This window comes from Oncorhynchus mykiss, chromosome 16 (assembly GCF_057628025.1).
Source record: "Oncorhynchus mykiss isolate SJ-2025 chromosome 16, ASM5762802v1, whole genome shotgun sequence".
Classification (NCBI taxonomy): Eukaryota; Metazoa; Chordata; class Actinopteri; order Salmoniformes; family Salmonidae; genus Oncorhynchus; species Oncorhynchus mykiss.
In genome coordinates, this window is record NC_143037.1 from 48,455,157 (window position 1) to 48,599,335 (window position 144,179).

The 144,179-nt window shown below is 41.5% G+C and overlaps 9 protein-coding genes across 23 annotated transcripts in view; 5 read left to right on the plus strand and 4 right to left on the minus strand.

Moving 5' to 3' along the window:
* LOC110492115 (nuclear receptor subfamily 4 group A member 1) overlaps positions 1–5,789 on the plus strand; it is a 5,919-nt gene extending 130 nt beyond the window's left edge. Inside the window, exons 2-7 of the mRNA XM_021566145.3 lie at positions 1,255–2,021; positions 2,406–2,535; positions 2,642–2,805; positions 2,959–3,161; positions 3,424–3,602; positions 3,894–5,789. Coding sequence (XP_021421820.3) covers positions 1,257–2,021; positions 2,406–2,535; positions 2,642–2,805; positions 2,959–3,161; positions 3,424–3,602; positions 3,894–4,150 — 1,698 coding nt within the window. The 5' untranslated portion in view covers positions 1,255–1,256 and the 3' untranslated portion in view covers positions 4,151–5,789. The remainder of the gene's footprint in view (positions 1–1,254; positions 2,022–2,405; positions 2,536–2,641; positions 2,806–2,958; positions 3,162–3,423; positions 3,603–3,893) is intronic.
* A 16,133-nt stretch (positions 5,790–21,922) lies between these two features.
* On the plus strand, positions 21,923–22,812 carry rprm3 (reprimo, TP53 dependent G2 arrest mediator homolog 3). Its single transcript, XM_021567368.3, has one exon. It carries the CDS (start codon positions 22,250–22,252, stop codon positions 22,574–22,576), a length of 327 nt encoding a protein of 108 aa, XP_021423043.2. The 5' UTR covers positions 21,923–22,249; the 3' UTR covers positions 22,577–22,812.
* A 2,573-nt stretch (positions 22,813–25,385) lies between these two features.
* letmd1 (LETM1 domain containing 1) lies at positions 25,386–32,193 on the plus strand. Its single transcript, XM_021566148.3, has 9 exons — positions 25,386–25,753; positions 26,160–26,314; positions 26,600–26,715; positions 26,928–27,010; positions 27,272–27,458; positions 27,765–27,866; positions 29,373–29,525; positions 30,991–31,087; positions 31,194–32,193. Exons 1-9 carry the CDS (start codon positions 25,641–25,643, stop codon positions 31,265–31,267), a joined length of 1,080 nt encoding a protein of 359 aa, XP_021421823.3. The 5' UTR covers positions 25,386–25,640; the 3' UTR covers positions 31,268–32,193.
* Positions 32,194–32,409: 216 nt separating this feature from the next.
* Positions 32,410–56,377, minus strand: cd63 (Cd63 antigen). 3 transcript variants are annotated; one of them, XM_036945757.2, is made up of 8 exons: positions 56,073–56,377; positions 43,331–43,416; positions 37,560–37,748; positions 36,139–36,213; positions 35,900–35,998; positions 33,150–33,296; positions 32,945–33,028; positions 32,410–32,805 (listed from the first exon to the last, which is right to left on the minus strand). In XM_036945757.2, the coding sequence occupies exons 2-8, from the start codon at positions 43,394–43,396 to the stop codon at positions 32,740–32,742; spliced, it is 726 nt and encodes a 241-aa protein (XP_036801652.1). In that variant the 5' UTR covers positions 43,397–43,416; positions 56,073–56,377; the 3' UTR covers positions 32,410–32,739.
* nemp1 (nuclear envelope integral membrane protein 1) lies at positions 55,233–71,100 on the plus strand. Of its 7 annotated transcripts, none has more exons than XM_090203019.1 (10): positions 55,233–55,704; positions 57,098–57,219; positions 64,344–64,563; positions 64,661–64,733; positions 65,046–65,139; positions 68,783–68,897; positions 69,051–69,276; positions 69,356–69,532; positions 69,725–69,910; positions 70,164–71,100. In XM_090203019.1, exons 3-9 carry the CDS (start codon positions 64,449–64,451, stop codon positions 69,906–69,908), a joined length of 984 nt encoding a protein of 327 aa, XP_090059145.1. In that variant the 5' UTR covers positions 55,233–55,704; positions 57,098–57,219; positions 64,344–64,448; the 3' UTR covers positions 69,909–69,910; positions 70,164–71,100. The 7 variants fall into 7 exon arrangements, with proteins under 7 accessions (XP_090059145.1, XP_090059146.1, XP_090059147.1 ...); XM_021566146.3 differs by lacking the exon at positions 55,233–55,704 and adding an exon at positions 56,360–56,504; XM_090203018.1 differs by lacking the exon at positions 55,233–55,704 and adding an exon at positions 56,360–56,504 and having other exon boundaries at positions 69,051–69,243.
* A 3,837-nt stretch (positions 71,101–74,937) lies between these two features.
* Positions 74,938–81,002, minus strand: LOC110492119 (ORM1-like protein 2). 4 transcript variants are annotated; one of them, XM_021566150.3, is made up of 4 exons: positions 80,898–81,002; positions 79,282–79,456; positions 75,928–76,079; positions 74,938–75,728 (listed from the first exon to the last, which is right to left on the minus strand). In XM_021566150.3, coding segments are annotated over exons 1-4 (465 nt in total). In that variant the 5' UTR covers positions 80,900–81,002; the 3' UTR covers positions 74,938–75,592. The 4 variants fall into 4 exon arrangements, with proteins under 4 accessions (XP_021421825.1, XP_021421826.1, XP_090059148.1 ...); XM_021566151.3 differs by having other exon boundaries at positions 80,546–81,000; XM_090203022.1 differs by having other exon boundaries at positions 79,411–79,456; positions 80,898–80,986.
* Positions 81,003–84,126: 3,124 nt separating this feature from the next.
* On the minus strand, positions 84,127–85,745 carry LOC110492907 (uncharacterized). Its single transcript, XM_021567369.3, is given in 4 exon segments — positions 84,127–84,324; positions 84,438–84,575; positions 84,806–84,910; positions 85,390–85,745. Coding segments are annotated over 4 exon segments (747 nt in total). The 5' UTR covers positions 85,696–85,745.
* Positions 85,746–89,346: 3,601 nt separating this feature from the next.
* On the plus strand, positions 89,347–105,897 carry pan2 (poly(A) specific ribonuclease subunit PAN2). Of its 4 annotated transcripts, none has more exons than XM_021566153.3 (26): positions 89,347–89,928; positions 90,250–90,550; positions 91,595–91,764; positions 92,026–92,146; positions 92,296–92,373; positions 92,495–92,765; positions 92,863–93,208; positions 93,600–93,696; positions 94,251–94,373; positions 94,536–94,655; positions 94,821–94,949; positions 99,717–99,916; positions 100,121–100,269; positions 100,390–100,496; positions 100,594–100,692; positions 100,938–101,029; positions 101,219–101,360; positions 101,649–101,786; positions 102,606–102,665; positions 102,772–102,862; positions 103,446–103,603; positions 103,868–104,011; positions 104,207–104,386; positions 104,683–104,776; positions 104,905–105,108; positions 105,250–105,897. In XM_021566153.3, the coding sequence occupies exons 2-25, from the start codon at positions 90,263–90,265 to the stop codon at positions 105,093–105,095; spliced, it is 3,588 nt and encodes a 1,195-aa protein (XP_021421828.2). In that variant the 5' UTR covers positions 89,347–89,928; positions 90,250–90,262; the 3' UTR covers positions 105,096–105,108; positions 105,250–105,897. The 4 variants fall into 4 exon arrangements, with proteins under 4 accessions (XP_021421828.2, XP_021421827.2, XP_036802941.2 ...); XM_021566152.3 differs by having other exon boundaries at positions 104,905–105,096; XM_036947046.2 differs by having other exon boundaries at positions 89,378–89,928; positions 90,255–90,550; positions 104,905–105,096.
* Positions 105,898–121,518: 15,621 nt separating this feature from the next.
* LOC110492121 (spermatogenesis-associated serine-rich protein 2) overlaps positions 121,519–144,179 on the minus strand; it is a 24,356-nt gene continuing 1,695 nt past the window's right edge. The window contains exons 2-13 of the mRNA XM_021566155.3: positions 133,173–133,528; positions 132,031–132,110; positions 131,740–131,848; positions 131,520–131,569; positions 130,718–130,949; positions 130,416–130,598; positions 130,184–130,319; positions 129,498–129,556; positions 126,616–126,725; positions 126,361–126,463; positions 124,456–124,589; positions 121,519–124,330 (exon numbers count right to left, since the gene is read on the minus strand). Coding sequence (XP_021421830.1) covers positions 124,052–124,330; positions 124,456–124,589; positions 126,361–126,463; positions 126,616–126,725; positions 129,498–129,556; positions 130,184–130,319; positions 130,416–130,598; positions 130,718–130,949; positions 131,520–131,569; positions 131,740–131,848; positions 132,031–132,110; positions 133,173–133,197 — 1,500 coding nt within the window. The 5' untranslated portion in view covers positions 133,198–133,528 and the 3' untranslated portion in view covers positions 121,519–124,051. The remainder of the gene's footprint in view (positions 124,331–124,455; positions 124,590–126,360; positions 126,464–126,615; positions 126,726–129,497; positions 129,557–130,183; positions 130,320–130,415; positions 130,599–130,717; positions 130,950–131,519; positions 131,570–131,739; positions 131,849–132,030; positions 132,111–133,172; positions 133,529–144,179) is intronic.

Genomic DNA, 144,179 nt, shown 5'->3' on the forward strand with positions numbered 1-144,179 from the left:
TTACAGTGCATTCTCTAAGTACATTTATTTAGGCAATGAATCATCCTTGCTATTTACTTTATTATTGACATTAAAACCATTTTGTCCTGAGATGCATACATCTAAAAATACATAAATGCAAAATACCTTAGAACTGGGGGCATGTCATCCACAGTTGATGGGAGGGCAAATAAAAGTTAGTCAGAAAATATATTTGCCAGTCAATTGCTGCAAGGTAAGTAAGAAAATAACAAGAAATTATCATTATACGATCATACGGTATGTTAATACTGTTATTCAGTTATAAGAATGCTGCATGATAAGACCAGTATGAGGTACTACAGGTGTTCCCACATAGTGCCTCTGTTGTGCACCTTCTGTGTCCTAATCTAATGTACTGCCAGCTACACTATTTATAAAGCAATGTAACAGTCAGATAAAAGCATACTAGTGTGGCTACAAGGACACGGATACAGAGTCTCCCCGATTTTAGTTGTGCTGACAGACATTCAAATCAGTCTGTTACATTCAGTAGGGGGGTCTACACTCCTCTTCCTTCATTTGAGTCCCAGCTCTGAAAGCCAACCCCTTCAGATGTGTCAGACATGTAGTTTGGTGTGTTTTTAAACGTCAAGGATTTCCAGATAATGGAGATGTAGTTCTGGAACACACTTAACTATGCTTTCTAAGAATCTATGGGCAGTCAGGGAGGCTCAGACTGCCTTTTTCAAGTTTCAGGTTTTATTAGTGGTATGTATACACTGTCCAACTAAATGTTTCCTTGTAGGTTCCTTCTCGACAATGCAACAACAATAAGAAATATGTAATAAAAGATAAGAATACGACAAAGTAAATAGCTCAGTAGAACAGAAAACAGTTAGCATAAGTTTAATACAGGAAGGCACAAATTATAGTCCAATATTTACAAGTTTTTTGGGGAAGGGGGATTGGAGGGCAAGTGTTTAAATTGTGCAGTATTTAGCAATCATAATAAGAGTCTGGTAGCAGCAGATGTGATGTGTGTGGGTGTGTGTGGATGTGTGTGTGCGCGCGTGTGTGTGTGTGTGTGTGTGTGTGAAGCCTTTCGATGACCTAGATTTGACAGTCCTCTCTATTCAGGGATTTGGCAACCCAGGGGAACAGGATGTCCACTCCAAACTCATTACTAGCTTCTAGAAGATTGTAGGATCTCCTAAAGTCAGCTCACACAGACCCTCTGTAAAATTGCCATAGTCCATTTTCTCACAGATAGTTGTCTGCACCTTGAATCCACAGAAATGAATGTCCCCCAACATGGAGCTCAGCCTTATGAGAACAGCCTCTACAACTCAGAGTCTCTGAACCTGGACCTTACCTCCAGGTTAGCTATGGATGTGAGTAGTCATGTGGACCAGCTCTCTGCCCCTTCTCTGACTAGCATCAACTCCCTGGTGGGCACTTACGCTGGAGAGTTTAATGCCTGTCAGATTGCCACAGCTCCTACCAACGCCTCGGACCCGGAGCCGCCCTTCAAAATTGATGACTTCCAGGTTTACGGCTGCTACCCTGGCACCTTGGCCCTGAGCTACTTCGACGAAGCCCTGTCTTCTGGTGGCTCTGACTTTTTCGGCAGCCCTGTGTCAGCCCAGTCTCCCTGTACTCCAGGTTTCCAGACCCAGCCTGCGTCAGTTTGGGACTCGCCCTTCGGTCCATACTCTCCCAACCCGGGCAGCTGGGTGGCTGATAAGACTGCATTAACACAGCCATCCTCTTTCTTCACCTTCTGTCCCGGCTCAGTTGAGGATCTGTCTCCTCTGGGCCAGCCCCAGCTGGCTGAGCAAGACCCCTTCTCTCTGGGCCATCAGCACCCCTCCCCCCTGTCCTTCTCCCCTCTAACCCAGGAGCCAGGCACCCTAGATGTCGCAGGCCTCATTGAAGGGAGAATGTCTGCGAAACCGCACAGCCCTACTGAAAACGAGGGTCTCTGTGCTGTTTGTGGGGACAACGCCTCCTGCCAGCACTATGGGGTTCGTACCTGTGAGGGCTGCAAAGGTTTTTTCAAGGTGAGAAGCTTTTTCCTTTCTCTTCAGTCAATTTCTTTCCATAACTGAGTGTCATTGCTTAACATGAACTGAAAAAGGTGCCGGTACTCATTTTGGGTGCCGGTACTCTTTATATTTAGGTGCCGGTACTCATCTTGGGTGCCGGTACTCTTTATATTTAGGTGCATGAGCTTCACAATAGTTTTGAGCTTGTATTCTAAAAGAGTAGCAGTAGACAAATGCTGGTGTCGGTACTCAGCTCCGGTGAGCTCCTACCCAAGTCAAGCACTGTGTCTAATACATTTTAATTCAATGCAAAACACATTTTATACATGCATCGCCATTGCTGGACTGGTATAGAGACTGAGCTACGATAGCTAAGCTTCTTTTCTGTGTGCTTTGCAGCGTACTGTACAGAAAAAATCTAAATACGTGTGCCTTGCCAACAAGGACTGTCCAGTTGACAAGCGGCGACGGAACCGCTGTCAATTCTGTCGTTTCCAGAAGTGCCTGGCAGTAGGCATGGTGAAAGAAGGTGAGCCCTTCAGATTCATTTTACTACCACATCTCTCACCATAACCACTGTTCTTTCTCAGTTCTCAGTTGCTAAGACATTATCAATTTCTCTCTCTCTCTCGAAGTTGTGAGAACAGATAGCTTAAAAGGTCGAAGAGGTCGTCTGCCCTCCAAGCCAAAAGCAGTCCAGTGCCTATCGTCTGCTGTGTCTCGAGTCGACATCATTGCCTCTCTTGTGAGAGAATACATTGAATCAAACTCTGGTGTTGAGAAACTGGACTACTCCAAGGTAAGGACAACTGAAAATTCTCCATTGTGGTCTATCTATTATTGTTTTTGGGGATTATTAGGTCGCTGTTGGCCTAAATAGAACCATGAGAATGCAGAGCATTCCCCTAATGGAACTAACAGAACTAACTTCTTTCCTTCCTTTGTAATTCAGTACCAGGAGACTGTGGCCAGTCTGTCAGAGAAAGAGGACACTTGTGACATCAAACAGTTCTACAACCTCCTCACAGAGTCCATGGAAGTGATCAGGAAGTGGGCTGAGAGCATCCCTGGGTTCACCTCCTTCTGCTCCGAGGACCAGGAGCTGCTATTGGAGTCAGCCTTCTTAGAACTGTTCATCTTGCGACTAGCATACAGGTGAAAAGAAGAACCAAATGTTATCGCTGTTAAAAAAATAAAATGCTAAAAAAAAACTGCTTGCATAATCAGAGCCATGGCTTTATTGTTTTGACATTACTCGCTGTATTGCTATGATCATACAGTACATACATTATGGATATGACTGGGGTGATTGCACCAACAACTAACATTGTGCAGATATTTTTGCTATAACAAACATGGATCCCCCCCCCCCCCCACCCAAAAAACCCAGTCATCCCTATTATATTCTCTTCCCAAGGTCCAACCCTGAGACAGACAAGCTGATTTTCTGCAATGGCATGGTGCTTCACCGGATGCAGTGTGTACGGGGTTTCGGTGACTGGATAGACTCCATCATGGACTTCTCCCAGAGCCTCCACCGCATGAACCTGGACGTGTCATCCTTCTCCTGCCTCACAACTCTGGTCATAATCACTGGTGAGAGCTCAACCCACCTATGCTTACACGTCAGCCTGCCAGGCTGTGCTAGAGATATGACACCATAAACCAGTACAGTATGAGGTTGCAACATAGAGCCTGCAGTCAAGCTTTATGCTCACCCTAACCTGAGCTGCCTGAACAAGCTGAATATGCATGAATCTTGACACATAGGCCTACATAATGTTATTGTGTTACAGAATAATGTTAAAAATGACCTCTCTTTTTGGTGTTCACTCTGCTTTACCTGGTCACACACTCATGCCCTTTCTGTCTCCTGATTCTCCACAGACCGCCACGGCCTGAAGGATCCAAAGCGGGTGGAGGAGTTCCAGAGCCAGCTAATCACCTGTCTCGGAGATCACGTCTCCAGCTGCGCCCCCGACTCCACTGGGCCCAACTACCTGTCCCGCCTTCTGGGAAAACTGCCCGAGCTACGGACTCTCTGCACCCAGGGCCTGCAACGGATCTTCTATCTCAAGCTTGAGGACTTGGTCCCACCACCCCCCATAGTTGACAGAATGACCATGGACATTCTGCCTTTATGAGAGCGAGATAAGACAATACTGACTGTGCACTTGTGCTGCTAAAGCGACGATAAAGGAACGTCAAATGATCAAGCGGTCTCCGTGTTGAGTAGGGACAAATTAAGGAAACTATGCTCCCAAAGATTTCACATGAAAGTACTGAATTATACTGTAAGACTTAAAAAGATATGAAGCTATTCAAGCACTATCGTACTTGAGGAAAAATTGACCTCTCTCGTTCATTAGCAATGGGTGTAGTATGGTGATGAAAATGTGTTATAATTGAAATAGTTTTCCTTGTTTTAGTGCAGTATTTCAGACTTATGGCTTTGCGTGTGCACTAACTGTTAGTGTGCCACCAATGATCCACAACCAAAATGGTAGACAGTGGTCAACTGTGGGAGATGAGGTGGACGTGTGTCACGCCCTATTTTGGTTTGGTCAGGGTGTGAGTTGGGGTGGGTATTCTATATTATATTATTTATATTTCTATGTTTTGGCCCGGGTAGGGTTCTCAATCAGGGACAGCTGTCTATCGTTGTCTCTGATTGAGAACCATACTTAGGTAGCCTTTTTATCCACCTGTCTTTGTGGGAAGTTGACTTTTGTTTATGGCACACAGCCTGTTGCTTCACGGGTGTTTTCTCGTTTGTTGTTTTGTTGGTGTCATTTTTTATAATAAAAGGAAATGCACGCTGACCACGCTGCACCTTGGTCCATTTCCTTCAACAGCCGTGACATAACTTCCCACCACCAAAGGACCAAGCAGCGTGGTCAGGAGGAGAGGACACGACAGAAACCTGAGAGGCAGCCCCAAAATATTTTTTTGGGGGTGGCAGATGACGTGGGCGTCTGTGCTGAGGGGTGAGTCCGAGACCGAGGAGGAATTCTTGGACCATTTGAGTGAGGAGTGGTTGGCAGTGGAGAGGGACGAAAGAGTTTGGAGGGGTTGGAGTGTGGAGCAAGACAGTCACTTTGAGGAGCATGTGACCCTTCAGGTACCATGCTTTGCGGTTACATGTACTGTGTCGCCGGTATGCATCCACAGCCCAGTGAGTCCTGTGCCAGCACCCCGCAGTTGCCAGGCTAGGGTAAGCATCCATGGCACGAAGCCTCCAGTGACGATCCCATGGCACGAAGCCTCCAGCGACGTTCTCCAGTCCGAGGCCCGCTGCGAGGGTCCCCAGTCCGGGGTTGGCGACGAGGTTCCCCGCACCAGAGGTGCCACCAAAGTGGGGTGAGCCAGTGGTGGAGCGGGGTCTGCGTCCCGCACCTGAGCCACCACTGCGGATAGATGCAGACCCAGACCCTCCCCTATAGGTTTAGGTTTTGCGGCTGGAGTCCACACCTTTGGGGGGGGGGGGTACTGTCACGCCCTGACCTTAGCGATCCTGTTTATGTCTCTATTTTGGTTTGGTTGGGGTGGGTATTCTATATTCTATTATTTGCATTTCTATGTTTTGGCTGGGTAGGGTTCTCAATCAGGGACAGCTGTCGCTCGTTGTCTCTGAGAACCATACTTAGGTAGCACTTTTATCCACCTGTCTTTGTGGGAGGTTGACTTTTGTTTATGGCACATAACCTGTAGCTTCACGGTTGTTTTCTCATTTGTTGTTTTGTTGGTGTCTTTTATAATAAAATAACATGTAAAAAGCAGACTGTTAACAACTTAAATACCACCATGCTGTGCTATAATTCTAATACAGTAGATTCTCATCAACATAAAGGAATGTATTACATTTAAATCAAATCAAATCAAATTTTATTTGTCACATACACATGGTTAGCAGATGTTAATGCGAGTGTAGCGAAATGCTTGTGCTTCTAGTTCCGACAATGCAGTAATAACAAGTAATCTAACTAACAATTCCAAAACTACTGTCTTGTACACAGTGTAAGGGGATAAAGAATATGTACATAAGGATATATGAATGAGTGATGGTACAGAGCAGCATAGGCAAGATACAGTAGATGGTATCGAGTACAGTATGTACAAATGAGATGAGTATGTAAACAAAGTGGCATAGTTTAAAGTGGCTAGTGATACATGTATTACATAAGGATACAGTCGATGATATAGAGTACAGTATATACGTATGCATATGAGATGAATAATGTAGGGTAAGTAACATTATATAAGGTAGCATTGTTTAAAGTGGCTAGTGATATATTTACATCATTTCCCATCAATTCCCATTATTAAAGTGGCTGGAGTTGAGTCAGTGTCAGTGTGTTGGCAGCAGCCACTCAGTGTTAGTGGTGGCTGTTTAACAGTCTGATGGCCTTGAGATAGAAGCTGTTTTTCAGTCTCTCGGTCCCAGCTTTGATGCACCTGTACTGACCTCGCCTTCTGGATGATAGCGGGGTGAACAGGCAGTGGCTCGGGTGGTTGATGTCCTTGATGATCTTTATGGCCTTCCTGTGACATCGGGTGGTGTAGGTGTCCTGGAGGGCAGGTAGTTTGCCCCCGGTGATGCGTTGTGCAGACCTCACTACCCTCTGGAGAGCCTTACGGTTGAGGGCGGTGCAGTTGCCATACCAGGCGGTGATGCAGCCCGCCAGGATGCTCTCGATTGTGCATCTGTAGAAGTTTGTGAGTGCTTTTGGTGACAAGCCGAATTTCTTCAGCCTCCTGAGGTTGAAGAGGCGCTGCTGCGCCTTCTTCACGATGCTGTCTGTGTGAGTGGACCAATTCAGTTTGTCTGTGATGTGTATGCCGAGGAACTTAAAACTTGCTACCCTCTCCACTACTGTTCCATCGATGTGGATAGGGGGGTGTTCCCTCTGCTGTTTCCTGAAGTCCACAATCATCTCCTTAGTTTTGTTGACGTTGAGTGTGAGGTTATTTTCCTGACACCACACTCCGAGGGCCCTCACCTCCTCCCTGTAGGCCGTCTCGTCGTTGTTGGTAATCAAGCCTACCACTGTTGTGTCGTCCGCAAACTTGATGATTGAGTTGGAGGCGTGCGTGGCCACGCAGTCGTGGGTGAACAGGGAGTACAGGAGAGGGCTCAGAACGCACCCTTGTGGGGCCCCAGTGTTGAGGATCAGCGGGGAGGAGATGTTGTTGCCTACCCTCACCACCTGGGGGCGGCCCGTCAGGAAGTCCAGTACCCAGTTGCACAGGGCGGGGTCGAGACCCAGGGTCTCGAGCTTGATGACGAGCTTGGAGGGTACTATGGTGTTGAATGCCGAGCTGTAGTCGATGAACAGCATTCTCACATAGGTATTCCTCTTGTCCAGATGGGTTAGGTCCGTGTGCAGTGTGGTTGAGATTGCATCGTCTGTGGACCTATTTGGGCGGTAAGCAAATTGGAGTGGGTCTAGGGTGTCAGGTAGGGTGGAGGTGATATGGTCCTTGACTAGTCTCTCAAAGCACTTCATGATGACGGAAGTGAGTGCTACGGGGCGGTAGTCGTTTAGCTCAGTTACCTTAGCTTTCTTGGGAACAGGAACAATGGTGGCCCTCTTGAAGCATGTGGGAACAGCAGACTGGTATAGGGATTGATTGAATATGTCCGTAAACACACCGGCCAGCTGGTCTGCGCATGCTCTGAGGGCGCGGCTGGGGATGCCGTCTGGGCCTGCAGCCTTGCGAGGGTTAACACGTTTAAATGTCTTACTCACCTCGGCTGCAGTGAAGGAGAGACCGCATGTTTTCGTTGAAGGCCGTGTCAGTGGCACTGTATTGTCCTCAAAGCGGGCAAAAAAGTTATTTAGTCTGCCTGGGAGCAAGACATCCTGGTCCGTGACTGGGCTGGATTTCTTCCTGTAGTCCGTGATTGACTGTAGACCCTGCCACATGCCTCTTGTGTCTGAGCCGTTGAATTGAGATTATACTTTGTCTCTGTACTGGCGCTTAGCTTGTTTGATAGCCTTGCGGAGGGAATAGCTGCACTGTTTGTACTCGGTCATGTTACCAGACACCTTGCCCTGATTAAAAGCAGTGGTTTGCGCTTTCAGTTTCACACGAATGCTGCCATCAATCCACGGTTTCTGGTTAGGGAATGTTTTAATCGTTGCTATGGGAACGGCATCTTCAACGCACGTTCTAATGAACTCGCACACCGAATCAGCGTATTCGTCAATGTTGTTATCTGACGCAATACGAAACATCTCCCAGTCCACGTGATGGAAGCAGTCTTGGAGTGTGGAGTCAGCTTGGTCGGACCAGCGTTGGACAGACCTCAGCGTGAGAGCCTCTTGTTTTAGTTTCTGTCTGTAGGCAGGGATCAACAAAATGGAGTCGTGGTCAGCTTCTCCGAAAGGGGGGCGGGGCAGGGCCTTATATGCGTTGCGGAAGTTAGAGTAACAATGATCCAAGGTTTTTCCACCCCTGGTTGCGCAATCGATATGCTGATAAAATTTAGGGAGTCTTGTTTTCAGATTAGCCTTGTTAAAATCCCCAGCTACAATGAATACAGCCTCCGGATAAATCGTTTCCAGTTTGCAGAGAGTTAAATAAAGTTCGTTCAGAGCCATCGATGTGTCTGCTTGGGGGTGGATATATACGGCTGTGATTATAATCGAAGAGAATTCTCTTGGTAGATAATGCGGTCTACATTTGATTGTGAGGAATTCTAAATCAGGTGAACAGAAGGATTTGAGTTCCTGTATGTTTCTTTCATCACACCATGTCACGTTGGCCATGAGGCATACGCCCCCGCCCCTCTTCTTACCAGAAAGATGTTTGTTTCTGTCAGCGCGATGCGTGGAGAAACCCGTTGGCTGCACCGCTTCGGATAGAGTCTCTCCAGTGAGCCATGTTTCAGTGAAGCAAAGGACGTTACAGTCTCTGATGTCCCTCTGGAATGCTACCCTTGCTCGGATTTCATCAACCTTGTTGTCACAGGCCCTATGACTGCATCGTCTTAATATAAGTCTGTATATTATGCCTTAGCTATGGTCTTTTTAAGATTCAGGTTCAAGCTTGTACTTGTATTCTAATGGTGTTATTGCATATGCACAATGAATCGACTGTAGCATTGTGACTGAAACATGTTACAATCATAAGGAAATCTGAGAAGGTTCCCTGACCTACCAATTGGAGATAGTGTTGATTATGCTATTTGTCAGTAATGTTGTGCAAATATCACTATGGCAGCTATGATTGAACAGCTCAAACAAATATTACAACTGTATTATTGGTTGTTGCGTCTATGAATGTTATACATAGCTTATTGTGACTTTCTGTGTAATACATGACAATGAATGTTTTTAAATTAGCATGGGTTACTTAAAGCCACAATCTGCAAGATGTGCAGTCATGACATTTCCAGATGTAAAGAGCACTTGATTATAAAATGATTAAAGTGCTCAAGAAATTATCAACTTGCTTTAAAGCTAGTGTACATTTGTTCACAGTTTCCTTGACCTGCAAAAACACAACATTTAGTAGTTATGATAACGTAAGTCATATTTTTCAAAATCAAGAGGATTACAGTACTTCCTTATTTGACATTTCTGGAAATCTTAGACTGTGGCTTTAACATTTCATATGTATTGTGATACACTCTCATTTAGTTTTGGGCATTACATAGACAGAATTGTTCATCTTTATGCCGCAGCTCCATATACAAGAGTTCTGTAACAGAATTGTTCTCTCTATTTTTCACAGCATGAAAGTCCAGTTGTGTGAATTTAGGTCTGATTAAATGAGTACCAACACCAATTTTAGTCCACTTCAAGCATTGATTAAAAAAAGCCTTCTAGGCATTAGGCCTATGGGGCTACTTCTAGAGATGGCACTGGAGAAGGTCCAAATGAGTCTGCTGGCAATTACGATGTAATCAAGCTGGTTGTACAAAGTGTTCATATTGGCACATACACACATATGGGCCATCAGTCCATCCATCTCATGCCTCCAATGGGGCTTTGCAAGGCACATTGTGCCAACAAAATATAAGGTGATGAAATCAACAGGACACAGTCACCATAGCCAGGATTACCTTTGGGCGCCTGGATAATACATTGGGCCTGGATAGTACATCAGTTTACCTTGGGGGTTCCACGTCAGGGTCCGTCTAGTGGAATCTTGCAAATGGGTTCTGTGAATGTCGCCATAACCCAAAACCCTTTTTGGTTCCAGATAGCACATTTTTTCTAAGAGTGTATAGCTTTCTTGATTCTATGTATGGCCAACCCAGATCTGTCTCATGTCAATGGTTTCTCTCACTTGTGATTGGATACCTTTCATTAACCTATTCAGTCCATCTGTGACCGTAAAAAACGTTTTCAGTTAAAAGGTTATAAGGCCAGCAAATATTGAAATAATAAAGGGTCTCAATGAATGATGTGCAGTGTCACATATTTAGTGTAAATTGTCACATGACCAGATCATGATGTTTACTTACTAGATGCACCATAAGAAGAGGATAGCTGCATCAAAGCTCCCAAACAACAGGTTAGTAAAGTATGTTAACATAAAGATAGGACAAAGATTTTTGGTACACATCATCTTTAAGGTGTCGAGGTCAGTTACTCATCAAATATGATACAATATTGTGTAAAACATTGAATTTGTAGATGAATCGACATTTTGACTTTATTACCCCTTTTCCCGACGTTTTAGACATGAGGTGTGACATGCAGAACATCAGGCTCGCCCCACTAGAAGCAGTGCATGATCAACGCCACCCTCAGCAAGGAGATGTGCTGGAAGTGATGTACTCTCTCACTCTGGGGGTAAGACATAATTTAAACATACACAGATATACAGTACCTTTGGAAAATATTCAGACCCCTTCCACATTTTTTTTATGTTACAGCCTTATTCCAAAATTGATTAAATAAAACAATTTCCTCAGCAATCTACACACAATACCCTACAATGATAAAGCAAAAACAGGTTTTTAGATTTTTTTGCAAATTTATTCAAATAAAAAAACAGAAATACCTTATTTACATAAGTATTCAGACCCTTTGCTATTAGACTCGAAATTGAGCTCTGGTGCATCCTGTTTCCATTGATCATCCTTGATGTTTCATCAAATTGATTGGAGTCCACCTGTGGAATATTCAATTGATTGGACATGATTTGGAAAGACACACACCTGTCTTTATAAGGTCACACAGTTGACAGTGTGTGTCAGAGAAAAAACCAAGCCATGACGTCGAAGACATTGTCCGGGGAGAGCTCCGAGACAGGATTGTGTCGAGGCACAGATCTAGGGAAGGGTACCAAAACATTTCTGCACCATTGAAGGTCCCCAAGGACACAGTGGCCTCCATCCTTCTTAAATGGAAGAAGTTTGGAACCACCAAGACTCTGGAACCCGATGGTCACTCTGACAGAGCTCTAGAGTTCCTCTGTGAAGATGGGAGAACCATCCAGAAGGACAACCATCTCTGCACTCTGCACTCAGCACTCCACCAATTAGGCCTCTATGGTAGAGTGGCCAGACGGAAGCCATTCATCAACAAAAGGCACATGACAGCCCGCTTGGAGTTTGCCAAAAGGCACCTAAAGGACTCTCAGACCAGATTCACTGGTCTGATGAAACCAAGATTGAATTCTTTGTGTCATCTCTGGAGGAAACCTGGCACCATCCCTACGGTGAAGTATGGTGGTGGCAGCATCATGCTGTGGGGATGTTTTTCAGCTGCAGGGACTGGGAGACTAATCAGGATCGAGGCAAAGATGAACGGGACAAAGTACAGAGAGATCCTTGATGAAAACCTGTACCAGAGCGCTCAGGACCTCGGACTGGGGGCAAAGATTCACCTTCCAACAGCACAACGACCATAAGCACACAGCCAAGATAACGCAGGAGTGGCTTCGGGACAAGTCTCTGAATGTCCTTGAGTGGCCCAGACAGAGCCTGGACTTGAACCCGATCGAACATCTCTGGAGAGATCTGAAAATAGATGTCCAGCAACGCTCCCCATCCAACCTGACACAGCTTGAGAGGATCTGCAGAGAAGAATGGGAGAAACTCCCCAAATACAGGTGTGCCAAGCTTGTAGCGTCATTCCCAAGAAGACTCAAGTCTGTAATTGCTGCCAAAGGTGCTTCAACAAAGTACTTAGTAAAGGGTCTGAATACTTATGTAAATGTAATATTTCAGTTGTTACTTTTGAATAAATTAGCAAAAATGTCTAAACCTATTTTGCTTTGTCATTATGGGGTAATCCATTTTAGAATAAGGCTGTAAATAACAAAATGTGGAAAAAGTCAAGGGATCTGAATACTTTATGAAGGCACTGGAAATTCCCACTGTAAAATGCAATGTGAATTTTGTTGTCCTAATAAATGAAACTGAAGACGTGCACTCAGACCAGCCTTTGTGATTGAACTTACGTTAACTACGTTACTTTAGCTGGCTGCTTTCAGCAAAACGTATTCTATTCTGGGAGCCTAGTGTGTGTGTGCGTGTGTGTGTGTATGAACTGTGAAATAGTTTTGGACCATTGGCTACCCTGAAAACAGGTACATGAGGAGGAATATGAGTCTGTCAAAGGTTGCCACGCTGGATGGTGATGGTGATTGAGACTTTGGTGGTCCCCACAACAAAGAAGCAGGTGTCCCTTCCAGTGATGTGGAGCTGACCTTGGACCTGGTGCCACTAAGTAAGTCCCTCCCTCCTTGGCCTCCCGAGTGGCGCAGTGGTCCAAGGCACTGCATCACAGTGCTAGCTGTGCCAATAGAGATCCTGGTTTGAGTCCAGGCTCTGTCGCAGCCGGCCGCGACCCGGGAGAGCATGGGGCAGCGCACAATTGGCCCGGCGTCGTTAGGGGAGGGTTTGGCCAGCTGGGATGTCCTTGTCCCATTGCGCTCTAGCGACTCCTGTGGCGGGCCGGGAGCATGCACGCTGACACGATTTTTTCCTCCGACACATTGGTGCTGCTGGCTTCTGGGTTAAGCAAGCATTGTGTCAAGCAGCAGTGCGGCATGGCTGGGTCTTGTTTCGGAGGACGCACGGCTCTTGACCTTCACCTCTCTCGAGTCCGTACGGGAGTTGCAGCAATGGGACAAGACTGTAACTACCAATTGGATACCATGAAATTGGGGAGAAAAAGGGGTACTTCAACAACAACAAAAATATACCCTCCCTCCTTGATATTGAAATCCTTTTGACTGCCTATTCAATGGTAATGTCCCTTGCACTATAGGGACACTTGACCACAACCACTGCTATGGCGACCACAAAGCCCTGACTTCTCACATCCATGCCAGTTGCCATTTGAATGCCTTAATGCCCTCCTCTTCGTTATTTGTGCCTCACTTTACAGAACACCCCATCCAACAACTGATCTGAGGACCCTTTTTAGCAGCGGTGGAGTAACACGCTTGGCCTTTACCACTGCTCCATAATTGCTGGCCGTCAACCTCCTTTTCCTCATGGTGTGCCTGTTGGAGTTGGTGCAAGGGTAGCGGTTGTTATGGCTCCTGTTCAAGGAGACATGCTATTCCACTGAACCTGCCACAGAGACTGTTCCTTAGCCACTGAAGATCCTGCTCTTTGGGCTCTCGGGACAGAAGGTAGTAGTCTTCGGCCAGGTACAGGTCCTCCACTGATTGCACCTGGTTGGACACCGCTGGTTTCCTCCACTTGCATTCCACATCCATATGCCTGATATTGTGAACCGACAAAATATGCTGCCTGGCAAGACTTATGAGCTCCACTGAGGCATTCCCATGTGGTAGAGAGAATCCCCTGGTCACCTATAGAGACTTGCCAAGAGGAAGGATTTAAAGTGCCACATGCCTTTCAATGCATGACTTTGAACATGTTGAAATGCATTTATTGCAATAAATGTGCTATATAAATAAAGTTTGATTTGATCGATGACATTACAGCTGTAGAATATTTAAAAACACGTTTTCACATGAGGACATTTTTCCATAAACCTTTAATTGATATAGTGCTCCCGGGTGGCGCAGCGGTCTAAGGCACTGCATCTCAGTGCAAGAGGCATCACTACAGTCCCTGGTTTGAATCCAGACTGAATCACATCCGGCCGTGATTGGGAGTCCTATGGAGCACAGTCGTCCGGGTTTGACCGGGGTAGGCTGTCATTGTAAATAACAATTTGTTCCTAACTGACTTGCCTAATTAAATAAAGGTTACATTACAACCACAACAAAAAATATATAGTGGGAAGGATCCTATAAATCAAGACTGGATAAATACATGTAGCACTCCAAATGAATAAATACTGTGCCTTTGAAGATTTGTCATGAAACTACAGTACAGGCTGGATGTCTAAACAAAGTCAATTCTGAATGTCAATATATTTTTTAATTCATTCTCATCAATGACAACATTCTAGAACTGAGTTATCACTCATCGAAGTCTGGTATCTGGGATAATCTGGTTAATGATTATATAATTGATTAAGTGTCTTTTTCCTTGGACAATGTTGACAGCTGTATAGAACACATTGTATTACTAAGATGCTTAAACTTAACTTAATAGCTACACTTACCGACACAGGATAAACTTTATCCCTCATGCTGGCCCTGACCAAACCGGTAGGATGCCCTTCAATAGCTGTACTTACATGTGGTCTTACAGTGGTCTTCTCCACATGGCCAGACTTACAGTGGTCTTGTCCCATTTTAATGCTCTTATGCTCATCCTTGAAAAATGCCATAAGGTCTGAAATAGACACCAAAGTTGACGTACTGTACAAACAATTATCTCGGCTAAGATCTACTGCTCTGCTAACTAGCTAGCTAAAGTGTAGTCAGTGGTTAGCTAAGACATACGAGGATCATTGCTTGATTTATTGATTGATTGAACACAGAAGGTCTCTCTGATCGCACTGGTGAACAGTAGATGACAGAGAGGATGTGTAGGAGCTTCCTGTAGGAATTAGTCGTCTTGCTGAGGTCTTCTCTGTTGCTAATTAGCATTTTGAATTTTTGAGAGTAAATTGAGAAGAATTTATTGATAAAACTTGCCTTGTCCGTGAGAGAATTAAATGGTTCTCAAAACGCCAGGATAAGACTACACTAAACACAGACCTTTATATGAAGTAGTTCTAAAATCCCAGATGCAAAAATGACTGGTGAAAAAACAATTGGAACCATTACTGTGTTTTCTAGGTATTATGACACGTCCACTGTGCCGGGCTATACAATCAATACTGTGTCTGTCTGTATGACTACTGCCTAGTTCAAATTACTATAGAGATATAAGAGTCACATTCTTTCACAGATTATGTCACCTTGTCCCAATAAGCTACTCCTACTGCATGCATGTGTCCCATCTAAGCCTTTACACGGGGCTTCAACTAAGAGACAGGTGGTAGTGATACTGTACATGTGCAGGTGTTTTAGTTTCCCATTGTCTGATATTGAAAAACTCCTAAACCTGAACATATTCTGGTTTAATATGCCTCTTACTATTAGGGAAGGACAAGAAACCCAAAGGACAGTGTTGGGAAGAGGTGCATACTGAGCAGGGAGGGAATGTTTTTCGCTTGATGTGCAGATTACGAAATTCAATGTCTGCTATGGAAACCCAATATGAACCTGTGAAGGTCATGGCAATCTTATAATAAAAAATACCAAGACTCATCCAGCAAGAGTAATTGGATAGAGTCACTATCACTCTGATTACAGCAGTTATGTGGGTAATGGCATGCCGTTGTGCGTATGAGTACCCCACCCTTTGAAAAATAGAAATCACCTTTCTTAAAGAGCACATGAAGAGAACTGAAAAGTCATGGATTTACAATCTTCAGAAGGATAAGAGTACACTCCAGTCCAGACCCCACTACCGACTGTCTACCAACCATGCACTGTTTTGGAAATGGGGTGGCTGTGAGAACATGAGAATGTTACAATTATAAAACAAGAGTGACAGAGAGGCTTGGGCTCCAATTCTTTTGGACGCACGCCTGAAACTTGTTTGCGGCAGGCACACCACCCAGACATCCAGCCAGCCCAGGCATGAGGAGGTCAGAGGGATCACATACCAGACACAAGCAGCCATGTAAAATAAAATAAAGCTAAGGCCCAGAGCAGTCAGAGGCAAATGCAAGAGTCTGGAAATATATAATTTTATACTAATTCAATTTCTCAGAAAAAATTAGACTTTGTTTAATTTAACAAGTATAAATAAACCGTGGTGGATTTGGCCTCAAAAGAAGGAAACATATGCAGAAAATAACCTCATACCTACTGCAAAATATGGTGGTGGATATTTGATGTTATGGGGCAATTTTGCTTCCACAAGTACTGGGGCCCTATTTAAGGTCAACAGCATCATGAACTCTATAAGAGGACATTTTGGCAAAAACGTGGTTGCGTCAGACAGGAGGCTGAAACTTGGTGGATCTTCCAGCAAGACAATGTTCAATCTACAGACTTGAACCCCTTTGAAAACATGTGGTTTAAATTGAAGAGGGCAGTCCAAAAGCGCTGCAGACCAAAAGATATCTAGTATACAGGAAAGATACATACAGGAAAGATTCTGTATGGAACAATGGTCTAAGATCACTCCCAATGTGTTCTCCAATCCCATTAAACATTACAGGAACATACTAAGTGTCATTATTCTTACAAGGGGAGGGTGCACAAAGTATTATAAATAGGGGTGCCAATAATATCCTATCTGAATTTTTTCTCTGAGCAATACTATAAATACTATAAAATCATATATTTTTCAAGAAATGTTGAGTATACAGTATGGCTCAGTATTTTCATTATTTATGTAGTGCTAAGTATTTGCATTATTAAAGTGAGTAGCATTCCCTTCTGTCATCATGAAGTGCTTTGAGAGGCTAGTTAAGGATGACCTCCACCTTACGTGACACTCTAGACCCACTTCAATTTGCATACCGCCCTGATAGATCCACATCACACTGCCCTATCCCATCTGGACAAGAGGAATACCTATGTAAAAATGCTGTTCATTGACTACAGCTCAGCCTTCAACACCGTAGTACCCTCCAAGCTCATCATTTAGCTCGGGGCCCTGGGTCTGAACCTGCCCTGTGCAACTGGGTCCTGGACTTCCTGACGGGCCGCCCCCAGGTGGAGAAGGTAGAAAACAACACCTCCACTACGCTGGTCCTCAACACATGGTCCCCACAAGGTTGCTTGTCCCTGTTCACCCATGACTGCGTGGCCACTCACGTCTCCCACTCAATAAGCAAGTTTGCAGACAACACAACAGTAGTATGCCTGATTACCAACAATGACAAGACAACCGACAGGGATGTGAGGGCCCTGACAGGGTGGTGCCAGGAAAATAACCTCTGCCTCAACGTCAACAAAACAAAGGAGCTGATTGTGGACTTCAGGAGACAGCAGAGGGAGCACGCCCCCATCCACTTCGACGGAGAAGGTGAAAAAGCTTAAAGTTCCTCAGTGTACACATCACTGACAATCTGAAGTCATCCACCCACACAGACAGTGTGGTGAAGAAGGTGCAACAGTATCTCTTCAACCTCATGAGGCAAAGACACTTACAAACTTTTACAGATGCACCATTGAGAGCATCCTGTCGGGCTGTATCATCGCCTGGTACGGCAACTACACCACCTGCAACCGCAGGGCTCTGCAGAGGGTGGGGTGGTCTGCCCAACGCATCACCAGGGGAACACTGCTTGCCCTTCAGGACACCTGCAGCACCCGATGTCACAGGAAGGCCAAAAAGGTCATCAAGGACATTAACCACCCGAGCCACTGCCTGAAGGCGAGAGACTGAAGGCGAGGTCAGTACAGGTGCAACAAAGCTAGGACCGAGCGACTGAAAAACAGCTTCTATCTCAAGGCCATCAGACTGTTAAATAGCCATCAATAGCCGGCCTCCACCCAGTACCCTGCCCTGAACTGAGTTACTGCCACTAGCAGGCTACCACTCGATTACTCAACCCTTAGAGGCTGCTCCCCTATGTACAGTACATAGACATGGAATCACTGGTCACTTTAATAATGGAACACCGGTCACTTTAATGTTTATATACTGTTTTACTCATTTCATATGTATATACTGTATTCTACTGTATTCTAGTCAATGCCACTCTGACATTGCTTCTCCTAATATTTATATATTTCTGAATTCCATTATTTTACTTTGAGATTTGTGTGTATTGTTGTGAATTGTTAGATATTACTGCACTGCACGGAGCTAGGAACACAAGAATTGTGCTACACCCGCAATAACATCTGCTAAATATTTGTATGTGACCAATAACATTTGATTTTATATTATACATTCTTTTTTGCTCATCTTTTTCAAGGGTGCCAATCATTTTGGAAGTGACTGTAAATGTCATGAGATGAGAGATTGGTGGCGTTGGCATTTGATCAAATGCACCCATTGCATTCTTATCCATTGGTGGCACCATAGACTGTAGTCTCTCATGCTGGGACAAGGAGTAGGCCTACCAAAGCTGTTAACAGACACCGCATGTTCAGATTCAGCAAAAGTGTAGATTCAGTGCCTTCAGAAAGTATTCACACCCCTTGACTTTTTCCACATTTTGTTGTTTTACAGCCTGAAGTTAAAATGGATTAAATTGATATTTTGTGTCACATGCCTACACATAATACCTCATAATGTCAAAGTGGAATTATGTTTTTAGAAATGGTTATAAATGTATAAAAATGAAAAGCTGAAATGTATTGAGTCAATAACTATTCAACCCCTTTGTTATGGCAAGCCTAAAAAGGTTCCGGAGTAAAAATGTGCTTAACAAGTCACATAAGTTGCATGGACTCCCTCTGTGTGTAATAATAGTGTTTAACATGATTTTTTAATGACTACCTCATCTCTGTACTCCACACATACAATTATCTGTAAGGACCCTCAGTTGAGCAGTGAATTTCAAACACAGATTCAACCACAAAGACCAGGGAGGTTTTCCAATGCCTTGCAAAGAAGGATACGTATTGGTAGATAACAAAAAAGTGCAGACATTGAACATCCCTTTGAGCTTGGTGAAGTTATTAATTACACTTTGGCTGGTGTATCAATACACCCAGTCACTACAAAGATACAGGCGTCCTTCCTAACTCAGTTGCCGGAGAGGAAGAAAACCACTCAGGGATTTCACCATGAGGCCAATGGTGACTGTAAAACAGTCATAGAGTTTAATGGCGGTGATAGGAGAAAACAAAGGATAGATCAACAATGTTGTAGTTACTCCACAATATTAACCTAAATTACAGAGGAAAAATAAAGAAGCCTGTACAGAATAAAACTATTCCAAAACATGCATCCTGTTTGCAATCAGGCACTAAAGTAAAACTGCAAAAAATGTGGAAAATAAATGTACTTTATGTCCTGAATACAAAGTGTTGTGTTTGGGGGAAATCCAGCCCAGCACATGAACGACTACCACTCTGTCATACTCTGTGTGATTGTGTGGAAGGAGACAGGTGTGCTGGAGTCAGAGCAGACCTGTTGCAACCTGTTCCATAATCAAGACCTCTACAAATACTCAGTCCTGCCACTCAGTCCACACTGACAGATCATAATCTCTGCCCAGGCAGTCTATGTTTCTAGCCGTTTGTTCCTGTTGTGCCTTGTTTCCCTTCCCTGACGCTGTTTTCCTCTCTGCTACAGTTCTGCACGCTCTGACTCTGGTCCCTGTCTCCAGTAAGACTTCTTGTCAGTCCTGCTACTCTGTCCTGAATTCCACACTTTACGCTCCCTTGGATTCCCCTCCGGACCTACTTACCCTGTCCCACACCTCTCGCTCCAGCCTCAGCCTCCTCACATGGTTTCCTACAACCCGCCCAAGCTTCCCCTGGCCTGCACTCAATCTTCCCCCCGTGTTTCATTAAATACCTTGGTTACCTCATCCCAGTCTCCTCATCTGAGTCTGCTCTTGGGTTCACCTGTTCCGCTCCTCGTGACACACTCTTCATACTTTCAAGCATGGTGGTGGCTGCATCATGTTAAGGGTATGCCTGTCATCGGCAAAGACTATGGTGTTTTTCAGGATAAAAAGAAACGGAATAGAGCTAAGTATAGGCAAAATCCTAGAGGAAAACCTGGTTCGGTCCGCTTTCTAACAGACACTGGGAGACGAATGCACCTTTCTGCGGGACAATAACCTAAAACACAATGCCAAATATACTCTGGAGTTGCTTACCAAGACAATATTGAATGTTCCTGAGTGGCCTAGTTACAGTTTTGACTTAAATTGGCTTGAAAATCTACAGCAAGAAATGAAAATGACAACAACCAACTTGACAGAGGTTGAATTCTTTTTAAGGAATAATGGGCAAATATTGTACAATCCAGGTGTGCAAAGCTCTTAGTCTTACCCAGAAAAACTCACAGCTGTAATCACTGCCAAATGTGATTCTAACATGTATTGGCTCAGGGGTGTGAATACTTATATAGATGAGATATTTCTATATTTTGTTTTCAATACATTTGCAAACATTTCTAAAAACATGTTTTCACTTTGTCATTATGGCATATTGTGTGTGGATGGGTGAGATTTTTTATTTAATACATTTTGAATTCAGGTTGTAACACAACAAAATGTGGAGTAAGTCAATGGGTCTGAAAACTTCTGAAGGCACTGTATGGGCTGGCAGACAGATCAAGGAACCTCCCAGTCAGAGCACTGGTGGGTGATCAGTTTGAGCACCTGCTCAATGGTTATTCTAAACTAGGGGTGGCCAACAGTCCTCCCTGAGACCTTAAGTTTAGGTGAGACCAGATATGAGTCAAAAACAGCAGGTTCATGAGGATTGCCCCCCCCCCCCCCCTTCTGGAATGGTTGGTTGAGAATCACAGATCTGCTCTTGCACGTAAACAGCACAACAACCAAAAACCTTGAGCTCTGAATAAAACCCCACTTTGCTGAAAATTCCTACCCCTATTGAAATACAGAGATATCTTTGTGTAGGCCAAGGGCATCCCAAGCCATGTGCCTAAACTAATTACCATCTCAAGTAGTTGTTAGGCTAGAAGGAACCTACCCACATATTGTAGGATTTAGGCCTACATATAACAATATAATTTTAGCAGCTCAATCAATGCAACGAAAATGGTATTTCATTACGAGAATCACACATATTCAATGGCTCCAACTAAAAAGGGATTAAAAAGAAATTAAACTAGTTGAAATAAGTGCCAGTCATGTCTTGTTCAGAGTATAGGCCTATGCCATGTTTTAGGGGGATTCAAATTATCTCAGCCCAGATGGCGACAGGGAAGGAGGCAGGCTGTCATCTGAACACCTCCTATATTAGACGCCAATTTTAAAATAGCCAGTCATCACATGAATTCAATAATGCCACTTGGATGAGACTCAGTATGTGTCGGCAGGGGAAATCCAAATTCTAGGAATAAGGCACCACTTGTGGCCTTGGAGCTCTGTAAACGTAATTTGTACCGCTTATGCTTGCTTACCTGTGGCTTGAGAATTAAAAAAAAAAACACCAATTGGAACAAGGACATTTTGGAGATATGAAATAAAAGTGCCCATGAGAGATAACACAGTATCACCAAGGTCCTAATCGAAGCAGACTGGACAGGTTTTTCCAAAATCGAATCGATATAATCCGTTCGGTTGTTGAAATGAGTTATATGAGTAGTCAGTGGAAAGAGGAAAACATCAATCATAGGCCTAGATGTATATGGAGACGATGGGTTTCAAAATGTTATCCTGTTTTTTGTTTGCTTGCGTACATACAAAGTCAAGAAAATAGAATACTCTGCTTCAAATTCATTAACACTGCCATCAGGTGGACATGACGAGTGACGCAAAGGCAGCCCAAGAATGTCGAGAAGCGCGCGCGAACACACATACGCACACGCACTCCTACTTTAAAAACCTCGTGTCAGAAACATAGCTTGGCAAAGAACCTTCAGAGAGCAGTGTGTCGTTACACTAAAAAGAATGTAAGTCTTTGCGGTCTCGTTTGTATTCAATAAATGCTGAACCTTCATCTGACCCTCGTGTCATGCTTTATTTAGGTGTTCTTGAAATATCATAGTTCGGGGAGTAGCCTATTTCACTAGGAATTTGAGAATCATTTCACCCAAGAATCAATTTTCTGAGAATCATGAAACATTTGCCATTCTTCGCTTCTAGCCTACAGAAGACGATTGAATAACTGCATAGAGTTGGATAAGTCCGATTTAATTGAAGAAAAAAGAAATCAGCCAACTTATTGCAGGAAAAAACGATTTCAACAACATGGATGTCGCCGGGAAAATACTGAATAAAACAGTGTCCGTAGAAGAGCACTCTGGATTTGACACTGTGCGTGTATGCTGCAACGTTTCAGCAGCAGCAGCAGTTATCACCGACAGTGGATTCGGTGCGTCTCATCCAGAGGAACATGACCTCTTCACAATGCGTGTGGTGCAGATCGCGGTTCTGTGCGTATTGTCACTCACTGTGATTTTTGGCATATTTTTCCTTGGTTGCAATCTTCTAATTAAAACAGAAAGTATGATTAGTATTTTTGTAGAAGACCGGAGACCGTCTACCGACAATGATATGATCATGGTTGCCTCATAGGATTGTAGGCCTACTTGTTTAATTAAACATCTTTATTTTATTTTCAAATCGTAAAGTTTCCAGTATGTTCCTTGAATATTATTATTCACTGTTGTTATTATTCACTGTTCACTGAACCCTTTAAAAGTTAAATTGTCAAAATCGGGCTTGTTTTCTTTTTTACAGCCTATACCTACCCTATAGAATGTTTTCCATCCTTGTAGGAATACCAATAAACATCTATGTGTGGGATATCAGTGAACTTCTTTGGCTTCTTTTGTGCGAGTTTAAAAACAAATTACATTATGCAGTTGAATGCAAATAGCTAATGTCAAAGGTAAGGCAATAAACGTGCTGCTGAAGGCCACCACTAATCAGGAGGTTGACCAAAGCGGGTGGCAAACACATGTAATGGAAGCTATTGGAAAAACCATAACCCAAATAAGGGATTCGCTATATCAAATCCACCTGCCTCCTCCGCATCCTATAGCTCTCAAATCTTACTACAGACTTTTTAGCACTATAGCTTTCAGCAGTCATGTATTACAAGCATCATGTTTTACTAGAGAGTATTTTGGTTTAGGAGATCACGATCAACCACAACCTGGTTAATCCATCTCGTTTTGGAGCTATGCAATATATGGTTGTACTCGAGGGTTTTATGCATCGCCTACAGTTTTTCCACTCACAAACCAATAGAGTAAAATTCAAAGGGAGTGAGAGGCCACAGCAATGCAACCTCTGATTATGGAAGGGATCTATACATTAATCTTCAGTAGATAACCAACAGTCATTTAAATTGATGATTTTTAACGAAGATAGCACAATGCGATAATTATTTCCTGCCGAATGCACTGCTACATGCCAAGGGTATGTCAGACCATTCATCTTTGTTTTTTTGATCATGCGTATTTAGTTGCTCTGACCGATCGCTATTAGGATCGTGTCTTTAGGATCAGACTGCCAGAGGAACTCGTCCCCCATATTTCAAGTAGAACAGTAGGAGTCCTAGAGCTTCAACCTTGAGCTCATCAGCATCATCATCATCATCATCGGTGAAAACAGCTGCAATACCTTCCCATCTCGACAAGGGCAGAACGGCCCGGCACTCCAGTCATGTGTTATGAATAGGAAGCGACAAGGGAGTCCCCCCCACCCCCCATCTGTTTCAATTTTGCTCCTTGTTCAGTCAACTAAAAGGTGATTGACAGCAAGAAAAAATATCCACGTGGACACTTATGACAGAAACATGAAGACCATACTAAGATGTGTGTACACACAGTGCATAACTCCTAGTCACTTTCTTTGAGAGTTGATACCTGTGGTTTAGCTGTACACACAGCTACAGCTTTGCTGTAAAATGAAAATATGACAACATTACCAGCATTGCATCTTTTTAATCATATTTTCAGGAAGCAGCCACAACAAGCGCAAGACTTAACCATGTTAACGGAATTTTGCTACCCATGATAGAGAAAAATAAAATGTAGATGCATTTTCCACCAAAGGCAAACAACTTCAAGAATATAGGGGGGCAGACAAAAGCTGTCATCGCAGTCCCTCTTACCAGAGAACCCACTTGCTCAGAGCTGGTGTGCTCAACTGCCACAGTGGATTACATGAGCCAGCTGAGATGTGTCTGGTTAGGGCAGGCCTGTGGCTCTGATACAAATTTAATGAACATTGACAGTGATGACGCTTGCAGTAGCTAGTCTTTATGAACAGTACATCCAGTCCAACTTAAATCCAATTTGCTCAAATGCCCCTTCCATTTCACTCCTTCAGTTCTCTGTAGCACAACATGCAAATTAGTAGACATGTAAACATTCATGGGGACAGAACATTACTCCACCTCACATTATGAAACATTTTTACAGGCCAAAATCCAATTATATAAAATTAAATCACTGAAAGATCAAAGCAAGATCCATTGAGGCTAAATCAACTTTACACAGTCAGCGTAATGAGCATCTTGAAGAGATCTAATTATGTGCAATACATTGGAATATCTTAATCTCTCTGCAGGAGGGCGTCAGGAACATACATTAACAGCCTACATGCAGAGTTTGTATAGGGAAACACTTCCGCAAAAACCATATTACAAAAGGGGAACACACAAACACTAATCCCCATGTCAAAGGTTAGGTTACAAACATGCATTTATAGTCAAACAAAATAGTGAATGTGATTTATTTTCTTAAATGTGCATAGTCAATAAGTCAAATTGAAGTAACATTTTATTTAACCTTTACTTAACTAGGCAAGTCAGTTAAGAACAAATTCTTATTTACAATGACGGCCTACACTGGCCTAACCTGGACGACGCTGGGCCAATTGCCGCCCTATGGGACTCCCAATCATAGCCGGATGTGATACAGCCTGGATTCAAACCAGGGACTGTAGTGATGCCTCTTGCACTGAGGTGCAGTGCCTTAGACTGCTTCGCCACTCGGGAGAATAATAATGCATGCATCTATATAAAACATAAGAACTGCCAGAGTGCCTCTTAACTTCAATTTATGTAATTCATTCTGCCTTTTTTGTCAGTCCTGGGAGAGAGGAGGGGACGGGGGGTGCAACTCGATATTAGGAAGGTATTCCTAATGTTCCCCGCAGGTTAAGAAGCCAGATATGGACGTCCTGGGCTGGCGTGGTTAGACGTGGTCTGTGGTTGTGATGCAGGTTGGACCTACTGCCAAATGAGTGGCCTTTTATTGTCCCCAGCACAAGGTGCACCTGTGTAATGATTATGCTGTTTAATCAGCTTCTTGATATGCCACACCTGTCAAGTGGATGGATTATCTTGGCAAAGGAGAAATGCTCACTAACATGGATGTAAAGAAATTTGTGCACGACATTTGAGAGACATTTTTGTGGGTATGGAAAATTTCTGAGATCTTTTATATCAGCTCATAAAACATGGAACCAACACTTTACAAGTTGCATTCATATTTTTGTTCAGTATAGTGTTAGTCATCATTCTAGAATTTAGCAATTTAGACTGCGGCACGGTAAACATTGGGTACATTACGGTAATCATACAGCCAATCACGCAGAGAGAAGCTGTCAATCTGCCCTTCTAAAAATGGCGCTGTTCTGTGCGGCGGTGGGCCGCCGTTTCTCTGTGGATTTGTACGGAATCAGAACTAATGGGGTTACAGTTATACACTCCTCTTTCACGGCCACCTCTGGAGCAAGGTATGAAAACCCATGCAATACGTTATATACTTGTATCGTGATGTTGTCGAGCCGCTGTTATGTGGCACTTCTCTGGAGTAAACTCATTGACTGTTCGGTCTGGGCGGGCAACACCCAACCACTGTTCACTGTCAGATAAAGGCTGGTTATACAACATTTTGAATTCTAACGTTACATTTTTTGGCATGACAACAACTACGAGAGTTGTTGGACATAAGTCGGCACAAATGGATCTGAACCAGCTTGTAATATTAAAGTTCTGTTTAAAAAAAAAAAAAATCTGATTTTGATACTCTCTGAGTTGTCATACAAACAGTACTACTTTTTAACGACAAGTCAAACTCTTTAAGTGCTTGAACGTATGAGCCGCTCTTGTTTCATTACAATCGTTTTGTGTCCTTTACAGACTGCCCCTGTACAGACACTACTCATCCCCCAAATCCAGGCTAGGGATTGGCCTGCAAATTGTGTCAAGGCTGCAAGGGGCCAATGCCAAATATGAACTCTTCCTCCAAAGATATTTTCCTCGCTTTTATGTTCTCTATCACACTTTTACAAAAGGTAAGACACTACTTGCCATAGAACTAGCTAAAACTTTATAAGTGATATTGATTGGTCATCAAGCCTCCTTAGTTTATCCTTTGTTCGGCATCATGCATCTCTTTATTTGTCTCTATTTACAGATCTACATTACCTTAGCAAAATTATCTAGATCTCACGTTTGAAGGCAAAAGAACACACACGTGGCCTAGCTCAATATGTAACAATTCCATGCATCACATAGGCAGGCTTCTGTGCTGCCGGTACACCGAAAATTAGCCATATTTTATTTTTATTTTTTTTCAGGTATTCAACTCATTTTCCAAGATGCCAAAGAGGTGACGGTGATAAGAACAAGGATGCTCACCAACAGTGTCAAAGTCCAGGACTTGCCCTATCGTGATATGGAGAAACTCAGGCAGGTCGGTCGAGGCTAGGGCATACACTTGAATAACAAGGAAAGTTCTTGATAATGTGGTTAGCAGTCTTTAATCTACATTAAAGGCTTTGAACTGTAACACTTTGATCTGCAATACATAGGACTACTTTTACTATGTCTGCATGTCCAAGTCTGAAAAGTTCTCCTTAGCATGGGTTATAGTAAATGGTAACTTCTCCTTTCTTTGTCTTTCAGTTTCGCAGAGACATGATCAAAGCCATTCCACTGTTGTTAATTTCTATTCCTCCATTTGCCAACTACCTGGTTTTTGTCCTAATGTGAGTTCATTTCAGTCATCTCATCAACATCCTCTTTTGATTCATATTTAGTTAGAAAATAGCCTAATTCTCAAAGTCAATGGGAGTTAAAAGGTTGATTAATCATTGTAAACATACAGTATGCCCCCAACTTTAATACATTGTGCCCCCCCTACAATGTATTAACCCCCCCTCGTGTCCTGTCTTCCCTTCATCTCCCTGCCTTACATATTCCTCCATCTGCTCCTCCCTTTGCTTCCCCCCTCTCTTTTTCACTACCAGGTACCTTTTCCCCCGCCAGCTCCTGATCCGCCACTTCTGGACCCCCCAGCAGCAGACTGAGTTCCAGGGAGTGAACCATTCCCACAGGGCCCAGCACCACTGGGCTGTGCTGAAGGGGCTTGAGAGTGCAGGTTCACATGTCAAAGATGGCCGCCTAAAGATCAGCCTACTAGACCTCTGCAACAAGGCGGGTGATACAGAAACTCTTAACCCCTCCCTTGCATATGTCAGATGTTCAAATGTGTCCATTGTCCAACATGATGTTGGGCAAACATGGATGTTTTCCCATAACTGTAATGCAGCTAGACACTGATGTCAAATAAAAATGTGTCACATGCGCCGAATACCTTACAGTGAAACGCGTACTTACAAGCCCTAACCAACAATGCTTTTTTTTTTTATACCTAAAGAATATATATATATACGAAATGAAAGTAACATGATTAAAGAGCAGCAGTAAAATAAGTCTGACCAGTCCATGTGTTTTTTTTAGGTGCAAAGTGGGGTACACCCTAACATATCTGACATCCAGGTGATTCGAGGCTTGTTTTCTGGAGCTCCCCTGAGTATCAAGAGAATAAACGCAAATCAGATGGTCAGTTTTTTCTTGTAGTCTTTATTCAGAAATTCCCTAAAACATGAGTCCATGGGTTTACTGCATGTACAGTACCAGTCAAATGTTTGGACACACCTACTCATTCAAGGATTTTTTGATTTTTTTATTGTTTTATACATGGTAGAATAATAGTGAAGACATCAAAACTATGAAATAACACAAATGGAAGAATGTAGTAACCAAAAAAGTGTTAAACAAATCAAAATATATTTTAGATTCTTCAAAGTAGCTACCCTTTTCCTTGACAGCTTTGCACACTCTTGGCATTCTCAACTAGTTTCACCTGGAATTATTGAAGGAGTTCCCACATATGCTGAGCAGTTGTTGGCTGCTTTTCCTTCTCCAATTCTTCCCAAACCATCTCAATTGGGTTGAGGTCAGGTGATTTGTGTAGGCCAGGTCATCTGATTTAGCACTCCATCACTCTCCTTCTTGGTCAAATAGCCCTTACGCAGCCCGGAGGTGTGTTGTCTTTGTCCTGTTGAAAAACATATGATAGTCCCACTAAGCCCAAACCAGATGGGATGGTGTATCGCTGCAGAATGCTGTGGTAGCCATGCTGGTTAAGTGTGTCTTGAATTCTAAATAAACCAGAGTGTCACCAGCAAAGCACCCCCACACCATTACACCACCTCCTCCATGCTTCGCGGTTGGAACCAGAAATCTCAAATTTGGACTCATATTTCCACAGGTCTAATGTTCATTGCTCATGTTTCTTGGCCCAAGCAAGTCTTCTTATTGGTGTCATTTGGAGCAATTCGACCATGAAGGCCTGATTCAGTCTCAACAGTTGATGTTGAGATGTGTCTGTTACTTGAGCTCAGTGAAGCATTTATTTGGGCTGCAATTTCTGAGGTTGGTAACTCTAATGAACTTATCCTCTGCCGCAGAGGTAACTCTGGGTCTTCCTTTCCTATGGTTCTCCTCATTAGAGCCAGTTTCATCGTAGCGCTTACTGGTTTTTGTGATTTAAAATGTTTTGTATTGACTGACCTTTGTCTTAAAAGTAATGGAATGTCGTTTCTCTTTGCTTATTTGAGCTGTTCTTGCCATAATATGGATTTGGTATTTTTCCAAATAGGGCTATTTTCTGTATACCAGCCCTACCTTGTCAAAACAACTGTCTCAAACGCATAAAGAAATTCCACAAATTCACTTTTAACAAGGCACACCTGTTAATTGAAATGTATTCCAGGTACCTTATGAAGCTGGTTGAAAGAATGCCAAGTGTGCAAAGCTGTCGTCAAGGCAAAGGGTGGCTGCTTTGAAGAATATGAAATATTTTGATGTAACTTTTTTTTGCTTACTACATGACTCCATGTGTTATTTCATAGTTTTGACATCTTCACTATTCTACAATGTAGAAAATAGTAAAAAATAAAGAAACCCTTGATTGAGTAGGTGTCCAAACTAACTGGTACTGTATATCAGACTATTTGTACCAGCTGAAAAATATTACATCAATGTAAGTCCCTCTCTCTCCAGAGGCAACTCTGTCCCCTGTTCTTCCTGACTCCCCGCCTCCCAACTCCCATGATTGGCACGCGACTGAACAGCCACGCCATAGAGCTGCTACAGCTGGACCGTGCTCTCAGCAGACATGGCCTGCACCAGTTGGATGACTCTGAGCTGAGACAGGTCAGTGCACATCACTGGGTATAGCAAGTCACCACCCCCTTTCAAAATGTGATTTCCAGCTTTATTTACCCACAATATCCAAGTATTTTTTTTCTCAAACTCTGAAAATGCATTAACAGTAAAATACTCTACTTGGATAAGTCCCCCCCCAGAATTGCAATTGCAAACTTTGAATTATAACCAACCACCTTCCAGATCACAAATAAAGCTGATTGGCTTCCATCTGTGATCAATTGTAGTGACTGATTACAAATAAAGCTGATTGGCTTCCATCTGTGCTCAATTGTAGTGACTTTGATTAGTTCAGAATAAAAGTAGTTGTTCATAGAGGACTCCACTGCTTAGTAGTGCATTTCAAAGCAAAGAATCCACAATGGGTGGAAATGCACAAGTCAGAGGATGGATGTAAAAGGATTTCAAAGGCTTTGTCTATCCCTCGGAGCACAGTTTCGACCATTATTAAGAAGTGGAAGGTGTATAGCACCACCCAGACCCAACATATTCAGGCCGTCCCTCCATACTGGGTGACCTGGCAAGGAGACTGATCAGAGGCTACCAAGAAACCAATGGTGACTTTGGTGTGTGCATGTGACCACTATCACAAGCGCTCCACAAATCTGGCCTCTATGGGGGGGATGGCAAGAAAAATACCGCTCCTCAAAAAAATCCACATCAAGTCTCCTTTGAGCTTTGCCAAAAAGCACATTGTAGATTGAGGCCAAGTAGAAAAAGGTGCTTTGGCCAGATGAGACCAAAATTGAACTTTATGGCCTGAACGCAAAACAAAATGTCCCGGCCGAAAACCCAAAGACCACAGTCCTACAGTGAAGCACGGCAGTGGCAGCATCCTGTTGTGGGGGTGTATCTCAACAGCAGGGACTGGAGCACTTGTCAGGATAGAAAGGAAAATGAACAGTGAAATATACCAACAGATTTGAGAACCGAGACCTCTGCCAGGAATTTGAAAATGGGAAGATGTTGAAACCATGACAGTAACCCAAAGCAACCATACAGTGGCTGAAGGACAAGGTGGTGAATGTCCTTGAGTGGCCTAGTCAGAGCGCCAACCTAATCCCAATCGAATCTGTGGAATGACTTAAGTGCAGTCACCATGCAATTTGACTGAGCTTGAACAATTCTGCAAGGAAGAATGTGCAAATATCAGTCTAGGTGTGCAAGGTTAGTAGAGACGTATTCAAAGTGACTCATGGCTGTAATTCAAGCAAAAGGTGGTTCCACCAAGTGTTCACTTATTCAAATAGGGTATTTTAGTTTAATAAATTGAGTTTGCTTTTCCTCCCACTTGGATATTGTTAGTTACTGTGTGTAAATAACTGTAAAGTCTTTCAGGCTGTAAGGCAAACATTGACTTTCTATACCCACTGTCTATGTAATCATGTCAGCAAAAACCCACATGTACAAATGGAACACAGTCATATTGATAACTTGACCCTGGTCTCATCAGGCCTGCTATGTCAGGGGGCTTGATTCTGGCAGTCTCAGCATCAACCAGTGTCGGGAATGGCTTTCACAGTGGCTCCAGTTCTCATCTCACCTGAAAGGTATCTAATGTTTCCCTCTCCCGATAGCGTGGTCTGTTCAATTAAAATTTGTGAGGAAGGGTGATATGTTTGTCCTCACGACTCTCTCTATGTCCCTCTGTCCCAGAGTCAGAGGTGTCTCTGCTTGTGCACAGTATGGTCTTGCTCTCTGCCAACTACCCAAAGCCCTCTCACCATTGACAGGAAGGAACAAGGAGTGATCTGCCACTTCCATTAATTCAGCCATCTCTCAACATGCTGGGCAGGGTAACTTTTCCATAGGGTGCCAACATCTACCAACGGAGGAAATGCTAAGCTTTACAACTCACTTTTAGAAGGACAAAGTGATTACTTAATGCAGTGGATTTGTGGTGAAGGAAATGTGATTACATAGCAACTGTTGCAATATCTTGAACTGGTCAATGTTTTCAGGCTCAATCAAATCAGTTGTCACGTACACAGGAGACACCAGGTGTAAATGGTACAGGGAAACGCTTACTCGCAATCTCTGCTCAAGTGCAGTACTCAGCCTTGAATGTCGTTTTGTTTACTTGTGAAGCTGATTTCACATAAGATGTGGAGCATAGCTGGGGGGGTGGGTCAATCTTGTCAATGTTCAGCTAACCATATTACATTTGGAAAAATAATTGTCTGCAGACATTCCAACCCACACCTACATAGCCTTTTGAGAGCATATGGTGTCATTTTACTGGTCATACTGTACCACCATAACCACCTGTTTAAGTATGCTTTTGGGGGGGGGGGGGGGCAACTTTGAATCAAGTAGATGGAATGTTAAATGCAGTAAGGTGATACTGAATCTCAAGACACTGGGGAATGCCATTCAGCAGGTGATTTAGTCATGCGGTCCAGGGGATTGAACCCACTATGCTCTACCAGTGCTGTTAGTTTTTTTAAAACCTGGAAATGGTGGGTGGAGATGCCCTCATGTGCCTTGAAATGGGATCGATAGTCTGGTTTTGAAGTGGCCATAAGATTCTCATACTAAATATGCCAACTAATGTTTTTACTTTACTTGTTCAACCCCTTTCGATTGTTTTGAAATAAGTTCTGGTGTATTAAGGTGATTGGTGTCAAATAAAATGTACTCTGAAATACTTGTCAATGTAGAGAAATGCCATTTACAGTAAGAAACGAGTTAGATCTGCGCATTGTCACCAATTATTTACATCAGCCTTGTCCATAGATTCAGTCAACTGTTCTGCTTAGTGAGACGCCACAGCAGATGTTCCACTAAAACAGAGGGCATCAGTCAAACACTAAATTGAAAAGGTATTGACTGAAACCTGTAAAAATTATTAAATTGGGGAACCACGAAGAACGACAGATTAAATAGCTTTTATTGAAAATATATTCTAGAGTAGAATATGTTCATAAGATCAAAAGTTAACATTTCACTTTCAAAAACAAGTGCAAATGGCAATTTGAGAATGCTGCCCTATTTAAATAAAAATATACTTTTCTAAAAAATAACTAAACATTGATATTCTTGGCAGGAGTCATATTCGGCATCAGTGCAAAGGCACGCGTTAAACATCTTGAATAAGTACATTTAAAAAAGTTATTGAACTCAATTACTAAATGTTTGGCCATAACATGACCTGACAGTGCAACTGACTGTCAGCCACTCCCCTCTGCTATTGGCCAACTGATCACATGACTTCGTAGCCACTGCGAATGCCCCCCATCAACATGCAGGCGAATATGATGCCCATGATCTGAAAACACACAAAAACACAGTTAGAAAACATGTAAAATTGTGTGCGTGTTGAACTAGCATCTACAACCAGCGACTCTTCCAAGCCCAGGATTTGTATGTGCAAATGTATATACTTGGTTGTGTGCGTTTGCTCCTACCTGCAGGAAAGCGATCACCAGTGCTGCTACAATGACCCACATGATGTTCTTCTTCAACAGCTTCTCTACAACAGTTTCACACCCCTACAAAGCAATCCGAGATAGAAACGTCATTCCCGACCCATACACTGTTCTGGAGGTATTTTTGCTTGGATGAATTGGTAGTTTCACATTTTCATAAATCTACCACTGGTTTGGACCTTACCGTCTGGTGTATCTTGAGTGCATCTCCCATGGCCCCCTGACCACAGCCAGCAGTGACATTGATGCAACAGGAGTCTGGAACAGAGTCTGGAACAGACCCAAACTTGCCTTTCCAGTCAGTAGCGTTGGTCACACCACAACATTTCAGCTGGAAGAAGAACAGCAAGCATGGTGAGAATAAGTTTGAGCATGACACGGGTAGACAGATAGAGGAAGAGACAACAGCAAAATGAGGTAGTAAGGTTGTTGGTTAGATGGGGGGGGAAACACAGACCGGAAGCAGGGCAGGATATTGCTTAAATGTCAACAGAAGACAAGACAAGATAAACATGGCATAGAAGACTCACACTAAAAAGGATAGAGTAATGTGACATGGGGAGGTGCCAAATTAAGCAAATATAGTCCAAAATACATACACAATACATCTTAACATTATGACAAATGTCTTGACATTTGCAGAGTCAATACAGTGCCGTCAGAAAGTATTCACACCCCTTGACTTTTTCCACATTTTGTTATGTTACAGCCTGAATTTAAAATGTATTAGAGACTCGTCACTGGCCTACACACCAAAATGTGGAATTATGGTTTTTCAATGTTTAAAAATAATAAAAGGAAAAGATTGAATGTCTTGAGACAATAAGTATTCAACACCTTTTATGGCAAGCCTAATTAAGTTCAGGAGTAAAAACCTGCTTAACAAGTCATAAGTTGCATGGACTCAGTGTGTGCAATATTAGTGTTTAACATGATTTTTGAATGACCCCCTCATCTCTGTACCCCACACAGTTATCTGTAAGGTCTCTTAGTCGAGCAGTGAATTTCAACCACAAAGACAATAAGTTTATCAATGCCTCACAAAAGGGCACCTATTGGTAGATGAAAAGAAAGCCGACATATAATATCCCTTTGAGCATGGTGAAGTATTACACTTTGGATGGTGTATCAATACACCCAGTTAGTACAATGATACAGGCAGCCTTTCTAACTCAGTTGCTGGAGAGGAAGGAAATCGCTCAGGGATTTCACCATGAGGCCAATGGTGACTTTAAAAACAGTTAGAGTGTAATGGCTGTGATAGGAGAAAACTGGATGGATCAACAACATTGTAGTTACTCCACAATAGTAACCTAATTGAGACAGTAAAAAAAAGGAAGCCTGTACAGAATATAAATATTCCAAAACATGCATACTGTTTGCAACACGGCACTAAAATAATACTGCAAAAAAAACGTGTCAAAGCAATTCACTTTTTGTCCTGAATACAACGTTATGTTTGGGGCAAATCCAATACATTACTGAGTACCACTCTCCATACTTACAAGCATAGTGAGGAGGTGAGGGCCCTCGGAGTGTGGTGTCAGGAAAATAACCTCACACTCAACATCAACAAAACTAAGGAGATGATTGTGGACTTCAGGAAACAGCAGAGGGAACACCCCCCTATCCACATCGATGGAACAGTAGTGGAGAGGGTAGTAAGTTTTAAGTTCCTCGGCATACACATCACAGACAAACTGAATTGGTCCACTCACACAGACAGCATCGTGAAGAAGGCGCAGCAGCGCCTCTTCAACCTCAGGAGGCTGGAGAAATTTAGCTTGTCACCAAAAGCACGCAAACTTCTACAGATGCACAATCGAGAGTATCACCGCCTGGTACGGCAACTGCTCCGCCCACAACCGTAAGGCTCTCCAGAGGGTAGTGAGGTCTGCACAACGCATCACCGGAGGCAAACTACCTGCCCTCCAGGACACCTACACCACCCGATGTTACAGGAAGGCCATAAAGATCATCAAGGACAACAACCACCCGAGCCACTGCCTGTTCACCCCGCTATCATCCAGAAGGCGAGGTCAGTACAGGTGCATCAAAGCTGGGACCGAGAGACTGAAAAACAGCTTCTATCAAGGCCATCAGACTGTTAAACAGCCACCACTAACATTGAGTGGCTGCTGCCAACACACTGACTCAACTTCAGCCACTTTAATAATGGGAATGGATGGGAAATGTAAAATATATCACTAGCCACTTTAAACAATGCTACCTAATATAATGTTTACATACCCTACATTATTCATCTCATATGTATACGTATATACTGTACTCTATATCATCGACTGCATCCTTATGTAATACATGTATCACTAGCCACTAACTATGCCACTTTGTTTACATACTCATCTCATATGTATATACTGTACTCGATACCATCTACTGTATCTTGCCTATGCTGCTCTGTACCATCACTCATCCATATATCTTTATGTACATATTCTTTATCCCCTTACACTGTGTATAAGACAGTAGTTTTGGAATTGTTAGTTAGATTACTTGTTGGTTATTACTGCATTGTCGGAACTAGAAGCACAAGCATTTCGCTACTCTCGCTACTCTCGCATTAACATCTGCTAACCATGTGTATGTGACAAATAACATTTGATTTTGATTTGATTTGATTTAGTGGTGGCTGCATCATGTTATGGGTATGCTTGTAATTGTAAGGACTGGGAAGTTTCAGGATAAAAAAGAAACAGAATGGAGCTAAGCGCAGGCAAAAACCTAGAGGAAAACCTGGTTCAGTCAACACCACCAGTCACTAGGAGATTAATTGTGGATTAATTGTGGAATAAATCAAGGGGTATGAATACTTTCTGAAGGCACTGTAAGTGGTGTCGCACATTACTACACCTAAAAATATCAAATGTATGTCAGTTGTTTCTTCGGTCAGATGTAATGGTTGATACTAACGTCAACTTGCAGGTTGTCCAGGGCCTTCTTGAATTCAGCGGTGCCATTGCTGTACTTGGTGACCATGTCATTGAGACCATCATGGACAATGACTGTCAGCTAAGTAGAGGACAGAAACATAATGTAGTAATTCCATCTGTTAACTATGTTGATACTATATAGACAGTATGTAGACTGTACAGTTACTGTATAGACACAGATGTGTAAAAAAACTGCCTGGAATACATGAGTATACTCACTTTGCCTCTGAAGACATATCCAGCGATGGCAGCACCAATCTCAGTGATAATGATCAGACCCAGAAGGATAGAAAACTTAGGAGAAAATAAATGATACAAAAAATGAGCACAGAGTTCAGATAGATACACTACGTGACCAAATGTACGTGGACACCTGCTCGTCAAATCTCTCATTCCAAAATCATGGTCATTAATATGGAGTTGGTCCCCCCCTTTCTGCTATAACAGCCTCCACTCTTCTGGGAAGGCTTTCCAATAGATGTTGGAACATTTGCTGCAGGGATTTGCTGCTTCCATTCAGCCACGAGCAATTGTGAAGTTGGGCACGGATTAGGCCTGGCTGACAGTCGGCGTTCCAAATTATCCCCTGGGTGTTCAGTGGGGTTGAGGTCAAGTTTTTCAACACCGATCTCGACAAATAATTTCTGTATGGACCTCGCTTTGTGCATGGGGGCATTGTCATGCTGAAATAGGGAAGGGCCTTCCCCAAACTGTTGCCACAAAGTTTGAAGCACAGAATTGTCTAGAATGTCATTGTATGCTGTAGTGTTATGATTTCCCTTCACTGGAACTAAGGGGTTTAGCCCAAACTATTAAAAACAGCCCCAGACTATTATCCCTCCACCAAAATTACAGTTGGCACTATTAATTCGGCCAGGTAGCCTTCTCCTGGCATCTACCATAACCCAGATTAGTCCGTCGGACTGCCAGATGGTGAAGTGTGATTCATCCCTCCAGAGACCAAGCTTTACACCACTCCAGCAGACGCTTGGCATTGCGCATTGTGATCTTAAGCTTGTGTGGCTGCTCAGCCATGGAAACCCATTTCATGAAGCTCCTGACGAACAGTTAGTGCTGACGTTGCTTCCAGAGACAGTTTGGAACTCTGTCGTGAGTGCAGCAACCAAGGACAGACAATTTTTACACGCCATGTGCTTCAGCACTCTGCAGCCCCCTTCTGTGAACTTGCGTGGCTTACCACTTTGTGGCTGAGCCGTTGTTGCTCCTATACGTTTCCACACACACAATATATATAAATGCTCTTTTTTTAATGATTGAAGGACTTACCACATTGATAAGCCGATGTACTGAACATTAATAAGGATTTAGATTGAGCTACTGTAAAAGCCTTCTCTAATTCAGGTAATAAAATCTGTTGTCTGTCTGGATGTAACAAACACTGCATTCACTACAGAAAAAAGGTTGCCTTGATGTAAAAGAAGTATGGAGTGTTCAGACTGCTTTTCAACAAGATCAAACATACATGCAGTTAATGGTTTGGATACATTGCGTTTTGTTTGGAATACCAGGGTGACCACCATGCAGCAGCCCCCTCCCCTAATACAGGTTGCCATGTTATGTAAATATGCTATGGTGGCCATGCAATAGCTCTCCTTCATAATTGTTATATGTGTACATACCATGGTGACCATGCAGTAACTCTCCTTCCAGGCTCCGCAGCAGCCAAAGAAGGCGATGAAGAAGACGATGACCCCCACCACGATGAGGACCAAGGGGGCTGATGAGGCCGAGACATTATTGATCACTACAGTGCTGTGGAGAGCCACCTGAACCAAAACTCCCAGCACTACCAGAGCCAGACCACACAGCTAGCGAGAAATAAATGGAGAGATGGAAGAAAGAGTTAAATGAAGAGGTCACAGAAATACACAAATAAATTTACATCATGCATGCATGGGCTTCTACAATCATTGACTATCTGTTGCGTTGTACACTTTGAAATATGTCATGTGAACAGGATCATACTTAGCCTAAACCCCGAACATTTACAGCCAAGTTTGTAGTCTGTACAACTTAATGATACATTAGTATTGTATGAGGTCATACTTATAAATGGCAAGAAAGTGCTTAAGTGTATGTCAAATTTCAGTCAAATGTGTTTATAAAGTCCTTCTTACATCAGCTGATGTCACAAAGTGCTGTACAGAAATATGTAAATGTCAGACAGGTGTACATCAGATCCGGCCTTTTCCCCGTGTTTAAGTTATCATTTAAATGAACTAATACAGGAATGATCAAGGGCCCTAATGTGAATAAGTAATTTACTGATTTTTTTTGTGTGTGAAGACACTCATTCTAGAATGACAGTTACTATCATGGCTATTTGCTAATGGCGTCCAGCTCTGGTCATTTAAATAAACAAACAACCAGAGTAGGGTGAATAAACAGGATTGTCACACAAACACACCTCTGTATGCATTGGGTGACAGGTGCTGAACCGATTACAGCAAGGCTGTACTACATGGAGAATTTATGTATTAGGATATAGGCCCAATCTCACTGGTGTGTTTCTCACAATCAGAGATGACAGGACAGGCTACTAGTTATCCAGGATACTAGTTACTAGATATGATGAAATTACAGAAGTAACAAACAAATCATGTACCATATCCTAATTTGAGCCATAGTTTAGATTGGTTTAGGCACCAGATCAAATGTGGGTTATATAGCATGTTTGATATATCACTTTCTGTTTCATAAAGTGTTTTGACTACAGATTTTATGAAAACTTCCTATTTCCCCCTTTCAAAAAAGTCCTGGAAATAAATGTGCAGTAGCTCCAGGAACAGCTCGGAGAACTCGCAAAACTGGTCGAACCACAACCGATCGGACTTTCGGTCATGTATCAAGATAAAACACCTAGACAATATAGCCTAATATTAACAGGAGGAAGAACCCAGCAAAACCTACACCCACAATGGCAGGTCAGTTCCGTGGAATATCACCTGACTGGTGTGATAAGTCATTGCCCTAGTTTAAAAAAAAAAAAATTATCCAGGTGCATCCGGTCCAAACTCAGGTCCTTTCATCACAGGTAATACCAATGTAAATATTTGGCATGGGTTAGGAATAGGATTGGTCAAATTCCTGGTTTCTATATAGTGGAGACAGGTAGGTACACAGAGGGATGAAAATGATAACATGAAGAAGAAAGAGGCCATGACACTAATTGTAGCCTTACATCTCAATACAAATACTCATTAAGATTATCATGTAAAAAGAAATGTACAGTGTGTGCCATTAAACACCTAAGAAAGAATATGAGAAGAAATCAAATCGTATTGGTCACATACACATATTTAGCAGATGTTGTGGTTGTAGCAAAATGCTTATGTTTCTAGCTCCAACAGTGCAGTAATATCTAACGATAAGAAAATACACAAAAATCTACAAAGTTAAGTGTAATTAAGAGGAAGATTAGGAAGAGCAATGTCAGTCTGGAACATTAATATATACAGTGCATTCGGAAAGTATTCAAACCTCGACTTACGGTACAGTCTTATTCTAAAATGAATTAAATTGTTTTTGTTCCTCATTCTACACACAATACCCCATAATGACAAGGCCAGTGTGTCCTTGGGGACCTTCAATGCTGCAGACAAGTTTTGGTATCCTTCCCCAGATCTGTACCTCGACACAATCCTGTCTCGGAGCGCTACAGACAATTCGTTCAACCTCACGTCTTGGTTTTTGCTCTGAATTGCAGTCAACTGTGGGACCTTATATAGACAGGCGTGTGTGCCTTTCCAAATCATGTCCAGTCAATTGAAGTTACCACAGGTGGACTCCAATCAATATCTCAATCAAGAAACATCAAGGATGATCAATGGAAACAGGATGCACTGGAGCTCAATTTCAAGTCTCACAGCAAAGGGTCTGAATCCTTAAGTAAATAACATTTGTTTTACAATTTTAATACATATCCAAAAATTTCTAAAAAACGGTTATTGCTTTGTCATTATGGGGTATTGTGTGTAGATTGAGGGAGGAAATGTTTATTTTTATTACTTTAAGAAAAAGCCTAACGTTAAATTTTTTTTGAAAACGTTTGAGGGGTCTGAATACTTTGAATGCACTATGATGGGACATATAGACAATATATGGATAGAATATGTAGTATATCTGTAGAATAGTAAATGTACAGCAATAGTTACAGGGCCTATTCCTACAGGAAAGTATGAACATAGGGCAGCAGCCTTTAAGGTGTGGGTTGAGTAACCGGGTGGTAGCAGACTAGTCACAGTGACTAAAGTTTAAGGCAGGGTACTGGGCGGAGGCCTGCAAATGGTGACTAACACACCAATGGCCTTGATAGAAGCGTTTTTTCTCTCTCTTCGGCCCAGCTTTGATGCACCTACACTGACCCCACCTTCTAGATGGCAATGGGGGGTGGGAGCAGGCCGTGGCCCTTGATCTTCTTCTTGGCTTCCTGTGACACCGGGTGCTTTAGATGTCCTGGAGGGCAGGCAGTGTGACCTCTGGAGAACCCTGTAGTTGTGGACGGTGCAGTTGCCGTATCAGGCGGTGATAGTGCCCGAAAGAATGCTCTCAACGGGGCAGCTAAAAGTTTGTGAGGATCTTAGGGGCCAAGCCGAATTGCTTCAGCCTCCTGAGGTTGAAGAGGCGCAACACCGCACAGCTGGACCATTTAAGATTGCCAATGATGTGTACACCAAGGAATTATAAACTTTTCAAAGTCACTGCAGCCCTGTCGATGTGGATGGGATGTGCTCCCTCTGCTGTCTCCTGAAGTCCACAATCAGCTCCTTTGTTTTGTTTACGTTGAGGGAGAAAATGTATTTATTTTCCTGGCACCACTCTGGCAGGGCCCTCAACTCCTCCCTATAGACCGTCTTGTCATTGTTGGTAATCAGGCCTACCACTGTTGTGTTGTCTGCAGACTTAATGATTGAGTTAGAGACGTGCGTGGCCACGCTGTCATGGGTGAACAGGGAGTACAGAAGGGGACTGAGCATGCACCCTTGTGGGACCCCTGTGTTGAGTATCAGCGTAGCCTACCTTCAACACCTGGGGGCAGCCCGTAAGGAAGTCCAGGACCCATTTGCACAGGCCGGGGTTCAGACCCAGGGCCCAGAATTTACTGATGCGCTTTGAGGGTACCTAGGAATTCCCCTTGTCCAGATAGGATAAGGCAGTGCGATTACGTCCGCCATGGATTTAGTGGGGCAGTATGCAAATTGCAGTGGGTCTAGGGTGTCAAGTAAGGTGGTGATATGATCCTTAACTAGCCTATCAAAGTGTCCGTGACATGGCTGGTTTTCCCTTTAGAGCCCATGATTGTCTGGAGTCCCTGACACATACGTTGTGTCTGAGCCACTGAATTGCGACTCCACTTTGTACTGCCATTTTGCCTTACGAGGGCATAACTGGACTGTTTGTATTCGTCCGTGTTCACAGTTACCTTGCCGTAGTTAAATGTGGTGGTTCATGCTTGCATTTGTGTGCGAATGCTGCAATCCATCTATGGTTTGGATAAGTAAAAAAAGAAAATTGTCAGTGGGAACAATATCCCCAATGCACTTCCTGATGAACTCAGTCACCGAGTCAGTGTATACGTCAATGTTATTCTCAGAGGCAACCCGGAACATATCCCAGTCCGTGTGATCAAAACAATCTTGAAGCATAGACTCCAATTGGTCAGACCAACGTTGAACTGTCTTTACCATGGATAGTTCCGGTTTTAGTTTCTGCATATAGGAAGGGAGGAGCAGAATGGACGCGTGATCTGATTTGCCGAAGGGAGGGCGGGGAGAGCTTTGTAGCCGTCCCGGAAAAGAGTGTAACAATGGTTGAGAGTTTGAGGCGCGAGTTGCACAGGCGAGATGTTGATAAAACGTCGGTAGCATTTCCCTCAGATTTGCTTTATTAAAAGTTCCCAGCTACAATATCAAATGTATTTATATAGCCCTTCGTACATCAGCTGATATCTCAAAGTGCTGTACAGAAACCCAGCCTAAAACCCCAAACAGCAAGCAATGCAGGTGTAGAAGCACAGTGGCTAGGAAAAACTCCCTAGAAAAGGCCAGAACCTAGGAAGAAACCTAGAGAGGAACCAGGGTATGAGGGGTGGCCAGTCCTCTTCTGGCTGTGCCAGGTGGAGATTATAACAGAACATGGCCAAGATGTTCAAATGTTCATAAATAGTCAATTTCAATACTTCAAAACCAAAATGGTAGGTCCAGGTAGTAACAAAAATAGATTGATGTTTGTTAAATATATATATATATATATATATATATATATATATATATATATATATATCCTTTATTTAACCAGGTAGGCAACCTGGCCAAGATAAAGCAAAGCAGTTCGACAGATGCAACGACACAGTTACACATGGAGTAAAACAAACATACAGTCAATAATACAGTATAAATAAGTCTATATACGATGTGAGCAATGGGGACAGAGCGATGCGCATGCAGGTTCTGACCTCTTATTACAACATAGCCCACGGATTAGTCAAGAGATCTTAACTTTTCACATGAAGGCTTTGTATCAGTGAATGCAGACCATAAAAAAAAAGAACAAGTCACATGATATTTTCACAATACTTTGAACAGGTCACAAGACTCATCGAAGATTCATCACATGCTCCCTCTCTCTCACTCACCCCCCCCCTCCCTCCCTCTCAAGTCATTACTTCCTCTTTCAATGGAATTTTAGAAGTTAAACATTAACACCATTTTTTTATATTTTCCAATAGGAGTTTGTGTGCGTATGTGTCCTGGGTCAGCTGACAGACTCCTGCGTATTGGCCTTACAAGACTAAGTGATGACAGTCTTGGGGAGTTGGAAAGAAATAGCTTAAATAAATACACATAACCAGCTATAGGCTACATATAAACTGGGTCAAGTAACTAAAATAACAGTTTAATGCCAAACAATTAAGAGGCTCAGAAACTGAGGTAAGCTAACGGAAAGTAAGAAACCTTGCTCTCGGTCCCACACAAAAATGTCCTTTTGTGGCATAACTAACTACATCACAACCGACAGTTGGAGGCGGATTGTAGAACTTTTACAGCTGTAAAGAGTCATGATGATCACATGCCCTTTTCCAGATTTGTAGATGTTTATTTTCAGTATTAGTGAAAATAAGACACTTTTCTTAGTAAGTCTACCAATTACCTAACTTGTCTTGAACATATCACATGGACCAAACTAATGCACCACATTAAAACTATATCAGTTCGAGGAACTGTGAAACTTCCTTAATGAATCATGAGATGTGTTAACTGAGTGTCAGAGGCATTTCACAATCAATCTAGATGAAGGTTGTATTAGTGCCACCAGATGTACAGAACTCAAAAGGCCAAAAGCAGTGCATCCTAGCCAGTCAGGATACCAAACCTCCACCTGCATTACTCACCCAGAAGATGAAGTTGAAAAAGAAGAGTAGGTACTTCACACATTTCATTCTTCCCTCGACACCCATGGTGAGTCCGGATCAAGACCCTGGCTCAAGACAAAGAAAAATACATATTAACTAGTGAGAATGTAAAGAACTATTACTACAAATACAAAATTGCGTGGAGGAGTTTTAGGATATTACTTGTTGCTTCATCGCCTAGGCTTAGATCTAGTTTAGCTCTGCTAAACACACAACAGGACAATGACTCATCACACTTCCAGGCTGTGTAAGGGCTATTTGACCAAGAAGGAGAGTGGTGGAGTTCTGCACAATCACCTGACCTCAACCCAATTGAGATGGTTTGGGATGAGTTGGACCGTAGAGTGAAGGAAAAGCAGCCAACAAGTGCTCAGCATATGTGGGAACTCCTTCAAGACTGCTGGAAAAGCATTCCAGTTGAAGCTGGTTGAGAGAATGCCAAGAGTGTGCAAAGCTGTAATCAAGGCAAAGGGTGGATACTTTGAAGAATATAAAATATATTTTGATGTTTAACACTTTTTTGCTTACTACATGATTCCATGTGTTATTTCATAGTTATGTCTTCACTATTATTCTACAATGTAGAAAATACTTTTTAAAACTAAGAAAAACCCTGGAATGAGTAGGCGTGTCCAAACTTTTGACTGGTACTGTATGTCTACATTCCTGTTAGTGAGCATTTCTCCTTTGTCAAGATGATCCATCCACCTGACAGGTGTGGCATATCAGCGTGATCATTACACAGGTGCACCTTGTGCTGGATGCAATAAAAGGAAACTAAAACAGGCAGTTGTAACAACACAATGCCACTGATGACCCAAGTTGAGGGGTCATGCAATATGCATGCTGACTGCAGGATTGTCCAACAGAGCTGTTGCCATATTATTTAATTTCTCTACCATAAGCCACCTCCAACATCATTTTAGAGAATTTGGCAATACATCCAACTCTTCTCATAATCACAGACCATATGTAACCACAACAGCCCAGCACCACCACATCTGCAGGTGAAGAAGCCAAGATTGTCTAAAACCAGCCACCCAGACAGCTGATGAAACTGGGGGTTTGCACAACCAAAGAATTTCTGCACAAACTGTCAGAAATCGTCTCAGGGAAGCACATCTACGTGCTCGTCATCCTCACCAGGGTGTTGACCGGACTGCAGTTTGGCGTCGTAACTGACGTCAGTAGGCAAATGCTCACCTTCGATAGCCAACGGCATGCTGGCGAAGTGTGCTCTTCATGGATGAGTCCCGGTTTCAACTGTACCAGGAAGATGGCAGACCTTGTGAATAGAGTGCCCCATGGTGACGATGTGGTTATGGTATGGGCAGGCATAAGCTACGGACAATGAACACCATTGTAATTTACTGAAGGCAATTTAAATGCACAAAAGATACCGTGATGGGGTCCTGAGGACCATTGTCATGCCATTCATCCGCCGCCATTACCTCATGTTTCAGCATGATAATAAACGTCCCCATGTCACAAGGATCTGTACACAATTCTTAGAAGATGAAAATGTCCCACTTCTTCCATGGCCTGCTACTCAGACATTTCACCCATTGAGCAGGTTTGGAATGCTCTGGATCGACATGTACAACAGCATGTTCCAGTTCCCACCAATATCCAGCAACTTAGGACAGCCATTGAAGAGGATTTGGGACAACATTCCAAAGGCCACAATCAACAGCCCGATCATCTCTATGCGAAGGAGATGTGTCGCGCTGCGTGAGGAAAATGGTGGTCACACCAGATACTGACTGGTTTGCTGATGCATGCTCTTTTTTTTTAAATGAATAATAATAAATAATAATATATATTAAGAGGTATATGTGACCAACAGATGCTTATCTGTATTCCCAGTCAAGTGAAACCCATAGATTAGGGCCTAATGGATTTATTTAAATTGACTGATTTCCTCATATAAATCAGTAAAATCTTAGAAATTATTACATGTTGCGTTTATATTTTTGTTCAGTGTCTATTGGGTGACACAGGTCATTAAGAGGCCACCATAGGCTATTCAATTTGGTTAATTGTTTGTAATCTGCCCCATTTCAGATTAGGCTACTTTAGTTCACAGAGCTTCATCTGGAAAGGCCTGCAGGGTCGGATTTATGGGTAGGCCTTAGGGGGCTTGGCCCGCCCTACCGTACCCCCTTGCCCATACTAATAAAATATTGATCATTTATTTGACTGAGACGCGGGCCGACAGAAAGATTAATCAACCTTAGTTAAAGCATCCGAGTGAGCGAAACAGCGCCCCTCTGTCTCAGTATGTGTAGACCTTGTATCTAATGCTGTCTGGACCAAAAGATGTCATACTATTTCTGGCCAGACAGCATCAGATACAAATCAAATCTAATTTTATTTGTCACATACACATGGTTAGCAGATGTTAATGCGAGTGTAGCAAAATGCTTGTGCTTCTAGTTCCGACAATGCAGTAATAACCAACAAGTAATCTAACTAACAATTCCAAAACTACTGTCTTATACACAGTGTAAGGGGATAAAGAATATGTACATAAGGATATATGAATGAGCGATGGTACAGAGCAGCATAGGCAGGATACAGTAGATGGTATCAAATACAGTATATACATGAGGTGAGTATGTAGACAAAGTGGCATAGTTAAAGTGGCTAGTGATACATGTATTACATAAGGATGCAGTCGATGATAGAGTACAGTATATACGTATGCATATGAGATGAATAATGTAGGGTAAGTAACATTATATAAGGTAGCATTGTTTAAAGTGGCTAGTGATATATTTACATCATTTCCCATCAATTCCCATTATTAAAGTGGCTGGAGTTGAGTCAGTGTCAGTGTGTTGGCAGCAGCCACTCAATGTTAGTGTTGGCTGTTTAACAGTCTGATGGCCTTGAGATAGAAGCTGTTTTTCAGTCTCTCTGTCCCAGCTTTGATGCACCTGTACTGACCTCGCCTTCTGGATGATAGCGGGGTGAACAGGCAGTGGCTCGGGTGGCTGTTGTCCTTGATGATCTTTATGGCCTTCCTGTAACATCGGGTGGTGTAGGTGTCCTGGAGGGCAGGTAGTTTGCCCCCGGTGATGCGTTGTGCAGACCTCACTACCCTCTGGAGAGCCTTACGGTTGTGGGCGGAGCAGTTGCCGTACCAGGCGGTGATACAGCCCGCCAGGATACCGTCGATTGTGCATCTGTAGAAGTTTGAGTGCTTTTGGTGACAAGCCGAATTTCTTCAGCCTCCTGAGGGAATGTTTTAATCGTTGCTATGGGAACGACATCTTCAACGCACGTTCTAATGAACTCGCACACCGAATCAGCGTAGTCGTCAATATTGTTATCTGAGGCAATATGAAACATGTCCCAGTCCAGTCTTGGAGTGTGGAGTCAGCTTGGTCGGACCAGCGTTGGACAGACCTCAGCGTGGGAGCCTCTTGTTTTAGTTTCTGTCTGTAGGCAGGGATCAACAAAATGGAGTCGTGGTCAGCTTTTCCGAAAGGAGGGCGGGGCAGGGCCTTATATGCGTCGCGGAAGTTAGAGTAACAATGATCCAAGGTTTTTCCACCCCTGGTTGCGCAATCGATATGCTGAGAAAATTTAGGGAGTCTTGTTTTCAGATTAGCTTTGTTAAAATCCCCAGCTACAATGAATGCAGCCTCCGGATAAATGGATTCCAGTTTGCAAAGAGTCAAATAAAGTTCGTTCAGAGCCATCGATGTGTCTGCTTGGGGGGGATATATTCGGCTGTGATTATAATCGAAGAGAATTCTCTTGGTAGATAATGCGGTCTACATTTGATTGTGAGGAATTCTAAATCAGGTGAACAGAAGGATTTGAGTTCCTGTATGTTTCTTTCATCACACCATGTTTCGTTAGCCATAAGGCATACGCCTCCGCCCCTCTTCTTACCAGAAAGATGTTTGTTTCTGTCCGCGCGATGCATGGAGAAACCCGCTGGCTGCACCGCCTCCGATAGCGTCTCTCCAGTGAGCCATGTTTCCGTGAAGCAAAGAATGTTACAGTCTCTGATGTCCCTCTGGAATGCTACCCTTGCTCGGATTTCATCAACCTTGTTGTCAAGAGACTGGACATTGGCGAGAAGAATGCTAGGGAGTGGTGCACGATGTGCCCGTCTCCGGAGTCTGACCAGAAGACCGCCTTGTTTCCCTCTTTTCCGGAGTCGTTTTTTTGGGTCGCTGCATGGGATCCATTCCGTTGTCCTGGGTGAAAGGCAGAACACAGGATCCGCGTCGCAAAAAACATATTCTTGGTCGTACTGATGGTGAGTTGACGCTGATCTTATATTCAGTAGTTCTTCTCGACTGTATGTAATGAAACCTAAGATGACCTGGTGTACTAATGTAAGAAATAACACGTAAAAAAACAAAACACTGCATAGTTTCCTAGGAACGCGAAGCGAGGCGGCCATCTCTGTCGGCGCCGGAAGTCCTGCATGCTTGCCATACATATAGGGAGGCGCTGTTTCGCTTGCCCAGATGCTTTCTCCGTTGATATAGTTACAGCAGAGAGGAAGAGGCAAAGCGAGAGGGATCACACTCGCCAAAATATGTCCAGGATAAACCAAAATGAGTTCATATGAGAATGATATGCAGACCTAAGCTTGTCGCCTGCCTCTTGCCTTTGGGACAAATACTCCCATTGCTAGGCGGAGACATGAGCATCTCGTCATTATTTACAGATCTCTGGTTTCAGCCTCTTGCGAATTGGAAAGTAACGTTGGCCGGTTCACAGTGCATTGTTAAGAGTCATTCATTTAGACGTTTTGCCAAGGAGATCTTAGTCACACAATTTTACATTAAGATGTTTGATGCAGTATTTTTTAATGAACAAATGTGCATGAAAACTTTCTTGTTGAATGAAATCATTTTGTGAAAAATCCCACTGTTGACCAATCACTGACGAAGGGGCGTAGGCGGCTATGACTTTGGTTTGCCTCCAGAGAAATGTTGTGTGCCGGAACAGCCGGAAAAAAAAAACTTGCGGATGTCCAAAATGAACAATAACGTCACAAATTGTCGTCATAATATATGCACAAACTCTTCCAAACTTTTTCAGCTGGCAAGCATGCAGGACGCCTTTGGGATGCTGGATTGCCCAAGGTAAATTGATGTGTCGACAACATTATACAGTTACTCCTGCCTGAATAGAATCATTCAAAAATACTTCACCAGGGAGCATGACCAGAGAATCATTAGCATAAAAATATACATTTTTTTTAATTGCTGTTCAGTGGTATATAGTACTCAAGTAAAAAATATTTTAAAAGTACTACTCAGTTTTTTCTTTAGGCATCTGTACATTACTATTTAGATTTTGGACTAGTTTAACTTCACTATATTCCTAAAGAAAATAATGTACTTTTTACTCCATACATTCTCCCCTGACATGCAAAAGTACTCATTACATTTTAAATGATTAGCAGCTTCCTGCCATCCAGGACCTCTATAACAGGTGGTGTCAGAGGAAGGCCTCAAAAATTGTCAAAGACTCCAGCCACCCTAGTCATAGACGGTTCTCTCTGCTATCGCATGGCAAGCGGTACCGGAGTGCCATGTCTAGGTCCAAACGGCTTCCATCCCCAAGCCATAAGACTCCTGAACAGCTAATCAAAGGGTTACCCAGACCCCTCTTTTACGCTGCTGCTACAGTGTTTATCATCAATGCAGTCACTTTAAATCTTGTACGTTTACTCTGTACCGGTACCCCTTGTATGCAGCCTTGCTTTGTTATTTTACTGCTGCTTTTTAATTATTTGTTACTTTTAATCTTCCTCTGTCCAGTGAGTGTTCTTTTGCCCATCTTAATCTTATATTTTTTTTATTTCCCAGTCAGATATGGCATTTACTTTGCAACTCTGCCTAGAAAGCCAGAATCCCGGAGTTGCCTCTTCACTGTTGACGTTGAGACTATTGTTTTGCGAGTACTATCTCATGAAGCTGCCAGTTGAGGACTTGTGAGGCGTCTATATCTCAAACTAGACACTAATGTACTTATCCTCTAGCTCAGTTGTGCACTGGGGCCGCCCACTCCTTTAATATTCTGTCTAGAGACAGTTACGCGTTCTGTGAAGGGAGTAGTACACAGCGTTTTACGAGATCTTCAGTTTCTCACATAGAATAGTCTTAATTTCACAGAACAAGAATAGACTGACGAGTTTCAGAAGAAAGTGCTCTGTTTTGTTTCTGGCCATTTTGAGCCTGTAATCGAACCCACAAATGCTGATGCTCCAGATACTCAACTAGTCTAAAGAAGGCCAGTTTTATTGCTTCTTTAAAATCAGAACAACATTTTTCAGCTGTGCTAACATAATTACAAAAGGGTTTTCTAAGGATCAATTGGCCTTTTAAAAATTCCCCAACTTAGATTAGCTAACAATGTGTCATTGGAACACAGGAGTGAGGGTTGCTGATAATGGGACTCTGTACGCCTATGTAGATATTCAATTTTAAAAAAGCCATTTCCAGCTACATTAGTCATTAATAACATTGTATTTCTGATCAATTTCATGTTATTTTAAAAGGGCAAAAAAATGTTTTCCTTCTTTCGGGAACAAGGAAATGTCTAAGTGACCCCAAACTCTGTAATGGTAGGAATAGTTTGCCTAATAAGAAATGTGGGTACACTTTTATTTTTGATACTTAAGTATATATTAGCAATTACATTTATTTTTGAGACTTAAGTATATTTAACACCAAATACTTTTACTCAAGTAGTATTTTATTGGGTTACTTTCGCTTGAGTCATTTTCTATTAAGGTATCTTTACTTTTACTCAAGTTTGAATAGGCTAGTTGAAATAATATTGGAAAGTCGCTTGGTACAGCTTTGGGCCAGACCCAGTCATAATTTTAATACGTTGAACTTCAATAGCTAATCAAGGCGGATTGAAAGGGAGGCAGACAGGCGGAGTAGAGAGATGAATGTGATCGAAAATGCAAGGATATTTTCCACTGTTTTTAATTGTCGGCTTTCTGCCTATGCATTTTACTTAGTAGACTATGGAAGATATGCCGACTGCGGCACTGGCCTATAGTCTATTTCTTTAGCCTCCAATGGAGCACAGTGTATTAATGTGTCCATATGGCAGAGGCTAGTGCTCTCGCCATAGTTGAAATAAAACTAAGATTTGTATCATTTTACTTCAGATGTTTATTACTCAACACATGACCATGACTTTCAGAAATGAAAACGTTATTGAAATGAAACTATTCCACGAAACATGCGCATATAAAAAAATAATCATAACTGGCACGCAGATCGGTAGAAATGGTAGGCTAAAACGTAAGCTTTCCCAAACTTGAAACACACGAGCTGCCTATGTTCTTTACTATTACACCCATTAAAAACATGTCAACGCGCAAGCGCCTGCACACATGGGGTCCAGTGAAAAAACGTGCACGCCGATGGAAATCAAAGATCCGTACAATTGATTCGTTCTGCCGCTAGCCCTGAAAGGCCTCGTATGATTGACGTGACAAATGGGCTTATTAAATTAAATACATTTAAAACAAATCATGAGTAAACAATTGATATTGGAACAATTACTGACTGGGGAGCGTAATAGGAATTCGGACTTTCTTAAAATTCACTTTAAAAAAAATCAAGACTGCGACACCCATCGCTGAGGCAACAATGACCAACCAAACCGTTAATCAGAGGGCGCAGGATACAATGTAACTATTGTTCTAGCTTATCGTTAGTAACCAAATTCAATTCGTTAATTATATAACCAGATACAATTAGTTAAATTGACTACTAAGTAACCGTAAAGACAACAAAGGTATATTAGACTACAGCTTTAGTTAAACGTGACGTTTCCGCATTCTCAAAACCAAACTTTTTTTCCCTTTCTCTAACCTTTTCTTTCTTTATTGATTTCAGATTTAACAGTCATAGTATAACATCAAAGAATTGGAAAAACAAACTTGAATGAAATAACTCTTACCTTTGTTTTCAAGTTGGAAAAGTGGAGGCGGCGAAGCGATGTGAGGCGTTGGTTGAAATTTGGAAACAAGTTGTTGGGGAAGTTGACGAAGCAATTCTCCGTTTATAAGCCCCTCCCTCTCTAAATTGCCCTCCATGATCTAATCTGGTTCCAGAAAGCATAAAAAAGTGGTCATGGAAAATGACCGTCAACAACAAGTTTCACTATCATCCACAGTACACACAGTAGCAGTTCCATTTGGACAACAGTTGTTAGGCCTATCAGTTGAGCCTGTAATATTTCAAGGTGAAGCACTATTCATTTAATTTCAGCAGTGATGCCCTAGCCTGTAAAATGCACACACTTCTTAATGTAACTGTAGGCATAAAACAAATGTGTAGTAGACTTAATTTAGTGACGACTGGAATAATTAAATCAATCCATTTGTTGCGCTCAATACAGAAGTGCTCGGACGAAACAGACGCGAGGCTACTGTTTCGCTAGAACAGATTGGGGTATGTTCCAGGATATATTTGATAACATTGAGGAGTTACCACAACAGTCACAGGCTCCATCAATAAGTGCATAGACAATATCACCCTTTCCGTGGCTATAACAACGTATCCCAACAAAAAAAACATGGAATACAAGCAACATCCGCGTTGGGATAAAGGCTAATGTTACCGTTTACAATGAACGGGACATGGACACAAATAAGATATCCTACTACGACCCCCGACGAGACATCAAACATGCAAAAGGACAATATAGGAGGAAGGTGGAATCATATTACATCGGCTATGTCGTATGTGGCAGGGTATGCAGACGATAAGACAACAAACGGAAATCCTGCCATGAGCTACCCAGCGATACAGAACTCATAAACAAGCTAAATGCCTTTGATGCTCGCTTAGATACATTTTACACCGTGCCTTGCGAGAAAGCACCTGCTTTTCCAGATGACTGTGTGATCTCGCTCTCCCAGGCCGATGTGAGCTAAATGTTTAAACAGATTAACAATCACAAGGCCACCGGGTCAGACGGAATACCAGGGCACGTTCTCAAAGCATACACAGACATTTTCAATCTGTCCTTGTCCCAGTCTGTAATCCCAACATGTTTCAACCTGACCACCATTGTCCATGTTCCCAAGAGCGCCAAGGTAACAGCCTAAATGACTATTGCCCTGTAGCACTCACATCTGTAATTATGAAGTGCTGGTCATGACACACATCAACACCATCATCCCTAGAGTAGAATCTCTCCAATTCGCATACCAATTGCATTTCACACTGCCCTCTGCCACCTGGACAAGAGGGGAAATAACTATGTAAGAATACTATTAATAGACTAGATTTCAGCGTTCAACACCATAGTCCCCTCCAAGATCATCACCAAGCTAGGGACCCTGGGACTTAACCCCTCCCTCTGCAACTGAATCTTGGACATCCTAATGGGTTGGCCCCAGGTGGTGCGGGTAGGCAACAACACATCTGCCATGCTGACCCTCAACATGGGGGCCCATCGGGTGTGTACTTAGTCCCCTCTTGTACTCCATGTTTACCCACGACTGCTTTCAACACCATAGTGCCCACGAAGCTATTCACTAAGCTAAGGACTCTGGGACTAAACACTTCCCTCTGCAACTGGATCCTGGACTTTCTGACGGGCCGCCCCCAGGTGGTAAGAGTAGGCAACAACACATCTGCCACGTTGATCCTTAACACTGGGGCCCCTCAGTGGTGTGTACTTAGTCTCCTCCTGCATTCCCTGTTCACCCACGACTGCGTGGCCAAACACGACTCCAACACCATCATTAAGTTTGCTGACGACACAACAGTGGTAGGCCTGATCATCGACAACGATGAGACGGCCTATAGGGGGAGGTCAGAGAACTGGCAGTGTGGTGCCAGGACAACAACCTCTCCCTCAATGTGAGCAAGACAAAGGAGCTGATCGTGGACTACAGGAAAAGGCGTGCCGAACAGGCCCCCATTAACATCGACGGGGCTGTAGTGGAACGGGTCGAGAGTTTCAAGTTCCTTGGTGTCCACATCACCAACGTACTATCATGGTCCAAACATACCAAGACAGTCGTGAAGAGGGCATGACAACCCCCCCCCCCCAGGAGACTGAAAAGATTTGGCATGGGACCCCAGATCCTCAAAAGGTTCTACAGCTGCACCATTGAGAGCATCCTGACCGGTTGCATCACCGCCTGGTATGGCAACTGCTCGGCATCTGACCGTAAGGCACTACAGAGGGTAGTGCAAACGGCCCAGTACATCACTGGGGCCAAGCTTCCTGCCATCCAGGACCTATATCATAGGCGGTGTCAGAGGAAAGCCCATAAAATTGTCAGAAACTCCAGTCACCAAAGTTATAGACTGTCTTCTCTGCTACCGTCCGGAAAATGGTACCGGAGCATCGGCTCAAGGACCAACAGGCTCTGAGACAGCTTCTACCCACAAGCCATAACTGTTAAATAGCCAGACTGCTAAATAGTCAATTAATGGTACCCAAACTATCTGCACTGACCCTACGCTCACTCACTAGACTTTATATACACACACCATATACACACTACACTGTCACTCTCACACAAATCCCTAACATATTCAAACACTACATACACGCACGCACATACACACACATAACACACATCCCGACACAACACAAACACACACACACACACTTTTACAATCATCATTTGCTACTGCTACTGTTATTTATTTTACTCTTATTATTATCTATCTGGATGCCTTGTTACTTTACCCTGCTTTCATGTACATAAGTACCTCGTACCTCTGCACATTGATCTGGTACTGGTGCTCCCCGTATATAGCTCCAGTATATAGGGCAGGGCAGGCACCTATAGGAGTGAGCTGATCAGAGCTCTCAAAAGCTGTGTTGCATGGGGATGAGGTTTTCGAAGGCCAGGGGACCTAGTCATGATCACAATTCTGAAAGTTCACATGGTGATTCATAAGTTGGTCGCATTCACACTATATCACATGGTGATAATCTTGTAGTGTGAACATTTTATTTTCATTTAAGATTAAACTATATAGGCTCAACAACATTAACCTACTCACAGACAATAGTGTAGTCAATGTCTACAGAGTTTCTATTTAGAAAAGACCAAAGAGAAACAAGACCAAATTCTGTTACGAGCTACAGATAGTGCTGTTCTCTGTGACATAGGGGATGATATCAGAGGATCTCTGAGTCATGTAGTGCTCAGTGTTTCTCTGCGGAAAGCTATAGCCTTCCTGTACCACAGAGCGACACTACACAGAGCGGCCTCCATTAATAATGGACTAATCAGTGATAATAATAATAAGTTATTACATTTCTACATTACAATTTCTACAGAGCTTTTCATAGGGAGTAGAGGGGAACGAGGAAGTGGATATTATTGCCAAGCAGGCTCTTAAACATCCTAATGTTGAGATGGAACTGTCAATCAGTAAAGCAGAAACCAAGGGATTAATAAGAATAGTGGTTAAAAAATAAGTGGCAAGAGTTGTGGAACAGGGTGTGTAAGGGAAGACACCTGTATAAGATCCAGGAAAAGGAGGGGGCAGAGAGGTCCTCAGGCCAAGAGAGAAGGGTAGTGTAGTCACAAGGCTGAGACTTGGACATACAAGGCTTAATAGTACATTGAAAGTGGTGGGGAAACATCTGACTGGGAGGTGTGATCATTGTCAGAAGATGAAGGCAGTGGAACATGTTCTATTTCAGTGCCAGAAATATGTGAGAGAAAGAGAGCAAATGTTATTGGATTTGTGGAGTAACGGGGTTGAAGAACCAGGATAAAGTGAACTGCTGGGAAAATCTTCAAGGGATGTAGTATTTAATGATGTATTTCGTTTCCTTAGGGAGATTTAGATCCACACTCCAGTCCAGTTGGTGGCAGTAATGCACCTTAAAGTTGGTTGCCAACCACCGTGTAAAATCCACAGAAGAAGAAGTAAAAAAAGAAGATGAAGAAGAGCTTTTCATATAATCTCAAAAAGATTCAAGAGCAAAAAACAAGCAAGCAATGTACAGTATCATGACAGGTCAACCAAGAGAGGCGAAGTCTTTGAATGCTGCATCCTCTGAAGATGGAGAGGGTCAGTTCATGGCTTGAGTGAAGGGAGCTGGTCAGTGGATGGTAGACGAAGGTGATGGAGTCTGCTGATGATCTTGTAGAGGGCAAGTCTGGGAATCAGCCTGTCTTATAACCACTGGGCTTCCACTCTGTGTAGCCCCCACTTGGTTGATGCCTCAGCTGCTCTGGGCACCAAAAAGCTCACCACACAAAGTTCAGAATAGTAGCCAGTCGTCCTCACTACAAGCCCTCTGCCTCAGCACTGCTGTATTCATCAAGTTCTTAAAGGATCACGAAGCAAGGTGAAACAAAAAAGCTGGTAATGTGTCCCTCTAGGTGCATTTTTTAAAACTAAAACATTAACTAGCTAGCCAAGCCAAAAATATTTAACCTGTCAGTCAACCGCAAATCCGTGGCTCAAAACCACCAGATATATGCAATAAAAACGAATTGTTATCAAAATAAAACGTAAAAAGTTGAAAAAACACATTTGTACAATAATTACAGAGCTCTCTGCCTAGGCTTCCTATAGTTGTTAACCATCTGCGTTGAGGGACCAAGCGGTCAGCACTATTGCAGAAAATAAAGTCCTTAATGTGTAATAATTCACAACAGCAAAAGGTGATGAGGTGTATGTGATATCGAAACACCACCTACAGCAATTGACTGAAAATCGAGCCACTTTACCTTTAAGGTAAGCGGATGGATGTCCTCTGTGGTTGAAAGACAGAACAGGAAATATTGCACCTTTTCAAGTAGATAGTAACGCATTCGATTTTTTTCTTCCGCAGACCAAGGTGTGATTTATTGGTCATCTATAGTCAGAGTAGAAAAATATACCCCCATAACAAATATACTTATAATCAAGATTTGTTCTATCTGTGCCCATAATGTCTTATTTTCGCATAATTTCTACAAATTCATAAACATTCACATCTTGAATGTATCGGAACAGTTTACCTCTTATGTGATTGGGTAGGTGTTTCTGTAACAAGAACCACGTGGTTTCGGTGTAGACTTCTGTCATGGCGGGATACATGAAATGGAAAAATGGACCCCTCTCCAAAATAGTTTTGCTAATTGTGTTTTTGTGTATGTTAGGTTCACACCAAACCTCAGGTATAGTATATAGCTAGCTAGGTCATTTGAGGCGGGGAATTGATAGCCAATTTGAAATTAGTGATGTTAACTTTTTGTTTACGATGAGGCAAGCTATCGACCAAATTTAGCAAACGTTTTAACTGGTCCAGCCAGGTGAACTAACGTTAAAGCTAGGGAACTAACGTTAGCTATTCTGTCAGTATCCAGGTGAGATTAGACCCTTCCTTCTTAGTCATTGGATTATATATATATATATATATATTCTAGCTAGCTAAGTGATTAAAATGGAAAGTTAAACTAGTACCAGAAACTAACTTTAGCTAGCCAGCTGCTGCAACGCTCCGAGTCCACATTCCACAACCTTTAACGTTACTTGCTAAGCTAACGTTAGCTATAACCAAGTCAGCTAACGTTAGCCAAATACTTAAATCGTGGTCTGTTTCTGGTGTCTCACGTTACATAAGTTAGTAGATATGTAGCTACTAGCTAAATCCTGTCATGAAAGCCAATGTCCAGCTTGACTTTAGTTGGCTTGCTAGCAGATTGTGCAAAGCATACAGAAGTTTGCTGGTAAATACAGTCCGTGCCCTCACAACTTGCAATTTTCACAGGAAGTAATATCAACATAATCAATATCAAAGATGGCCAGGAGTCTGACAGAACAGGGTCGAGTCACTTCTGCTATCTCAACCCAATTGTTCCAGGTTGGAAGGAAACATGGACAAGAATCCAGGTAAGAGAAAAGTAGTCTAGTCCCAAATCTGTTTGTGCTCTTGCCAACTTCATTGTTGTATATTTAACTTTTCTGAAATATTTTATTAAAGGGATACTTCAAGATTTTGGCAAGGAGGCCCTTTATCTACGTCCCCAGAGTCAGATGAACTTGAGGATACCATTTATGTCTCTGGTGGCGGTTTGAAGGAAATTGCTAACTAGCGTCAGCGCAATGAAGAAGTAGATACCCATAGACTTCCAGTCATTGTTCTAACACTAGTTAGTATTGGCTTGGCTTGTGAAACTACCTCGAGCTTCCTTCGTACTGCAGACAGACGTAATAATGGCATCCACAAATTAATCTGACCCTAGGGAAGTAAATAAAGGGCCTCGTTGTCAAAATTCCAAAATATCCCTTTAAAATATGCAAATATGTTGATATCTCATTAAATATGTGAATATTTGCATATTGCGCTATTACATTTTTATGGACACTGGATGATATTTTAATTTTGTTTAGACATTCCAGGACTGGACTTGTCCAGAGCACATTGTGGATAAATACTTGTTTTCATCTTTCTATCTGTAAAATACTAAAGACCAAAAAAAAAAGTTTGCTAAGAAAATGTTATGTAGAATAAAAAATTGACAACATATCAATTTTCTCTGGGCAATTCTGGAGAATATACAGTTGAAGTCGGAAGTTTACATACACCTTAGCCAAATACATTTAAACCCAGTTTTTCACAATTCCTGACATTTAGTCCTAGTAAAATTTTCCTGTCTTAGGTCAGGATCACCATTTATTTTAAGAATGTGAAATGTCAGAATAATAGTAAAGAGTGATTTATTTCAGCTTTTATTTCTTTCATCACATTCCCAGTGGGTCAGAAGTTTACATAAACTCAATTAGTATTTGGTAGCTTTGCCTTTAAATTGTTTAACTTGGGTCAAACGTTTCGGGTAGTCTTCCACAAGCTTCCCACAATAATTTGGGTGAAATTTGGCCCATTCCTCCTCCACAGAGCTGGTGTAACTGAGTCAGGTTTGTAGGCCTCCTTGCTCGCACAAGCTTTTATAGTTCTGCCCACACATTTTCTATAGGATTGAGGTCAGGGCTTTGTGATGGCCACTCCCAATACCTTGACTTTGTCCTTAAGCCGTTTTGCCACAACTTAGGAAGTAAGCTTGTGGTCATTGTCCATTTGGAAAACCCATTTGCGACCAAGCTTTAACTTCCTGGCTGATGTTGCTTCAATATATCCACATCATTTTCCATCCTCATTATGCCATCTATTTTGTGAAGTGCACCAGTCCCTCTTGCAGCAAAGCACCCCCACAACATGATGCTGCCACCCCTGTGCATCACGGTTGGGATGGTGTTCTTCGGCTTGCAAGCCTCCCCCTTTTTCCTCCAAACATAACAATGGTCATTAATGGCCAAACAGTTCTATTTTTGTTTCATCAGACCAGAGGACATGTCTCCAAAAAGTATGATCTTTGTCCCCATGTGCAGTTTCAAACCGTAGTCTGGCTTTTGTATTGCGGTTTTGGAGCAGTGGCTTCTTCCTTGTTGAGCGGTCTTTCAGGTTGTGTCGATATAGGACTAGTTTTACTGTGGATATAGACACTTTTGTACCTGTTTCCTCCAGCATCTTCACAAGGTCCTTTGCTGTTGTTCTGGGATTGATTTGCACTTTTCGCATCAAAGAACGTTCCATCTCTAGGAGACAGAACGCGTTTCCTTCCTGAGCGGTATGACGGCTGCGTGGTCCCATGGTTTTTATACTTGCGTACTATTGTTTGTTCAGATGAACGTTGTACCTTCAGGCATTTGTAAATTCCTCCCAAGGATGAACCAGACTTGTGGAGGTCTACAATTTGTTTTCTGAGGTCTTGGCTGATTTTTTTGATTTTTCCCATGATGTCAAGCAAAGAGGCACAGAGTTTGAAGGTAGGTCTTGAAATACATCCACACGTACACCTCCAATTGACTCAAATTATGTCAATTAGCCTATCAGAAGCTTCTAATGCCATGACATCATTTTCTGGAATTTTCCAAGCTGTTTAAAGGCACAGTCAACTTAGTGTATGTAAACTTCTGACCCACTGGAATTGTGATATAGTGAATTATAAGTGAAATAATCTGTTTGTAACAATTGTTGGAAAAATTAATTGTGTCATGCACAAAGTAGATGTCCTAACTGACTTGCCAAAACTATAGTAGAAATTTGTGTGGTTGAAAAATATGTTTTAATGACTCCAACCTAAGTGTATGTAAACTTCCAACTTAAACTGTATCTAAGGATACCACACAAAATGTGGTGAATGCTGATGCTTCTGAAGCTGAGAAAATGAGTTGGTGTGTGGCAAGAGTCTAACATTCGGGAAATGTAGTTTGCCAAACCCCTATTTATACCCAATCACCATATCTTCAAATGAAGTTACTAAATATAGTCCAGTTTGTAACACTATGAAATGGGCTTTGAAATTGGGTGTAATTTAATGTACTGAGCTTCGAAATTATTGATGTATGTCCATTTTAAAGATATTGAAATTAATAAAAATGTTGACGGTTATATGATAAACCAAGGAAGAAAAAAACATTTTCATCAAGTTTACATTTTTGTTTACTTTTTGAGAATACTAATGGACATTTCATTTCAGCCTGTGGTGCCTTGCTTTAACAGAAAATGCCTTTGGGAAGTATTCAGACCCCTTGACTTTTTCCAGATTTTGTTAGGTCACAGCTGTATTCTAAAATTGATTAAATCGTTTTTTTCCCCATCATCAATCTATACACAATACTCCATAATGACAAGCAAAAACAGGTTCTTAGAAATTTGTGGTAATTTATTTAAAAAAAAATGTATAACTGAAGTATTACATTTACATAAGTATTCAGACCCTTTACTCAGCACTTTGTTGAAACAACTTTGGCAGCAATTACAGCCTTGCGTCTTCTTGGGTATGACGCTACAAGCTTGGCATACCTGTATTTGAGGAGTTTCTCCCATTCTTCTCTGCAGATCCTTTCAAGCTCTGTCAGGTTGGCTGGAGATCGTTACTGCACAGCTATACTCAGCAAAAAATTTTCATTTTTCAGGACCCTGTCGTTCAAAGATAATTTGTAACAATACAAATAACTTCACAGATCTTCATTGTAAAGGGTTTAAACACTGTTTCCCATGCTTGTTTTAATGAACCATGAACAATTAATGAATATGCACCGTTGGAACGGTCGTTAAGACATTAACAGCTTACAGACGGTAGGCAATTAAGGTCACAGTTATGAAAACTTAGGACACTATAGAGGCCTTTCTACTGACTCTGAAAAACACCAAAAGAAAGATGCCCAGGGTCCCTGCTCATGTGTGTGAATGTGCCTTAGGCATGCTGCAAGGAGGCATGAGGACCGCAGATGTGGCCAGGGCAATAAATTGCAATGTCCATACTGTGAGACAGCGCTACAGGGAGACAGGACGGACAGCTGATCGTCCTCGCAGTGGCAGACTATGTGTATCAATACCTGCACAGGATCGGTACATCCGAACATCACACCTGCGGGACAGGTACAGGATGGCAACAACAACTGCCTGAGTTACACCAGGAACGCACAATCCCTCCGTCAGTGCTCAGACTGTCCGCAATAGGCTGAGAGAGGCTGGACTGAGGGCTTGTAGGCCTATTGTAAGGCAGATCCTCACCAGACATCACCGGCAACAACGTCGCCTATGGGCACAAACCCACCCATCGCTGGACCAGACAGGACTGGAAAGAAGTGCTCTTCACTGACGAGTCGCGGTTTTGTTTCACCAGGGGTAATGTTCGGAGTCGTGCTTATCGTCGAAGGAATGAGCGAGGCCTGTACTCTGGAGCGGGTTTGATTTGGAGGTGGAGAGTCCGTCATGGTCTGTGGCGGTGTGTCACGGCATCATCGGACTGAGCTTGTTGTCATTGCAAGCAATCTCAACGCTGTGCGTTACAGGGAAGACATCCACCTCCCTCATGTGGTACCCTTCCTGCAGGCTCATCCTGACATCCCTCCAGCATGACAATGCCATCAGCCATACTGCTCGCTCTGTGCATGATTTTCTGCAAGACAGTCAGTTTTCTGCCATGGCCAGCGAAGAGCCCGGATCGCAATCCCATTGAGCATAATTGGAACCTGTTGGATCGGAGGGTGAGGGCTAGGGCCATTCCCTCCAGAAATGTCTGGGAACTTGCAGGTGCCTTGGTGGAAAAATGGGGTAACATCTCACAGCAAGAACTGGCAAATCTGGTGCAGTCCATGAGGAGATTAGACTGTTTAGACTGTTACTTTTGATTTTGACCCCCCTTTTGTTAATTTCTGTTAGTCACATGTCTGTGGAACTTGTTCAGTTTGTCTGTTGTTGAAACATGTTAAGTTCATACAAATATTTACACATGTTAAGTTAGCTGAAAGTAAACGTAGTTGACAGTGAGAGGATGTTTATTTTCAGGTTTCCAGAGATGTTCGATCAGGTTTATGTCCGGGATCTGGCAGGGCCACTCAAGGACATTCAGAGACTTGTACCGAAGCCACTCCTGTGTTGTCTTGGCTGTGTGCTTAGGGTAGTTGTCCTGTTGGAAGGTGAACCTTCGCCCCAGTCCGAGGTCTGGGGCAGGTTTTCATCAAGGATCTCTCTGTACTTTGCTCTGTTCAGCCTTCACTCGATCCTTACTAGTCTCCCAGTCCTTGCCGCTGAAAAACATCCTGACAGCATGATTCTGCCACCGCCATGCTTCACCATAGGGATGGTTCCAGGTTTCCTCCAGACGTGACACTTGGCATTCAGTGTTCCATCTTGGTTTCATCACACCAGAGAATCTTGTTTCTCATGGTCTGAGAGTCCTTTAGGTGCCTTTTGGCAAACTCCAAGCGGGCTGTCATGTGCCTTTTTACTGAGGAATGGCTTCCGTCTGGCCACTCTACCAAAAAAGGCCCGAGTGCTGCAGAGATTGATGTCCTACTGGAAGGTTCTCCCATCTCCACAGAAGAACTCTAGAGCTCTGTCAGTGACCATCGGGTTCTTGTTCATCTCCTTCGATTGCTCAGTTTGGCCGGGTGGCCAGCTCTAGGAAGAGTCTTGCTGGTTCCAAACTTCTTCTATTTAATAATTATGGAGGCCACTGTGTTCATGGGGACCTTCAATGCTGCAGAAATGTTTTGGTACCCTTCCCTAGATCTGTGCATCAACATAATCCTGTCTCAGCACTCTACGGACAATTCTTACAACCTCATGGCCTGGCTTTTGTTCTGACATGCACTGTCAACTGTGGGACCTTATATAGTCAGTTTTGTGCCTTTCCAAATCATAACCAATCAATTGAATTTACCGCAGGTGGCCTCCAAACAAGTTGTAGCAACATCTTAAGGATGATCAATGGAAACAGGATGCACCTGAGCTCAATTTCATAGCGAAGTATCTGAATACTTACAGTACCAGTCAGAAGTTTGGACACACGTACTCATTCAAGGGTTTTACTATTTTCTACTTTGTAGAATAATAGTTAAGACATCACAATTATGAAATAAGACATATGGAATAATTTAGTAACCAAAAAAGGGTTAAACACAGATTTTGATTCTTCAAAGTAGCCACCCTTTGACTTGATGACAGCTTTGCACACTCTTGGCATTCTCTCAACTAGTTTCACCTGGAATGCTTTCCTAACAGTCTTGGAGTTCCCACATATGCTGAGCACTTGTTGGCTGCTTTTCCTTCACTCTGCGGTCCAACTCATCCCAAACCATCTCAATTGGGTTGAGGTCGGGTGATTGTGGAGGCCAGGTCATCTGATGCAGAACTCCATCACTCTCCTTCTTGGTCAAATAGCCCTTACACAGCCTGGAGGTGTGTTGGGTCATTGTCCTGTATAAAAACAAATGATAGTCCCACTATGAGCAAACCAGTTGGGATGGCGTGTCGCTGCAGCATTCTGTGGTAGCCATGCTGGTTAAGTGTGCCTTGAAGTCTAAATATATCAGACAGTGTCACCAGCAAAGCACCCCCACAACATCACACCACCTCCTTGCTTCACGGTGGGAACCAGACATGCGGAGGTCATCCGTTTACCTACTCTGTGTCTCACAAAGACACGGCAGTTGGAATCTAAAATCTAAAATTTGGACTCATCAGACCAAATTACAGATTTCCACCGGTCTAATTTCCATTGCTTGTGTTTCTTGGCCCAAGGAAGTATTTTCTTCTTATTGGTGCCCTTTAGTAGTGGTTTCTTTGCAGCAATTCGACCAAGGAGGCCTGATTCATGCAGTCTCCTATTTTTTTAAACCTTTTATTTAACTAATGTTGAGATGTGTCTATTACTTGAACTCTGTAGTGCTTGATGGCTTTTGCGACTGCGCTTGAAGAAACTTTCAAAGTTCTTGAAATTGTCCAGATTGACTGGCCTTCATGTCTTAAAGTAATGGACTGTCATTTCTCTCTGCTTATTTGAGCTGTTCTTGCCATAGCCCTATTTGGTAAAAGACCAAGTCATATTATCTTCTGTATACCACCCCTATCTTGTCACAAGACAACTGATTTGCTCAAACACATTAAGATGAAAGGGAATTCCACAACTTTTAACAAGGCACACCTTTTAAGTGCAATGCATTCCAGATGTTTACCTCATGAAGAGAATCGTTGAGAGAATGCCAAAAGTGTGCAAAACTGGTCATCAAGGCGAAGGGTGGCTACTTTAAAGAATCTGAAATCTAAAATATTTTGATTTGTTTAACACTTTTTTTGGTTACTACATGATTCCGTATGTGTTATTTCATAGTTTTAATGTCTTCACTATTATTCCACAATGTCGAAAATAGTAAAACATAAGAAATACCTTGGAATGAGTAGGTGTGTCCAAACGTTTTACTGGTACTGTATGTAAATAAGGTATTTCTATTTTAAGTTTTAATTCGTTGAAAAAAATAATTTACACTTTTTTGCTTTGTCATTTATGGGGTGTTGTGTGTAGATTGCTGAGGATTTGTTTTAATTTAATCCATTTTAGAATGAGGCTGTAACGTAACGTGGAAAAGGTCAAGGGGTCTGAATACTTTCCAAAATGCACTGTTTTATATTTGTGTGTAACTAATACTTGTCTTATTGCCGACAGATTCGAGTATGGAGCTCGAAACAGCTGAAGGTGACTGTTGTGGAGGATGAGGAGAAGCTGCAGGAACTAGAACACTTCAGTGTCTGGGGTCTTGTGCAGTACCTAATGCTTGAGCAGACCAATGAAACCACCATCAGCATCAGCCTGTTCAGCCCAAAGACCTGCTTCAAGATCGACCCCATCAACCTTGGAGCACAATACACTGTAATGCCCATACGAAGTAAGTTAAAGGAAAGGTAGGGTGTCATTGTTAGTTACGAGCCTATTACATATTGATTTCATGTGGAGTCTTTGCTGTCTCTGCTTTACTCCTGCAGAATTTGACATTTACATGTTTGTGACATTCCTGGCTGGAGTGCTGTTATTCATCTTTGCAGACTCACTCAGCAGGTAACTAAATTAATTGTGTTCACATTTTACCCTCTATTTTAATGACATGATCCCTTTATGATTTATGAATCTCGCCTTTATGATTGTAATGGCTGCGGGAAGATATTTAGGGGTGGGGCTGTAGAGAATTTATTCTTGCCGCGCTGCTGAGGACAATTTTTGTCCGCTCATACAGGAATAATAAAGGCCCAGTGAACACCATTTTTTTCTCACAATGTGGATTATTATTTATTTCTGATTTATCAGCTGGTGCTGCAGCACCCCTACTTCCTGCATCTAGGATGATTGATGTGTTTTTTTTTTGTCTAACAGGAGTCAGGTATTCTATTACTCTGCTGGCATGAGCACAGGTATGATTGCCTCCCTTATCATCCTCATCTTCATCATGGCACGCTTTCTGCCCAAGGTAAGAAGTCAAGTCTTCTATATCAAGGCCTCACCCACTACTAACACATTTTGATTTGAACAAAGCAAAAAGTCTGGGTGTACCCTGAGTTCATATACCTTTGTCTGTACATTATACCTTGATGCTATTTTATCGCCCCCAGAAACCTCCTTTTACTCTCTGTTCCAGACGTTCTAAACGACCAATTCTTATTGCTTTTAGCCGCACCCTTATTCTACTCCTACTCTGTTCCTCTGGCGATGTAGAGGTGAATCCAGGCCCTGCAGTGCCTAGCTCCACTCCTATTCCCCAGGCGCTCTCTTTTTACGACTTCTGTAACCGTAATAGCCTTGGTTTCATGCATGTTAACATTAGAAGCCTCCTCCCTAAGTTTGTTCTATTCACTGCTTTAGCACACTCTGCCAACCCGGATGTTCTAGCTGTGTCTGAATCCTGGCTTAGGAAGACCACCAAAAATTCAGACATTTTAATTCCAAACTACAACATTTTCAGACAAGATAGTACTGCCAAAGGGGGCGGTGTTGCAATCTACTGCAAAGATAGCCTGCAGAGTTCTGTCCTACTATCCAGGTCTGTACCCAAACAATTTGAACTTCTACTTTTAAAAATCCACCTCTCTAAAAACAAGTCTCTCACCGTTGCCGCCTGCTATAGACCACCCTCTGCCCCCAGCTGTGCTCTGGACACCATATGTGAACTGATTGCCCCCCATCTATCTTCAGAGCTTGTGCTGCTAGGCGACCTAAACTGGAACATGCTTAACACCCCAGCCATCCTACAATCTAAACTTGATGCCCTCAACCTCACACAAATTATCAATGAACCTACCAGGTACCTCCCCAAAGCCTTAAACACGGGCACCCTCATAGATATCATACTAACCAACTTGCCCTCTAAATACACCTCTGCTGTTTTCAACCAAGATCTCAGCGATCACTGCCTCATTGCCTGCATCCGTAATGGGTCAGCGGTCAAACGACCTCCACTCATCACTGTAAAACGCTCCCTGAAACACTTCAGCGAGCAGGCCTTTCTAATCGACCTGGCCGGGGTATCCTGGAAGGATATTGATCTCATCCCGTCAGTAGAGGATGCCTGGATATTTTTTTTTAAATGACTTCCTAACCATCTTAAATAAACATGCCCCATTCAAGAAATTTAGAACCAGGAATAGATATAGCCCTTGGTTCTCCCCAGACCTGACTGCCCTTAACCAACAAAAAAACATCCTATGGCGTTCTGCATTAGCATCGAACAGCCCCCGTGATATGCAGCTGTTCAGGGAAGCTAGAAACCATTATACACAGGCAGTTAGAAAAGCCAAGGCTAGCTTTTTCAAGCAGAAATTTGCTTCCTGCAACACTAACTCAAAAAAGTTCTGGGACACTGTAAAGTCCATGGAGAATAAGAACCCCTCCTCCCAGCTGCCCACTGCACTGAAGATAGGAAACACTGTCACCACTGATAAATCCACCATAATTGAGAATTTCAATAAGCATTTTTCTACGGCTGGCCATGCATTCCACCTGGCTACTCCTACCCCGGTCAACAGCACTGCACCCCCCACAACAACTCGCCCAAGCCTTCCCCATTTCTCCTTCTCCCAAATCTGCTCAGCTGATGTTCTGAATGAGCTGCAAAATCTGGACCCCTACAAATCAGCCGGGCTAGACAATCTGGACCCTTTCTTTCTAAAATGATCTGCCAAAATTGTTGCCACCCCTATTACTAGCCTGTTCAACCTCTCTTTCGTGTCGTCTGAAATTCCCAAAGATTGGAAAGCAGCTGCGGTCATCCCCCTCTTCAAAGGGGGTGACACTCTTGACCCAAACTGCTACAGACCTATATCTATCCTACCATGCCTTTCTAAGGTCTTCGAAAGCCAAGTCAACAAACAGATTACCGACCATTTCGAATCTCACCATACCTTCTCTGCTATGCAATCTGGTTTCAGAGCTGGTCATGGGTGCACCTCAGCCACGCTCAAGGTCCTAAATGATATCTTAACTGCCATCGATAAGAAACATTACTGTGCAGCCGTATTCATTGATCTGGCCAAGGCTTTCGACTCTGTCAATCACCACATCCTCATCGGCAGACTCGACAGCCTTGGTTTCTCAAATGATTGCCTTGCCTGGTTCACCAACTACTTCTCTGATAGAGTTCAGTGTGTCAAATCGGAGGGTCTGCTGTCCGGACCTCTGGCAGTCTCTATGGGGGTGCCACAGGGTTCAATTCTTGGACCGACTCTCTTCTATGTATACATCAATGAGGTCGCTCTTGCTGCTGGTGAGTCTCTGATCCACCTCTACGCAGACGACACCATTCTGTATACTTCTGGCCCTTCTTTGGACACTGTGTTAACAACCCTCCAGGCAAGCTTCAATGCCATACAACTCTCCTTCCGTGGCCTCCAATTGCTCTTAAATACAAGTAAAACTAAATGCATGCTCTTCAACCGATCGCTACCTGTACCTACCCGCCTGTCCAACATTACTACTCTGGACGGCTCTGACTTAGAATACGTGGACAACTACAAATACTTAGGTGTCTGGTTAGACTGTAAACTCTCCTTCCAGACCCATATCAAACATCTCCAATCCAAAGTTAAATCTAGAATTGGCTTCCTATTTCGCAACAAAGCATCCTTCACTCATGCTGCCAAACATACCCTTGTAAAACTGACCATCCTACCAATCCTCGACTTTGGCGATGTCATTTACAAAATAGCCTCCAATACCCTACTCAACAAATTGGATGCAGTCTATCACAGTGCAATCCGTTTTGTCACCAAAGCCCCATATACTACCCACCATTGCGACCTGTACGCTCTCGTTGGCTGGCCCTCGCTTCATACTCGTCGCCAAACCCACTGGCTCCATGTCATCTACAAGACCCTGCTAGGTAAAGTCCCCCCTTATCTCAGCTCGCTGGTCACCATAGCATCTCCCACCTGTAGCACACGCTCCAGCAGGTATATCTCTCTAGTCACCCCCAAAACCAATTCTTTCTTTGGCCGCCTCTCCTTCCAGTTCTCTGCTGCCAATGACTGGAATGAACTACAAAAATCTCTGAAACTGGAAACACTTATCTCCCTCACTAGCTTTAAGCACCAACTGTCAGAGCAGCTCACAGATTACTGCACCTGTACATAGCCCACCTATAATTTAGCCCAAACAACTACCTCTTTCCCTACTGTATTTAATTTATTTATTTATTTTGCTCCTTTGCACCCCCATTATTTTTATTTCTACTTTGCACATTCTCCCATTGCAAATCTACCATTCCAGTGTTTTACTTGCTATATTGTATCTACTTTGCCACCATGGCCTTTTTGCCTTTACCTCCCTTATCTCACCTCATTTGCTCACATCGTATATAGACTTGTTTATACTGTATTATTGACTGTATGTTTGTTTTACTCCATGTGTAACTCTGTGTCGTTGTATGTGTCGAACTGCTTTGCTTTATCTTGGCCAGGTCACAATTGTAAATGAGAACTTGTTCTCAACTTGCCTACCTGGTTAAATAAAGGTGAAATAAAAAATAATATTTGGGAGACCTTTCTGATTTGTATCATGCGAGAGTCATGAAAATATATGTTTAGATTTCATGCCCCATAATCTTCATTTTCTTTTCTCAGAAAAGCCCATTTTACATGGTAATAGTTGGTGGCTGGTCCTTTTCCATTTACATCATCCAGCTTGTGTTCAGGAACCTGCAGATGATTCTGAGAGAGCACTGGCACGTGGCTTTTGGTAGGTATCGATTGTAATAAACACAATCGCAACAAACTCTGGGAAGTGCCTTGTTTATTGCTCAAACTTTTTGTATCTGGAATGATAATTTCACAACCATTGCTCCATGTTTGTAGTAGGAACAGTTGAATGAATTGTTTCTGTGTACTTTAGGCTATGCTGCAGTGGTTGGGTTTATCAGTTTTGCCGTGTGCTATCGTCATGGTCCTCTTGTGGAGGAAAGGAGTATAAATATCCTGTCCTGGACACTGCAGTTGTTTGGCCTGCTACTGATCTACAGTGGGATCCAGGTTCAGCAAGTGGCGTTGGCCATCATCGTGGCTGCCTTCTGCTCTAAGAACCTGGAGTATTCCATTTCATTGATTCTTCTGGCTTGGCGGTAGTTTTTTATAACTCTAATGATTCCTTTATTCGTGTTTATTGGCATTTTTAATAATGTTCGAATTCTCATTGTGCAGCAAAGTCACGCCAACTCTGCGCTGGAAGCCAGAGCCTCGTCGGCTGCTGACTGAAGAGGAGTTCCAGAAACAGGGGGAGGTGGAGACGCAGCATGCCCTGGAGGAGCTGAGGAAGTACTGCAGCAGTCCAGACTTCAGCAAATGGAAGACCGTCTCTCGACTTGCGTCCCCAAAAAGGTGACAGTCAGTAGCATTGAAATACTTACTGAAATGTATGTACTGCTAGCCTGAAAAGCTAGATTTTGGTCCCAGGGTGACTTATAGTCTTTTTAGGTCTATTACTAGTCACTGAACTGTCTCTTTCCCATTCCTGGTTTGAACTAAACATATGATCAGTGTTGTTCAAAAGCTTGATGTTGTGATCCATAGGTTTGCCGATTTTGTGGAGGGATCACCTCACCTGATATCGAATGAGGTTTCTGTGCACGCGCAGGAATATGGATCGTTCTTTGAGGATGATTTCTTTGACACGGATGAGGAAGATGATGATGAGGAGAATATGATGAATGATTTGAAAAAAGAAGACCTTGGATGGAAAGACAGAGACTTGTGAAGGTGAATAGATGTGGTTATTTTCCTGTAGCAAGGTTAATGGAGCATAGTGCTGACTGGCTTTCTACCCCTACAGCTCTCTTCCAACCATAAGACAGGTGCTCATGAATCGCCATGGAGATGGTGGAATCTGGCCATTGCTAGGCCTGTGAGCTAATGTCTGGCGTCCAGGTTGCGGCAGACATATTGTACACTGAGTGTACAAAACATTAGTAACACCTTCTTAATATTGAGTTGCTCCCCCTTTTGCCCACAGAACAGCCTCAGTGGACTCTACAAGGTGTTGAAAGCGTTCCACAATGGTGCTGGCCCATGTTGACTCCAATGCTTCCCACAGTTGTGTCAAGTGGGCTGGATGTCCTTTGGGTGGTGGACCATTCTTGATACACACGGAAAACTGTTCAGCTTAAAAAACCCAGCAGCGTTGCAGTTCTTGACGCACTCAAATCGGTGCGCCTATACCCTATTCCAAGGAACTTACATTTTTGTCTTGCCCATTCACCCTCTGAATGGCACACATACACACACAATTAATGTTTCAATTGTCTCAAGGCTTAAAAATAAAAAAAAGTTACCTGTTTTCTCCCCTTCATCTACACTGATTGAAGTGGATTTAACAAGTGACATTAAGAAGGGGTCATAGCTTTCTCCTGGTCAGTCAGTCATGGAAAGAGCAGGTGTTCCTGATGTTTTGTATACTCAGTGTAGATTGCTTATGGCAACCACCTGTTTTGGTTATCGACACAGAGCCAGATTCTGACTTGAGAAATGAGACTGTAGTGTTTCTCAAATTAGGATCGAGTCCTGTGTTTGAATTAATCTGAGAAATGTATTGGTCAGTAAGTAAAGGTTTATGACCACTAAGAATGGGGTATTTTATTTTCTTGGAGGAATGTCACAACTTTATCTTGGTCTTAACTGCAAGGTCATTTTTTTGACATTTGTTATCTTTGGTATTATTGTTGATTTTACGTTAAAAAAAATTTGTCATCAAACACGTGCCGATGTAAACGGGGAGCAATTCATAGCTGACAAGTTAAAAAAACACAAAAAAAGGCAAACTGACATCTGTTTGGGAAGAAATTCATATTTTGGTATTTAAAGCATGATGTTTATAGCCATTGAGCCTGAATTTATATCATTTTAAAAATGTACGGGAATAAAAACAGTAATGTGTAAGTGTACCATTGCAAGTATTATAACCTTTCTTTGACGTTGTGTGACACGTCTACATTGTTATGTTCTTAGTTAGTTAGTTTCATGTTTTGTTTGGACTGAGATTTATAGGTTTCATATCCATCTAATATATTTATAAATCCCTTTTTACATCAGCAGTTGTCACAAAGTGCTTCTACAGAAACTCAGCCTAAAACCCCAAAGAGCAAGCAATGCAGATGTAGAAGCACAATGGCTAGGAAAACTCCCTAGAAAGGCTGGAACCTAGGAAGAAACTTAGAGAGGAACCAGGCTCTGAGGCGTGGCCAGTCCTCTTCTGGCTGGGCCAGATGGAAATTATTTTGAGTACGAGGCCATTAAAGCCGGATTGTTCTTCAAGATGTTCAAAAGTTTGTAGATCACCAGCAGAGTCAAATAATCACAGTGATTTATAGAGCACGTGTCAAATTCATTCCATGGAGGGCTGAGTGTCTGCAGGTTTTTTCTGCTCCCTTGTAATTGATTGATAAATTAAGGTCACTGATTAGTAAGGAACTCCCCTCACCTGGTTGTCTAGGTCTTAATTGAAAGGAAAAAACAAAAACCAGCAGACACTTGGCCCTCCATGGAATGATTGTGACACCCATGTTACATCTGAGGTGCTGACCTTTTGCACCATCTGTATATGTCAGTTGGCTTTTCAAATCTGAGCATTCAGAGGTCGAGACAGCAGGTGCGGTAGAGAGTCAAAACAGCAAGTCCTGAACAAGGTAGCACGTCCGGTGAACAGGTCCAGGTTCCATAACCGCAGGCAGAATAGCAGAACCTGGATGAGCAGCACGACCAGGTGGATTGGGGGCAGGGACTGCCAGGGGTCATCAGGCCAGTTAGTCCTGAGGCATTGTCCTGGGACTCAGGTCCTCCGGGAGGGAAGAGAGAGAAGAATTAGAGAGAGCATACTTAAGATCACACACGACACCAGATAAGACTGGAGAATTACACCAGATAGGACAGACTGGCCCTATCCTGCCGGCATAAATACTGGAGACGGGGTTCGGGGACACTGGCCCTTCCAAAGTTACCCTCAGACAGCATATCACAAGCATTGCCTTAAAAATGGATAATACTTTTATACTGTGAGATATTGTACTTTTGTATTCAAATCAAATTTATTTATATAGCCCTTCGTACATCAGCTGATATCTCAAAGTGCTGTACAGAAACCCAGCCTAAAACCCCAAACAGCAAGCAATGCAGGTGTAGAAGCACGGTGGCTAGGAAAAACTCCCTAGAAAGGCCAAAACCTAGGAAGAAACCTAGAGAGGAACCAGGCTATGTGGGGTGGCCAGTCCTCTTCTGGCTGTGCCGGGTGGAGATTATAACAAAACATGGTCAAGATGTTCAAATGTTCATAAATGACCAACATGGTCGAATAATAATAAGGCAGAATAGTTGAAACTGGAGCAGCAGCACAGTCAGGTGGACTGGGGACAGCAAGGAGTCATCATGTCAGGTATTCCTGGGGCATGGTCCTAGGGCTCAGGTCCTCCGAGAGAGAGAAAGAAAGAGAGAATTAGAGAGAGCTAATGTGGGATGGCCAGTCCTCTTCTGGCTGTGCCGGGTGGAGATTATAACAGAACATGGCCAAGATGTTCAAATGTTCATAAATGACCAGCATGGTCGAATAATAATAAGGCAGAACAGTTGAAACTGGAGCAGCAGCACAGCCAGGTGGACTGGGGACAGCAAGGAGTCATCATGTCAGGTAGTCCTGGGGCATGGTCCTAGGGCTCAGGTCCTCCGAGAGAGAGAAAGAGAGAAGGAGAGAATTAGAGAATGCACACTTAGATTCACACAGGACACCAAATAGGACAGGAGAAGTACTCCAGATATAACAAACTGACCCTAGCCCCCCGACACATAAACTACTGCAGCATAAATACTGGAGGCTGAGTATTCTGGCCTCTATTCTGTGTGGTAGAATTGGCTATGCATAAGCCTTTACAGATTTGGTGGCCAGGTAGTTGTGTACTATTCATTGTAAATAATCATGTGGATGTCAAATTAATGATATCGTAAAATCCCACTTCATACTGAGACATTTCCACCAGTGGAAAGCCCACTCGCCTGTTGCTGTAGAAGGGGAATACTGAGAGGAGCATAAATCCCTAGAAAGATGGTGGTACTGAATGATGCATTGTTTGTATGAGTTGTACTGAAACTGCTATACATGAACAACAGGGGGTGCAATACACCTTGTATGTGGATATACAGTATTTCACAGTAAGCATACGGGTAACCTAATTTTGCAGTTACAGTAGTCTCTGGTGAGGTGGGTTTCCTCCCACAATAACCTGCATTCAGAAAATACTTATCTTTCCCCACCCATTTTTATGAGGTTCTCAAGCTACTCGGGGACAGTTGCCTAGAATCCCCAAAGTTTTCCTGATGAGTAAGAGCAGAGAATGTTCAGAAAATGATATCCAAACTGAATAATGTATTTATTTTTTTGTTCAAATTTGGGAAAAATATCTAGTTTCATGAGGAGTTGTGGTTTCTTTAAAAACTGATAGAATCATCCAGGAATATGCAGCTTTATGTGAAACTTCTAGGGTACTTCTGATATGCTTCAGATAACAACCTATACTCTGAAATTCAGTTAAATGACACAGTCCCCCTGTATTTAACAGAATGCTGTTGATCGGCATAGTTATAAATACTGGCTTTGTAATTTTTGCATGTTGTAATTCAAAGGCTTGCATCATAAAATCAGTGATTGTGAAATAAAGTGGAAGCAGAACCACTGATGACCTGTTTTTAGGGTAAACTTGGATATTCATCATCAAGTAATGTGGTTGTAAATGGGGGTATCAACATGTATCCAGGGGGTATGGCTAATTGGTATTATTATGCTGTATATTTATTTTAACTAGGCAAGTCAGTTAAGAACAAATTCTTATTTACAACAACGGCCTACCCTGGCCAACATTGGGCCAATTGTGCGCCACCCTATGGGACTCCCAATCATGGCCGGATGTGATACAGCCTGGATTCGAACCAGGGGCTGTAGTGACGCCTCTTGCACTGAGATGCAATGTCTTAGACCGCTGCGCTACTATGGATCTTCTGGTATTTATAACTAAAATGTTCACCTTGACAACCTTCAATATTACCAGGTTTCAGAATAGATTATCATCCTGTTAGCTGCAATTCTCAAGCCAGGTGGTGCAACACTTTTTCTTTTCACTTCTACCTCTGAAAAGGTGACACAAATGTTGTTTGCATTCCAGACAGAGGGTGTGAGTCAGGCAACCCCATATGGGTTTCTGCAGTCTGACAGCTGATGGTGGAGCTACTATATAATTTGCATGTGCTTCCCAGCAAAAACAGATTGGCATATTCTACAGCGTAGTCAAATTATTATCCAGGACACCATTTCCACTACTTCCCCCAAGAGAGCAAACACACCACCTCAGTAGGGAGACACCTCATAACTGAAATGCAAACATGGTCATATCTCAGGCGGAAATCCCTGTTTTATCAGCACATCACAGGAAACGTGACAGGCCTCATGTAAAGTGTGTGGAGTTCCCCAGAATCCCCACACAGGCAATCTGAGAATTTACATGATGGTACGACCCCTCACTCCTGCACAATGTTACTATACTCCTGTGTTGCTTTTCCTCACTGCTGAACATTCCCCTTAGGTTTCCCTCTTATGTCATTCAAAACCCACACCATCCGTGGGATTAGATGAGAACAATCAATGCAATAATTAAACTTGTTGAGTAATTATTTATCTGCTGCACAGTGCACTTGTGTGTGTACAAAATGGTAAGGATGTACCCCAAATTTCCAAACAAACACAGGAAGTATTTAGATGTAGGCTGAAGAATCAAACCTGATATTGGAACATTTATTTTTAGGCACTATCACATATTGAGAATGCTCACATGGCAATGTATATCCAAGAGTCTTCACGTGGATTGGTCAACAAACTAAATGAAAAAAATGTGGCAGCCAACTGAAAACTTTAAGGCACCACAAACATACTGGTGCCCACCATTCCATTTTTATGGCTGCCACTATCCTAAACTCTCTAATCACGCATTCTAATGTGTGGACAAATACAAGTAATTATGAAGACTTAGTTTTCAAGGTGATGAAGTTCACATTAAAGCTCTTTCTAGAAAACAATGGCAAATACATGTCATCCAACCAAAGAGAGAAGAATGGTTTGAGGATACATGCACATTGCACACAAACATTATAAATGTCATATAATGAAAATTAATATAGTGAAATAAAGCAGAGGCCACTCAGTAACTCTTAATCATTATAGCTTGGTGTTCAGCACATTTTGCTTCCTTTGTTTTGGGGTCAGAGAGGTAACATGAGCTGTGCAATAAAAACAACAATTTCCTTCAAAACAGCTCAAAGTTACTGAACATGTCTTCTTCACTTCCGCCTCTGGACCTTAGAAATGAACTACACATAAATAAAACATAAATCTGATACTATCCAGTTGTGTCAGTACTTATTGATCCCAAATATTCGTACTCCATGGAACAGGGGCAGCTTTGGAAGGAGGACACTGAGGAGAGAGCCTGTATTGACCAGGAAATGCGTGGCATCGTACTTGGTGTAGAAACTGGCAAGAATATACCTGAATAATTAACAGATGGTTTAGGGTTATTATTCAATCCTGATAACAAACAATAATGCAATAATTCAATACTTACTCTTCTACGTTAATCTATCATTGCAAGCCATAAGAAAAACTTAAACTTAAAAAAAAAAAAAGCGCATGGATAAGCTCCAAAAGCGCATGGATAATACTAGTATGCACAAATGTTCTGTCTTACAGTACAATGGGTGAGATGGTGAGGAATTTGCGTGAGGATGTGAACTGGATGCCGTTGTCCATCTGTTCCCAGTGTGTGAGTAAACGAGCTTTGCCCTGGTCTGGTGTCTCAAAAGGAGTTCCTTTCACCGTGTGCAGAAACAAGTACATCACCTGTGGTGGACAGATCACACATACACTATATATACAAAAGGATGTGGACTAGAGGTCGACCGATTAAATAGGGCCGATTTCAAGTTTTCATAATAAATCGGTAATCAGCCTTTTTGGATGCCGATTACATTGCAATCCATGAGGAGACTTCTTGGCAAGCTGACCACCTGTTACACGAGTGCAGCATCAAAAGGACCTTGTGGCTGCAAGGAGCCAAGGTAAGTTGCTAGCTAGCGTTAAACTTATCCTATAAAAAAACAATCAATCTAAACATAATCACTAGTTAACTACACGTGGTTGATGATATTACTAGGTTAACTAGCTTGTCCTGCGTTGTATATAATCAATGCGGTGCCTGTTAATTTATCATCGAATCACAGCCTACTTCAACTTTGCCAAACAGGTGATGATTTATCAAAAGCACAATCGTGAAAAACGAAAAATCATTACAAATGTACCTAACCATAAACATCAATGCCTTCCTTAAAATCAATACACAGAAGTATATTTTATTAAACCTGCATATTTAGTTAAAAGAAATGCATGATAGCAGACAATATTAACTAGGGAAATTGTGTCACTTCTCTTGTGTTCAGTGTAAGCAGAGTCAGGGTACTACAGTTGAAGTCGGAAGTTTACATACACCTAAGCCAAATACATTTACACTCAGTTTATAACAATTCCTGACATTTAATCCCAGTAAAGATTCCCTGTTTTAGGTTAGTTAGGATCCCCACTTTATTTTTAGAATGTGAAATGTCAGGATAATAGTAGAGAATGATTTATTTCAGCTTTTATTTATTTCATCACATTCTCAGTGGGTCAGAAGTTTACATACACTCAATTAGCATTTGGTAGCATTGACTTACATTTTTAAACTTGGGTCAAACTTTTCGGGTAGCCTTCCACAAGCTTCCCACAATAAGTTGGGTGAATTTTGGCCCATTCCTCCTGACAGAGCTGTTGTAACTGAGTCAGTTTTGTAGGCCTCCTTGCTCACACACGCTTTTTCAGTTCTGCCCACACATTTTCAATAGGACTTTGTGATGGCCACTCCAACACCTTGACTTTGTTGTCTGTAAGCCATTTTGCCACAACTTTGGAAGTATGCTTGGGGTCATTGTCCTTTTGTAAGACCCATTTGAAACCAAGCTTTAACTTCCTGACTGATGTCTTGAAATGTTGCTTCAATATATCCACATCATTTTCCTACCTCATGATGGCATCTATTTTGTGAAGTGCACCAGTCCCTCCTGCAGCAAAGCACCCCCACAACATGATGCTGCCACCCCTGTGCTTCACGGTTGGGATGGTGTTCTTCGTTTCTCCAAAAAGTACGATCTTTGTCCCCATGTGCAGTTGCAAACCGTAGTCTGGCTTTTTTATGGAGGTTTTGGAGCAATGGATTCTTCCTTGCTGAGCAACCTTTCAGGTTATGTCGATATAGGACTCGTTTTACTGTGGATATAGATACTTTTGTACCCGTTTCCTCCAGCATCTTCACAAGGTCCTTTGCTGTTGTTCTGGGATTGATTTGAACTTTTCGCACCAAAGAACGTTCATCTCTAGGAGACAGAACGCGCCTCCTTCCTGAGCGGTATGACGGCTGCGTGGTCCCATGGTGTTTATACTTGCATACTATTGTTTGTACAGATGAACGTGGTACCTTCAGACATTTAGACATTGCTCACGAGGATGAACCAGACTTGTGAAGGTCTACAATTTATTTTCTGAGGTCTTGGCTGATTTATTTTGATTTTCCCATAATGTCAAGCAAAGAGGCACGGAGTTTGAAGGTAGGCCTTGAAATACATCCACAGGTAACCTCCAATTGACTCAAATTATGTCAATTAGCCTATCCGAAGCTTCTAGAGCCATGACATCATTTTCTGGAATTTTCCAAGCTGTTTAAAGGCACAGCCAACTTAGTGTATGTAAACTTCTGACCCACTGGAATTGTGATACAGTGAAATAAAGAATTGTTGGAAAAATGACTTACGTCATGCACAAAGTAGATGTCTTTACCGGCCTGCCAAAACTATAGTTTGTTAGCAAGAAATTTGTGGAGTGGTTGAAAAATGAGTTTTAATGACGCCAACCTAAGTGTATGTAAACTTCCGACTTCAACAGTATATGGAACAGTTTGGGCCGCCTGGCTCGTTGCGAACTGTGTTTCTTCCTAACAAAGACCGTAATTAATTTTCCATAATTTTCCATAATTATGACATAACATGGAAGGTTGTGCAATGTAACAGCAATATTTAGACTTAGGGTTGCCACCCGTTTGACAAAATACGGAACGGTTACGTATTTCACTGAAAGAATAAACGTCTTGTTTTCCAAATGATTTTTTCCGGATTTGACCATATCAATGACCAAAGGCTGGTATTTCTGTGTGTATTTCTGTGTTATTATAATTAAGTCTATAATTTGATATTTGATATAGCGGTGGTAGGCGGCAGCAGGCTTGTAAGCATTCATTCAAACAGCAGTTTACTGCGTTTGCGAGCCGCTCTTAGCAATGCTTGAAGCATAGCACTGTTTATGACTTCAAGCCATCAACTCCCGGGATTAGGCTGGCAATACTTTAGTGCCTATAAGAACATCCAATTGTCACAGGTATATGAAATATAAATGTTATAGAGAAATAGTTGACGCGTCATAATTCCTATAAAAACTACAATCTAAAACTTCTTAACTGGGAATATTGAACCACCAGCTTTCAAACGTTCTCATGTTCTGAGCAAGGAACTTAAACGTTAGCTTTTTTACATGGTACATATTGCACTTTTACTTTCTTCTCCAACATTGTGTTTTTGCATAATTTAAACCAAATTGAACATGTTTCATTATTTATTTGAGACTAAATAGATTGTATTTATGTATTATATTAAGTTCAAATAAAAAGAGTTAATGTTCATTCAGTATTGTTGTAATTGTCATTTTTATAAATATATAGAAAAATCGTCCGATTAATCGGTATCGGCGTTGAAAAATCATAATCGGTCGACCTCTACAACAGACACACTTATTTGTCATTACAATGTCATAACACAAGTCCGCATTACTCTACTGTTCAAAATTATGGGGATCTAATAACTTAAATAGCTATATCTATCAAAAAGGGTGGCTTAAATATAGTTAAATGTCGTCTACATCTGATTGGAAAAACAAAAAACTAACTATAAATACTTGTTCTGACCAGATTATGGATGACATTTGTGAGGGTCCAGACAAGGGGCACTGTGAGGACAGGGATGCTCAACAGGATGACGTGCAGCACGGTGACCAGCAGTAGGTATGCCAGCCAGATCCCTCTGCTGTTCATTACCTGCGTGTTGGGGTTCACCTCACTGTGAGCCACACCCACATTCATCCTGAGGGAACAGAGGCTGATTACAAATGATGGTCATTGGACATTGAAGCTTGATACAGGAAACATTGAAGCTTCATGCAGGTAAGGAATATACTGGATCTAGGCCTACGGCTTGGGAAATTCCTATTAATTTCTAGAATTGAAGTATGATATTAAATGGAACATTTGAAAGAGCAGATTTTTTGATTGGTATATGAATAACAAAATCTAGAATTCAATTCTGTGAAAATTGTACTAAACAAAAGGAGAATGAGTACATCATTTGCATATTTCACAGTTCCCTCAATTACTCATTTCATAGATCAACGTGAGAAGATGAGGTAGGCTATGTCAGATATAGAACATTGATGTCAAGTGGGAAGTAAAAATCTAGCGGCCTAGTTCTCCTTCCAGTATACCACTAGGTCAGGTAAAGTGACCATCTGTTACTGGATCCTATTATCGTGGGTAGGTAGCTATCAATATACTCTACATATTTCATGGCTTGTATAAAAAATATATATATATATATTCCAATCCAAGTGTATTTGAGAAATTGAGAATTCTGCCACTGATCCCCACAGCCATGATCCCTCCCTCAGACTGGCTAACTACTACGAAAACTAGCTAATATCTTGTTGTGGATATAGCAAGTGGGTCTAACATCAACTCATCTGACTGAGTAGCTCATGCCACTTTAGTCCTTATTTGGTGACTACAGCCGGTCATTTAGAAGTCAGCTATTAGTTAGCTAGCTCTTTAAGTTAAATGGACAATCAGCAGTTCCTACGTCCATTTTCATACTTACATGTACCCATTGATTTAAAAAAAAAATATGACTTACAAATGCCCTAGTTCAACTGTCGTACCCCATCAGAAACCAAAATATATGCTTGTTTTACTCCAATGTTTGTAAACAAAGTAAATGTAAACAAACACTGTATTGCATAATAAACATGGTTAAAACTACCCTTGCAAAAGAAGTGCAGTAAAAGTGAGATAAATGCAGTCAACTGTGGTATTGCAGATACTGTACTGCAGTTATACTGCACTGTAACTGCAGTTACACTGCAAAATTACTGCAGTAAAAAAAAATACTGTGCATACGTACTTCAGTTATACTGCAAACTTTTTTTGATATCATGGATGGTCAGTCCTGTCTTTGAATTTGCGAGTGTTTACAATTCTCAAGCCCCATACACCCGCTTTATACCGAAACAGTGGTGGGGAGTTCGCTTTGTTATTGTTTCCACCGCCGATTGCTGCTTTAACTAGCTAGCTAGCTAAAAGTCTATCTAACTAGCAAGCTAACTCCACCAGCAAGCTGGCTAGCTAGCTACTGTAGCTAAATAACAACAGCTGTTTGTGCCGTGAAAACTAAAATTAATCTGCAAAATCTATTTAGATTATGTGAATTTAGCACTTTAGATCAAACTTTCCTTACAATCTAGCTAGAAACTCACATTTTGTTGTAACCAGGAAATCACTAAACATGCTCATTCCATTGCTCGTTTGGGATTGGCTGTAATGGTGCCATGTCAGTTATTATCAGAATCGGATTTTACTGCACAGCAGCTTCCCAATAATAAAGTTATAATGAGTGAGCGGCAGTGGTGTAAAGTACTCAATAAAAAATAATAACAAATAATACTTAAGTCGTTTTTTGGGGTATATGTACTTTACTTTACTATTTCGATACAGTTTGACAGGAAAATGGTCCAATACACATACTTATCAAGAGAACATCCCTGGTCATCCCTACTGCCTCAGATCTGGCGGACTCGCTAAACACAAATGCTTCGTTTGTAAATTATGTCTGACTGTTGGAGTGTGCCCCTGGCTATCCGTCAATTAAAAAAACTAGAAAATTGTGCGGTCTGGTTTGCTTAACATACGGAATTTGAATGGTTTATACTTTTACTTTGTCTTTTGAGTACATTTGAGCAAATCCATTGACTTTTAATACTTAAGTTTATTTAAAACCAAATACTTTTAGACTTTTACTCAAGTAGTATTTTACTTGGTGACTTTTACTTGAACTTGAGTCCTTTTCTCTTAAGGTATCTTTACTATTACTCAAGTCTGACAATTCAGTACTTTTTCCACAACTGATGAGCGGGCAGAAAAAAACAAATATGCATAATTTGGGGGGGGGGAGAAATAAAATACAAAATAATGTTTTTGCTTATGTATTACCAGTACGTCAGTGTGCTTTTTAATTAAATGTCTTCAAAAGAGTTCTGCCCAGTCACTGAAGGACTGAGTCATAAAACAAACTTCCTTGTATACATTAGCTCATGTGCACTGAGTGCAAGTTCCTTTTTTGGGGAAAGTGAGTACAACATTATTTTTTGACAGTTTAAATTACTGTCAACCTTACGTAATCATTATTGGAAGGAATTGTAGTCAGCATTATACGTCTACCCACAATAATAGACATATTGAAGTATGGGGCAACAATAGGAAGCTGTGCACCTCCATGAAGAATAACAGGAATGTTTTAGGAAAGCACAGCTTCCTTCTTATGTAGTGTAGTGCTTGACTGCAGTTTGAGAAATCATGTAACAGCCATGATGATGACCTCCCTAGCATAGATTATTAGCTGTTGAATATTTATTATTACAGTAGATCAGGGGCAGATTGGGAAAATAATTTGACCCTGGCAATTTATCACCACCAGCCCACGTCACTGCACTTCCAGTGGGGGTTCAATAGAGATTAATTACATACATCTGTATGTGCACTAACTAATATCATAGGCTAATTAAATTGGGGTTCAACACCTGAGGTGGAAACACAAAACACAGTTGTAGGCTACTACCCATGAGACCAAGAGGCCCATTCCCTCACAATGGCAGGTTCACAATTTGCGTACGTGCCGCTCCATATCTCAAAGCCATATCAAATATCTTGGTTGTAAAATAATTGCTATTGAGCTGAATATTGAAAGGTGATAAATACAAATTATACCTACAGAAAGATTAAACCCTCCACTCTTTGACAGGGCCAAGGGTACGAAGATTCCTAAGCTGTGTTTTCCCACAATTTCATTTTTAAATGTAATATGATCAGAACCAATTTTCTCTCAAGCATATGGGAGGAGAGAAGAGTGCCTGGCTCATCACAGCAGCAGGCCCCAGAAAGGGCACAGGCACAGGGGCAGGGCAGACACTTTCATTACATGAATCCATGAGGATAATAGTTTTTGACCAATTTATAATTTTAGCTGCCCAAAAAAATAAGACATTTTGAGTGAGGTGACAATGTAGAATGTGCTCTTTCTAGGTTTGTAGCCACCCTTTCCGTTTTTTACGATCCATGATCTTGGCTGTCTAACTGATGACAGAGTCTGAGCAGGTCTCTTTGCTAATGCTGCATTTGACTTTGAATGAGTTTGCGTGACCTCAGCTCAGCCTATCAGAAAACAGTCCCGGCCCATCTTGGTAGGGGGGCCGGCCTTTGCCCATTGATCAGCTAAAGGGTCATTATATACTGAACAAAAATATGAACGAAACATGTAACAATTTCAAAGACGATCCCACAGGTGAAGAAGCCTGATGTGGAGGTCCTGGGCTGGCATATTTACGCATGGTCTGGGGTTGTGATGCCAGTTTTACGTATTGCCAAATGCTCCAAAATGACATTAGAGGCAGCTTATGTCTGGTGGACATTCCTGCAGTCAGCATGTCAATTGCATGCTCCCTCAAACTTGAGACATCTGTGGCATTGTGACGTGTGACAAAACAGCACATTTTAAAGTGGCCTCTTATTGTCTCCAGCACAAGGTGCACCTGTGTAATGATCATGCCGTTTAATCAGATTATTGATATGCCACACCTGTCAAGTGGATGGATTATCTTGGCAAATGATAAATGCTCACTAACAGGGATATGAATAAATGTGTGCACAACATTTGAGAGAAATAAGCTTTTTGTGCTTATGGAAAAGTCTGTGTTTTTTTTTCAGCTCTAGAAACATGGTTCCAACACTTTACATGTTGCATTTATATTTTTGTTTAGTGTAGATTAGAACAACAGAGAAATTGCTCAAAAACAAACAAAAAACATATTTTTCATTGTTTTATTTTTATCAGCAACAAGAAATTGGGAGTGTGTGTCAATTTTGACTAGCCCAGCCAACTAAAAAAATGGTCCAGCCCATCTGGCATTTTCCAGAATTGAAAGGTGGTCATTCCACCACTACAGTAGATAGATGTAAGGGCAAAAATAGACATCTTATTGACGCAACAAGATATCACAACAAGAGTTCAAAGTTAAAAGTTGTTTATTTTTTTAAGCAATTTAAAAATTATATCCAATAATAAATACATTTTGTTTAAAAAATATTACATTGGCAGATAAATAGGTGTTAACATAGATTAAATAAGTTAAATAATTAAATATGTTAAAAATATGTTAAGTTACTTCACAATTTCATACATTTGATAAATATATTAATATGGATTGATACATATATAAATACATTCCTAAATATAAACAACTGTTCCAAAGTGGAACACAGGCAGATATATAAGTGTGTTAATGAAATGTTTATGAAACATTGTAATAACATACAACACCACAAAAGTTACTTGTCATTTCAGACTATTTTGATCAAATTGATCATACAATTAATGTAGATGTCCATCTACTACTATGTTGTCTAATACTGAAACAGATCACAGATGACAAATCAATTGTGGCCTGCTTCGCAGCTTTAGATACAATATTTAGGCGAATCCATTATGTGTTTTGCAGGATCACCAGGGGCAAAGACCCGAGCCATGAGGATGGAGAAGGAGAACAGCTTCTCAATATTGTCACGGCACAGTCCTGGCTCTTCCCAGCTCTTCACTTCCTGCCACTTCTCTTCTGAATGAGGATGGGGCTCCTACAAAACAATTAAGAGTAAGGATATGCAACCCCTCAATTAACAAGTTATTGAAATATATTGCTGTAGATTGAGAGATCAGTAGGTTCAGACTTCAAATACACTAGACTTACCTTCAAGTCTAAAAGGAGTTTTTTCACTACTGTGTTCACCATCTTTCCAGTTTTTGCACAGTTATTCTTGAACTGACTAATTATCCCAAATACTGTACTGTAGTTCTTCAGAGCAAAAACCATCTTCTTAAGACAAGGCTTAGGTGGATCATGGTTAAAAAAAAAGACAAAGGGTGATTCATTATTTCAGTTTTGTACACTTGGTGTTGTGTATTTGTTTCTCATTTGTGTCTGACGGATGATAGAATTAGTTAGTTCTTTAAACATTTTGAAAAAAATAGCATTTGTATAACCATTGACCACATATGTGCTTTACTGAAGTTGTTGGTCCAAGTTAATTCACTATCAGAATGGAAGTTGTGACTTACCATTGAATCTGCTCTTAGGTTTTTTGGATCACATTTGTCTGTGGCTTCCACCAGCACTCTTGGCCCTTTGACAACTATTTCCACATTTTTCAAATGACTGAGCTCCTGCAGGACATGATAAAATGTTTCAGAGGCAGATTCAATACAAGTTGCCTACCTGTAGCAAGCACCTATTAATTTCCACTTCTAACGGTCTGACTACCCACTGGGCACAGATGTCAGTTCAACATCTAGTTTTGATTTACATTTGATTGAGTTGTCAACTAAAGTGAATTTAACTTTTTTTAAAACACAATGTAATTGGATTTCGGTAAAAAAAAAGTTATGCGGAAAAATGACGAAATGCTCGTAAATGTATTACTTTTGTCAAATCCAATACATTTCCCACGTTGTTTCAACGTCATCACATTGATTTTGGGGGTTGAAATAAAGTGGAAACAACGTTATTTGAACCAGTTTTTAACCAATAGGTACCAAATGTCCCACAAAAGCATCAATAACCAGGGTAGTTTAGGCCTACTTTAATTCAGTTTTATCATCACCCTACCATTAGCAATACTGAATACTGATGATAAACCACTTACCTCAGTTAAGAGTCTTTTAGCAAGTTCATTTAGTTTTAAAGAGCCCTCTGTGACTTCATTCCAACTGATTCCAACTGTTTGATTAACTGGAGCGCCTAATGTAACTGTAAATACCGCAAGAAGGCCAACAACGGTTATGAACGGCAGGTACATGACTCTGATTTCTTCTACGATTGATTGCAGTTCTGCAGGTCCGTATTGCATGTGTTTATAAATCGCAGTTTCGGTGACATTGCAGCGGAGTCCCTGTCCATTTATATTTATATGCTTATACCGGTGAGTCACGCGAGGACTTTCCCGGGGCATCCTTCAGGTGAGTTTTAGCCTATAGCCAATAGAGATCAAATGTGTAGTTTCGTTTTCGTTAATGCTGTCCACGCCATATTGTAAATAATGTGTTTGCAAAGCATTTTACTATTTTCCAATGACCAATGAACAAATGTTGTCTATTTATCCTTGAAATTATTGTAGCGTATGTGTTCACCTGACAGCATGAGTGCAGACAATAAATGCACTTATACCCTATTAAATTTGTAGAGCTTGTGACTGTTATAGAAAATAAATATGCAAGCTAAAAGTCTTAATTAGCCTAATCGACCCAAACGCACACCTATTCATCAAATGGTTCATAGCGAATACAATTGTTTTGAAGCCTAATTGCTGTTTTATTCAAATGTTTGTCTTATTTATTTAAAAAGGTATTAAACTGGTTATTTAATAGGCTTAGCCCTAGATATTTAAGTTTAAAGTACTCTTGCCTGATGAATATTCCCCCAAAATAAAACCACTTTTTAATAAAAGTATGTTTTATATTTGAGTTTGAGTTTAGTTTGAGTTTATTTTTTATTTTTACAGGGACAGTGCACATTAATCAACGTTTCAGTAAAAGTGCCGGTTTTAGCCAGCCGGCTAATTTTCAACCGCAGTCCCTGGGCAGGTTATTAAAAACAATTACAATATAGACAATAGCAGCATAGAACAAGCAAGACATAGCAACATAGGACAAGCAAGACATAGCATACAGACAGAGCAACATAGGACAAGCAAGACGTAGCATACAGACAGAGCAACATAAAACAAAAAGCAGCAAGACAAAATTCATAAAAGCAACAAAGTGTTTCCACACCTCACAAGCTACAGACAACAGACAACATGGAAAGCGGCAACACACAGCTAGAGACCATGTTCACAAATCTGATTGACCTTTAGCCATGTCTTCAAGCATTTTGTGAAAGTGTGATATGTGGTGCAGTTATGTGTGTCTGATGGCAGTGTATTCCAGACATGGGAAGCTCTCACAGAGAATGCAGATTTACTAAAGGTGCTTTTCCTTAGGTGAACTATACAGTCACCTCTCATGGCAGACCTTGTGGATCTGCTGCCATATGTCTGGGTTTTCTGTTTAACAAAAATATTGAGTGGAGGGGGAGCCAGGCCATTAAGGATCTTGAATACAAGACATGCGTCGGTGTATTGCACAAGATTTTCCCAACTCAAGAGCTCATGCTTTCTAAGAATGTGACAATGATGATGGCTATTGGGCTTCCTATCAAGCACTTTGAGAGCCTGTTTGTAGACAGACTGAATAGGTTTTAATGTTGTACAGCAAGCTTGGGCCCAACTAGTCAAGCAGTATGTTAAGTGGGGGAGTATCATAGATTTGAAGTACAGTTTTGCTACCTCTGTAGTCAAACAATTTCGTATAAATCGGAAATTAGCTAGGTTGAATTTGGTTATTTGAATTACCTTTTTCACATGCTTTTTAAAAGAGAGTTTGGAATCAAGTATGATGCCAAGGTACTTAAAATCGGATACCACCTGGAGCTTCTTGATAAAATACATTAAGCCAACAACTCTGCATATTGATTCAAACTCTTTCAAAACTTTTTGACTCAAAATTATAGAAGAAGAATTTCAATTGAGGACATTTCATTGATGACATTTCATCAATGACTCTTGTTGACTGGCTCTGTCATCATCATTTACAGATGTATTTCCTCTTTTGTAATGTATTTTGCAGTTTGGGTATCTGTAGAACTACAGCTTTAAAGTGAAATTAGCCAACATTTGTTACATAAAGAACCACTGTGAAATGTGCATTACTGGCTTCTAATGTGTGGGGCTGTGAGTAGTGTAAACTTTCCGCTTGCTTCTTGAGCCCCTGACAAATTCTCTTCATGAGAAGAATATTTTGTTGACCACTAAAATGGAGGTTAGGCCTACACTGAAAAGTACACAGGCAAATACCGCAATGAATAATGTCATTGTTATGTATAAGTATGAGAACACACCTATTGTTCTTTGTTTAAATTAGAGAACATGTTTTTATTTCACAAGGAAAGATAAAGGGAAGGAAATGTAGAACAGAAATTTATTCAAATTCACTGGTCTGGTGGAGCCAATGCGTGAATATGCATGATCAACACAAAAATGTATTCAGTTGAGAACAGGCAACTCCCAAAACACAAACACTTGCCATCAGGCCTGTATTAGAATAGTCTATGTTCTGATTCCCACCCAGGTTCAAAACATACATTTCATCAGATCTAGATTAGGCCTAAGCATATTCTTGACAAAAAAAAACTAGAAAAACATTCAATTGTGTAGGCCTACTCACAGGCAAAGAGGTGAGAGTTCAAGGATTTACTTTCACTGTAAAATTAACATTAGACTACCAACACTTTACCTACAATCGACTGCAACGTTTTTGACATTGAGGGTTTGGAATAACATCAAGACGAAGCAGCTGCGTTATAAGTGGGATGCACTGTTGAGTGCAACATCCCAAGGGGTTCGTACTGATTGAATGGACATTGTGACAGCCGGTTAAATGGTGTCCCTTGAGAAAGCAAAAACAAGATATATGTCAGGAGAAGCACAGTATTATCATAAGGAGACGTATACTTGGTATATGTAGGAGGAATGGAGGGAAAAGAGAGGCAGAGGAGGTCTAAGAGAGAGAGGGAGGAAGACGGTGAGCTTGAGTCTGTTACAAATGGCAGAAAAAGGGAGATGGTTTGTTAAAGAAGAATTGTAGAAAGTGTAAGCAGAGTGTGCTGAAGGCAGGAGGAGAAATGGAAAGGAATGTGGACAAAGTATCGGAGGTGGTAGGTGTGGTGAAGTTCTTGGAGCCCGAGGCTTGCACCAAGGGTTGGGATAAAGATGAGTCTGTGACAGTAGGAGTGAAGTTTTTGGAAAAAGTGGCCCCTTGCCTTTTGGCTGATCGATTTGTGGTTTCAGGGTGGGTGAAAACAGAGTTGGATACTATGGAATCGGTGAGAGTAGAAGGAGCTCTGCGTTATACGAATGGGAGCAAGAAATGTGAATTGTTTCACTCTCAAGAAAAGTGTGCCATTGAAAGGAGTGATTACTGGGGTAGCAGTAAATGTTAAAGTTGACCAAATGAAGGGGAAGATTCCCGGTGTTTGTGATGCTCGTCATTTGGTGCGACGCAGATGTTGAGTCTTTGCCTGACATAGTGATGTTAGGATATATAAGTATCCTGAGAGGAGTGGTGTGAGTAGGAGATCTGTACCAGTACAGAAGAATAGGCCAACAAGTGATATATGTTTCAGTAAGATTGAATTTTTTGCATTTATAGCAATGGTTATCAACTGTATTGCAGGGATGGAATGTATAAGTTGCAGAAAATAGAGGTTGTGGTGACAGCTGCAGAGAAGTATTTGGGTGTGCGAGATTTGACATCAGAAGAGTTACAGGGTGTGTTAAGTGGTGATGTCCCATCCTTTCAGGTTGTTGGCATGAGGTAGGACTAAATATATTTAAATAGTGGAGAAGGGTTATATTTATATTTTATTTATTTTTTGAATTTTTGTTGATAGTGTAGTGTTAGATGGTAGGGTATTTGTTTATTTATTTTTCAAGCAAAGTAGAAGGGAGTTGTACTCCAGTTTAGTAGGTGGCAGTAATGCAACATATTGGATGAAGAATAAGAACATTGAGGGTTGGTTCTGAACTTTGTCGTTTCGTGAACGTAGCGACACTACTTGCTCCGGAAGTACTTGGTTGCTCGTTGGTTTTATTGTTATTATGAATGAAGCAATCATGGGCACAAAGAAATCTACATAACAAAATTAGCAACTGAGAAGCTATTATTTGGGGCACAGTGTACAGCTATACATTTAGTAAATTATTAATGTCTTTGTTTCCATTGATTTTTAACATGGGATTCGTATTAGGAGTTGTGTTATCCAAACTGTAGCTCGTGCTTACTAACGTCGCTAACGTTAGTTAGCTAGCAAACAGTTGCATGAAATCCGCACATGTTGGGCTAATACAGCTAACTAGTTTGTCCTCTTTTAATTTCTTAAAAATAATGAACACTGTACTATTGCAATCCAGTATAGCAATATTGTAATTCTTACTTAGTTTACGAATACAGCAAACCAACAACTATAGCCCTGATGGTTACCTATTATGCTTAGCATGCTGACAGGGCTAGATTAGCTGGGGTGTAATCATTAGTCCAAACAGTTGCAAAACGTGCAACTAAAATACGTTTCTATTGGACAAATTCAGGTAAGTCCCATATACCTCAGCGGTAAATCTTTCCAAATTTCATTATGTTTGCTTCCGTTTAAAAAACGTTTTGCAACAGAATCTGCTGAATGAATACACCTCTGTTACGCCAAGAGGTCACTAGTGTTCATTTATTTATTTTTATTGAACCTTTATTTAACTCCGCTAGTCAGTTAAGAACAAATTCTATATTTACAATGATGGCCTAATGAGAATGCTACCTAAATATAATTCATAATCTGTAGCTAACTGGCTACTACAGTCAGTCTGTAATCCAATTTGCGAGCCTATTTGAACAACATGCACCCATTTTATTTCCAGGACAGATGTCCTCATGATGAACTTTGATGGTCTGGACCCAGGAATGGGTGAATACGCACCCGCCCTCCATGGGAATCTAGAGCCGAGTAGGGAGCCCTCAATGGATCCACGACTCAATCCGGGTTTGTTGCAAGGTGTGGAGCTTGATCCAGATGGTCTTCCCGTGGCCATACCAGAGTCTGTGCACATGATGGAGGGGATGTTCTCTGAGCTCCACAGTGTGCATGCAGAGGTGGGCGTTCCTGTCACAGCAACTCACTTTGACCTACAAGAGGAGCTACTCTGGATGGGAAACCACAGGGTAAGAGACAAATTATTACGTGCGAAAATAGGGTCATTCCATGTAATTTCAGCAAGCCATGACACCCACTATCTTAGATTATCTTAGATGGTACCTATATTAGCATTTTCACGCTTCATATCCAAGTAATCTATAAGTAACATCATTGTGTTACGCAGTACATTTTTGTTTTATACTTGAGGATGATTTGCACATGATGTATGAAAATGCTGATATTAGGTACCATTAATTGGATTTGTGCCACAAATGCAAAACAGTTAGCATTTGAAACGGATGACAACAAAACCAAAGCATGGATTGCTGTCAGACCTTGTCTATAGACCGCTTACAGGGTAAGAAAATCAATAATTTTGTAATTTGGGTGAACGATCCCTTTAACATTGGGGGGGGGATCCTTGAAAAAAATCACCTAATAGCAGGAAAAGCATTGTCTAGTGGTCTGAACCTGGTAATATCAGTATGTAGGATGGGACATAAACATAAGAACTTCAATGACATATTTCTCTGAACAGGGGAGAAAAAAACCAATCACCAAATATATTTAGCGTACATTACACAGAATGAAGAAAAATACTCAGAGCTGCAGCTCCGTACTACTTGTCAGACATAGAGACCTAACACTATATACTCTTTGTTGGGGTGGGATTTCCAGGGGATGTGGGGTGGCCTTTGACCATTTCTTTGCATTCCTCATGTCTAACTCATTTGGTCCAAATCGGATGTTGGTTACTATATTTACTGAATATTATATGAATCCTATAATTTAAAATGGCCAGTTTGAATGCAATCAATTAGCTTAATTTATCATAGATCAAATAATATTTCAACAATATAATGTTGCAGGAATACATATTTTATCTGTTCCACCTTTTTGAGGTGGAACAACCCAATAGGGTATTACTAGTACCTGGAACATGTGTGTCCACAAATGTTTTGTTCACTTTCGTTTCAGTTGGCACTTTTTGTGTAATTTTGCAATATGGGCTATTTGGCACTTTTTTTCCCCAGTGATATTAACTTGTTTCCCCACTCTCTGTTCCATAGGGACATGCAATGTCCTTCTTTGGTTCGACCATGGGCCGCTACTCATCTTTCCAGGCGCACTCGACTGATGACATTCGTCAAATTCAGAGCATGGAGACAGGGGTTCTGTTTCTCTCTAAGAGTAATCTCAAGTGCCAAACTCGTGGAGGCCTCGTAATGTTCGACTACCCGTGAGTGGCATGCAAATGCTTTTGCACATTGTAGTTTTCTTACTGATTTAGTTCTCACTGATAACCCATTCATGTTATTATGCGAGCCATGCAGCCATGTTTGCTTAGGTTCAAAGGTGGGTGCTGAAATGATGCTTGCAAAAATTTATCTGTAGAATCAACATTCAGTTGAAGCAAAGTTACAGCTTCAGTTTGGGTGTCCATCTTGAATACTGTACATTATAGTATAATTGTCTTAATTAACGAATGTGTACATTTCAGAATGGAGGAGGGAGCTGACATGCATAGTCTGCTTATGACAGAAAACAATGCAATGCTCATGGGTGGACTACAGAATTATGTGCTTGAATTTGACCTTAATACTGTGCAGCAGACCCAAAAGGTATTGCATAACATCAGCATGTGAAAATATAACTATAGTTGCAATAAATAATTTTGCCTGTATTTTGTGGCCTATATGCTCTTGACAATAAGTGATTGAATAGATGAATAATTGTGATAAATATTGTGATCTTTCCTTCCAATGCCTAGTTCACAGTCGAGGCTCCAGGGGTAGCAATCATGCGGCAGTCCAATCGTTTCTTATTCTGTGGGAACACATCTGGGAAGGTAAAGACAACAAGAGAGGCCCAAGGCCACCCATGTTTCTCAGTGTTTGGAAGATGCTACTAGGGCTTTTTACATACTTAACCATTCGTATAGCTCATCATCTTGCCTTCCACAAAACCAGGTGTCCCTTTGTGACCTGCGCACCTTCAAGCTAGAACATGAGTTTGATGCCTTCTCCGGTAGCCTGTCAGACTTCGATGTCCATGGCAACCTCCTGGCTGCGTGTGGGTTCTCCAGTCGAGGGCTGAACAGACTGGCGTGTGACCGCTTCCTCATGGTGTTTGACCTGCGCATGATGCGCACTGTGACACCACTCCAGGTGCACGTGGACCCCCTCTTCTTGCGCTTCATCCCTACATACACGTCACGCCTGGCCATCATCTCACAGACAGGTATTGATCAAATGGGGAATGTGTTTGTTATGCAGCCTGCTAGCTGTATTTATCAGACTGCAGAAAATAATTGACCGTCTTTTCCCTCCATCCCCAGGAGAGTGTCAGTTCTGTGAGCCCACTGGACTAGCTAACCTGGCTGACGTCTTCCATGTCAACACCGTGGGCCAGTTGCTCATGAGCTTTGATGTGTCCTCCAGCAAGCAGGCTTTGGCCTTTGGGGACTCTGGGGGAGGTGTGCACCTTTGGTCAGATGCCCCAGAAGTCTCCTACAACAGCTACTCACGGGAGACAGAGTTTGCGCTGCCCTGTCTGGTAGACTCCTTGCCTCAGCTAGACTGGAGCCATGACCTGTTGCCCTTGTCCCTCATCCCCATGCCTTTGAACAGCTCAGAGCCACTGCTGTCAGACTGGGTCACCACACAGGCCACTCCCAGCCCTAGGTAGGTAACCCATTGTTTTAGACAAGTGTTGTGTCCTTTTTCGACTTTGATCTGCTGAAGTAGGCTATGGGGTAAATTCACTGCACCTTGAGCTGGGTTAATGCCAATCTCTTCACAAATGTTCCCGTAGATGTATTCTCTTGTGCCAGAAGGAACAATTGTCTTCTCCCCTCCACACAAAAGTGTATTTTCTTGCTACCTCAGATTGCTGATAACTTCTTTGAGGTAACATTTTCTTAAGACTGTGGTATATGGTTGTCCCACCTAGCTGTCTTAAGATGAATGCACGAACTGTAAGTCACTCTGGATAAGAGCGTCTGCTAAAGGACTAAAATGTAAATGACTAAGTTAAAGTAAGTATAAAAATATTTCTCACCTTTTTATCCTCCAGGCGAGCACCCCCAGTGGACCCAGAGATCCTGCGCACTATGAACTCTGTAGGGTTCATTGGTTACGCCCCCAATCCTCGCACACGTCCCCGGAACCAGGTACATCAATCATCCACAAATTCAGTGTATTTTATTTTATTTTTTTACATCAGAAGCAATGGGTTTTCATCCATTTTTTGTCCAGGCAGTGTTATCCAGGAAGAGTTGGATACTGAACTATTTTATTTATTTATTTTTTATTTTATTTCACCTTTATTTAACCAGGTAGGCAAGTTGAGAATAAGTTCTCATTTACAATTGCGACCTGGCCAAGATAAAGCAAAGCAGTTCGACAGATACAACGACACAGAGTTACACATGGAGTAAAACAAACATACAGTCAATAATACAGTATAAACAAGTCTATATACAATGTGAGCAAATGAGGTGAGAAGGGAGGTAAAGGCAAAAAAGGCCATGGTGGCAAGGTAAATACAATATAGCAAGTAAAACACTGGAATGGTAGTTTTGCAATGGAAGAATGTGCAAAGTAGAAATAAAAATAATGGGGTGCAAAGGAGCAAAATAAATAAATAAATAAAATACAGTTGCTATGCTTGGCTTGTATAGAAATCCTCTCTTGGTGACCCAATGACCTGTTTGCTGTGTTTCAGGTTCCTTACAAGATCAAGGAGGTGGAGCTGGACTATGATAACTACAATCAGGGTGTTCCTGAGTCTCTTATTGGTCGAGATGAAGAACCACACCTGTACATGGTGCCCAAGAAATACAGGAAGGTGTGTCTCTTTACTAATTACATTGTTATCTACCTGTAATTGTGAAATGTGTGGTTTAATAGTATGATTATGTGTTATGAGCACAGTTCATTGTGGGTGATGTGGTTAGCCTGTTGTGTTAACGATAAGACCTGACATCTTGGATTGTTTTGTGCCCATCAGGTCACCATCAAATACTCCAAACTTGGCCTGGAGGACTTTGACTTCAAACATTACAACAGGACCCTGTTTGCTGGTCTTGAACCTCACATTCCCAATGCTTACTGCAACTGCATGATCCAGGTGAGAATCGGAAATGAGTGGCGTTTATTTATGTACTCTAAGTATAACAAGGTGGATTTATATTTGTTTAATTTATCGAGCTCATTAATATTTGTTCCCATTTACAAATGAAAATGTTGTAAGATTATTTCAGTGTGTGTTTTCCTTGTGTGTCTGATTGGTTAGGTGTTGTATTTCCTGGAGCCAATCCGCTGCCTGGTCCAGAACCACCTGTGTCAGAAGGAGTTCTGTCTGGCGTGTGAGCTGGGCTTCCTCTTCCACATGCTGGACCTGTCACGAGGAGACCCCTGTCAGGTAGCCACTGATCATAGGAATAGAATGAATAGAAAGGCCTTCTCCATTCAAGTCAATGATGGCATAATGGGTGGACTGGCAGCCATTTTGAGTGTACCCGTGCCAGGAAGTAAAAGCACAAAGTATTCCCTTCAATCTGTGCTGTGATTTGTTAAGTCAACTCAACTGACATAGACGTGGTAAATAAATGAATGGAAAGCAGACTGTGGGGGATAGAAGGATGCCGGATTGGGGCATATTCAACAAATCGAATCTAACAAAGTGGTTATTCATCAAATCTGCCATGATTGATGTGCATTACTAAAGTCTGATGTGCACACATTTAGCTATTTTTGCTGCATTTAGAAGTTGTCCCTTTTCAGTTTTAGAAGTGACTGCTAAATGCTACTCCCATTCGTATAAACTGGTAGCATAGCTAGCATACAGAAATCAGTGGTGTTAGTGAAAGTCGTTTTTAACTGTAATGCAGTTGACTGGTGATGATGACATGAACATGTATTGGGGTTCACATCCATACAGCATTATACTTAGATTTTTTACCTCAACAGTGTGAAGTACACACAAACACTGAACAAAAATATAAACGCAACATACAACAATTTCAAAGATTTTACTGAGTTACAGTTAAGGATCTGGGTAGGAAAAACTTATCCAAAACTGTCCCTTAGAGGAACCTTCGAGATACATAGTTGATCTAGCACTCCGACATATACACCAAATCTAGCAATCACACTTCTGCCAGACTGACCTGGTTGAGGGTGACAAACTCAGCGTCCAGCCCCACAAGGTCTCCGGCTTGGCTCTTCCTCTGCTTCCTCTGTCGGCAGCACACTGGCCTCGATGGGTTTTTTAACTGGGAAAGACAGACAGAAATCAAGTGTTGGAGTGGGGGTGTTATCAAACAGGTAATAAGTGCAGTCATACACAGTACCACAAACACCACCCATCTTCACAGAAGAGGTCAAGGTTATGTTGCGTACTGGTTTGGACTGACACCAAGACAAATATCCTGTTCGTGTTATGTATACTGAACAAAATTATAAACGCCACTTGCAACAATTTCAAAGATTTTACTGAGTTACAGTTCATATGAGGAAATCACATACCTTAAAAAAAAGGGTAGGGGCGTGGATCAGCAAACCAGTCAGTATCTGGTGTGACCACCATTTTCCTGATGCAGCATGACACATCTCCTTCGCATAGTGTTGATCAGGCTGTTGAGTGTGGTCTGTGGAATGTTGTCCCGCTCCTCTTCAATGGCTGTGCGATGCTGTTGTATAGTACCAGTCAAAAGTTTGGACACCTACTCATTCAAGGGTTTTTCTTTATTTTTACTATTTTCGACATTGTAGAATAATAGTGAAGGCATCAAAATTATGAAATAACAGACATGGAATCATGTAGTAACCAAAAAAAAGGGTTAAACAAATCTAAATATATTTTGTATTCTTCAAAGTAGAAATCCTTTGCCTTGATGACAGCTTTGCACACTCTTGGCATTCCCTCAACCAGCTTCATGAGGTAGTCACCTGGAATGCATTTCAATTAACAGGTGTGCCTTGTTAAAAGTTCATTTGTGGAATTTCTTTCCTTAATGCGTTTGAGACAATCAGTTGTGTTGTGACATGGTCGAGGTGGTATACAGAAGATTTGGTAAAAGACCAGGTCCGTATTATGGCAAGAACAGTTCAAATAAGCCGAGAGAAACGACAGTCCATCATTACTTTAAGACATCAGTCAATCCAAGTCAGTCAATCAGGAAAATGTCAAGAACTTTGAAAGTTTCTTCAAGTGCAGTCGCAAAAACCATTAAGCGCTATGATGAAACTGGCTCTCATGAGGACCGCCACAGGAAAAGAAGACCATCAGTTACCTCTGCTGCAGAGGATAAGTTCATTAGAGTTACCAGCCTCAGAAATTGCAGCCCAAATAAATGCTTCACCGAGTTCAAGTAACAGACACATCTCAACATCAACTGTTTAGAGGAGACGGCGAGAATCAGGCCTTCATGGTCAAATTGCTGCAAAAGAAGCACTACTAAAGGACCCCAATAAGAATTAGAGACTTGATTGGGCCAAGAAACACGAGCAATGGACATTAGACCGGTGGAAATCTGTCCATGGGTCTGATTTGAGATTTTTGGTTCCAACCGCCGTGTCTTTGTGAGACGCAGAGTAGGTGAACGGATAATCTTCACATGTGTATTCTGACCATGAAGCATGGAGGAGGAGGTGTGATGGTGTGTGGGTGCTTTTCTGGTGACACTGTCAGTGATTTATTTATAATTCAAGGCCCATTTAACCAGCATGGCTACCACAGCATTCTGCAGCGATACGCCATCCCATCTGGTTTGCGCTTAGTGGGACTATAATTTATTTTTCAACAGGACAATGACCCATTACACTTCCAGGCTGTGTAATGGCTACTTGACCAAGAAGGAGAGTGATGGAGTGCTGCATCCTATGACCTGGTCTCCACAATCACCCGACCTCAACCCAATTGAGATGGTTTGGGATGAGTTGGACCGCAGAGTGAAGGAAAAGTAGCCAACAAGTGCTCAGCATATGTGGGAATTCCTTCAAGACTGTTGGAATAGCATTCCAGGTGAAGCTGGTTGAGAGAATGCCAAGAGTGTGCACACTCTAGGAGCACACTCCGCACACTCTAGGAGCTCAGATGCAAAAATGTAATTACCAACATTGCGACAGCCAAGCTGTCTTCATCAGGGTACCCCGATGAAGACAGCTTGGCTGTCGAAACGTTGGTAATTACATTTTTGCATCTGAGCTCCTAGAGTGTGCAGCTCTCTTTTATTTTCAAGACGATCAGAAATACCATCAGATCCCCAAATGGGCACATTTTGTAAGCCAACAGTTGCATGCTGGCCAGGTAGCCTAGGCCTATTTCTATGCATAATCAGTGCGCAACATTGACAAGAGTGATCAAAACACAACTCGTAAATGGAAGGAATTTAACCAAAACATGTTTCTCACAAGTGTATCCTAGGTTGTACATTGTAAATAACGTGTCCACTCCGACAATGAGAACTGTAAAATACTAATAATATATTAAATGCATTAACAGAAAATATGGTAACCAAACAAACATTGTAGATTAGAAATTATGTGAATTAACGCTAAATGGGTGGGTACTGGTGTGCTCGACTAAAAAATTATTGATCAACCAAAAAATCGACCAGTCAACTAAATGGGGTCAGCCCTAGTGTGATCAGGGATGTATTCATTACGCTAATTCTGTTGAAAAACGTTTCTTAAACGGGAGCAAATGGAACAAAACGGGGATAAACATACCTGAATTTGTCCAATAGAAACTCTCGTTTGCAACTGTTGGGACGAATGACTGTGCCCGAGATCAGCTAGATACAGGCAAGAGTGAGCAAAGCGGTGTTGAATGTGTTACTGTCTATCACCTTGATTTACTCTCATTTTTCTCTCGGCCTGTGTGCACCTTCGTAAACTTTCATTAATTGGCTGGGTTGTAGCAACCTCATGATGGGTACAGGGAAAACTCAAGTATCATGTAGTAGCCTAGACCTATCGATGTTACATTAAACTGGGTGAATAGAATATGAATGACAGTCATCCAATATGCTGTAATAGAAATAAGGCCCTGCTCATAAAAACAAATGATCGTCCTCCCTCATCTTAAACTTCACCGACCGTCACTGATGTAAAGTGTATGAGTAATATGTATGTAACAAAATATCTGTAAAAAAAAAATATATTAAAATATTTAAAAATAAAATAAAAAAGTTACTTTTGTCCTCTGAAGAAGTGGGTGGGTGGAGCAGTACAAATAAATACAAATGGAGTGGTGAGTTTCCCCTCGCTCTAAAGAGCTTTGGGTGTCTTTAGCTTGAAGACCATGCCTTTGTACAGAGACGGAAACTGGTACAAAATACAAAAACGGTGGACCGCAAGGCTACGTGGAGTTGAATACACTGAGTATATCAAAATTTAAGAACCCCCCCCCCACACACACACACACACACACACACACAGATTTTTGCCCTCAGAACAGCCTCCATTCGTTTGCTCCTGTAAGTCGCTCTGGATAAGAGCGTCTGCTAAAAGACTAATATGTCAATGTAATGTGTAAATCTATTTGTCTACATGCCATTTTAAAAACAATGCAGCTATTGGAGTAAACCTATTTTGGGTTTAGACAAGTGACCATGAGTAAGAATAAGACATCTGATTAACACTTCATTTATAACGGTTGGTTTTATTATAGCTAATAAATAACCAAATCATTGACGGATCAAAAGATAAGAGAGCTGGATTTCTTTTATCTGCCCCTGCAAGCCGGTCGGCATACGTGTCATCACACTCATCTGATTGGTCGTTTCCCATGAACGGTAAACCGTCATACGCGTTATCACACTCCCTCATTTGATTGGTCAAGTCGGTGGGCCTTTTGACTTTGGCTGTGGTACCTAGTGACGACCTTTAGGGTCAGAGGTTGCAAGCCATTCTATTCATTCTAGCTCTATGCCACCGACAGCCATGACACATCTCACACTCTGTCATATGGTCCATCTGTCAATACAAAATCATAAACCCCTGTAGTAATGGTCTTATGTAGATGTAATAGAGTTGTAGTAAAGTGTTTGATGCAGTTGTAATAGAGCACTGTAATGTGTTTATGTATGCACTGAACTGTCGGACCATAATTGAACCATCCTGCTGCCTACTCCCATGGCCATTCACTCATTGCAACTACTGTCCCCTCTAACCCCTCTCAAAGGCCAGTAATTTCCTCCGAGCTTTCCGAACGATCCCAGAGGCGTCTGCCCTGGGCCTTATCCTGGCTGACTCTGATGAGCAGACGGGGAAGGCCAGGCTGGGTCGTCTCATCCAGAGTTGGAACCGCTTCATCCTCACCCAGCTCCACCAGGAGACCCAGGAGCAGGAGGGGCCACAGGCCTACCGAGGAGCCAGCAGCAGGTGACATCTTTTTCCTTTTGTTTTAAATTTTTAACAGCCCCCCCCCAAAAAAAGATACGAGTTAAAATGATGTGCATTTCTTAAACTCTCAATCTTAGGAAGTAAATCAGCTTTTAACATTTCTTTAGTATATACTAGAGCATCTTCTATTTGTGTTTAGTGATGACTTTGGCTTGATCATTTTTTTCTGCTTTGTTGGGACAGTGCTCTGGGCTCCTCAGGCGAGTCTGTAATCGGAAGGCAGTTTGGGTGTGAGGTTGAGAACAGCAGCCTGTGTCGCTGTGGAAAGGAGACAGTACGCTCCTCTCTCACCTTGCTCTTCACCATGCACTACCCTGAGCAGAACTCACTTGGTAAGTAACCCCTAATTATCTTTACTCTGCAAGTATTTGACTAGTAGCACTGTTATCTGGATAGTACAATGGATTTCTTGATCATATATTGATGTTTTACTGTAAACCCTATTCTGTTAGATAAGACGATAAAGGAGTACGACTTTGCTGAGATCCTGAAGAAGAGTATATGTCTGGAGCAGAGTACACAGGCATGGTGTGAGAACTGTGAAAAGTACCAGCCCACAGTAAGTGACACTTAAAAAAAAAGTAGTTTTAAAATGGGTTTGTTTGTTGTTTGAGTCGATTCTTTCATGTGTTTTTCCTGTATCCATCTATCTCTAGGTGCAGACACGGAACATCCGCTGCCTTCCTGATGTACTGGTCTTTAACTGTGAGGTGAACAGTGTCAAAGAAGCTGAGTTCTGGAAGGCTCAGGCAGAGGTGAGCTCTTAAATCCAAACCATGATCGACCGCTTGAGTTTTTCCTCCTACAATGGCAAATGCTGAATACAGACTGCGATTGATATTTACAATGACATGATGGCCATATATTTACAGGATCTACAGGAGCACATTAGAGATTTAGTACTTCTATTATCCCGATGGTGTTGTTTGTGTTTCCAGTGTCGGTAATATTTTGCCACAAAGTTATTACAGTGAATCAAGCTGTTCCTCTCTCTCCACAGTACGCTTTCATCAAGGCCAAGAAAAAAGAGGAAATGGAACCCCATAAGCCCAAAGAACCTCCACCACCACAACCAACAGAGTGGTGCTTAGAGTATGAACCTTTCCAAATATTTGGCTGAGAGTTCATACTCTCATGGAAATATTGATGGGAAAGCTTGTTAAAACAATGATCATCTGACATTTTGTTTTTGAAATGTTACCCGGCATCGGGGCAATTCAGGGAGTAAACTGAAATTCAAATTTTCCTCAATGCACTTTTGATAACCTCCATGTTGTTTAGGGAGGGGCTGGTCAATACGGAGGGCCTGACCTTTGACACCAGAGTGGAGGACCTGCGTCACATCTGGATCCCTCTCACTCTGAAGATGTCCATCAGCAAAAGCCAGGGCCTGGAGATAAGCAGTTGGCCAGAGGAAGAAGAGGTGAGAGAAGGGTTTCAAAATTCTGGGCCATTTTTATAAATTCCCTGTTTTTCAAGAAATCCAGGGAATTGATTGAAAGTTCATGGAATTGTGCAACCCTAGGTGAGAGACACAGAACAGCCAACAACTACATTCATAGGTTCACTCACCAAATTATTTTCCAAGATGGTTTTTCCATTTGGCTCCTTCTAGCTTGTTTTTGTTTTTCCCTGCTGGTTTCAGTTTAATAGAATGAACTGTGTTAATACTGTATGTATGAAAATGCTTTTTCTTTAACCAATCGTTTAGCTGAGCTCCACTGAGGAGGCTGAAGGAGCGTCTCTCTATGACTTGGTGGTTACTGTGCCTCATGTACTGGACGCTCGAACTGGGGGAAATCTGGTAGCACACATCAAAGTGGGAGAGACCTATCACGTCAGAAAAGAGGTGAGTGGATGGATAGATCTGTTAGAACCAAAGTAAGAACATCAACAGACATCAGGAGAATGGAAAGCTACACTTGGTGTACAAAACATTAAGAACACCTGCTCTTTCCATGACACAGACTGACCAGGTGAATCCAGGCGAAAGCCACGATCCCTTATTGATGTCACTTGTTAAATCCACTTCAATCAGTGTAGATGATGGGGAGGAGACATTAAAGAAGGATTTTTAAGCTTTGAGACTGATTGTGTGTGTGTGTCGTCACATCCGGCAGGGATTGGGAGTCCCATAGGGCGGCGCACAATTGGCCCAGCATTGTCCAGGTTTGGCCGGGGTAGGCCGTCATTGTAAATAAGAATTTGTTCTTAACTGACTTGCCTGGTTAAGTAAAGGTTACATTTTTTTTTAAATTAAAAAGAAAGACGTAGAGGGTGAATGGGCAAGACAAAATATTTAAGTTTCTTTTGAAAGGGGTATGGTAGTAGGATACCAGGCGCACCGGTTTGTGTCAAGAACTGCAATGCTGCTGGGTTTTCCATGCTCAACAGTTTCCCGTGTGTATCAAGAATGATCCACCACTTAAAGGACATCAACCAGCCAACTTGACACAACTGTGGGAAGCATTGGGGTCAACATGGGCCAGCATCCCTGTGAAACGCTTTTGACTCCTTGTAGATTCCACACCCTGACGAATTGAGTCTGTTCTGAGGGCAAAGGGGGGGGGTATTCTTAATGTTTTGTACACTCATTGTATATATGCTGATAATAATAATGTGAAAACCATATTTGACTAATTTATTTTTGTTCATGTTGCGGTTTAAGGGGGTAACACACCAGCAGTGGTATCTATTCAATGATTTCCTGATTGAGCCAATTGACAAGGTTATCTATGATTACTCACTGAATCAACATATCAAATATCTTACTAATTCCTCAAATATAGCAGGAGTCTAAAATAAGTGTTTGTGTTTTTGTTTGTGTGTTTCAGGCGGAAGCAGCACAGTTTGATGTGAACTGGAAGGTGCCTGCCATCTTGTATTACGCCAAGAGAAACTACCACTCCAAATACGACCTACGCAGTAAGCAATCCACTCGATGGCAGTATGTCCAACCGGCCTCACAACCGCAGACTACATGTATGGCGTTGTGTGGGCGGGCAGTTGGCCGATGTCAACATTTTAAACAGAGTGCCCCATGGTGGCTGTGGGGTTATGGTATGGGCAGGCAGGCATAAACACAAATGCATTTTATCGATGCCAATTTGAATGCACAGAAATACCGTGACGAGATCGTGAGTGAGACCCATTGTGAGGCCCACTTATTTCAAGGTATCTGTGACCAACATATGCATATCTGTATTCACAGTCATGTGAAATCCATAGATTAGGGCCTAATGAATGTATTTCAACTGACTGATTTCCTTATATGAACTGTAACTCAGTAAAAATCTTTGAAATTGTTGCAAGTTGCATTTATAATTTTGTTCAGTATACATAACACGAACAGGATATTTGTCTTGGTGTCAGTCCAAACCAGTACGCAACATAACCTTGACCTCCTCTGTGAAGATGGGTGGTGTTTGTGGTACTGTGTATGACTGCACTTATTACCTGTTTGATAACACCCCCACTCCAACACTTGATTTCTGTCTGTCTTTCCCAGTTAAAAACCCCATCGAGGCCAGTGTGCTGCTGACAGAGGCATCACTGGCGAGGAAGCAGAGGAAGAGCCACGCCACGTTCATCCCCCTCATGGTCAGTGAGATGCCCCAGGCCGGAGACCTCGTGGGGCTGGACGCTGAGTTTGTCACCCTCAACCAGGTCAGTCTGGCAGAATTCTGATTGCTAGATTTGGTGTATATGTCAGAGTGCTAGATCAACTATGTATCTAGAAGGTTCCTCTAAGGTACAGTTTTGCAATATGTTTTCCTACCCAGATCCTAACCGTAATCATTAAATAGGTGTATAGGAGGGGCAGCTTCACCCTAGCAGCATAAATATGATGCTAATAATCAACATCTCTGCTTGGAGATCCACTGTTTAAATTCCCCCCTATGGATCAAATCCATGTCTTTGGGTATGTAGGAGGAGGCAGAGCTACGCAGTGACGGCACCAAGTCTACCATCAAGCCCAGTCAGATGTCTGTGGCACGGATCACCTGTGTGCGCGGTCAGGGTCCCAACGATGGAGTACCATTCATCGATGACTACATCTCCACTCAGGAACAGGTAATGCAGCCCCTCTCGACCTGGCAATAATATGAGTACTTCAACAGGATGGATGGATGTTCAGATAATTATTGCTTTGCAGTAAAATCGGATGTTATATAACCACAAACAATACAGCTTCTTAAACAAAGATACCTAAATTCAACTCATCTTAGTTCTTAAAGTTGAATCTACTTCACTCTTTTGCTGGTGCAGGTGGTGGACTATCTGACCCAGTACTCAGGCATCAAACCAGGGGACCTAGATGCTAAGATTTCCTCCAAGCACTTGACCACTCTGAAGTCAACTTACCTGAAGCTGCGCTTCCTCATTGACACCGGAGTGCGCTTTGTTGGCCATGGTTTACAAAAGGACTTCCGGGTTATAAATTTGCTGGTAAATTTGTATTCTTAATATATCGGATTGTGAAATTGAACCAAATTGACCTGTTTCTATACCCCTGGCTGCAGTTTTAGTAAAGATTATGGGCCGGTTTCCCAGACACAGATTAAGCCTCGGACCAAAAAGAATGCTCAATGGAAAATGTCCTTTAAAATGGCTTTTTAGTCCAGAACCAATCTTAATCTGTGTCCAGTAATCCTGCCCTATTGGTTAGCTAGAAACAGTAGACGGGGTCATTTCAGTGGAAGGAGTTTGGGAGCTCATCTGAGTTTTTATGTTTCCTGGCTCAGGTGCTGAAGGATCAGGTTGTTGACACAGTCTACCTGTTTCATATGCCTCGTAAGAGGATGATCTCTCTGCGCTTTCTCGCCTGGTACTTCCTGGGTAAGAGTTTATACTCCTCAACCACTGTTTTGTTCATATATAAATGACTTCTTAGTCTGCCATTTTCCAAATTTCTCCGTGTAACACAAAATTGTGAGAAATGGTAAAACTGCTACTTGCTTCTCCAGACCTTAACATCCAGGGTGAGACCCATGACAGTATCGAGGATGCACGCACCGCGCTTTCTCTCTACAATAAGTACCTGGAACTGAGTCGTGGAGGAGGAAACAACGAAGTCCGCAAAGTTCTGAAGGGACTCTACGAGAAAGGCCGCAAGATGGACTGGAAAGTCCCGGACTGTGACACAGGAGATGGTTAAGGTAGCCCAAAAAGTATGAAACTGACATTGCATTAGAGAGCGTAATGTTGGTGGGGTTTAGTAATTATTGAGGTTAACTAAACTTTACTTACTATTATTAGCCGTTTACAGTATCAATCAATCCACACTGATTGAATGTGGTCCCCTCCCACAGGTACAGCTGTCTTCCCTCAATGATGGGACTGTGAAGAGTGCCTGAAGACAAACTGATTCACTCTCTATTTCAATCAGCCTTTTCTTTTGTATTGTTACAACTAGGGCTGGCACAATTACCATACAACAGTTTAACCAACAGTTATGGATGAAGACCGTCATGAAAATAAAATAACCATCGTAACTGTATTTTTTTGTTGCTATTTGAAAGGTTATAATGATGACCGCGGTAATTTGGCTGAACAATAACCGTCATCAAAAATTCCATGACGTCGCAGCCCTAGTATCAATCAGTTCAATAAGACCCCCCCATACATGAAACTGGACAAGTCATCGACAAGAGCAGAATCCTGACAGGGGTTGTGTCAGTGTCCCAACTTTCCACATAGTCTTGCTTGCCTGTACAGCATTTGAATAAGGAATGAACAGTTTTGATCTTCAAAGCATAAACCAAAACTATTTCTGATTTCCTTTTTCCTTTTCTATTTTTCATTAGATTTGTAAAGAATGTTTGTCTGTCACTATGCTGTACATTATGCTGCTTACATGGGCAAAGAATAGTATTTTGAAAATGTGCTGAAGTTTTTGTAGTGATGTTTCTAGAGGCCTGTAATTAAAACAGAATATAAACTCAGCAAAAAAAAGAAACGTCCCTTTTTCAGGACCCTGTCTTCCAAATAACTTCACAGATCTTCATTGTAAATTGTTTAAACACAGTTTCCCATGCTTGTTCAATGAACCATAAACAATTAATGAACATGCACCTGTGGAGCGGTCGTTAAGACACTAACAGCTTATAGACGGTAGGCAATTAAAGGTCACAGTTATGAAAACTTAGGACACTAAAGATGCCTTTCTACTGATACCAAAAGAAAGATGCCCAGGGTCCCTGCTCATCTGTGTGAACGTGCCTTATGCATGAGGCAAGGAGGCATGACGACTGCAGATGTGGCCAGGGCAATAAATTGCAATGTCCGTACTGTGAGACGCCTAAGACGGCACTACAGGGAGACAGGGCGTACAGCTGATCGTCCTCACAGTGGCAGACCACGTGTAACAACACCTGCACAGGATCGGTACATCCGAACATCACACCTGCGGGACAGGTACAGGATGGCAACAACAACCCCCCGAGTTATACCAGGAACGCACAATCCCTCCATCAGTGCTCAGACTGTCTACAATAGGCTGAGAGAGGCTGGACTGAGGGCTTGTAGGCCTGTTGTAAGGCAGGTCCTCACCAGACATCACCGGCAACAACATCGCCTATGGGCACAAACCCACCGTCGCTGGACCAGACAGGACTGGCAAAAAGTGCTTTTCACTGATGAGTTGCGGTTTTGTCTCACACAGGGTGATGGTCGGAGTCGTGTTTATCATCGAAGGAATGAGCGAGGCCTGTACTCTGGAGCGGGATCGATTTGGAGGTAGAGGGTCCGTCATGGTCTGGGGCAGTGTGTCACGGCATCATCGGACTGAGCTTGTCATTGTAGGCAATCAACGCTGTGCGTTACAGGGAGACATCCTCCTCCCTCATGTGGTACCCCTCCTGCAGGCTCATCCTGACATGACCCTTCAGCATGACAATGCCACCAGCCATACTGCTCGTTCTGTGCGTAATTTCCTGCAAGACAGGAATGTCAGTGTTCTGCCATGGCCAGCGAAGAGCCCGGATCTCAATCTCATTGAGCACGTCTGGGACCTTTTGGATCAGAGGGTGAGGGCTAGGGCCATTCCCCCAAAGAAATGTCCGGGAACTTGCAGGTGCCTTGGTGGAAGAGTGCGGTAACATCTCACAGCAAGAACTGGCAAATCTGGTGTAGTCCATGAGGAGGAGATGCACTGCATTACCTAATGCAGCTGGTGGCCGACTGTTACTTTTCATTTTGACCCCCCCTTTGTTCAGGGACACATTATTCCATTTATTTTAGTCACATGTCTGTGGAACTTGTTCAGTTTATGTCTCAGTTGTTGAATCTTGTTGTTCATACAAATATTTACACGTTGTTTGTTTCTTTTTTTGCTGAGTTTAGTACACTGAACTGTCTTCGTATTTATATTTGACTCCAAATTCACATTTTATGTGATAAAGATGTAGGCTATATATTTAAGAAATGTTTTACTTTGCGGATTATTTATACCATGTATTCTACTGTAGTGTGAAATGAATGTGACATTAAGATGTTGCCAAGGCCTCCACGGCTCAGGGTTATAGCACCCTCTGCTGACCATACTTGGGAAGGTTTTCTTATGTAATTCCAGGTGACACTGACAGGTGTAAACATCTGGAAAAGTCAACCCGGGCTACTTCCAGCCTGTCTGACCACAATAAACCATTAAAAATGCCACAAACTCTTTCTTTGCCACATTTTGCAATGTCCAATCCGTTTTGTGTTAGCTAAATGTGTGCTGAGCTTTCTGGAGTAAGTACAAAATATGGTTTTATTGGTGAACACTGCACTGCACAGAGTTGCCATTATCAGGAGTTGACACTGGATGAGTGTATTTGTGAATGTTATGGATTTGATTTAGGTTTTTAACGTGGTACCCGACGTTTCATCAGCCAGGAGCGCCAAAACGAGTTTTTACGTCATCCTCTGTTGTGACGTATTCGATGGAGTGGTTTTCCGAGGTCAGACAAGTAATACGGTAATTATTGTAAAGAAGATAAGAAGGTAGTCGATCAGCAGAGATCTTTAGCCAGTCATCATACTCAGTAGACCTAGAATAGATCATACCGCGCCGTTTTTCTCTACTTTAGCATATCCAATAATATCCTGTTTTTAATGCCAATAGACATTGTACCTGTAATCAATTTAAACGCTATAGCAGGGCCGGGGCAAGAACGAATCAGTTGGAGGGGACTTTGATTTCCACCTTCTATGTGTGTACGTAGGAGGTCCATTAATCTTTTGAATGGGTGTAAGAAAATAACAAAATCGCCCCGCTCACTGTTAAAGTTCCCAATTCACTGCTTTATTGACAACGTTTCGATCAGGTCAAACAAACAGTGCTCACTCCCAAAACATACACATTCCACCTCACATGGCTATTACGCAAAATGACGCATGGTGGGTACAAAAACATTTTTGATTTGTTTATCTCTAATTATTTGATATCAATTAGATGGGCACGTAGCGTACCAGGGTGTAACTAGCGCCCCTAAGAACAATATCTAATTGTTGACACAGAAAAATCTACTTTTTTTGGGGGGGGGGGGGGGGGGGGGGGGGGGGGGGGGGGGGGGGTGATGATATTTGGATGAAGGCGTATAAATTATGAAGGGAAATAAATGGTTGAAGTTTACACTTTTTTTTGTTATTTCATAAAATGTTGTCATCCCGCACACAACAATTGTGTTAAAATCAATCGGTTTTTAGAAATTTAGAAATTCTTTATTAATTACTTTAATTATCTAAATGAAATATGGGGGCGGGAATGGTGTTGCACATGTCACGCAGTTGACGTTTCTTTTTTTTGCTGAGTTTAGTACACTGAACTGTCTTCGTATATATATTATACTCCAAATTCACATTTTATGTGATAAAGATGTAGGCTATATATTTAAGAACTGTTTTACTTTGCAGATTATTTATACCATATATTCTACTGTGGTGGGGGCGGGAATGGTGTTGCACATGTCACCATTAATATCCGCACTATGAGGAAATCTCAATACCCCTGTCTTATCCGGTGTCTTCTGTGAATTTAGAATGCTCTCTCTAATTCTCTCTATCTTTCTATCTCTTTCTTTCTTTCTCAGAGGACCTGAGCCCTAGGACCATGACTCAGGACTACCTGGCCTAATGACTCCTTACTGTCCCCAGTCCACCTGGCCGTGCTGCTGCTCCAGTTTCAACTGTTCTGCCTGCGGCTATGGAACCCTGACCTGTTCACTGGACGTGCTACCTGTCCGAGACCTGCTGTTTTCAACTTTCTAGAGACAGCAGGAGCGGTAGAGATACTCTGTATGATCGGCTATGAAAAGCCAACTGACATTTACTCCTGAGGTGCTGACCTGTTGCACCCTCTAGAACCACTGTGATTATTATTATTTGACCCTGCTGGTCATTTTTGAACATTTGAACATCTTGGCCATGTTCTGTTATAAATCTCCACCCGGCACAGACAGAAGAGGATTGGCCACCCCTCATAGCCTGGTTCCTCTCTAGGTTTCTAGAGTTTTTCCTAGCCACCGTGCTTCTACACCTGCATTGCTTGCTGTTTGAGATTTTAGGCTGGGTTTCTGTACATCACTTTGACATCAGCTGATGTAAGAAGGGCTTTATAAGTCAATTTGATTGATTGATTGATGCGCTGTGCTCTCTTGACGCCTAATAATTAACACTTTAATATGAATTCAATGGATTGTGGTCAGTAAACCCATGGAATATGGTGTTAATAATATACACTGCTCAAAATAATAAAGGGAATACTAAAATAACACATCCTAGATCTGAATGAATGAAATATTCTTATTAAATACTTTTTTCTTTACATGGTTGAATGTGCTGACAACAAAATCACACAAAAATCAATGGAAATATCAATGGAAATCAAATTTATCAACCCATGGAGGTCTGGATTTGGAGTCACACTCATAATTAAAGTGGAAAACCACACTACAGGCTTATCCAACTTTGGTGTAATGTCCTTAAAACAAGTCGAAATTAGGCTTGGTAGTGTGTGTGGCCTCCACGTGCCTGTATGACCTCCCTACAACGCCTGGGCATGCTCCTGATGAGGTGGCGGATGGTCTCCTGAAGGATCTCCTCCCAGACCTGGACTAAAGCATCCGCCAACTCCTGGACAGTCTGTGGTGCAACGTGGCGTTGGTGGATGGAGCGAGACATGATGTCCCAGATGTGCTCAATTGGATTCAGGTCTGGGGAACGGGCGGGCCAGTCCATAGCGTCAATGCCTTCCTCTTGCAGGAACTGCTGACACACTCCAGCCACATGAGGTCTAGCATTGTCTTACATTAGGAGGAACCCAGGGCCAACCGCACCAGCATATGGTCTCACAAGGGGTCTGAGGATCTCATCTCGGTACCTAATGGCAGTCAGGCTACCTCTGGCAAGCACATGGGCTGTGCGGGCCCCCAAAGAAATGCCACCCCACACCATGACTGACCCACCGCCATACCGGTCATGCTGGAGGATGTTGCAGGCAGCAGAACGTTCTCCACGGCGTCTCCAGACTCTGTAACGTCTGTCACGTGCTCAGTGTGAACCTGCTTTCATCTGTGAAGAGCACAGGGCGCCAGTGGTGAATTTGCCAATCTTGGTGTTCTCTGACAAGTGCCAAACGTCCTGCACGGTGTTGGGCTGTAAGCACAACCCCCACCTGTGGATGTCGGGCCCTCATACCACCCTCATGGAGTCTGTTTCTGACCGTTTGAGCAGACACATGCACATTTGTGGCCTGCTGGAGGTCATTTTGCAGGGCTCTGGCAGTGCTCCTCCTGCTCCTCCTTGCACAAAGGCGGAGGTAGCGGTCCTGCTGCTGGGTTGTTGCCCTCCTACGGCCTCCTCCACGTCTCCTGATGTACTGGCCTGTCTCCTGGTAGCACCTCCATGCTCTGGACACTACGCTGACAGACACAGCAAACCTTCTTGCCACAGCTCGCATTGATGTGCCATCCTGGATGAGCTGCACTACCTGAGCCACTTGTGTGGGTTGTAGACTCCGTCTCATGCTACCACTAGAGTGAAAGCACCGCCAGCATTCAAAAGTTACCAAAACATCAGCCAGGAAGCATAGGAACTGAGAAGTGGTCTGTGGTCACCACCTGCAGAACCACTCCTTTATTGGGGGTGTCTTGCTAATTGCCTGCACTCCATCACTCTCCTTCTTGGTCAAATAACCCTTACACAGCCCGTAGGTGTGTTGGGTCATTGTCCTGTTGAAAAACAAATTATAGTCCCACTAAGCGCAAACCAGATGAGATGGCGAATCGTGCCTTGAATTTTAAATAAATCACAGACAGTACCACCAGAAAAACACCCCCACACTCTCCTCCTCCATGGATGATCTCTGAGTGGGGTCAGGAGACAGAAAACAGACACCTTTTGCAAATCAGCAGACCGTCTTATGATCTGCAAGGAAGAGAGTCAGGAACGTTTACTCTTTGTAACAAAGGAAAACGGTGCCAATACAGCCCAGTGACAATTAAACACATTTTCTGAACAATGTTGGTGTAACTTGAAGTATAATGTGGCAATTTTCTCCTGATTTTCCTGTCATAAAAAGGGGCATAATGAGTATTTTCTGTAATATAGAGTGGCTGTTTTATACGCAAAGCATGTTTAGATCCTACAGGCTATGTATTTCATCCTAGGAACTGTTCAATTGTTTTCTGTACAGTAGAAACATTCTGTGAACACTTATGAGGAAATCTCAGGTTTAATGTGCGTGGTTCTCTGAATCAATGGGGCTGTCAAGTGATTCCTTGTCCGGCCTATCGGGGCTCGCCCTCTGTGAGTATCCGTATAAACTACAGGACTGGCTAACAGATGTGGGATCACGTTTCTTCGCGGTGCGGCCAGGCCATGAGGAACAAATGACCTAAATTCTCATCGGAAACCAAACCTTCTAGCAACAAAACACCGATCAAGACCTACTCAGACCAAAGCAATCATACCGGAGGTGGTCCTGCAGAAACGCAATGTTTGCATTCGAGACTGAGTGAGTTTGCAATCCATCCCGGTGGGAGCTGAGGAATAATTCACTGCACGGAAGAGCTCTCATAGACTTTACTTTCCTGGACTGAGAACTGAGAGGGAGAGAGAGAGAGTCTTGGACAACATGCCCTTTTCATCTCCATGGTGGCTTCATCGACATACAAGTAAATTATCCCATTGTATTATACATTTCAGAGTAAAGTGGCGCTTTTTGTGGGTAAAGTGGTTGAAGTCATTGAGTGTTGTAAGACGGCAGGTTTGATTTACAAACCCATGGTCAATACTGTCCCGGCACTGTCCACATCAGATGCCAATCGGTAGCCTAGTTCATGTCTATTCCTGGTAGGGGAGCTCTAGGGTTTCACGGTTGTGAAAGCCTATGTCGACTTGGTCCTCTCACATTTTCGCTTTCAATTAATGAGATTGTCATTCTCAAAAGTACCGTGAATGTTCTGTTGTATTTGCCTGAGTTGAGTACGGAAGCCTATTTTATATTGACCTGTGGAGCTTATCACCTTTAATGACTGTGTTGTACTCCATTATACCCTGTCTTATATTGTGTCTTTAATTACCTAATTTTCTGACTTATTTAGTCTTGTAAATAAATCCTTGAATTAATTATGTGTGGTATTGAGTTCATTTGTGTACGATTGGGTTCTTGCAGTTCTAGAGCTGACGACTGTTCAGAATGAGAATATAGTACAATTTACTGTGATTATATTGTTGATAGTATTAATGGTATACAGTTAATGATAACTGCTGATATAATGAATTCAAGAGGTTCTCTATATCCAACCCTTAATGCTTGACCCTCTTAGATTAATTTGGATATGATAACCAAATTAATCAAATATGTTTGTAATGAATCAGTAAATTATCTTGAATATGAATTAGCCAAAAGTCACAAAAGTAGTTTTGCAAGCGTCAACACGTATGTCAAGCAGCAGGGCCAGCTAACTTGTACAGTCCACTTCTATGAACACAAGTTTGAGGCAGTTTATGGAAAGGTTTGATATTAGAGATATTTGGAGAGTAAAGTTTCCTAATGACAAGTCTTTCACATGGAGTAATAAGGCACGCTCCAGACTGGTGTCTAAATGTTTTGATTAACAGGGTATTTCTGTTAACATCCTTGCCACTCCCCTTACTGATCATAGAGCTATTTATATTGACATTAAACTTTTTACCTCTGATAATGGCCTTGGCAGAGCATCCTACTGGAAGCTGAATAGCTCTATATTACAACACGAGTTGATCAAGATGGAGGGAGATAAACCATTTAATTACACACTTTTGGAACAAAGCTATAAGTGACAACTCAAACAGTAATAACTGGGAGCTTTTTAAATATGAGGTTGGAAAATATTTAAGAAAATATGGGATTTTTTTTGTCAAGACAAGGAGAGCTGAAGAAGAAGGTGTAATTACAAAGATCACCTCTCTTGTTCAAAAGCCTGTTCAAAGTCTCTCAGAGGAGGACAAGTCTGTTCTGTTGCAAAAGAAGTTGGATGATACAGTATGTATAATCTGAAAGCAGAGGGAGCCTTTGTCAGATCCAGGAAGAAGTGACTAGAGGAGGGTGAACAAAATTCATCAGATTTCTTCAGGTTAGAAAAATACCACTCTAAAAATAATACAATTCAACAATTAAATATTAATGGTCTCATCACAGATGATCCCAAATTAATTTCTAACTTTAGTTGCAACTTCCACAGGAATTTATATAGTTCTAAGTATTGTGAGGTTTCCTCAACTCTTTTTATGACTCTCTGGGGGATGTGAAATCAATTGGGGAGGCTGAGAGGGAACAGTGTGATGACCCTATTATAGTTGAAGAGATCATTTATTCTATTGAGCACGTTAAAAATAATACGTCTCCTGGGACTGATGGTATATCTGCTGCGTTTTACAAAACTTTTCTCAACAGTTGGCCCCATTTCTGTTGGTGTTTTCTGAAAGCATTACAAATTATGCTCTCCCTCCCAGTTTGACTCAAGGTCTGATTACATTAATACCTAAGCCCAAGAAAGACTTGCTTCTACTCGATAATTGGCGTCCAATCTGTCTGCCCAATAGTGACTATAAAATATTAGCCTTTTTATTTGCAAAAACAATGAAGGCAGTATTGGACTCAATTATAGAAGAGACCCAATCTGGCTTCATGAGGAATAGACATATATCTAATAATATCCGACTGGTGTTAGACCTTATTGACTGTTCTGATTTAATCTTCAAAGATTGTTTTATTGTCTTCTTAGACTTTTATAAAGCCTTTGATACAGTGGAACATGAGTTTCTATTTCTCTCCCTTGAGAAATTTGGTTTTGGGAAATCATTTTGTAGTACTATTAAAACTCTTTATATGAATGGGAACAGTTCAATTCAATTAAACCATGGCACTTCTCCTAGATTTGATTTGAAAAGAGGGATTAGGCATAGTTGCCCAATTTCGCTTTACCTCTTCCTGCTTGCAACCCAATTTCTTACAAGTTGTGTTAATTCCAGCAATATAAAAGGGATATCTATTGCTGACAGAGATATTATCATAAATAAACTTGCATATGACACAACCCTCTTTTTGAAAGATGCTGAGCAGATTCCTAGAGCAGTCGATGTGATAAATATATTTTCCAAAGCATCTGGTCTTTGCCTATACCTTAATAAGTGTGAACTGTTTGCTGTTAAAGACGGTGTAATACCCTCTATATGCAATATTCCAGTCAAGGAGAAAGTAACATACCTTGGGTTTACCATATCTAAGGATCAACAGTAAAGATGCTCATTAAATTGTATACCTATTATTGAAAAAAACTGAAGCTGAAGGTATCTCCAGACATACTTATGCAGCCCAGTCCCTTGACAACAAAATAGGTAAAGCGGTTGACCAGGTGCTTTTCAACTTCATCTGGAAAAATTGTACACATTATATTAGGAAATCTGTTGTTATGAACTCGTGAATATGGTGGTCTCAATTTTTTAGATTTTCCTACTTTAGATTTTCCAATTTTTTAGATTTTCATACTTTTAAGATAAATTGGGCTAAACATTTTTTAAAGAATCCCAACTTCAATTTGGAATTTCATCCCTCATTATATCTTCTCCCGTTTTGGTGGCCTCAATTTTATGTTACTATGTAACTATAACATTGATAAGAGTCCTGAAAAATGATCTGCTTTTCATAGACAAGTATTCATAGCGTGGTCGTTAATATATAAACATAATTTCTCCCCGCATAGGTATTTCATTTGGAACAATAAGGACATTTTGTATAGAAACAAGTTTTTATTTTTTAAGAACTGGTTCAATAATCATAACCTGCTGGTGAGTCAACTTTTTAATGCAGAAGGATTGTTACTCAATTATGAGGAAGTTTTATCTCGTTACAGTACCCTTGTAACACCTAGAGAGTTCGCCATAGTCTTTGATGCTATTCCATCTGGAACTCTCATGTTAGTTAGAGGTGTAGCCAGACCTCACCTTCTTGACCTACCCTCGCTTAACCCAGTTGACTCTCCAATAGGGAAAATATGTTTCTCCTTGCTCCCTCAGAACAACAGATCTATACGTGCTTTATTTCAAAGGGATATTGTATCCATTCTTTATGTCATAACTTACTGGAATACATTGGTCACTAATATCTGTTGGAAAAAAGTCTGGTTATTACCACACAAATACTTGCTTGTTAATGTTAACAAGGTCAAATAGGTCTCTTTCAGAATGATCCATAAGTATTACCCTGCGAATCATTACCTGAAGAAACTCAAAAAATACATTAACATTGATAGTACTTTTTGTGTTGAGCATCCAGAAACAGTTTCACATTTATTTTGGCATTGTCTACATGTATAACATTTGTGGAAATATTTTCACAGTTATATAATTGTTAATATTCTTGATAACTTTTGTTTGTTATGGGAGAATGTGCTGCTCGGTTTCCTTATCTATAATAAAGATAAAGAAAAACAATTTTACCTCATAAATCTAATTGTGCTAATAGCAAAATGTCATATTCATAAATGTAAATTCACTAATAAAAAACACTTTTTCGTGTTTTCTATAAGGAATTTGAGCTGTACATTAAGACCATTCTACATTCTTCTAATAAGAAAGCTGTTAAAACAATCAATATGTGTGTTTCTTTTAAGGTCTTTGTGTAATCTGTAATTGGTTCTACCCCCTAGCATATGTTATCATTGTCTATTTATGTACTTATTGTATGTAAACAGACTTTTCTACATTGGTAATATATATATATATATATATATATATTTTTTTAAATTCATCAGTTATTCGAAAAAGAAAAACAGTCTAACTAACAGTTCACAGAGTCACGTTTAAAGGGCCAGTGCAGTCAAAACGTGATTAAACTGGGTTTTACATTTTCACACGATGAAGTTGGAATAATAATGTGAAATTGTACAAATGATGATAATGCCTTTTAGTGTAAGAGCTGTATGAAAATACATACTGAAATGTCAGCCTGTTTTGGTGGGATGAGTTTTGGCCTGCCTGGTGATATCGCCAGGCTATAAATGAGTTAACAGACCAATAAGAAAGAAAATTCCAAACCTCTCTGCCAATAACAGCTAGTTTTCGGTTTTCCCTCCCCACTCAAACCACTCCCAGACAGTCCTAGAAAAATACTTGCTTAAGAAAATGCTCTTTGCTAAGAAGCAATTTTTAAAATTATTTTTGACCATTTGAATTGAAAACAAGATTAAGGCAATTACATAGAAAATAAAACAGTACATCACACAACACATTACTACACACTACTCTACCACAACATACCGTGCCTTCAGAAAGTATTCATACCCCATGGCTTATTCCACATTTTGTGACACAACCTGAATTCAAAATTGATTAAAAATGTTTTTTTTTCTCACCCATCTACACACAATACCCCATATTGACAAAGTGAAAACATGTTTTTAGAAATATTTGCAAATGCATTTAAAATTAAATACAGAAATATTTAATTTACACAAGTCAATGCTTTGTAGAAGCACCTTTGGCAGCGATTACAGCTGTGAGTCTTCCTTGGATTGTGCAACATTTGGTCATTATTCTTTTTAAAATTCTCCAAGCTATGTCAAATTGGTTGTTGATCATTGCTAAACAACCATTTTTAGGTCTTGCCATAGATTTTCAAGTAGATTTAAGTCAAAACTGTAACTCGGTCACTCAGGAAGATTCATGGTCTTCTTGGTAAGCAACTCCAGCGCAGATTCAGCCTTTTATTTTATTGTCCTGCTGAAGTGTGAATTAATTTCCCTGTGTTTGGTGGAAAGCAGACTAAACCAGGTTTTCTTCTAGGATTTTGCCTGTTCTTAGCTCTGTTCCATTTCCATTTTATCCTGAAAAACTCCCCAGTCATTAAGGGTTACAAATATACCCATAACATGATGCAGCCACCCCTATGCTTGAAAATATGGAGATTGGTACTCAGTAATATGTGGTATTGGATTTGCCCCAAACAAAACACTTTCTATTCAGGACAAAAAGTTAATTGCTTAGCAACATTTTTTGCAGTATTGTCTTGTTTCAAACAGGATGCATGTTTTTAAATATTTGTAATTATGTACAGGCTTTCTTCTTTTCACTCTGTCAATTAGGCTATTATTGTGGAGTAACTACAAAATTGTTGATCCATCCTCTGTTTTCTCCTATCACAGCCAATAAACTCTATAACTGTTTTAAAGTCAACATTGGCCTCGTGAGTTAGGAAGGACATCTGAATATTTGTAGTGACTGGGTGAATTGATACACCATCCAAAGTGTAATTAATAACTTTGCTGTGTTCAAAGGGATATTTGTCCCTATCTTCCAATAGGTGCCCTTTCTTTGAGTGGCATTTGAAAACCTCTCTGGTCTTTGTGGTTGAATCTGTGTTTGAAATTCACTGGGACCTTACAGGGACCTTACAGATAATTATGTATGTGTGGGGTACAATCATAAAAAAATCATGTTAAACACTATTATCGCACTATTAGTCCATGCAACTTATTATGTGACTTGTTAAGCACGTTTGTACTCCTTTACTTATTCAACCTTGCCATAACAAAGGGGTTGAATATTTCAGCTTTTCATTTTTTACTAATTTGTAAAAAAAATAAATGTTGCAAAAAACATAATTCCACCTTGAAATGAGTTATTGTGTTTAGGCCAGTGACAAAAAAAAATCTAAATTTAGTACATTTTATATTCAGGCTGTAACACAAAGGGTGTGACTACTTTCTGAAGGCACTGTAACTACAATCCAACATCCATAATACAGCAATATAACACTACTACAATGTACGTGTGTACAGTGCATGTGTTAGTATGTGTGTGCGTATGCGTGTGTTTTTTCAAATGTGATTTTACTGCTTGCATGAGTTACTTGATGTGGAATAGAGTTCCATGTAGTCATGGCTCTATGTAGTACTGTGCGTTTCCCATAGTCTGTTCTGGATTTGGGAACTGTGAACAGACCTCTGGTGGTATGTCTTGTGGGGTATGCATGGGTGTCTAAGCTGTGTGCTTGTTTTAGACCGCTTGGTGCTTTATACATGTCAATAACTCTCACAAAAACAAGCAGTGATGCTCCTCTACTTTGAGCCAGGAGAGATATACATGTTATTGATGTTAGCTCTCCATGTATATTTAATGGAAAGCTGTGCTGCTCTGTTCTGGGCCAACTGTAATTTGCCCCTCTTTGTGGCACTTGACCATTTGACTGGGCAGTAATCCGAGGAGGCAGTTGTGACAACTAGGGGCTGTAGGACTTGTTTTAATTGATAATGATGTCAAGAAAGCAGAGCAGTGCTTTATTATGGACAGACCTCTCCCCATCTTAGCTACTGTTGCATCATATGTTTTGACCATGACAATTTACAATCCAGGATTATACTAAGCAGTTTAGTCTCCTCAACTTGCTTAATATCCACATTATTCATTACAATATTTTGCTGAGGTTTAGGGTTTAGTGAATGATTTGTCCCACATACAATGCTTTTATAGTTTTTAAATATTTAAGAATAGCTTATTTCTTGCCACCCATTCTTAAACTGACTGCAGCTCTTTGGGTAGTGTTGCAGTGATTTCACTTGCTGTGGTAGCTGACGTGTATAGTGTTGAGTCATTAGCATACATAGACTGTAGACACACAGGCTTTATTCAGTTCTAGTGGCAGGTCATTAGTAAAGATTGAAAAAAGTAAGGGGCCTAGACAGCTGCCTGACCCTTCCTGGATAATGTTGGAGGCATCCATTAAAGAACACTCTCTGTGTTATTTTAGACAGTTAACTCTCAATCCACAAAATAGCAGGGGATGTAAAGCCATAACACATGTTTTTCCAGCAGCAAATTATGAGCAGTAGTGTCAAAATCTGCACTGAAGTCTAACAAAACAGCTCCCACAATCTTATCAATTTCTTTCAGCCAATCATAAGTCTGTGTCATAAATGTTGAGTTCCCTTCCTTATAAGCGTGCTTAAAGTCTATTGTTAATTTGTTAACTGTGAAATAGCATTATATCTGGTCAAATACAATTTTTCCAAAAGTTTATTAAGGATGTGTAACAGGCTGATTGGTCGGCTGTTTGAGCCAGTAAAAGGTGCTTTGCTACTCTTGGGTAGCGGAATGACTTTTGCTTCCCTCCAGGCCTGAGAGCGCACACTTTCTTGTAAACTTAGATTGAAGAGATTACAAATAGGAGTGGCAATATAATCCGCTTTCCTTCTCAGTAATTTTCAATCTAAGTTCAGACCCAGGTGGCTTGCCATTGTTGCTCAACAACAATTTGTTCACCTCTTCCACACTCACTTCACGGAATTCAAAATTACAATCCTTGTCTTTCATAATTTGGTCAGTTAAGCATGGATGTGTAGGTTCAGAATTTGTTGTTGGCATGTCATGCCTAAATGACCTAATCTTGCCAATCAAAACATCTTGAAAGTAATTGGCAATATAAGTGGGTTCTGTGATGAATGAGCCTTCTGATTCAAGTGAAGGATTTTTTCCCCAAAATTTAAGGTGCTCCAAAGCTTTTTACTATTATATCAATTCTTTGTTTCATAGCAGTTTATTTTTGTTAAGTTTAGTTACATGGTCTCAATTTACAATGTAATATCTCTGCCAATCGGCTGTGACTCAGACTTATTTGCCATTTCTTTTGACTCATCCCAACCATAACATTTTGCAATTCCTCATCAATCCACAGGGATATTTTTAGTTTTTAGTAATTTTCTTAATGGGTGCATGTTTATTACATTTATACACTACAGTATATTAGGCCCAGCTTTAGTAACCATATCTAGGAAAACCAAAGTTCCAATATTATGATCACTACAGCCGATGGTTGTGGATACTGCTTTAGAGCAGATTTCTGCAACATTAATAAAAATGTAAATAACACATGTTCCTAAATACCCTGCTAGGTTGACTGAACCTGAACCAGGTTGCAGGCACTGGTTTGTTTAAGCTTTTTCTTGAGTAGACAGCTTGATGACATGACGTCACAATACGAAGACAAATACATTGAAACAACGTTGATTCAACACATTTGTGCCCAGTGGGAATAGCAGAGCCATCTTGTAACACTCAGGGAAAGCAAACCAATGACAGGCGAGAGAAATCCTTCAATTTTCCAAACTTTTGTCTCCAGAAGAAAAAGACAAGAGTTACACTTCTACTTTGTCTGACAAATTATTTCCTCTGTCTATGCAATACAACATAAATCCAATCAACAGCTAAAGGAACTCCATCTACATGCGTTTTTCCACAGTTCATGCATATATTATGACGAAATGGTGACTTGTTTTGCATCGTCTGACTGGTCAACAATAGGGGTGGGAACAAGAGACGGGATTCTTCAATTAAGTGTTTTGCTGTCATTCAACAAGAGAGCACAGCAGCTGCTAGGCCCTATTGTCTGTAGTGCACTATTAGTTTTCATGCAAATGTTTTCACTTGAGAAGTACTGCATCAAACAGCCTAGCTAGATGTACAATTGCACGGCTAAGACCGGCAAGAACGTAAAATTAGATTCATTCGGACCATTGTAAGGAAGCGTTATGGCTATATTGCTACGGTGGCTCAAGAGGGACAAACAGTAATACTGCCGCTTTCCTCAAATTTTTGAAGCGATGGTCTTTAGGAAGGATGTGCGCACAGACGTTCACGTTGCCTAGCCGAGTTCTGCTAGGAGTAAACCGAACCTGAGGACATCTTAAGAAACCTACAATGCTGAAGATGGTATACTAATGCAGGGGTTCAGAAACTTTTTCCAATCGGGGCCCCCCTTCCAGCATGGGCGAAAATCACGCACCCCCCCGCGCCACATCTTAAACAACCTTACTTCCTCCAGTATGGCAAATTAAATTACAATTCTTACAAACCAAATCCAAGATTCTGGAGTGTAGAGCCAAATGTACAACTTTAAGCTTCATTGTCCATATAAATTGTGGGGAGAGCAGTTATTTATAAAATGAGAGGTGATAGACGAGCTTATCACAATTGTTTTGCTTACAGTTAACTTGACCTACGGATCTGTAAAATAGTCACATTGAAATGGACCGTGCAGATTAAGACAAAGGACACTAATGTATTGCAAACAATCGTTTAATAGTAAAGGAAAAGTGTGCCTTTCTGTGTATTGGGGGGGTGGGGTGCTTCTATTGGAATGAATGGGGAGAGCCGTGTATACAAGAGGCGCTTGGATTGGAATGGATGTGGAGGGCAGATGTCTTTGGTCCATACTGGGTGGTAGTGGTAGGGAAGGGGGGGTAGTGAATGAATTTGAGGGAGACAAGAGAAGGCACTTAAGTTTACAGTTGTCATAGGTAAACCATATGCTCAATATGTATATAACATACAAAATGCACCATGTGAGCACAACTAAATTATAGCTACATATATACAGTAAAGATTCAGGAAAGAAAAAATGTAAAAGAAACAATGTTACTCAACCTAGAATAGATTATCCCATTGTAAAACAATCATATTTTTTTATAAGCAGAGTAAGAAAAAAAGGCAGCAACTCGAACAAGACAACATGATCTCTTTGGCGATAACCTATCCAGAAAGTTTGGAATGCTGTGAATGTGACTTTACATACATTTGGTAAAAGAGCGATTGAGACCGGCATCATTCATTCCCTATGCAGAATCAGTTCAGTTATTAAAATCAAACCTCAACATGCACAGCACCAAAAGGTAACAACTAGCAGTGTTGTTGAGATCAAATGCTTTGTACTGTAATGCATGCATCTCCACTACTGTGCATTATGATTACTGAGACTATATATTTACAGTGCAGATCTGAGATGAGGAAAGATTTGCTGAAGGCTGGAAGATGTTGGTGTTGGCTACCAAGCCTTACCTGCTCAAGCACAGTTGCTGATACATGCCAAGTGATCTGCCCTACTGTATACTCTGCACTTCCACAGAATATTTTGTAAACCACTGAACAAACCAGAACCACAATCTTTACATTGATGTGCAATATAACAAAACCCCAAATTAAGTTATTTTTCTCATGACCAAACTACACTCCTATAAGAAGACTTAAGTACCTGGGGGGAAGGGGGGGGGGGCAGTTAGTCTAAGTTTCTCTCAATTATTCTACTCATCAGTATGACCCTTTGGTACACAGAGGAAACAGCTAGTTTGTATGATCTTATACACATGCCTTGCAGCTTGACATGAGATGACTCTGCTTTCGCTAAATGGTAAGCCATACCAAGCCCCATTTCAAAAGAGCATTCAGACCTCTGTAAAGCAAAGTCCCAAAAGCAACATTATGCTACCAAGCAGTGTACAAGGGGCAACAATGAGGTATTTCTCCAAATTTTTGTTCAGTTATTGTAGACATTACAAAGAATATTAAATCCTGGCATTACCATTTCAATTTGTCCCAACTCAGCAGCCTGTTCAAAATAAGACCGAAACAGCAGACAAATTTCATCTGATTTTTTTCTTCTCTAGGATATAATTAAGAGGAAAGTGAACGTATCAAAAAAGGACAACATTCCTACAGCTCACTTTTCAGTAATGTAAAAGATCAGAAGAGTGTGCGCTTAAGTGTTCGTGATGCGAGCATCTTTGCATTTCTAGAAAGGCAAAGGAAGTTGAAATGTGATACGAGCATGTCAAATGTATGCTGTTTATGGTCCTGTCTGACACACAAACATAAGGAAAGAATGAGAAGACCAAATAACAGCAGAATAGATGTACTAACAAAAGGAAGTCCTAATTCAGACCATACGTGAAGGGGAGTGTAGGGTCCTTTCTCATACCTGAGATTTGAGAAGTGGAGTCCCACATAATAAATGATGTATGTAATAAAAGAAAAAAAAAGGAGCCCTCTCCTTGGATTATACAATAACAATAGGGAGGACAGAAAAACTATCCACTAAAAAAATTCTAAATTTACATGAGGGAGGGAATAAACTGCTATCAGGCAACAACCGACGTGATTACCGCTCTGGTTCACCTGCTAGTTCTGATTAACAACATATTCATCATACATTTCAATGAGTACATATTATTTACAGGAGCAACCAGCATATATGGGAAGCTCTAAAATAATAAGATACAATTATGTAGTGTTGATTCTATGCCATTGATGACAATCTCCCATACATACTTGTGAAACCATTGTACGGGTGTCATGTATCGTCTAAAATAAGGAACTGAAATGGTTTGATAGGTTGCAAGTTTTTTGCAGTCTAAAGCAAAATAAAATTAATTTGATGCTCGAGAACAAAAACAGATCAAATAAAAATGCTACAAAATGCATATAAACGCATCACCAGATAACACTGGCCTCAAATAGCAAATATTAAATCACAGACTCACATAAGGGGACCTGGGTAGCTGCTATATCAACAGGCATGAGAAAATAGGTAATAGCTAATTCTAAAGTATGGAGAAAGTGGCAGAACATGGGTAGCTAATTTTCAAGTTAGGAGGATGAATGGTTGCCTATGGGTGGCACTACAGCTCAATTGACAAAAATATGTAAACTTGTATTCTATTCTTCATTGAGAGGAGTTAGTGGGGTGGAAAGGGCAGGGTATTGAGGGTGGAATGCCAGGGTTAGTAGGGGGTTTGACAAATGGGCCAGGTAATTCCAGTGTCAGGGGCAGTGTGTCCGCGGAGGCCTTTGGGGCAGACCGTTATGAGAAGGGTGGTCTTGACGGTAAGAAGAGGATGGAGCGGAGTTGGAAGGGGCTTTTGTGGAGTTGGAGGATTGTGTGGCAGTAGGATGGCTGGGGCCATCGCCTTGGCCCTGGTAGCCCTGGGAACGGTAGCCTCCACGATTGGTGTTCCTGTCACGATAGGAGCTGCCATTATATCGCTGCCCACCGGAGTGGTACCCTGGACCTGCTGTGTAACGCCTGTTGCCTAGGAAAGTCTGAAAGTTCAAGTTTAAAATCAAAGTTAAATCAAATAAAACAATCATGTTGATAATTATTACTCCTAAGGAGACAACATTAATGAGAACTTAGTTGCATGTTTATGGTTGCTTTGTGAGCTAACCGTTTTGTTTGGCTGGGTAGGGCGTCCTTCGTAGCTGGAGGGAGGTGGGGTTTCTACGGACCCTGGGCCTGTGATGGAGGAGGTGGTGGAGCTACAGCGGGAGCGGCTGGAGTAACCCGTCTGAGGGTGGTACACTGAAAGGGGAGGGTGACACAAGGGCAGGCGTTACCATAGAGATACAAACTCAGAAAAAGAAACATCCTTTTTCAGGACCCCGTCTTTCAAAGATGGGGCGGCACGGTAGCCTAGTGGTTAGAGCGTTGGACTAGTAACAGGAAGGTTGCAAGTTCAAACCTTCATTGAAAATAAGAATTTGTTCATAACTGACTTGCCTAGTTAAATAAAGGTAAAACAGAATAAGATAAGTTATTTGGATTTTTACAAGTTAACAGATCTTCATTGGAAAGGGTTTAAACACTGTTTCCCATGCTTGTTCAATGAACCATAAACAATTAATGAACATGCACCTGTGGAACAGTCGTTAAGACACAAACAGCTTACAGACGTTAGGCAATAAAGGTCACAGTTATGAAAACTTAGGACACTAAAGGGGCCTTTCTACAGACTCTGAAAAACACCAAAAGAAAGATGTCCCTGCGCATCTGTGTGAACGTGCCTTAGGCATGCTGCATGAGGCATGAGGACTGCAGATGTGGCCAGGGCAATAAATTGCAATGTCCATACTGTGAGACACCTAAGACAGCGCTACAGGGAGACAGGACGGACAGCTGATCGTCCTCGCAGTGGCAGACAACGTGTAACAACACCTGCACAGGATTGGTACATCCGAGCGTCACACCTGCGGTACAGGATGGCAAGAACAACTGCCCGAGATACAACAGGAACGCACAATCCCTCCATCAGTGTTCAGACTGTCCGCGAGAGGCTGGAATGAGTGCCTGTTGTAAGGCAGGTCCTCACCAGACATCACCGGCAACAATGTCACCTACGGGCACAAACCCACCGTTGCTGGACCAGACAGGACTGGCAAAAAGTGCTCTTCACTGACGAGTCGCGGATTTGTCTCACCAGAGGTGATGGTCGGATTCGCATTTATCGTCGAATGTGCATTACACCGAGGCCTGTACTCTGGAGCGGGATCGATTTGGTGGAGGGTCCGTCATGGTCTAGGGCGGTGTGTCACAGCATCATCGGACTAAGCTTGTTGTCATTGCAGGCAATCTCAAGGCTATGTGTTACAGGGAAGACATCCTCCTCCCTCATGTGGTACCCTTCCTGCAGACTCATCCCGACATGACAACGCCACCAGCCATACTGCTCATTCTGTGCGTGATTTCCTGCAAGACAGGAATGTCAGTGCTCTGCCATGGCCAGCGAAGAGCACGGATTGCAATCCCATTGAGCACGTCTGGGACCTGTTGGATCGGAGGGTGAGGGCTAGGGCCATTCCCCGCAGAAATGTCCGGGAACTTGCAGGTGCCTTGGTGGAAGAGTGGGGTAACATCTCACAGCAAGAACTGGCAAAGCTGGTGCAGTCTGTGAGGAGGAGATGCACTGCAGTACTTTATGCAGCTGGTGGCCACAACAGAAACTGTTACTTTTGATTTTGACCCCCTTTGTTCAGGGACACATTGTTCCATTTCTGTTAGTCACATGTCTGTGGAACTTGTTTGGTTTATGTCTCAGTTGTTGAATCTGGTTTTGTTCATACACATTTTTACACATGTTAAGTTTGCTGAAAATAAATGCAGTGGACAGTGAGGACGTTTCTTTTTTTGCTGAGTTTATTATACAAATACTGTGTATGTGTTCTATTTAATTCTGTGGGTGTTACTATCAAGGATATGGATATACTGCCCTCCAAATAGCAATGCAATACTGTACTACCACAATGAGTTTCTGTGAGAGGAAAGACATCAACTAGAGAAGAACAAAGGACTGTACCTGATCCAAATCCTGCGATGCTTGTCTTCAGTGGTTCTAGCTCGAAAGTGAACTTCACAGCTTTCCCCAGGTCTTCATCAAATTTACGCTCACTTACAAAGTGCTGCAAAAAAATGAGAAAACATATCATCGCTGACCAGGGGTTACGGACTTGTCTTAGGTCAGATCATGGCTCAATTCCCATACAACACCGTTCCTGAGCCGGTTGCACAATTGTCTTGACTATATAGTGTGTTATTATGGTAGTCAACTTACCTTTATGTCAGCACGCAGCTCACTCAGTTGGTCCTCAGACATGGATGCCGATTGGTCAGTCAGCCTGCGGAGCTCCTCTGCTCTCTTTTGACGGCCATCCAAAATGGCCACTGAAACAGATGCATTATTAGTTGACCACTTCACCCCATATTCAGAGGCCTTCAGTTGTACAGAGAGAAATCCACACACAGGCAATACCATACTGAAACTTGGGACTAGGCATGTCCTCAATATTATAAGGTAAAGGGTAGGCCTATTAGTTGACTAGTTTCTACAAAATAGATCAGATACAACCCTGCATCCATAAATAACTCCACAAGCTTTTCCTGGTGCTGACCATTATCAGGACAGAGGGGGGGAAATAAACACATGCAAAACATGACCAGAGGAAGAGCACTTTGTCATTTGAATCTCCTTGGCAACTGATACACAGAAAATACTTTTTTCATGAGGCGGGGGGGAGAAGGGAAGAAAGCAAGTCTCATCCATTAACAGTAACACATCTAAACGAGCGGAGATTAGGGCTGAAACTGGTACATTTCAAGGAATGTTGGGTTTTTGTAATGTCAAAGAACAGCTCTAGTGTTCCCTCTTCTTCCCTCAATTCCCCACACACCTCGACACAAAGACAGCATTTAGTCTGCCATGACACCTGACACTATTCACTTTTTCCAGGCTCAGAACACACAACACTGTGCATTGGGAAGAAGGAAAGAATGAGGGCAGAATGGCCCACTTGTGGAAATATGCAGTCTTGCTCTGTCATGTTTCACTACATAGAAGATTCTGGTATGTCTAATGTCTAAAATAACCCTGAGGAAATACATAAGACAGTTAGTGTATTTGGAATACCTTAACTGTAGAGCTGATCCCATTTAGTATTTTGTTTGGTCGATAGGTTTCTTTAGTCAAGCAGTCACAACTTAGTTTTTTATGGTTGACAAGACTAATCCATTGCGGAGGCCACAGGGATGGCACAGTCCATCACCAAGACCTGTTACTGAAATTGTATATGTTTAAAGTACATTTAAAAAAAGTGCAACATTAACAAATCAAATTTTAGAACAAACGTGCTTTCTCCCGCTTTGGATACGGTCGCTGACCGCGGTTCTGAAACAATCTTCAGTGCGTCGTAGAATTGGTGCATTTCCCTATGTTGCTATGTGCATAATAGCAAAGTTAACCAACATATTGGGATTGAGAACAATGTGCAGAGGCAGCAGCAGAGATGAGTAAACAGCCAATGCCTTAGCCTAATTGTCTAAGAAAATTGAGAGGAGAAACCTCAATTTAATTAGGTCTATAATCAATAGACTAACTGTTAAAATGTACCTGGCTTTATAAATGATCCATATACATCTACAGGAATAAGACAGATCCTGCTTCTGTTGCCTGTTTGAGTGTTTAATAGCCTACTGATTCCGTGAGCGCCATGCCTCCTGTAACAGCAAAACGTCAGATAAAGCAATTTCACAGATTTGGCTGTAATAAAGGTTTTACAAATGTTTTCGTTGTAAGTAATACCAGTTTTTTCGCATTTAATTTGTGTCGTTTACACTGTTCCAAACAGGCAGAAAAATTATATTGTAATCTAACAGCATCGGTTTGTCAGATATGCACGCTCCTATATCCTCTTAATCTTTGTTATTACAATTATGATCATCATAATAAGTAATGTCGTTATCATTAGTAAGCTTAGTATAGTATCCTTGTATAACCACCATCGAGTTGTAGGCCCAAGAGCGCATCCTGTTAAGTCTTAATACCTTAACTTACTTAGGCCTACATTTCAATTTATAGGCTACTGTATCAATCAATCCTTCATTCGTTCATGCCATGAAAAAGCATGAGACATTTATGCTTTGAAATGCAATCAAGCATTTTAGTTTTAAAATGAAATAACACAAGGGAGCTTTGAATAATTAGCCTAAACCGCAATTCAAGGCATGCAACCGTTTAGTCTACTGTAATAAAGGCTTTACATACATCTAATGTTTGTTGTTAGAACACACTGTTACACTTATTTAGTGTTGTTTACACTGTTCCAAAGGGTCAGGAAAAACATTTAATATTGTAATTTAAAAGCAACTGTTTGGCACACAATGCTCACCAATGCTTGGTCCTACACCCCCCTTTTTCTTGATCTCCCTCTTGATCCTCAGAAGTTTCCACAAAGTCAAATGTCTTCCATAGATCTGACTTCCCCTTTCCCTCCTGAGCAACCAGTAAACATTCTCCCTTTGAGTTTCAATTTCACTTTCTCCGCTTTTATTTTGCTGTCGACATTGTCGAAGTTTGTTATAACCAATTTAGCGATGTGATTATGATAGGCTATAGGTCAGGCCCCATTGGTCATACGCATGTGATGCTTACATTATGCACATAAAGAGAGCTATGGGAGAATAGGGAATGTTTTTCGTAAACAACTTAGGAATTTCGGTAACAGAACTTTCCAGTCAGAATTTGTTTTACTAAATGGCTGTAATGTGGCAGCTTCAGCACAAACAGTACAATAAACACTTGCTGTGGTGCCTTTTCGCTGCAGTTGGGAGGAGAGCGAGACAATGCCCACCACTCACACAGGCACTCGCTGTCATTACATTTTTAACAGTGACTGAGTAATTTGTGGGTCTTAATTATTTAATTAAACAGTGTGCTTAAAGCATCAGACAAGCTCAGTGCATATGTATTCAAACACATAGGGTGTGTGTGTCTATATATGGAAAACTAAGTTTAAACATTTCGACCAATTGATTGGTCGAAAGAGCAGGATGACTCTGGGACAAAGGCTTTCAGGGAAAAAATGTAAACATAGTAAGAATAGAAGTAAAGTATAATATATATTGAAGTCCAAATGCTAATTAAAAAGGTGTTGTACTCACTGGCTTCTGCTTTGACTTTGTCCATCTCTGTCAACAGAGTAACCTCTCTGTCCATCAGGCTGAGAGAGCGGGGGAGGGGAAAATATATGAAATTACATTATTTACTAAGATAAAGGGATCGTGATTCCTTAGATTTCTAAGATGGTCTCTGTACTTTGATTTTGGCTACACTCACCATTTCTATACTACAATAACACTGGTTAGACTACAGCAATAGACTACATGCTACACTGAAATAGATATTGGTGGTGGTTGTTGTAGAGCAGAGTTGAGAGCAATGCACTTGGAGCTTTAGCCTGCCTGGTGACATCAGGTGATAAATTAGTGGATAGGCCAATAAAAATTATTCCAAACATCTCTTCCATTAACAGCTAGTTTAAAGTACTCTCCTCCCTCCCAGACAGTCCTAGCAAAATTATTGCTTATGAAATTGCTCTTGGCTAAGAAGCTATTTTTTTCTCTTTTACCATTTTAATTGAAAACAAATCACAGTAAAGTACTTCGTTGTCACCCAAAAATTATTTGCTATTGGGTTAAGGCTGCATTGGACCTTAAAATCAAGGCTCCTAAATTGCTTAACATAAGGGAATTTGTGCTGTTATATCCCACCATAAGTTCATATTCCAAATATAAACTACAACTTTACAAACTAATGTAGTGGAGGTAATGATGGTAGATGTACCTACCAGCTCTGGAGCTCAGCAAATGTTTGCTTCATGGTCTTGATAGAGGAGTCCATCTCATCCTTGACCACCACTCTGTAGCGAGTGAGCGACACTGTGCATCTCTGCAGGTCCTTCACAGAGCGGTCAATGTTGGGCGCTGAGAGTCAAAGAACAGGGTTAGACTAGACATCACCTATTGTCTTAGAAAAACAAAATCATTACCATTTTTGTTTTAAAGAAATTTGTCACTAACCAATCTTCTTGGCTCCAGAGGATCCCTGTTGGTTCTCGTCAGTGGTGAGCACAGAGGAAGTGGATGGCTGGGAGTTAGTTCTGGAACGGAACTTGTTGCCACGGGGAGGCTGGTGATTCCTTCCTCCTTGAGCATGGTGAGGGGTGGGGCTTGGGCCACTACAAAGAGAGTCTGCTTCCGCACCTGTTAAGAGAAACATGTTTTCTGATCTGTAGGGGTTGGTTTCAACTACATGGAGGATTATCAAAAGTCTTATATTGTCGCAACAATATAAAGCGACTGAGAACACTCCATTACAATACCTGTAATGTCCGACGTGGCAGGTTCAGAATCCAACTCGGCTGCGTCCAAGGAAGCAGAATCCAACTGCTCACTCAGAGAGTCTAGTGAGTCTCCGTCCAACACGGAGCCATTGGCATGGAACCCATTCACAGCTTCCTTACTCTCAGTCTCAGAGGGCTGCATGGTCTCGGCTGGAGCAAGCTCCTCTGCCAGATGCTCTGGCTGGGGCTTGGGCTTCTTTTTCTTCTTGGGCTAGATGTTGAATAATCAAAGTTGGATTTTAACCACTAGAATATAAACTTAAACAGCTTTTGAAGTTCATCCATAATTCATATATAGCAATGGTTGAGCAGGTCCTCATGACAGATGCCACATTTTCAGCTAGAGCTTCTGACATCAAATAAAAATAGGTGAAAAAAATAATAAAACAAACATTTCCTTTGACTAGCATTTAGAGTTTAAAGTTAATTGTTGCATTCTATATGCAAGGGCAACATGAGTATGAATGAAATTTAGTGTCATGACGTTTTTAAGTACGGCCCATCCCTCACGTGATTGAGATGGCACTTTTTAAAACAAGTTCCAAAGATATTCTTCCAGTGACAGCCCATCCAGATTTTGCCACAAGCATTTTTCCATCACAATCTGGATGGGCTGTCACTGGAAGAATATCTTTGGAACTTGTTTTAAAAAGTGCCATCTCAATCACGTGAGGGATGGGCCGTACTTAAAAACGTCATGACACTAAATTTCATTCATAGTCATGTTGCCCTTGCATATAGAATGCAATACCCTGCAGTATAGGACAACAAACAAGTTTACCTTCTTTTTACCAGTTACATTCCACTCCTTCAAGATTTCCACAGCACTACCTGAGAGGAAAACATCAGGTAATAAGAGGGTGACAAGTTGTACTTAATGTACGCAGTTTGAACCAGTGTATTCTTAAATTAGAAATCAAAAAGGTATTTTCCATTCACTTTCCATTCATTAGTGTCTGTTCTATATCACAACAAGAATTATCACTATGGCATTTCCATACCTTCTAGGAAAGCCTGGACGGCCTTATCGACGCAGTTCTCAAAGTGCTGCAAGACCAGAACTATCTCATTGTTGCTTTTGTTGGGAACAACGGCCCTGACAGCACTGATCTGTGAAGAGAACAAATAAGAGATCGATCTGACAAATTAAGGTTTAGCATAGTGATACATATCCTAAGGCCATGGGCCTTCTGACCCAATAAAACCTACTAGCTAAAGAGGAATAGCACTTAATGTATTCAAATCAATGCAATTGGAATGTTAAGCCTAGAGAGAAATAATTAAGTTTTTACCTTCTCCTTCATTCTCTCAAAAGTCCCTCCCTGGGACATAACCATTTTCAAGTTTGTGTCAAACACCATACCAGAGGTATCTGTGGGAAAAAGGGAGAAAGGGTTGATTTGGAATTTCTCATTGTTTTCTGCTGGACCCAGGTCTATTTGCAAAACAATTGTAAGTACATAGGCACATCATTTGCTAAACAAAACTCTCCCCATACCTAGTCATTCAAAGTTAGGCCTATTTGTGTTGAAAGTAAACCATGGCAGAGAACACAGGGATTATCATAAATCATGTGGAACAGACAGAAGAGGTGATTTACATGAAAAACCTATTAGGACCCAGATATTTCCTTTATGGGCAGATGTGACAAGATGCTTGATGACCTCTCAAGTAAAATATGTACACATTTAACAACTGTTTCAAGTTGCTTGAGGCCTAAAGATTTTACAACACTTTTAATGGATTTATATATGCTAGGACCAAAAAGAACTGGCCCTGGAACCATGAGATTAAACTCAAGACATTTTGGCATCTGGACTGGCCGTAAAGGACCCGAGATCTGCATTGAATTTGAACCGGTTATAACTGATGTAGAGTTGTAGAAACAGAATGAGTCAGCAAAGCAGGGGGTTTATGCATCAGATGGATAAGAATTACAGCCCCAAACAAAGTAAGCTCAATGAGATGAGAAACAGCTGGGTTGCTGTGACCCAAATACATGTGGCATGACCAAAGAATGCCAGAGGACAGTTTAACAATTGAAAACTCAACAGAAAATGTTGTGCTCTGCAAGTCAAAGACAGTCTTCATGGAGAGTGTCATTTCAGAAATAGCTTAATTTTATTCCGGAGAAAAGCTGGGACCCTTCTAAAGGTATCCCATCCAAAGTGGACTGCACAGACATGAGTTGATATTGCTGTCAATCTCTCTCAGCTATCCCCAGCTATTGTGTTTGAAAGGATCCATTCTAACTCAATAAGAGGTCTGGTAGACACTTGATGAAGTTGCATGTCAAGTGCTGCTCATTCCACCAGCTATGTTTTGATAATCAACTCTACACATTTAAAATGCATTCACACACTAGTTATTGCATTATCAATACTAGTTAATCTGCTTTAAAAAATATGGCAGAGACAAATGGTAGCACACATACCCTTCTGGCTGTTTTTCTTCGCCATGTTGAAACACCACTAGTCTAAAAGGTACAGTAAGTAGGTCCCAACTGATCCCAGTGTATAGCGTCCAAGTTTATACCTCAAGTCAAAAACAAATCAATAAAACAATGCACTTTTCCAGATATTCAGTTTGAACTTGTTTCCCATGTGAAGACTTCAGCTCTTCATTTGTAGAAATGTTCCCCCTTGATTTTTCCCTCTCAGACAGGAAGCCAACAAAGGCTCACAAATCTGGCAGTAGGAGGGGTTGGAGTAGGCAGGGTCAGATCAGGCCTCCACCACTTAGGCTTGGATTCAACTTTTCTTCTCCGTTCTCCACAAAGTTGGTCCAACTCTGAAAAAAGGAGACAGGGAAATAAGGTTACTGTCTAGGGTGGATGTAATAAGCACACAGGATTAAAAACAGAGTTTCATGAGACGATCCAATGGAACAAACTAGTAGTTCATAATGAATGTTGACCCATCAAATGCACAAAAAGGAAAATCATTACATTTAGCATATTCAGACAGAAGAAGTATAACATTGGTGCCGGAATTACACGGAGTCAGATTTTATACTTAAAAATGCCCCCCCCCCCAAAAAAAAAGTATGTCTGAAAGTTAATGATACAATTCTATGCACAAGGACTACCATGTTTACTGGAAGAAGTGTGCAGATGCTAAATTGGGTTACAGAATTATGGTCAAATCTTCCTCATTTATGCAACCAAAAACATCCATATGACAGGACACCTTGAGTTTAAAAATATAGATATTTTACTTGTTGAACTACAGTAGGTGAAGTGAATTTACATCATGGGTTCCTGATCTGCACTATACAGAAATGTATAGGCTTATTATGGAACTGAATGTCACCCTATTCAAGGTGAAGCATCCTGAACAGGTACAAAGGCAGAAATATGCAGTGGCTCTCTTTAGTATATCTGGGTATTCTACACACTGGCTATTATTGTAATGAGCTCTGCCCCCAAACAAAGACCTAGAACAGAACAAATATGTACCAATCATAGATGTCTATGCTTCACAAGTTTGGACATCACAGAGTACTGTACAGTAGAGTTCAGTAGATATGTTCAGTATAGTACAATACTGGGGCTGGGAATTGCCATTGACTTCACAATACTTTGGTGCCGATACAATATGTATTGAGATTCGAGATGTATTGAGAGGGACAACAGAAGCCATGAGAAAAGTTTTGATCAGTCATGGAAATAAGTGATAAAAACAATATTGGGCTCCAACTCAAATAAGGAAAAATACTGGAGTTTTTGTGGAGCATCTGCAGGTATTGAAAATTAGTGCAAAAATAAAATAGCCATATTGTCAAAATTATATATATCAAAAAGAATATCCCGATATGTAACTGTATTGACCCCGCCAATCACTACATTATGCTGTACTATAGTGTGCCCTACTGTACAGGATTTTCCAAAGTTGTGAAATGTCTGATTGATTTAGATTTGGTCTGGCCAGGGCAGACTGACCAACGTTCATGGACATCTGGTGTTGGTCGGTGCTCAGTGGATGAGGATGCTCATTTCAGTAAATGGAAAGAGGGTATGCGGTATGTGACAGTAGGTGTAAGTAAGAGCCGGCAGAGGTGGCATTAACTGGAGCACGAGCGGCAGAGCGAGAGGTTCTCCAAACTGTTCACAGTATTACTTTGACCAAAAATACATACATGAACAGTATACCAGTGGAAAGGAGGGCAGAAGCAGGTGACCCAACTGTTGTCTGTGACTACTATGATTTCCCATTGAGTTTTAATTGCTTAATAATTCATAAACAAAATTTATCAGTAAAAACACTAACTAATTGGTAGGTCTACCTCCCTCACGAGGGAAATTAAAATATTTGAAAGATGTGGGTTTTTGGTAACATAATTACAGACCAGGCAATCTTGGCATACTCTCAACCAGCTTCACCTGGAATGCATTTCCAGCAGTCTTGAAGGAGTTCCCACATATGTTGAGCACATTTTGTCTGCTTTTCCTTCACTCCGCAGTCTGACTTATCCCAAACCATCTCAATTTGGTTGAGATAGGGGATTGTGGTGGCCAGATCATCTAATGCAGCACTCCACTTTCTTTCTTGGTCAAATTGCCCTTACACAGCCTGGAGGTGTGTTGGGTAATTGTTCTGTTGAAAAACAAATGATATTCCCACTAAGCCCAAACAATATGGGATGGCGTATCGCTGCAGAATGCTGTGGTAGCCATGCTGGTTAAGTGGGCCTTGAAATCAAAAATAAATCACTGACAGTGTCACCAGCGAAGCACCCCCACACCATAACACCTCCATGCTTTATGGTGGGAAATACACATGCCGTTCACCCACATGGCAGTTGGAACCAAAAATCTCACATTTGGACTTCAGAAAAAAAGGACACATTTTCACTGGTCTAATGTCCATTGCTTGTGTTTCTTAGCTCAAACAAGTCTCTTCTTATTGGTGTCCTTTAGTACTGGTTTCTTTGCAGCAATTTGACCATGAAGGCCTGATTCACGCAGTCTCCTCTGAACAATTGATGTTGAGCTGTATCTGTCACTTGAACTCTGAAGCATTTATTTGGGCTGCAATTTCTGAGGCTGGTAACTAATGAACTCATCTTCTGCAGCAGAGGTAACTCTGGGTCTTCAGCCCTGTGGCTGTCCTCGTGAGAGCCAGTTTCATCATATCGCTTGATTGACTTTTTTGGTTACTACGTGATTCCATGTGTTATTTAATAGTTTTGATGTCATCACTATTATTCTACAATGTAGAATATAGTACAAATAAAGAAAAACCGTGGATTGAGTAGGTGTTCTAAAACTCCTGACTGGTAGGGTATATGCCTTAATTTCTCAAATAGACTCTTGGCTTTCATCTGATATGCTCCTATACATGTCACGTTAGTGCTCATGGATCTGTATAGATGGAAATGCCCTGACGTCAAGCCTATAACTAGGCGATTCTAGGGAAAACTTAGAAATTAATACTATGAATGTACATTGTCCAGAAAAAAAAAAAAAAAAAAAAAGTAAAGCACATCCCATCCACCAAAAAAAAAAATATATATATATCCTTTGTGCATAAGTCATTAAACATTATAAAAAATAAATCAATAAATTACTGTCTGGCACAACATCCTATACAATCTGCATTCAATATTGTAATTGGCAGCAGCATATTTTCGGTTTGGTTCAAATGCATGGAGAAGAAACCATTGAATCATGATTTAGTTGAGACCTAATTCCTTTGGGTGAATTAAACCTGACCTAGACAGCCATGACAAACCAGGAGTGGCTTCGGGACAAGCCTCTGAATGTCCTTGAGCGGCCCTGCCAGAGCCCGGACTTGAACCCGATCTAACATCTCTGAAGAAACCTGAAAATAGCTGTGCAGCGACACTCCCCATCCAACCTGACAGAGCTTGAGGATCTGCAGAGAGGAATGGCAGAAACTCCCCAAATACAGGTGTGCCAAGCTTGTAGCATCATATCCAAGAAGGCTCGAGGCTGTAATCACTGCCAATGGTGCTTCAAAGTACTGAGTAAAGATCTGAATACTTATGTAAATGTGATAGCCAATTTTTTCTAAAAACCTGTTTTTGCTTTGTCATTATGGGGTAGTGTGTGTAGATTAAATTAAAAAACAATTTAATCATTTTAGAATACGGCTGTAACGTAACAAAATGTGGAGAAAGTGAAGGGGTTTGAATACTGACGCCAGTGTGTGCACAACAATGTTTCAAGTCAGTCAAGACATTGATGCATTGTGTTGATCAAGAGGGATGGTGCTTGAATACGTTCTGCCTCTGAACAAGGCAGTGTTCCTTTAATCTACACACAGGGAGCCTAGTGGTTAGAGTGTTGGACTAGCAACCGGAAGGTTGCAAGTAGAGGTCGACTGATTATGATTTTTCAACGCCGATACGATTATTGGAGGACCAAAAATGCAGATACCGATTAAATCGGCCGATTTTTATTTATTTGTAATAATGCCAATTACAACAATACTGAATGAACACTTATTTTAACTTAATATAATACATCAATAAAATAAATTTAGCCTCAAATAAATAATGAAGCATGTTCAATTTGGTTTAAATAATGCAAAAACAAAGTGTTGGAGAAGAAATTAAAAGTGCAATATGTGCCATGTAAAATAAGCTAACGTTTGAGTCCCTTGCTCAGAACATGAGAACATATGAAAGCTGGTGGTTCCTTTTAACATGAGTCTTCAATATTCCCAGGTTAGAAGTTTTAGGTTGTAGTCATTATAGGAATTATAGGACTATTTCCCTCTATATCATTTGTATTTCATTAACCTTTGACTATTGGATGTTCTTATAGGCACTTTAGTATTGCCAGTGTAACAGTATAGCTTCCGTCCCTCTCCTCGCTCCTCCCTGGGCTCGAATCAGGAACACAACAGCCACCCTCGAAGCAGCATTACCCATGCAGAGCAAGGGAAACAACCACTCCAAGGCTCAGAGCGAGTGAAGTTTGAAACGCTATTAGCGTGTGCTAACTAGCTAGCCATTACACTTCGGTTACACCAGCCTCATCTCGGGAGTTGATAGGCTTGAATTCATAAACAGCACAATGCTTGACGCACAAAGAAGCGCTCCTGGCAAAACACACTAAAGTGCTGTTTGAATGAATGTTTACGCGCCTGCTTCTGCCTACCACCGCTCAGTCAGATACTTAGATACTTTTATGGTCAGTCAGATTATATGCAATGCAGGACATGCTAGATAATATCATCAACCATGTGTAGTTAACTAGTGATTATGATTAATTTATTGTTTTTTATAAGATAAGTTTAATGCAAGCTAGCAACTTACCTTGGCTTACTGCATTCGCGTAACAGGCAGTCTCGTTGTGGAGTGCACGAGGACTAGTTAACTGTAAGGTTGCAAGATTGGGTCCCCCCCGAGCTGACAAGGTGAAAATCTGTCGTTCTGCCTCTGAACAAGGCAGTTAACCCACCATTCCTAGGGCACCATTGAAAATAAGAATGTGTTCTTAACTGACTTGCCTAGTTAAATAAAGACCGCACTGCTGTTACACCTTTAAATAAAGGTGTAAAAAAATAACTACAAATAAATCGGCAAAATCGGTGTCCAAAAATACAGATTTCCGATTGTTATTAAAACTTGAAATCGGCCCCAATTAATCGGCCATTCCGATTAATCGGTCAACCTTTAGTTGCAAGATCGAATCCCCGAGCTGACAAGGCAAAAATCTGTTGTTCTGCCCCTGAACAAGGCAGCGTTCCTAGGCCATCATTGAAAATAAGAATATACTTGCCTAGTTAAATAAAGGTTAAATTTAATAAAATTTGAACTGTTTTACTGTTTCTCTTTTCTTCTTTTGCATTGTTGGGAAGGGCTGTAAGTAAGCATTTCACTGTTAGTCTATACCTGTATACGAAGCATGAGACATAAAATTGTATTTGATCCTTGAGAACCTTGAACACCACCCTCAGTAAACTGTAGTCATTTATAGGCCAGCTGTTTCCCACTTAGGTTTCTCTTTCTGACCCAGCAATCATGGAAAGGGAAACTTACTGTGCAAACCCACACCCTTTTCATTATCCCTTTACGTCACACTTACTGCATGGCATGCCACCACACCTTTGAACACATCAAACATATGCACTGTCAACAAGTGACGCCAGCATGTGCACAACAATGTTTCAAGTCAGTCAAGACATTGATGCATTGTGTTTATCAAGAGGGATGGTGCTTGATTCCCCAAGTAGGTTACACATAATGTGTTGACTTAGGCAAAACACTGAAGAGGATCATGCAATATAAAATATATAAATTGACCTACATTCTAAAAACTGAATTTGAGATTAGCAAATTGGAGGAACCTGAAATAAGTGGTCCGTTTGAAGCATGAAGCGAATTGACACGGGTCATCATAACTCAAGATGTTGGTAACCCAATGTCTTGTGAGGTGAACAGCACTGATAGTTCAATCAGTCATTATCTTACAGACAATGCATCCTGCAGGGCCTAGATTCAGAAAACTCACGGATAACCTCAGATAAAAAGTGTAGCCGTGTTGATCAAAGTTGTTAGGACTTCAGAAACAGATTATACCACCTGAAAGACTCACCAGGCTGTGTGTTCCATAATGGATAAATACATTGGAAAATTATTTTGCTTAGAATCTGGACCACTTTGTAGTTTGTGTAATCAAAGGACATGACACACTGATCCAACCAACCAAACTACTTTGCAGTGCTGCCAACTCACGCATTAGGCATGAGACACACGCATTTAACCCTCTTCACAAGACACACCTTTCATTTGTCACGCATTGAAAAAATTACAGCTTTTATTTTCTAATTAATCCTGTGTGTGTGTGTGTGTGTGTGTGTATATATATGTGTGTATATATATGTGTGTATATATATGTGTGTGTATATATATATATATATATATATATATATATATATATATATATAGATATAGTGTTATTTAACTTCTTTTCAACTATGCCTTCAAATAGTCTTGAAATTGGAGCATAATCACCTGCAATTCTACATCACGAGCATTGCAACTGCAACATTATCAGTTTCCCACTTGTAATTCCAATATGGAGGCTCGTATGTGGAGGAACTTTCGATAACTCTCATCGCATGTGAACGCGGCATATTGACCCGTAGCACTCAAGTCTGCAGCCATGAAATGCCTCGAAAGGCTGGTCATGGCTCACATTCACACCATTATCCCAGAAACCCTAGACCCACTCCAATTTGCATACCACCCCAACAGATCCACAGATGACGCAATCACTATTGCACTCCACACTGCCCTTTCACACCTGGACAAAAGGAACACCTATGTGAGAATGCTATTCATTGACTACAGCTCAGCATTCAACCCAATAGTGCCCTCAAAGCTCATCACTAAGCTAAGGACTCTGGGACTAAACACCTCCCTCTGCAACTGGATCCTGGACTTCCTGACAGGCGCCAACAGGTGGTAAGGGTAGGTAACAACACATCCGCCATACTGATCCACCCCTCATGGGTGCGTGCTTAGTCCCCTCCTGTACTCCCTGCTCACTCATGACTGCACGGCTAGGCACAACTCAAACACCATCATTAAGTTTGCTGATGACAACAGCCTGATCACCGACAACAATGAGACAGCCTATAGGGAGGAGGTCAGAAACCTGACCGTGTGGTCCAAGGACAACAAACTCTCCCTCAACGTGATCAAGACAAAGGAGGTGATTGTGGACTACAGGAAAAGGAGGACTGAGCACGCCCCCATTCTCATCGACGGGGCTATAGTGGAGCAGGTTGAAAGCTTCAAGTTCCTTGGCGTCCACATCACCAACAAACTAACATGGTCCAAGCACACCAAGACAGTCGTCAAGAGGGCAAAACAAAGCCTATTCCGCCTCAGGAGACTGAAAAGATTTGTCATAGGTCCTCAGATTCTCAAAAGGTTTTACAGCTGCACCAACGAGAGCATCCTGATGTGTTGCATCACTGCCTGGTATGGCAAATGCTTGGCCTCCGACCACAAGGCACTACAGAAGGTTGGCCCCAGTACATCACCGGGGCCAAACTTCCTGCCATCCAGGACCTCTATACCAGGCGGTGTCAGAGGAAGGCCCTAAAAAATGTCAAAGACTCCAGCCACCCTAGTCATAGAAGGTTCTCTCTGCTACCGCACAGCAAGCAGTACCGGAGAGCCAAGCCTAGGTCTAAGAGGCTTCTAAACAGCTTCTACCGCAAGCTGTTATTTATTGTTGCTCTAACTATTTGTTCGTCTTATCGCTTACATTTTTTTATGCATTTTCTTAAAACTGCATTGTTGGTTAAGGGCTTGTAAGTAAGCAATTCACTGTAAAGTCTACACCTGTTGTATTCGGCGCATGTGACAATTTGATTTGATCATATATCAAATTGTCACATGCGCCGAATACAACAATTGAATTTGCCCAGATCCATAGGCTACATTAAATCGACTTGTTTGGTCATTGGCAATGTAGTTCTAGGTTCATTAGTCTTTAACAACAAAAAGGCAGCATACAGAGTGAATTTAGGTAAAGTGACCTGATTTGTCCATTTGGCGTTTCTTTACTTTGGCAGTTGTACCTGTACCTCTAAGCTGGATTTTCTACAGTCCTATTTTAAAAAGTGATAGTTCACCTAAATGAATTACATATTGGTTTCTTATGGACAAGGAGAGACTGCAATGCATCCTATGGTTAGCCACCAACCATTAATATTATATGTTAAGACACCTATATGGGGGACTTTGAGCGGTTCTGGACAGGTTCCGACTGACATCTGTCTGCTCTCCCCTTTCACTCTCTTATCGGAGCTGACTTTAAAATGTCTGGTTTCACACCCCACAATTCATGAAAAAATGTCATAAAATCAAACAATACCACTTTTTCTTGGTCACAGAAGGAAGAAATCCCTATGCTTAAAGCTGAAGTTCTAACAAGTCTGCATATATTTGAATGGCATGGGTGCTCCGCTCAGTGGACATTGATGAGAAAATTCTCTGTCTGCAATTATATGAAATGGTGACAATACAATATTGGCACTAGTATGATCATATTTATTTCATAATTAGAAGAAATGTTCAATTCTATACTAAGTAGTTTATAATTTGACTGACGATCTTGGAATTTCAGGTGTTGGTGATTGGCATGCCATATGTACGAGTCATCGGGTGGGGCCGACGGGGGGTGCATTCCATGCGTCATCACATTTGCAGAGTTATGTAAGATATCTGACTATTCCTAATGTGATTAGTACATTGGATAGTCATAATTTAAGCTAATAATATAACTCAATCACTGTTTGCAAAAAAATCTTAAATGCAGCATGTGGTGTGGTAGGCATAGGCTAGAGCAGATATTCCCTTTTCTTTCCTTGCACAGGAAAAATTAGGCCTTTTTTTATCATGCAATTATTTTACACTTGACTGGAGAGATTAACAGAATCTTATATTTTTTTTCAAAGTGGCACTGACCCAATGCTTAAACTGAATACGCACGCTCACCGGGGATATGGCCAATACTCCACTAGTGCTAACAATAATGTAAGCACAATTAAGTTGAGAAATATGATGTCTTTTAGTTTAGTCTTTTCGTTGTCTTCTTTGAAGCAATAGCAATTCCCACGATTGTATTTTGAAATATTGCTATATGCCTGGCTGGGCCTCTCTTTCACTGATATTCACAACTTAATCATCTATTTGGTAGCCTATTTGCTGCACCCGTTGCCTTCCAACAGGCTATGCAATTGGCATGGCCGATTAATTAGGACCGATTTCAAGTTTTCATAACAATCGGTAATCTGCATTTTTGGACGCCGATTACGTTGCACTCCACGAGGAGACTGCGTGGCAGGCTGACCACCTGTTACGCAAGTGCAGCAAGGAGCCAAGTTAAGTTGCTAGCTAGCATTAAACTTATCTTATTAAAAAAAACAATCAATCTTGACATAATCACTAGTTAACTACACATGGATGATGATATTACTAGTTTAACTAGCTTGTCCTGAGTTGCAAATAATCAATGCGGTGCCTGTTAATTTATCATCGAATGACTGCCTACTTCGCCAAACGGGTGCAGATTTACAAGCGCATTCGTGAAAGAAAGCACAGTCGTTGCACCAATGCACCTAACCATAAACATCAATGCCTTTGTTAAAATCAATACACCGGTATGTTTTTTTTAAACCTGCATATTTAGTTAAAATAAATGCATGTTAGCAGGAAGTATTAACTAGGGAAATTGTGTAACTTCTCTTGTGTTCTGTGCAAGCAGAGACAGGGTATATGCAGCAGGTTCGGGACACCTGGCTCGTTGCGAACTGTGTGAAGACCCTTTCTTCCTAACGAAGACAGTAATTAATTTGCCAGAATTTTACATAATTATGACATAACATGGAAGGTTGTGCAATGTAACAGCAACATTTAGACATATGGATGCCTACCATTCAATAAAATTCGGAACGGTTCCGTATTTCACTGAAAGAGTAACCTTTTTGATTTCGAAATGATAGTTTCCATATTAATGACCCAAGGCTCGTATTTCTGTGTTATATTATAATTAATAATATCATTTGATAGATCAGTCAGAGGTGGTAGGCAGCAGCAGGCTCGTAAGCATTCATTCAAACAGCACTTTACTGTGTTTGCGAGCAGCTCTTAGCAATGCTTGAAGCACAGCGCTGTTTATGACTTCAAGCCTATCAACTCCCGAGATTAGGCTAGCAATACTTTAGTGCCTATAAGAACATCCAATAGTCAAAGGTTAATGAAATACAAATGGTATAGAGAGAAATAGTCCTATAATAACTACAACCTAAAACTTTATAACTGGGAATACTGAAGACTCATGTTACAAGGAACCACCAGTTTTCATATGTTCTCATGTTCTGAGGAAGGAACTTAAACGTTAGCTTTTTTTTACATGGCACATATTTCACTTTTACCTTCTCCACCGTGCTTTTGCATTATTTAAACCAAATTGAACATGTTTCATTATTTATTTGAGACTAAATTGATTTATGTATTATATTAAGTTAAAATAAGTGTTCATTCAGTATTGTTGTAATTGTCATTACAAATATATATATATATATAAAATAAAAATACAATTAAACGGCTGATTAATTGGTATCGGCTTTTTCATAATCAGTCGACCTCTAGTTGAGACTGGTGTTTTGCGGGTACTATTTAATGAAGCTGCCAGTTGGGGATTTGTGAGGCCTATGTTTCTCAAACTAGACACTAATGTACTTGTCCTCTTGCTCTGTTGTGCACCGGGGCCTCCCACTCCTCTTTCTATTCTGGTTAGAGAAAGTTTGCTCAGTTTAAAGGCCAGTTTTATTGCTTCTTTAATCAGAACAGTTTTCAGCTGTGCTAACATAATGGCAAAAGGGTTTTCTAATGATCAATTAGCATTTTTTGGGGGGGATTAGGCAACACAACATGACATTGGAACACAGGT

Coding starts and splice junctions, on each gene's coding strand:
- rprm3 (XM_021567368.3), top strand. CDS start 22,250: ATGGATGTCGCCGGGAAAATACTGAATAAAACAGTGTCCGTAGAAGAG.
- letmd1 (XM_021566148.3), top strand. CDS start 25,641: ATGGCGCTGTTCTGTGCGGCGGTGGGCCGCCGTTTCTCTGTGGATTTG. Junction 27,867..29,372: donor GAATAAACGCAAATCAGATG/GTCAGTTTTTTC, acceptor CTCTCTCTCCAG/AGGCAACTCTGTCCCCTGTT. Junction 31,088..31,193: donor GTTCTCATCTCACCTGAAAG/GTATCTAATGTT, acceptor CCTCTGTCCCAG/AGTCAGAGGTGTCTCTGCTT.
- cd63 (XM_036945757.2), bottom strand. CDS start 43,396: ATGGGTGTCGAGGGAAGAATGAAATGTGTGAAGTACCTACTCTTCTTT. Junction 36,214..37,559: donor GTTACTGCATGGTCACCATG/GTATGTACACAT, acceptor TTTTCTCCTAAG/TTTTCTATCCTTCTGGGTCT. Junction 33,297..35,899: donor TGGACAACCTGCAAGTTGAC/GTTAGTATCAAC, acceptor TTCTTCTTCCAG/CTGAAATGTTGTGGTGTGAC.
- nemp1 (XM_036947044.2), top strand. CDS start 56,411: ATGGCGGGATACATGAAATGGAAAAATGGACCCCTCTCCAAAATAGTT. Junction 65,140..68,782: donor TGGCACGCTTTCTGCCCAAG/GTAAGAAGTCAA, acceptor TTCTTTTCTCAG/AAAAGCCCATTTTACATGGT. Junction 69,277..69,355: donor TTGATTCTTCTGGCTTGGCG/GTAGTTTTTTAT, acceptor CTCATTGTGCAG/CAAAGTCACGCCAACTCTGC.
- LOC110492119 (XM_021566150.3), bottom strand. Junction 76,080..79,281: donor CAAATGTCATCCATAATCTG/GTCAGAACAAGT, acceptor TGTCCACCACAG/GTGATGTACTTGTTTCTGCA. Junction 75,729..75,927: donor ACCATCTCACCCATTGTACT/GTAAGACAGAAC, acceptor TTAATTATTCAG/GTATATTCTTGCCAGTTTCT.
- pan2 (XM_021566153.3), top strand. CDS start 90,263: ATGATGAACTTTGATGGTCTGGACCCAGGAATGGGTGAATACGCACCC. Junction 92,766..92,862: donor GGCCATCATCTCACAGACAG/GTATTGATCAAA, acceptor CTCCATCCCCAG/GAGAGTGTCAGTTCTGTGAG. Junction 94,374..94,535: donor TGCCCAAGAAATACAGGAAG/GTGTGTCTCTTT, acceptor TGTGCCCATCAG/GTCACCATCAAATACTCCAA.